This window comes from Pelophylax lessonae (assembly GCF_965119305.1).
Source record: "Pelophylax lessonae genome assembly, chromosome: 13".
In the NCBI taxonomy this organism is placed as follows: domain Eukaryota; kingdom Metazoa; phylum Chordata; class Amphibia; order Anura; family Ranidae; genus Pelophylax; species Pelophylax lessonae.
Window position 1 is genome coordinate 28,461,805 of NC_138780.1, and position 144,179 is coordinate 28,605,983.

Below are 144,179 nucleotides of genomic sequence, written 5' to 3' on the forward strand. Positions count from 1 at the left end.
GTCCTTACATTGGTGGTCAGTGAGAAGAATGTTCCGTAAAAATAACTAAAAAGATCATTGGTTACTTATCTGGGAGGCAGATATTTGCTCATTGCTCAAGAAAACCCTAACAACCTCTGGAGGAAACCCAGGCTTCCACAAAAACCTGGTTGAGAAAGGTTGACTTAGATGATATACCCCAGGCTACAAAGCATATGTAGGACCTTTGTCTACTTTTCAATCGTATTATTACTTTCCAGCTTTGAGAATTTCCTCCTAATGAAAGAATATCTCAGACTTAAAAACATAAAATGGTGAATTTTGGTACAGTGGCAAAAGCCACGTGCCAACAATTTGTTGCCGTTTTCTCAGTCTACGTGTCTGAGCCAGCGTGTTTACCACCGCTGGTTGGCTGGAAATTCCACCTGTAGCTGTCCCTACTCCCAGGAGCCATCCCGTTGATATGCTTGTTTTTCACTACTTGTAAGTGGTTTTAACCCTTCCTTGTCATTAAAGTGTTTTATTGTAGCACTTAGTAGCTTTATTGTTACTATAGAGTGTGATTCCCTCTTCGGAAGTGCTGCTGTGGTGCAATAATCGCATTTCAAGAGCCAGTCATGTACTGTTCAAGGTCTCCTTGCTATCCAGAGCACCTTATTCTCCATACTCCTTGATACAGAATAAAGGGTACAATACTACCATTTTTATTTACTTGTTGGAATAAATGAATTTATTTACATTTTAATTGTTCCACAAAAAAATACCAGCAATATTTACCTTTTTAAAAATCAAAATTGATGGTAAATTTTTAATTTTTTTTTTGGATGGTAAGTATACGCATATCAGCACTACTTGCCATTCATACCTTTAGGAAATCAGAACTATACAGAACATTTTCTGATAAAAATATGACGTGAACGAACTATACTGAAATACCTGAAAACAGCAATAAAATATCAGCTAAGCCAACTAAAAGGTACAAAAGGTTCATGTACTGTATGGGGTCCATTGACCAAAACTGGTAATTGGCTTCTACCTTCAGCTTGTTCAATTAATTTTTTTATTTTTTATTGAAAAAACAAGTTTATAAAACAAGGTACAAAAACACGGTATGAATATCAAACATTGAAAAAGGAGCATACAATGGGTACATCATTACACATTTCTCATATATATGTCCATAACAGAAGTAGACAAAACAATACGACACCTCTGTCGAAAACTTGTGGTAAGAATAAAGATATATTCTTGGGGAAGAAGTAACTTCTGGATGCTGATTGGTTTCTTTACAGAGCTGCACCAGATTTTGCACTCTACAGTTTTAGTAAATCAACCCCTATGTGTTCAGTGTCCCCTTATTTACAAACCATATGCAAGACGGGATTCTCAACTGACAAAAAAAAAAGAAAAAACCAGATCACGAAATATAGATCCTTAGACATTCACATAGTAGGTTTCAATAGGGTTCTTTATTCTTGTGCTCATATCCTCCCTCCTGCAACCATAGGTGGGTATATAGGAGATCTTCCTTGGAACCTTAAAAATTAAAGGCATAGGCAGAACAGCATTATAAGCTACAGAACAACAGTAAATATAATTACCATCGAGTTGATAAGGAAATGTGTTAAAGAAAAATTATCAAGTGCAAGTCCAATTTTGGTATCAGTTGAAGCCCAGCTCTAGGCATAGTGGTTAGCACTTCTGCCTTGCAACACTAGAATCATTGGTTTAAATCCCAGCGAGGACACTACCTGCATGGTGTTTGCACGCTCTCCCCGTGCCTGCGTGGGTTTCCTCCAGGTACTCTGGTTTCCTCCAACTCTCCAAAGCCATGCTGGTAGGTTAATTGGCTGCTCCTTAAATTAGCCCTGGTATATCTATGCATGAATGTGAGGTAGGGACCTTAAGGGCCATACACACTATAAGATTTTCTGAAGACTTTTTCCTTCAGATTTACCTTTTCTATGTAGTGCAAGGGCCTGCCAGATTGCATACAAATTGAAAGTGTTTAGATTTACCAAAACCAGATAATATGAGGTCAAACCTAAAGGAAAAAGTCTTCAGAAAATCTTATAGTGTGTATGGCCCATTAGATTGGAAGCTCCTTGCGGACAGAGACTGATGTAAATGTCCAAGTATGTAAAGTGCTGTGTAAATTATTGGTGCTATGTAAAGACCGGAAAAAAAAAAATCTAAAGCGGGTCACCTTAGCGTGACACCGGGCAACTGGAAGACTAATGGGCCATACACACTATAAGATTTTCTGAAGACTTTTTCCTTCAGACTTACCAAAACCATATAATATGAGGTCAAACCTAAACACTTTCAATTTGTATGCAATCTGGCAGGCCCTTGCACTACATAGAAAAGGTAAATCTGAAGGAAATCTAACCACAAAAGTTGGATAGTGTGTATCCAGTTTAAGAATATAAGGGTTGATTTACTAAAGGCAAATAGGTTGTTCCCTTTGCAAGGAAGTTTCCCCAGGGCTAGGTGAATAGTTTATTAATTAGTCATTCTATGTATATTTTCTTTTTTTTATTGAGGAACATAATTTGGCACTTATAATTGTAACTTTATTGAGTGATCCCAATTTTCATTGATCAAATACACATTTGTTATGGCCAGGATCAACCCAATCTTTAGGGCACTAGTCTCATGGATGTATATTTATTTACCTAGTTGGGCAGTTTAACCTGAGCGGCACCCCATGTACACGTCCCTGTGGGGGTGGGCCAGAGTTCAATTGCTTCTGGTTCAAGAGGTCATTGTTTAATATATCAATCTGGGGCTGACACATGGCCCTTAGGCTCTGAGGAAGAGGCAATGCCTCGAAACGCGTAAGCATAGCTTCAGAGGACACTATACCTTGTGGTGCTGATGTGTTTGGCACTGTATCCATTTGATATGCTTTTATCAAGACTCTGTGAGTATTTTTATACCTTTTATTCAATAAAACCTTTATAGAGGATAATGCACTAGGCCGGTGCGCCCTTGTGTTTATTTTTTGATTCTAGGTGAATAGTGTCTGCCATTGTGGACCTCCTTCAGCAAAAAAAAGTTTCCTGGCTATTATGCTGATCCTCTGGCTTCAGTACTCTTGAGTCAACGACCTGAACACATTTGCAGATCAGGAAAGTCAGCCTACTAGGAACTGGATCGAAAATGCCCAAAACCTTCACATTGTACCGAGGAAACTGCATAGTCTCTGCAATTTATTTAATCTGAAAGCCTGTCTGCAACCTGATAGACTGGTGAACTTTTCTCTGATGTGGACATTGGCCATTGTGCAGTTCAATGAGCATCTCAGAAACTGATGAAGACCTTTCAGCCAGATAATTATCACATATTTTAAAAGTGATGGGGGAGGGGGGGATGGAAAGGGTAAGAACACAAAGTTTCTTTTGTAACAGGTTTACCAATTACAGTAAAAATAGGTGAAAAAAGAATTGTGATTGGTTACTATAATCCAGGGGTCTCCAAACTGTGGCCCAAGGGCTGGATGTGGCCCTTTGCTAGCTTTTATCCGGCCATTGGGGCATTATTCCTCCCAATGATGTGAGGCACTACTCTTCCCACTAACACCAACAGTGGGTCACTATTTTTTGCACTGATACCAATGATGGGGTACTATTACTCCCACTACTACCAATGATGGGGCACTACTCCTACTGATTACCAACCCAGAGACCATGTATATTTACACTAGGCCTGGGACATTTTCTACCCTCTCTGGCCCCACTTAAAACCACTTGCCGACCGCTCACGTTGAGTGTACTGCAAAAAAGTGGCTCGTTATCGTCCAACGTAGTAGACCTACATCACTGGACAACGCCCCCTCTCGGCGGCGCGCGTGCGCCGCTGGAGGCTGGCTCCCGCTGTATTTAGCACAGCGGGAGTTGGGCCAGGGGAGGAGAGGCGGTGATCACCGACGCTCTTCCCCGATCGTCTGGGATCGAGGGTGGAAATCTCCTATGTGACAGACAGGGACAGATTACAGGATTCAGAATAGCTGAACCTGCGATCTGTGTCTGTGTCACACAATCCCCTCCCCCCACCTACGTCAGTAAGCATGAGGCATACATTTAATCCCTTGATCACCAATAAAGTTAACCCCTTCCCTACCAGTGTCATTATTACAGTAACAGTGCATATTTATAGCACTGATTACTGTAGTAATGTCACTGGTACCCCCAAAAGTGTCAAAAATGTCAGTCAGTGGTCCGATCTGTCCGCTGCCCGCAAAAAAATCGCAGATCGCCGCCATTACTAGTAAAAAAATAAACAATAAAAATGACAAATCTTTCCCGTAGTAAACGCGATAACTTTTGCGCAAACCAATCAAAATACGGTTATTGTGATTCTTTTTTACCAAAAATATGTAGCAGAAAACAAATTGGCCTAAAATGTTAAAAAATTTAGATTTTTAAATTTTTTTTTTGGAATGTTTTATATCAGAATGTAAAAAATATTTTTTTTTCAAAAGTGTCGCTCTTTTTTTCAAAAAGTAAAAATCGCACAGGTGATAAAATACAACCAAAAGAAAGCTCTATTTGTGTGGAAAAAAGGACATACATTTAATTTGAGTACAGCGTCGCATGACCGCGCAATTGTCCGGTAAAGTAACGCAGTGCCGAATCGCAAAATATAGCCTGGTCAGGAATGGGGTAAAATCTTCCGGTCTTAAAGCGGTTAAAAATATGCTCATTGAGGATTTTTTTTGTCACAGACATGTAGCTAAATACATTTTGGCCTAAATATATGACAAAAATTGAATATATTGGATATTTTTTAACTGTCAAAGTAGAAAATGTAAATTTTTTCGCAAAATTTTCGCTCTTTTTTTTAATTAATATTGCAAAAAATGAAAAGCGCAGAGGTGATCAAATACCACCAAAAGAAATCTCTGTTTGTAGGAAAACAAGGACGTAAATTTCGTTTGAATACGGCGTTGCATGACCGCGCAATTGTCAGTTAAAGTCGCGCAGTGCCAAGTTGCAAAAAGTGGCCTGGACGTAAAGCAGGAAAATCCTCCGGTGGTAAAGTGGTTAAGTCTAAAGGACAGTAAACTGGCTCTTTGTTTGAAAAGTTTGAAGACCCCCTACTATAATCTTTACTTCTTGGTGAAGCTGAAGCTGCTCAATGATTATTAGTATGCACACACATACACACCTATGGATCTTGCTCTCTATAAATAAAATGACAAATTTTATATTGCATTTAACATTTTTGTCCAATTGTAGGTGGAGAAGATGCATTCTTAGGTATCCTATTACTCACCTATTTTAAGCATTTTGGGTATGTTATTACCCCATCCAAGCATTGGCTTCTCAGATTTTTTGTATCAAGTATATTATATCCTGGAGCACACTCAAATGACACATAATCCAAATGTGACATATATATTTTCTTTGTTTTCTCCTCTTCAAACTTATACTTCAAATGAATGTTGTTTGCTAGCATAGTGGAGGTGGTTACAGTACAGGGCACTGCAAATAAGTAAAAACAGATAGTAAAAATATAATTACCAAAAAAAATATACTCAAACTGTATATATTCTAAGTATGTATGTTAAAGCGGAGTTCCGGCATCAAAAATTACTTTGGGCCATCCGCTTGCTGACATTAACCTGAAAAATAAATGGATAGTCCCAATTTTTGTTTTGTTTACTTACCTTGTTTTTGAAGAAAATATACTTACCTTCCTTCTACTTCCTCCCTATGCGCCCGCGGCCCGTGCCGTCACTTCCTGCTTGCGATGACTCCTGGGAGCTGAACGTCATCGCTCCCAGGAATCAATGCGCCTGCACCGGCCCCGCTCATCAGTTTCGGTGTAGGTGCTAAACAGCTTCTGGGCATGCCCAAAAGCTGTGCAGGGATGACGCGCCTGCACCGGAAGTGACGAGCCGGGCCGGTGCAGGGCATTCTGGGACGAAGAAGACATGGAAGAGGACACTGAAGAGGACACCCTGGCTTCAGCTGAGATGGCAGCACTGGACAAGACATTTTCAAGGTAAGTATTTCTTCTAAAAGGTAAGTGCAACCTGGGACAGTTCAGAGGCTATCCATTGTGGAATGTACTAGCCCCGACTGTCCTGTCCCGGGGGTATTTTTTTCTAAAAAACTTTTCCGAGGCCAGAACCCCGCTTTAACCCTAAACCTGTTATCCTTTAAGTAACAGCACTTCCTGATTCAGGCTGACAACACTAAGCCACTGCTTCACAATGGGCAGCAGTGTTGTCAGCCTGCCATGTGAGATCCTTCAGAAGTGCACATGGCAGGCTGACAATGCTGCTGCTATTGGAGAGGCAGCGGCTTAGTGCTGTCAACTAAAAACAGCAAGTGCTTTTAGTTGCACTCTGTCCAGATAAAAAAATAAAAAGGTAACATATTCCTGAAACAATTTGTTTAAGGGCTCTTTCACACGGTCCGCCTCCGTAAGCGGATCCGTGCTGCTCAGCGGGGATCGATCTGCCGATCCCCGCTGAGCCGGCGGATGACAGCTCCGTCTCTGCTTGCAGTGCGGAGAGGGAGGTGTCACAGCCCCCGCTGCTCTCTATGGGGGATCGGATGAGAGCGGACTGCCTGTCCACTCTCATCCGATCCGATCCCTGAACGGATGGAAAAATAGGGTTTCCATCCGTCCAGATTTCACGGACAGGATCGGATACGGATGGCAGCGGGTGTCAGTGGAGGTGTCTCCGCTGACATCTGCTGCCCCATAGAGCTGCATGGAGGATCCGATCAGATCCGCCTAAAAAACTGACAAGCGGATCTGATCGGATCGCCCGTGTGAAAGAGCCCTAAGAAGACTGTATACAGCGAGGCATGATGCTAAACATACTGAAAAATAGATTTCTGATTTTACAGTCCGTACATAGAACTGCTGTGGACAAAAGAATGGATTAATGACTTTGCCACAATTCTAGTGCAATATATATATATATATATATATATATATATATATATATATATATATAGCTCAGTATTACAGGTCATGTTCCTGTTTTTCCTTGTGCTCTTAAAATATGGATGGAATACAATAGGCGAAAATGTGCCTAGTCTTCCTTCTGTCTGAATATGATAATGTTGTGAGCTGAACTAGATTCCATTCAATAAATAGAATATGTGAAAAAGTAATCTACTGGTGAGGCTACCTATAGCGCTTGCTGATAAGTTTACACCTTGATTATATAGTAAATAAATATTTTGTGTCTAGTGATAAATAATGGTGGTTGATAATATTCCTTAATTGATATATACCATAAAAACATATAATACCTTGGTAGATAATTAATAAATAATAATTAATAAATAATAATAATAGGTCAAATATACTAGTAATACTATACAATGATAATTCAAATTAATAGTGAAATATATAAAGTGCTTGTGGCTCATATGATAAAGTCCATAACATGTGACTGTAGTGATAAAGTTCAAAAGAATTTTGTGGATCTCTTGTGCAAATGATGCATATCCAAAAAAAGTGCAGGTCCTCAATGTGGAAATTTTCTGTTCACTTTGTGACAATAGTGCAGCTCTGGTTCCTTTTCCACCGTGGTAATTTAAGGGAGGGTCACTTACCTGATGATGTGGGTCTTGTATGCCTTATAGCATCAAGACCAATAATGCTTAAATAGCCTCCAGGCTAATAGAGGCCTCCCCGTCTCTCTCCACACTTGGGATGGATGAGGTGGTGGGTTGATCCCATCCATTTATCACTACAGTCACATGTTATGGACTTTATCATATGAGCCACAAGCACTTTATATATTTCACTATTAATTTGAATTATCATTGTATAGTATTACTAGTATATTTTACCTGTTATTATTTATTAATTTTTTTAGTAATTATTATTTATTAATTATCTACCAAGGTATTATATGTTTTTATGGTATATATCAATTAAGGAATATTATCAACCACCATTATTTATCACTAGACACAAAATATTTATTTACTATATTATCAAGGTGTAAACTTATCAGCAAGCGCTATAGGTAGCCTCAACAGTAGACTACTTTTTCACAACCTACCCATTATTCTATAGCAGCTGCTAAAAACGCACACATATATATATATATATATATATATATATATATATACAATTTAATATATTGGAAACACCAGGCACGGGGTATATACCTTGGTATATTTTCTTTTTAAATAAATGAAATATACTGTAAATGTATACATGCTATTCCGTTGACAAGTATTAAATATTAGTAGATAAAACCCTTTACAGAGTATTTGCCATGGAAAGACAGCTATCTAGTGCAGAACTTCCGAACTAGGGATCCTCCAGAGGTTACTAAGGATTTCTTGAGCAACAAGCAATTTCTGCCTCTCGGATAACTAACCACTGACACCAATAATATTTTTAATCTGTATTCTTCCTAATGACATTAAATGTAAGGAGCATTCTTCCCAGTGACTACCACGCTAAAATATGGTGGGCTATAAATATAGTAATTATTAGCAGGGGTTCCCTAAGATCTGAAAGTTTTATCGAGGGTTTGTCCATGTTAAAAGTTTGAAAAAGGCTGATTTAGTGGATGTTTTGAGCCTTTGCATATGTTTGCAATAATAAACTCATAAAAATGCCACTAAACCAGCCCTACTTAACCTCTTTACCCCAGAGAAACCCGTGAAATAATTTTCAGCCCCTGCCAAATCCAACTCATTGGTGCTCAGTGAGAATAATGCTCCTTACATTGGTGGTCAGTCTGAAAAATGTCCCTTACATTGGTGATCAGTGGAAAAAAAGGCTCCTTACATTGGTGGTCAATGGGAAAAATAACTTCCTTAAATTGGTGGTCAGTTGGAAGAATGCTCCTACATTGGTGGTCAGTGGGAAGAATCCCCCTTATATTGGTGGTCAGTGGGAAGAATCCCCCTTATATTGGTGGTCAGGCGGAAGAATCCCCCTTATATTGGTGGTCAGTGGGAAGAATGCCCCTTATATTGGTGGTCAGTGGGAAGAATCCCCCTTAGATTGGTGGTCAGTGGGAAGAATTCCCCTTATATTGGTGGTCAGTGGGAAGAATACCCCTTATATTGGTGGTCAGTGGGAAGAATGCCCCTTGTATTGGTGGTCAGTGGGAAGAATGCCCCTTATATTGGTGGTCAGTGGGAAGAATGCCCCTTATATTGGTGGTCAGTGGGAAGAATCCCCCTTATATTGGTGGTCAGTGGGAAGAATTCCCCTTATATTGGTGGTCAGTGGGAAGAATGCCCCTTATATTGGTGGTCAGTGGGAAGAATGCCCCTTATATTGGTGGTCAGTGGGAAGAATCCCCCTTATATTGGTGGTCAGTGGGAAGAATTCCCCTTATATTGGTGGTCAGTGGGAAGAATGCCCCTTATATTGGTGGTCAGTGGGAAGAATGCCCCTTACATTGGTGATCAGTTGGAAGAATGCTCCTTACATTGGTGATCAGTTGGAAGAGCGCTCCGCTGTATAGTGAAGGTTAGAATGCCACAAGAAGTCAAATGTGTCATGCAGCTGGCTCTGCACAAATAGGAGGTCAATCAGCCACAGCTCAAGGAACACTTTGCAACCAATGGAGTGACCCTAGGGCTTTACCTGGTTGAGGATGACTGCTTTATACTGTATCACAAAGGAAAACAGCGAATAATATAACAGTTTGCATGCATTAACCGCTTACCAACCGCCCCGTGCAAATATACTGTGGCAGCACGGCTCGGCTGTGCAAAATCAAGTAGATCTACGTGACTTTGTGCACGCGGTCTCGGTGGGAGGTAGGAGGCGGGAGTAGCGGCCGGCGATTGCCGCAGGCCTCCCCCGATCGTCAGAGAAACTGACAGAAGACTCGCCTGCTTATGTAAACAAAGCAGGCAAGTCTTCAGTCACACAGGCAGAGAGAGATCAGGAGATTGAGCTAAGCTGAAACCCCGTTCTCTCTCTGCCTGTCACCGAGCCCTTCCTCCCCACAGTGAGTAAGCACAGTTAGGTATACATTAACCCCTTTGATCACCCCCAGTGCACTTAACGGTGCTTGGTTACCATTTTTCGAGCATTCAATTATACACTATATTGACAAAAGTATTGGTACTCCTGCCTTTACATGCACATGAACTTTAATGGCATCCCAATCTTAGTCCGTAGGGTTCAATATTGAGTTGGCTCACTCTTTACAGCTATAACAGCTTTAACTCTACTGGGAAGGCTGTCCACAAGGTTTAAGAGTGTGTCTATGGGAATGTTTGACCATTCCTCCAGAAGGGCAGGCACTGATGTTGGCCAAGAAGGCCTGGCTTTCAGTCTCTGTTCTAATTCATCCCAAAGGTGTTCTATCGGGTCGAGGTCAGGACTCTGTGCAGGCCAATCAAGTTCCTTCATCCCAAACTTGCTCATCCATGTCTTTATAGAACCTGTGTTCATTGTCCTTAGGGGAATGTGCTTCAAGCAGTAGGTGTTCTTTAACCCTACCAAAAGTGATCCCACCAGAGCTGCATACAAATTTAAATTGCAACTATCAATTTACCTCTGCAAGTTGGTTCTTTTCCCCATTCTCCATCTCTACATGTAATAAGTTCATTCCCTTCAAGAACATAGGAATTTGCACATTTATACTTCACACTAGAGCCTGATTGATAGCTAGACTTTATTATATCAACAATATCTCCATACAGGATGGTTGGAGGTGGACCACAGCTCTCTCCAAACCCTGAAATGAAACAGAGAGCACACACAATATAGATATTAGGTCAATAAAATGAATCTCTATGATAATCTTTTCACTTATAGTTATCAAATATTATTTATTTGATATATACAGTGTATATATTTATATATATATATATATATATACATATACACAGTCAGGTCCATAAATATTGGGACATCGACACAATTCTAATCTTTTTGGCTCTATACACCACCACAATGGATTTGAAATGAATCAAACAAGATGTGCTTTAACTGCAGACTTTCAGCTTTAATTTGAGGGTATGGTTGTTGGAGGAGCCAATTCCCTGACCAAGGGGAAGGACACTGTCTGGCTGCACTTCACACAGTGAACATAGAGAGAATCACCTGCTGACATAGGAGTTGGGGAGAGGCCACTGGCTAAATCCACACTACATTTTTACAAAAGAGGGAGTCTTGTCTACAAGTATCACAGAGGCAATGCCCTTCTCATTGCTTAAATGGACCAGAGCCAGTATCATTATTCGTGTTTAAAGGGACTAGAGCCAGTGACATCATCAGTGCTAAAAGGGACATTATCCTGTGTGCTCAGACATAACAGTTGGGCCCCAACAAGCTGGCCAGCAGAAGCATGTATATTACAGAATGCTTAACTGTTTGTGTGATGTAATTCTCCCTAGTTAGGATTGCCCCAAGTATAGGTTTCAAGGGGAGTTGCCCTCTACCTCAAATTGATTGTTTTCTTGACTGTGTATTTCTTTCTATTGTTCACCTATTTACAATATATTTCTTGCTATGGTTGATTTGCAGTATTATTGTTGCTGTCTCATACAGTATTCCTTTTGTCATTGGGGCACTGAATATAGATATGCAATAAAAATGTCCCACCCAGCCAGGTGTGTTAGAGTATGTGGGGCTGTTTACAGAGCTGTGGGCACAGGAACAAGAGACCCAAGAAACAGCGGCTCCTTTGTGGGAAAGCGCTACATTTGCAAAAAATAAAAGAAAAGTTGTCCATAGTTTCAGAGATTGTGGCCTTGACAGTAGCGAGGGTAGAACACTCAAGGCATGTGCTATGGATGATCTTTTAAGTACCCAATCCTCCAACCTACATGTGCGTCATCCTTAGTACACCTTCACTGAATGCTTTCCTCATTGTGTGACCTGGCCAAAAGATTCCCACTTGGAGAGAGAAGCTTGACCACTTGACCCCCAGGCCAATTCTGACACTTCTCACATACATGTCATTTTTTTTTCTCGATATTTACTTAGAGCCCCCAAACATTATATATTTTCTAAAAGTAAAGGCCCTGGAGAAAAAAATTTGGGTTATTCCAATTTTTTTATGTCCCCGATATTTTCGCTGTGGTTTTCCAAGCGTTATTTTTGGGAAAAAATACACTTTCATGAATTTTAGTGCATACTAACACAATATAATACCCTATTGTTAAGTAAAATATAAAATATAGTGTTACGTTGAGATACCTAACATGTCCTGCTTTAAAATTGCACATGCCCATGGAATGGTGACCAACTATGATCCTTAAAAGTCTCTATAGACAAAGCTCTAAAAGCCTTCATATGTTAGCAGTTTAGAGTTACACAGGAGGTTTGGTGCTAGAACTATTACACAGCGATACCTTAAGTGTTGTTGCGATCGCAATTTACATATGCATGGGGGACCGATGTGCGTGTTTGCATTTGCACATGAGCACAAGGGGATAGGGGCACTGTCATTTTTTTTTTAAATAATTATTTTCTTTAATTTATTTATTTATTTTTTACACTGTTTCTTACATATATTTTTTTTTCTCAACTTTATTGCTATCAAAAAGAGTGAATAACATCCCTTGTAAAAGCTGGGGCAGTGACAGGTTCTCTTTACTGAGAGATCTGGGGTTCATTAGACCCCAGGTCTCTCCTCTGCTCCAAAAGCATCCTATCAAACTTGAGATTGATTTTATGAGATGCTTTACAAGCCGGTAACGGCAAGGTAAACAACAAACCGAAACCAGAAGTGACAAAATCCTTGTCGCTTCCAGTTTCATACACCATAGAGATGATCAAGGTACAGAAGGTTCTTCTCTATCTCTGTGGTGTGCCATCCCGACTGCTGATTGCAGTTTCAGTCTCCCCAGTAAAACGGGGAGTCAGGGAAAGCAGCAGAAGTTGGGGGTGAACCACATTTACTACATGTAAAAGTGATCAAGAGGCTGTACAGCCACTTGGATCGCTTTTACATTATAAAATATTGCCAGCTCTAAAAAATATATTAGGGTCAGGACTGAATCTGCAGCCATGACCCTGATAGAACCACTGAAACCCGAGGACGTACGGGTATGTCAATAACGGGGAAGTGGTTAGCAGGTGGATCTAAGTGGTTCTAATTTGACTTGATACTTCCTACTCTACACCATTGCCCCATAAAATCCCATTCAGTGGGAACTTCCTTGTTGTTCATATTTTAGGGATGTGGGCACTTTCTTAGTTTTTCCATCGATTAGCCCAATATTTTAAAGTTTCTGATTTGTCAGCACCAGCACATGACCACGCTGACCAAACAGAACCGCTTCAATCCATTCCAGGGTCCCTAGGGAAAGAAAAGGAAGAACGGCACAGTTTTTAAATTACAGGACCACTGCGCAGGGTTGTATAGATGGTGAAACTGAATCACCCATGGAAGTAAGTACAGCAGGGACCGGGACAGCGCGGAGGGTGTAGGTTGTTTGTCCACCTTTTCATTTTTTTGTAAAAATGTGTTATTAAACCCTCCGTATGAAAATGATATAGGACTTCCACTTCTGGACCGCAAGGATTTGCCGCTTTAATGACCAGGCCATATTTTGCGATTTGGCACTGTGTTACTTTAATGGACAATTGCGCGGTCTTACGACGCTGTACCTAAATACAATTGATGTCCTTTTACCCCCACAAACAGAGCTTTCTTTTGGTGGTATTTGATCACCTCTGTGATTTTTGTTTTTTGCACTATAAACAAAAAGAAAAAGTGACAATATTGAAAAAAAAAAAAAAAACATTTTTCACATTCTGCTATATAACTCCCCCCGAAAAAATTTAAAAATCAATTTTTTTTTTTACATTTTAGGCCAATTTGTTTTCTGCTATATATTTTTGGTAAAAAAAAAAATCGCAATAAGCGTATTTTGATTGGTTTGCACAAAAGTTATCGTGTCTACAAACTATTGTTTTTTTTTTTTTACTATTAATGGTGGCGATCTGCGATTTTTAGCGGCGGACAGATCGGACCCCTAACTGAAATTTTTGACACTTTTGGGGGGACCAGTGACATTACTACAGTAATCGGTGCTAAAAATATGCACTGTTACTGTAATAATGACACTGGCAGGGAAGGGGGTTAACACTGTGGGTGATCAAGGGGTTAAATGTGAGCCTAGGGGAGTGATTCTAACTGTATGGGGGTGGAGCTTGTGAAATGATCACAGAGACCTGTGATCCTATATAGAAGGATCACATGGGCTCTGTGATCATTCCAGAGAGAAGAACTGTCAGCTATGTTTACAACAGCCGACCGTCCTTCTCTCTCAGCGGGGAACGATCGTGGGTGCCAGGCGGCAATCGGAGCCGTCTGCCCCGTGCATCGGAGTCCCCGCTGCCGAGTGGCGGCGGCACGTGCTCGTCCCCTAGCTGCAGCCCGCGCAGGAGGGGCTGCCTGCTGCAGTATAACTGCAGCGGGCGGTCCTTAACCAGTTAATGATGTAAAATATCCCTTATTATCCATGGAAACTAGTCCAATTCTTGGAAGTTACAAGGCTATTATTGTAAGTAACATAACCTGCTACTCAAAAGAAAGCTGAAGTATATAAAGTTCACTGGAGTTGCAATGATTATTGATTATAGGGTCTAGGAGAAAATGTGTGATTAACAATAATTAGTGGAGATGTAATTACTAATAACTATAGGGGTCAGGATAAAGAGCGTGACATCGGCATTAACCCACCGAGACTTCTCTCCCACCTCCCATGGGCATATACATATAGAAGCAGATTTAATCCAACGCCTTTGCTGTCTGAATATCCAGACAACTATGTATATTAAGGTTGAGGGGTGACCATGTATAGTTTGGGGAGAGTGAGACAGGGATGATTATTCTGACATGGATGTGATGTTCCCTGTGGTTGCAGATACAGAGTAAATTTGATGCTCGTTAAAGTAGTTGTAAAGGCTAAAGGCTTTACCTTAATGCATTTCCTGCATTAGGGTAAAAAAAACGTTTTGCTGCTGTCAATCAAATCCAGTGACAAGGAAGCGGGAGGTGGGTTTAAGCCGCACTGTTTGTGTCAATAGACGCAAACAGTGCAGCTTGGGTTTTAGCCTGCATCAGTACTCGCCCTAGCATACGGCTTGATAGGGGAGTACTCAGAAGGCTGGAGGGGCCAGGAGCACTAGTTGAGGATCCCAGAAGAGGAGCATAGGGGCTACTCTGTGCAAAAACATTGCACAGAGCAGGTAAGTATAACATGTTTGTTATTTTTTATTTTTTAAAGATCCTTGTGCCCCCGTTCACACGGGGGCGACCTGTCAGACGACCTGGTCGCCTGACAGGTCGCCGTAGGTCACCTTCCATAGAGAAGCTGCGGACCCATTCTAATAGGAGCGACACAAGTCGCTCCGACTTAGAAAAAGGGTCCGGAGCTTCTTTGGGGCGACCCGGAGCGACCTGCATTGACTTCAATGTTATGAAGTCCGTGCCGGCCGCTCCGAGACCTATGAGGTCGCCCGGCAAAGTAGCGTCGCCCCAGTGTGAACGGGGCCTTACAATCACATTAGGAGATAGAAGCCCATGAGGGTAGTATTAAGTAAATGGACGAAGGTAAGCAAAAACAGAAACAATGATTAGCTTCATTGTTTTCTCCCTCCCCTATTTATCTGTTTATACAACATCTCTGATAATATTACAAATATTTTACATCCACCCCTCCTGACTTTTTTTTTACAATTTTTTTTATTTCAAAAATACCCGGGCCCGCCTCCCCATGCCTGTTTTCCCACCTTAGGGGAATGACGTGCACAGTGACCCCTGTGCCTCCTGGGATATGGATATCACATATTCCATAGCCTTTAACTCAAGGAACACAGGAGGGGGCAAGCCTTTTGGCGCGTCATTGAGAGGCATTGCCCGCTGAGCCTAGAAAAGACAACGCGCCTTTTGATGAACATGGTGGGGTGGGACAAAGCGGTGGCAGGGCATAAGTGGATCTCAGAAGGTCCACTTTAAGGAAGGGCACTAAAGCTGTCCATAAGCAAGCTGAAATTCGGCTGGTTCATGTATATGTACATGGGGCGATCGGCAAGTCGTTAAATAGGCAGCTGGGTGCTAAGGGCATGCTAATTCGTATGTGCCCGTGTGTGAGTGCGCACACCTGCCTCTACTTGACACTGCTGGTGCCTAGTAATTGATCTTTTAGCCCTCTAGCACCATACTATAGAAAAAAGGGGCTGAGAGTCACATTCTCTTCATTTTTAGAGGCACAAATAGTGGTGGGGACTACCAAGAAATTGAGTAAAAACAGTTGGTGGGGGGTGGCAGTTAGGGCAGAACTGAGCCAGTGCAAGCCCCCAGATCACTTGCTACATGTACATGGTGTATTTGTGTTTAGTTTCCCCTCCAGCAATGCAAAGTTTGTGCTCCCCGTCACCACTCTATCACCACCCACAGCCAAACTTTCCACTGGTTCCTCCAGACTGGTATCTTCTATTTCTTGTCCATTGGGCAACCAATGATGATGTAACTTTTGCACTTATATGCTGGATTTACATTATACCATTTCTCTGAACTCTTAGGATCTTACAGATGCCAAGAGTATACACTGCAGTGCTTCTTTTTTGACAGAAGAGAAAACTCTACCTCCAAGCATTTTTTGTGTGGTGGACTTTAAAATGGTTGTAAACCTCAGACATGAAATATGAGTAAAGCATATCCTTCTACAGTGTGTGCTTGTCTCAATTCAGAGCCCTAAGTGTAATTTCTGTCTGCTGCTTCATTCCTCTGCTATCAGCATGAATCAAGTTTTCCCGACACCTAGAGAAAAATGGTGACAGGGGAAGAACCTCCAGCATACTGACAGCCTCTGCTCTGTTCCTGTGTAAAGGGGGGGGGGGGATTCCCCTCCTCTTTTCTTCCCTGCCCTCCCCTCCCCTCCTATCAGCCCTCAGAGCTCTCCTTATTGAACTTTGCAGAGTGTGACTTCAGTTCTTTGCCCTTTTTCTGAACTCTCAGAAAAGCTTTAGAAATTCAACAATTTGAACGGATGAAGAAAAGAGAATACTGCAGATAAAAAGGTACAACTTATGTCTTTGTCTTATTCCCTGGGATTAATCTGCATAGGTGCAAGACCTTTAACCACTTTACCACCGGAGGATTTTGCTGTCTTACGTCCAGGCCACTTTTTGCGATTCGGCGCTGTGCGACTTTAACTGACAATTGCGCGGTCGTGCGACGCCGTACCCAAACGAAATTTACGTCCTTTTTTTCCCACAAACAGAGCTTTCTTTTGGTGGTATTTGATAACCTGTGCGCTTTTTATTTTTTGCACTATAAACAAAAAAAGCGTTTATTTTGAAAAAATAACAATATTTTTTAAAATTTTTTATATGAAACCCCCCCAAAAAAATTTAAAAATCAAATTTTTTTAAAATTTTTGGGCAATTTGTTTTCTGCTACCTATGTTTGGTAAAAAAAATCACGATAAGCGTATTTTGATTGGTTTGCGCAAAAGTTATTGCGTTTACTAACTACGGGAAAGATTTCTGTCATTTTTGGTGTTTTTTTTTTTAACGCGTAATGGCGGCGATCTGCGATTTTTTTTGCGGGACTGCGACATTGCGGCGGACAGATCGGACCCTTGACTGACATTTTTGACACTTTTGGGGGTACCAGTGACATTACTGCAGTAATCAGTGCTATATATATGCACTGTTACTGTAAAAATGACACTGGCAGGGAAGGGGTTAATTTTATTGGAGAGGGAGGGGTTAATGTATGCCTGGTGCTTACTGACGTGTGGGGGGGGGAGGTGACTGAGTGACAGAAGGACAGATCGCATGTTCAGCTATGCTGAACACTCCGATCTGTCAGTCCCTGTCACTTAGGAGATCCGCCCGCTCTGTTTACACAAGCGGGCGGATCTCCTCACTCGATTCCCCGACGATCGGGGCAGAGCAGCGGCGATCGCCGCTGCTCCTCCCCTGGCCCGACTCCCGCTGTGACTGAACACAGCGGGAGCGAGCCTCCGGCGGTGCGCGAGAGCCGCCCACAAGGGGAGGAGTCCAGTGACGTAGGTCTACGTCGCTGGACGGGATCGTGCCACATTGCCGCAGTAGCAGCAATGTGAGCAGGGTTGAAGTGGTTAATGAGCAGAAAGGGTGATGTTTAAAAATCAAAAGACAAATGTAAAAAGTAAAATAAGACATTGGAGAATTGTATACTTACTTTTAGAGACACATTTTGGGTAATTTATGCGTCTTGTTTCACATTTGCCTTCCAGGCTGTTCAGTGGCACCGTTCCTTCAGTGCATTCAAATACAACCTTTTGTCCATTTTCAATCACGGATCCTTTACTGTATCGAATGTTATTTAAGGCCATTTCTTGTTGTTGTATTACACAGAAACCTAGAGCCAAACAAATATCCATACATGTGTATAAATATCAAATGGTATTATCTATATCACATATAGGGTTTGATTTACTAAAGACAAATAGACTGTACACTTTGCAAGTGCAGTTGCGCTCTGCAAGGGCATTTGCTCCAGATCTTAGTAAATGAGGGGTAGCCCTGCTGACTTCCATCATCCAATCATGTGCAAGCAATAATGCTGTTTTTATTGTTTTGTTTTTTTCTTGCATGGGATTGGGTATTCTTTGCAAAGTGAAGCTTCACCTCGTTTACTAAGCTCTGGAGCAAATGCTCTTGCAGAATGCAACTGCACTTGCAAAGTGCACAGTCTACAATTTGCCTTTAGTAAATCAACCCCTAAGAGTCCATTCACGCTATGTGCGGTAACTGGTGGTTTTCCACACTGGATCGATTCCAGTCACCGCCAGGGTACGTAGAAAACAATTGTGACCCAATTATACTATACCATTGGTATGATGTGCAGTGGGGAAAAATGCAGACATGCCGCATTATCCGCAGTGCACTGGATGGCACCAGAGGTGTAATCCTGGACTCTGACCTGTCCTTTCAGCCCCAAATCCAGTCACCGTCACCTTTGTAAAATCTGCAAAATATGCCCCTTCTTAACCACTAAAACCACCATCTCATCTCTCATCTCACCACTCATTCACTCCCTTGCTGTCTATTGCCTTAAAGCGGAGTTCCGGCCTCAAATACCTTTTTTAACTAAAAATACCCCTATAATACTAATCCATTGCACTTTACAGAACCGCTATTCTCATACTTACAAGGTGTACAGTATTGGATTTTAGTCAAAATCTTACTTTTAAAAATGCTGTCTGAGAGCGGCCATCTTAGATGTGGGCATCTGAAGCCACAGTGTAATCTGCTGTGTCCTTCTTCCTAAATCCAGGGAGTGTTCTGGGAGTTCTTCCTGATTCCAGGGAGTGTTCTGGGAGTTCTTCCTGATTCCAGGGAGTGTTCTGGGAGTTCTTCCTGATTCCAGGGAGTGTTCTGGGAGTTCTTCCTGATTCCAGGGAGTTTTCTGGGAGTTCTTCCTGATTCCAGGGAGTGTTCTGGGAGTTCTTCCTGATTCCAGCCTCCTGGGAGTGATGATAAACCGCTCCCAGGATGCAATGCAAAGGCGGAAGTGATGTCGGTGGTCGTGGCCACAGAGGGGGGAGAAGGAGGAAGTACAATCAAAAATGCCCTGAAAATAAGGTAAGGGACCCCCGAAAAAAATTGAAAATGCCCAATTGTTGATCAGCATAGCGAGCACTCCAGGAACGACTAAAGTTGCAAAATAGGCCGGAACTCCTCTTTAACTACAGCAAAACTCTTCTCGTAGGCCTACCTCCAGACAGTCTATATATCCTTCAGTCCATGATGGATGCCACGGCCAGGCTTAGCTACCTTACCAATGGCTAAGTGCTCACCACCGCTGTCTGTCAATTCCTCCATTGGCTTCTGACTGCCCAACGAATAAAATTCAAAATACTAACAACAACATAGGAAGCCACTTACAACTCTACCACGATCTACATTTCCAATCTTGCCTAAATATATCTCCTTAACCACTTGCCGACCGCCGCAAGTACATATACTGTGGCGGTCAGCCCCTCACCGGCAAAATGACGTAGGGGTACGTCACTAGCCTGTGAGGCTCTGGGGAGCGAGCGCCCGCCGGCGGATGCGCGCTCCTGCTCGGTCACGGACCCCCCCGCGCGTGTGCCCGGCGGACCCGATGTCCGCCGGCCACTCGCGATCGTCTGTTACACCAGGAGAAAGGCAGGCGGCTAATGTAAACAAGCCGCCTGTCATTCTCCCCTGTGTAAGAATAGTGAACATACGGTTCTGCTATGTAGCACCGTTGATCACTGTTCTTACACCTCAAGCCACAGCCAATCACAGTTAGAATCACGCCCCTAGGGACACACTTAACCCCTCCCTCTCAAATAAAGTTAAGCCCTTCACTGCCAGTGTCATTTTACGGTAACAGTGCATATGTATAGCACTGATTACTGTAGTAATGTCACTGGTAACCCCAAAAGTGTCAAAAATGTCAGTCAAGGGTCCGATCTGTCCGGCACAATGTCGCAGTCCTGCAAAAAAAAATCGCAGATCGCCGCCATTACGCGTTAAAAAAAAAAACAACAAAAATGACAAAAATCTTTCCCTTAGTTAGTAAACGCAATAACATTTGCGCAAACCAATCAAAATACGCTTTTTGCGATTTTTTTTACCAAACATATGTAGCATAAAACAAATTGGCCTAAAATGTTAAAAAAATTTTGATTTTTACATTTTTTTGGGGGAATTTCATATAAAAAAATGTGAAAAATATTGTTATTTTTGCAAAATTGACGCTCTTTTTTTGTTTATAGCGCATGATCAAAAAATCCCACAGATGATCAAATACCACCAAAAGAAAGCTCTGTTTGTGGGAAAAAAAGGACGTCAAATTAGTTTAGGTACAGCGTCGCACGACCGCGCAATTGTCCGTTAAAGTCACGCAGTGCCGAATCGCAAAATAGGCCCTGGTCAGGAAGGGGGTAAAATCTTCCGGGGCTTAAGTGGTTAACCATTCTCTCCGCTGCTCTCATGACCTCCTGCTCTCTAGGTCCATTGTACTGCATAGACAATTATAATCAGTATTTACTACGCAATCTGCTATTTACCTTCCTTTAAGCATTGTGGGTATTTTAGCACACCATTCAAGCACTGAATCCTCAGACTTGTTCCATCAGGAATGCCATATCCAGGTGTGCACTCAAATGTTATGTAATCAAGATGCGGAGCGTATATTTCTTTCCTTTTATCCTCTGAATATTTCAGCCAAATGTTGTTTTGTAACATATCAGTTGATCTCACAATACAAGACGCTGCAATTGAGTAGAGAACACATACAATGAATATGTCAATATGTTACAGAAAAGGGTCTCCAAACTTTCCCAACAAAGGGGCAGTATGCTGTCCTTAGAACTTTAGAGGGGCCAAAATGTGGCCATTGGGAGTAGATAAAAATAATACCCTATCTTAGGTGCAATGGGCAGTGGGAGAGGTGCCCACCCCCCTCTCGCCGCTTCCCTGTCATTTTCCCCCGCTTACCTGAGCCGTCGGTAGTGGGGAAAACGATCCAGTCCTCTCAGGTGCTGTGCAGGAAGTCGAGTGAGGGCAAGCTGGCCCCAACTAGATTTTATGGCCTTGGAAGACCAAAGTGACGTCAGACGTAGTTTCCACCCAACAGCCTTAACCGGTTGCCGTGTATTTACTGTGGCAGTGCGGCTCCCCCAGGCAAACCGACTTAGGGCTACGTCGGTCGCGAGCAGGGAGCGAGTCGGCAGTCTCCCAGTCGACAGCGGGGAAGCCAATGCATGGGTCAGGCGGCTTCGATTGCTGCCTGACACCCGCAATCGTTCCCTGCTGAGAGAGAGAAGGACGGTCGGCTGTTGTAAACACAGCTGACCATTCTTCTCCCTGGAATGATCACAGAGCGCCTGTGATCCTACTATATGGGATCACATGTCTCTATGGTCATTCCACAAGTCACGCCTCCCGACAGTTAGAATCACTCCCCTAGGCTCACATTTACCCCTTGATCACCCACAATGTTAACCCCTTCCCTGCCAGTGTCATTATTATAGTAACAGTGCATATTTTTAGCACTGATTACTGTAGTAATGTCACTGGTCTCCCCCAAAAGAGTCAAATATGTCAGTTAGGGGTCCGATCTGTCCGCCGCAATGTCGCAGTCCCACAAAAAATCGCAGATCGCCGCCATTACTAGTAAAAAAAAAAAACAATAGAAATTACATAAATCTTTCCGGTAGTTAGTAGATGCGAAAACGTTTGCGCAAACCAATCAAAATACGCTTATTGTGATTTTTTTTCCAAAAATATGTAGCAGAAAACAAATTGGCATGAAATGTTAAAAAATTTTGATTTTTACATTTTTTTTTGGGAATGTTATGTAGCAGGATGTGAAAAATATATATATTGTTTTCAGAGTTGTCGCTCCTTTTTTTGTTATAGCGCAAAAAATAAAAATTGCACAGGTGATCAAATACTACCAAAAGAAAGCTCTATTTGTGGGGAAAAGCATTGCATGACCACGCAATTGTCCATTAAAGTAACGCAGTGCCAAATTGCAAAATATGGTCTGGTCATTAACCTCCCTGGCGGTATGATTCTTTCCGATTTTAGGTGCTAAAAGCGGTACTATTATTTTGCATGTAATTCTTACGAATGAGCAGCCCAAACCAACTATGTTTTATTTGTTAAAAAAGTTTGATATATCCAATAAATTTCGTTCCACTTCATGATTGTGTCCCACTTGTTGTTGATTCTTCACAAAAAATTACAGTTTTATATCTTTATGTTTGAAGCCTGAAATGTGGCAAAAGGTCAAAAAGTTCAAGGGGGCCGAATACTTTCGCAATGCACTGTATATATATGAGAATTTATTGTGAATTCTGTGAAATACTGTGAATTTATTTTATTTTGCAATGTATCATTGTGTTTGGTGTGTTTTACTTTTGAATTTGCCCGGGTTCCACCCCCCTGCGAGCGTCCCGGTCGTAGGAGACGAAAGCCGGGGCACAGAGAGCATCGGGAGGAAGATCCGCCGCTGCATACCGCCCGCATACATCGCTGTATCCCGGAGACAAGGTAAGTAACCCTTCTACTAGGATCCAGCGATGCTTCTGGCGGTACCCCGAGTGTGGCTCAGGGTTACTGCTTTTGGCACTGAAATTTAACCCCGAGCCACACTCGGGAATACCGCTAGGAAGGTTAAGGGGGCAAATCCTTCCAGTCCAGAAGTGGTTAATAAGCAGAAAGAGTGATGTTTAAAAGTCAAAAGAGAAATGCAAAAAATCAAAAACAGATATTTGAGATTATTGTAATCTTACTTGTAGAGATGCATTTTGGGTAATTTATGCGTCTTCTTTCACATTTGCTTTCCAGGCTGTTCAGTGGCACCGTTCCTTCAGCGCATTCAAATACAACTGTTTGTTCATTTTCAATCACGGTTCCTGTACTGTATCGAATGTTATTTAAGGCCATTTCATGTTGTTGTATTACACAGAAACCTAGAGCCAAACAAATATCCATACATGTGTATAAATAGTATTAGAGCATTTCAAATAGTATTATCTACATGATCTCACAAAAGTGAGTACACCCCTCTCATTTTTGTAAATATTTTATTATATATTTTCATGTGACAACACTGAAGAAATGAAACTTTGCTACAATGTAAAGTAGTGAGTGTACAGCTTGTATAACAGTGTAAATTTGCTGTCCCCTCAAAATAACTCAACACACAGCCATTAATGTCTAAACCGCTGGCAACAAAGGTGAGTACACCCCCTAAGTGACAATGTCTAGTCCCTGTGACCATTATATTAATATCAGTTGACAAAACTTGCTTCAATTCAAGCTCGTGAAATCGGCGCCCTTCCACTAACTTATAGCCTGTGCTTTATCACAGTGTCAGGTATCCAGCTGCCATTGTTTTGCCCAGAAGACCATCCCTGATCTCCACTAGAATGTGCAATGTAACGTGTCTGTGTTGCTGGATCACACACTCTCAGCAGCAGGGCATGTGCTTTAGTAAGCAGAGGCAGGGATTCTAGATATCCCGCATGGTACACCGGGTTAGAGACTAGCGATGAGCCGAACACCCCCCTGTTCGGTTCACACCAGAACATCTCAAACAGGGGAAATGTTCTAGCGAACATACGAACAGGAACAATCACAAGTCCTCATTTTAAAGGCTTAAATGTAAGTGACAATTAATCACCCGCTGGCCAAGGAATTGAACCCACAGCCTCTTACTTGCTAGCCTGTTATTCTAACAGCTACGCCACCAAGGCAGCTGTGTAACCCAAGACTCTCTCTGCCTAACAATTCTCTATCTGAGTTTGACAGCTCTTTTATAGGTCTCTGACATCACCAGCGCCCCATAATCCATTGCTCAGGTGCAGTGAATAAATTACTGATGTCACTTCAGAAAAAATCCATAACTAATATTAATCACCCGCTGGCCTGGGGATTCAAACTCACAGCCTTTCATTTGCAAGCCCATTATTCTACCAGCTAAGCCACCAAACCAGCTGATTAACCTTGGACTTTCTCTGGCATAACTAACTTCTATCTGAGTTTCACAGGTCTTTTATAGGGCTCTAAAGCACATGCCCTGCTGCTGATAGTGTGATCCAGCAACACAGACACGTTACATTGGACATTCTAGTGGAGATCAGGGATGGTCTTCTGGGCAAAACAATGGCAGCTGGATACCTGACACTGTGATAAAGCACAGGCTATACGTTCGTGGAAGGGCACTGAATTCACATGCTTGAATGGAAGCAAGTTTTGACAACTGACATTAGGATAATGGTCACAGGGGTTATCTGGGGACATTTTTTTCTTCTGTTCCAACAACTGCGGAAGAGACACCTGCTCTGAGAAGAATACGTGAAAAAAAGGCAAAAAATAATATTTATGTAATTTTGTACATACACTAGAATAAATGTATGCCAGTTTGCGTAGAAAAAAAACTTCTCTGGGAATGTGTGTTTGGGCCATTTTTTTCCGCCTCTGAACGCTCAAAATGCATACAAACATCTGCAGGTGAACGGGCACATTAGCTAACATACAAGTGCATTTAGAGATGGAACAAAAAATGCAAAAAACTCCTGCATGGGGTGATTTTTGTGTCCGTGTGCATGAGACCCTAGACAAGGTCTCTGCGATGTAGCATTCAGAGAAGGAATGTATTACATAGACAATTGGCAAGTTTTAATCGGAAGTATTTACTACACAATCTGCTACTCACCTTCCTTTAAACAAATTGGGTATTTTAGCACACCGCCTAAGCACTGAATCCTCAGATTTTCATTTGGAATGCCATATCCAGGTGTGCACTCGAATGTTATGTAATCAAGATGCGGAGCGTATATTTCCTTCCTTTTATTCTCTGGAAGTGCAAATTTCAGCCAAATGTTGTTTTGTAACATATCAGTTGGTCTCACAATACAAGACTCTGCAATTGAGTAGAGAACACATACATTGAATATCTCAGCAAGGGTCATCAGTCCATGATGATTTGGGGAGCCATGTCATCTGCTGGTGTTGGTCCACTGTGTTTTATCAAGTCCAAAGTCATCACAGCCCTCTACCTGGAAATTCTATAGCACTTCATGCTTCCCTCTGCTGACCAGCTCTATGAAGATGCTGATTTAATTTTCCAACAGGACTTGACACCTGCCCACACTGCCAAAAGTACCAATAACTGGTTTAATGATTATGGTATCACTGTGCTTGATTGGCCAGCAAACTTGCCTGACCTAGACCCCATAGAGAATCTGTGGGGTATTGTCAAGAGTAAGATGAGAGACACCAGACCTAACAATGCAGATGAGCTGAAGGTCATTATTAAAGCAACCTGGGCTTCCACAACACCTCAGCAGTGCCACAGGCTGTTCGCCTCCATGCCACACCGCATTAATGCAGTAATTCATGCAAAAGGAGCCCCGACCAAGTATTGAGTGCATACTATACTGTACATGGACATAATTTTCAGTAAGCCAACATTTCTGTATTCAAAATCCTTTATTTTGTAATACTTAATTTTCTGAGATACAAAATTTTGGGTTGTCAGTCACTAGCTGTAAGCCATAATCATCAAAATTAAAAGAAAGAAATGCTTGAAATATATCACTCTGTGTGTAATGCATGTATATAAAATATATGAGTTTCACTTTTTGAATTGAATTAGTGAAGTAAATTAACTTTTTGATGATATTCTAATTTTCTGAGATGCACTTATACTGTATATAGGGAGGATTTGTTTCATCTCTGTGTATCACCAGAGACCAGTCACTTCACTGGGTATATGGAAGGGTTTACAACCATTTTAATTCTACTGTGAGTGAATCCGCTTTGCCCAGCATTTGTTTTATTCCCTGGGATTAATCTGTGTAGGTGCAAGACCTTTAAGTCTCCATTCACACCACCGCGACTTGTCAGGCGACTTGTCAGCCTGACAAGTCGCGGTCCGTCCCGGTCCATGCAGTGCTACAGGACCCGTTCTAATAGGAGCGACACAAGGGTCCTGTAATACTTCGGGGCGACCTCGGAGCAACTTGCATAGACATTCATTATATGAAGTCTGTGCAAGTCGCGCCGAAGTCGCGGTGCACGCGACTTCACAGGTCGCCCCCGAAGTCGTGCCGCTTCAGTGTGAATGCAGTCTAATAAGCAGAAAGAGTGATGTTTAAAAGAGATTATTGTAATCTTACTTGTAGAGATGCATTTTGAGTAATGTATGCGTCTTCTTTCACATTTGCCTTCCAGGTTATTCAGTGGCACCATTCCTTCAGCGCATTCAAATACAACTGTTTGTTCATTTTCAATCACGGTTCCTGTACTGTATCGAATGTTATTTAAGGCCATTTCATGTTGTTGTATTACACAGAAACCTAGAGCCAAACAAATATCCATACATGTGTATAAATATAATTAGAGCATTTAAAATAGTATTACCTATGTAGCACCCTCTAGTGTGCTACTAGTGCCATTGTATGCAAATTTAGGCTATGAGGTATGGTAAATTATGTCAGAAATTGAGTTGGGTTATTACAGGTCAGGCTGAATGGCTCTACAGAGGCAGGTCTTTTGTACCTCCCCTTGGTTCTAGAAGCTAATAGAAGCTTCTGGAAGTTAGTAGGCAGAGGCCAAGAAGTCCTAATGTGCATACTTAGGGGAATCTGACCAATTCCCAGGCAAAATGTCCTGGCAGGGTGGATGGTTCAGCCCTTAGATATGGGAAAGCATAGACAGCAGGGGAATCAAGTGGAATATGGAGTGCTGTGAGACTGTTGTGGCCCAGGAGGGAACCCCTGGGTCTAGGGGGGCTCTACCTCCCAGCTGGCTTGGGAAAATCCTATCAACAGAACAGTTTAAGTAGGAATCCTGCCTAAGGATCAGCAGGAAGCAAAGAGGACAGGGTGAGTACATCAGCACACCCAGGGATTCACGAAGGGAGAGACTGCCACATGTAGTAGGCTTTCAGGAGGCCAGCACTGTGCCTAACCCTTTTATCCCTTGCCCTGGGAGATATTCAGAGCAGCCAAGTGGGCTGGTTGTGCCTACAAAGAGTGGAGCTGGATATACTCTTGCATGCAGTTTGCAACATGTTGTGCCATTTTTCTAAAGGGGACTACAAGTGTCTTAGTCCTCAAGGGACTTTTACCAACGATCCTTAAGGACTGAGGGTGCCTAAGATGGAAAACAGTCCAGGATTCCAACTTTGTACATAGGAAGGAAGTTGTTCCCATGCATTGTTTTCAGTCAAGTTTGGCATCCCATAACCCATTTACCCCATCCAAGTGATTATTCCTAATGAAAACAACAAAAACAAGCCCAGAGACTGATTTCTTGTGTCCACATGCAAGTGAGAAATGTGTATTGCCTGGCTGTGTAGGAATAAGCGAGACAGTTACCCGCAGCCCTTGCAGGGGTAGTGCTACATCTATATTACATATAGGGGTTGATTTACTAAAGATAAATAGACTGTGCACTCTGCAAGGGCATTTGCTCCAAAGCTTAGTAAATGAGGGAAAGCTCTACTGACTTCCATCATCCAATCATGTGCAAACAAAAATGCTGTTTTTTTTTTTTTTTAGTTTTCTTGCATGTGACTGGGTATTTGCAAATTGAAGCTTCACCTCATTTACTAAGTTCTGAAGCAAATGCTCTTGCAGAGTGCGAATGGACTTGCAAATTACACAGTCTATTTGCCTTTAGTAAACCAACCCTGTGACGGACCCAAACAGGACAAGGGCTTTTGGAGAGGACCAGGGGCAAGCCTCCTACCCAGTGATTAAGGTCCCTGGAGAGAGCAGATCATTCTCCAATGATGGACAACAATGTAATGGACGCTGAGAGCGAGGCTTGTATTAATTCTGTGAAGAAGGACAATAAAGCATCCTTTCTGGAATGGATGGAAAGGTGTAATATTAATCCTGTATAGGTTAACAGTCAGAGGGAATTTGGTGGCCCTCCTGCAGACTGGGTTTGAGAGGCTCCTTCACTTGGGAAAGAAATATTTATCAACCATAATCCTCATGTCATGAGATCTATGAAGATAAATTAATTCCACTGTATCAGACTACTGGGACATTGTCTTCTGATGACTTGCCTAGTGGACAGAATACACAACTTTGTGTCTCTCCCATAGTTAAATGGGTCACCAATGGGTCTGTCTGTCTGCTAGTATTGTGTGCACTCCACCTTGTTGACAAACTATTGTGGGATGTTATATGTTTAGTTAATTAGATTACAGGTTAATTAGGATCACTGTTAATTGGATTGGTGTTTGAAGTTTGCATTTTAATGCTAATATCCCCAAGAGGGGAATGGCCCCCTGTGGGGTATAAAGTATGTGTCTGAGTTTCCATAAAGAGTAATTTCTTAGGTTCTTTACCCAACATCTTGTCTGTGTATGATGCTTGGGGTAAAAAGGGTGGTATTAGCTCTCGGGTTTACTGGAACAGTTTGGAGGGCAGGACGCACTGTATGGCAGAAGGAAGCACCCAAGCGGGATGCCAAAGTGGTTCTGTCACAAACCCTTAAGAATCCGCTCATGCTATGTGCAATAACTGGAGGTTTTCCACACTGAATCAATGCCAGTCAACACCAAGGTAGGTAGAAAACAATTGTTTTCTATGTGACTCATTCATACCATGACATTGGTGCAATGTGCAGTGGGGAAAAATGCAAACATGCTGCATTTATCAGCAGTTCACTGGATGGCACTGTAGGTATAATCCTGGACTCTGACCTGTCCTTTCAGCCCCAAATCCAATCACTGTCACCTTTATAACATCTCCGAAAAATGGCACTTCTTAACCTCCCTGGCGGTATGATTATGTCAGGAATTCTGTACCAAAAGCGGTACAATTTTTTTCATGGAAATTTGGCGTTATGTATTATAGGCCTACAATTCTTAGTAATTACTGACTTAAACCTGACCAAAACAAGACTCTAGTAGACATCCCAGATGTGATAAATTTGAAACACAAACGTATGAATTATAATCGAATCAATAATATAATTTTATTATAATATATATATATATATATAATAAAATTATATTATTGATTAGATTATAATTCATGCGTTATATTATATATATATATATATATATATATATATATATATATATACAGTATATATATATAGGTGTATATATATATATACAGTGGGTACGGAAAGTATTCAGACCCCCTTAAATTTTTCACTCTTTGTTATATTTCAGCCATTTGCTAAAATCATTTAAGTTCATTCTTCTTCCTCATGAATGTACACATAGCACCCCATACTGACAGAAAAACGCAGAATTGTTGACATTGTTGCAGATTTATTAAAAAAGAAAAACTAAAATATCACATGGTCCTAAGTATTCAGACCCTTTGCTGTGACACTCATATATTTAACTCAGGTGCTTTCCATTTCTTCTGATCATCCTTGAGATGGTTCTACACCTTCATTTGAGTCCAGCTGTGTTTGATTCTACTGATTGGACTTGATTAGGAAAGCCACACACCTGTCTATATAAGACCTTCCAGATCACAATGCATGTCAGAGCAAATGAGAATCATGAGGTCAAAGGAACTGCCTGAAGAGCTCAGAGACAGAATTGTGGCAAGGCACAGATCTGGCCAAGGTTACAAAAAGATTTCTGCTGCACTTAAGGTTCCTAAGAGCACAGTGGCCTCCATAATCCTCAAATGGAAGACGTTTGGGATGACCAGAACCCTTCCTAGAGCTGGCCGTCCGGCCAAACTGAGCTATCGGGGGAGAAGAGCCTTGGTGAGAGAGGTAAAGAAGAACCCAAAGATCACTGTGGCTGAGCTCCAGAGATGCAGTCAGGAGATGGGAGAAAGTTGTAGAAAGTCAACCATCACTGCAGCCCTCCACCAGTCGGGGCTTTATGGCAGAGTGGCCCGACGGAAGCCTCTCCTCAGTGTAAGACACATGAAAGCCCACATGGAGTTTGCTAAAAAACACCTGAAGGACTCCAAGATGGTGAGAAATAAGATTCTGTGGTCTGATGAGACCAAAATAGAACTTTTTGGCCTTAATTCTAAGCGGTATGTGTGGAGAAAACCAGGCGCTGCTAATCACCTGTCCAATACAGTCCCAACAGTGAAGCATGGTGGTGGCAGCATCATGCTGTGGGGGTGTTTTTCAGCTGCAGGGACAGGACGACTGGTTGCAATTGAGGGAAAGATGAATGCGGCCAAGTACAGAGATATCCTGGACAAAAACCTGCTCCAGAGTGCTCTGGACCTCAGACTGGGCCGAAGGTTTACCTTCCAACAAGACAATGACCCTAAGCACACAGCTAAAATAAGGAAAGAGTGGCTTCACAACAACTCCGTGACTGTTCTTGAATGGCCCAGCCAGAGCCCTGACTTAAACCCAATTAAGCATCTCTGGGGAGACCTAAAAATGGCTGTCCACCAACGTTTACCATCCAACCTGACAGAACTGGAGAGGATCTGCAAGGAGGAATGGCAGAGGATCCCCAAATCCAGGTGTGAAAGACTTGTTGCATCTTTCCCAAAAAGACTCCTGGCTGTATTAGATCAAAAGGGGGCTTCTACTAAATACTGAGCAAAGGGTCTGAATACTTAGGACCATGTGATATTTCAGTTTTTCTTTTTTAATAAATCTGCAACAATGTCAACAATTCTGTGTTTTTCTGTCAGTATGGGGTGCTATGTGTACATTCATGAGGAAGAAGAATGAACTTAAATGATTTTAGCAAATGGCTGCAATATAACAAAGAGGGAAAAATTTAAGGGGGTCTGAATACTTTCCGTACCCACTGTATATATATATATATATATGTGTGTGTGTATATAGATATACATCTATATACATACATGTATATGTATATATATATGTATATTATATATATATATATATGTATATTATATATATATATATATATATATATATATATATATATATATACACATACATATATATACATATATACATATATATATATATATATATATATAAAATATAAATGTTATGTGTGTGTTTGTGTTTTGTGCAACGTTCAACGTTTGAATTTCCCTCCCTAGTTCCACTCCCATGCAGCATTGCTGCTGCAGGGAACGGAACTAGGAAGTCATCACACCGACGGAGGGACGGACGAGCGGCGGGGATCTCAGACGGCTGGCGATCACAGCAATGGGAGATCATCGCTGGATCGCCAGGAGAAGGCAAGAGACAGCGATGCGCGCTCTGCCCATCCACCCCCAGCGTGACTCGGGGATACCAATAACAGCATGGAAAATCCACCCTGAGTCACGCTCGGGGGTACCGCTAGGCAGGTTAACTAATAACCAATAAACCCACCAAGATACTCATTCACTCCCTTGCTATCTCTTGTCTGGACTATTGCAACTCCCTTTACATAGGCCTACCTCTAGACAGTCTATGAATGCTGCTGCAATGCTTATCTACCTTACCAATAGCTTAGTACCAACTACCGCTGTCTGTCAATCCCTCCATTACCCAATACATAAAATTCTAAATACTAACAACAACTAACAAAGCCATTTACAACTTAGTCCAGAGCTACATCCCCAATCTTGTATAAATGACCCAAACCGTCTTCTTCACTCCTCCCAACACCTACTCTCTAGCTTCCTTGTGTTCTCCTCCCATGCTCATCTCCAGGACTTCTCCAGAGCCTCTCCCATCCTCTGGAACACTATGCCTCATACTGTCTGGCTATCTCCCACTCTGTCCACCTTTAGGCAAACCTTGAAAACCCTTCAGGAAAGCCTATCCAACCACCTAAAGTTATTACCTTTTGTTCCACTTGCCCCTTCCTATTACTCTGTAAGCTCTCACAAGCAGGAGCCTCCTTAAGTGGGGTACACACTAGTAGAAAATCTGCCGAAAATTCCCGTCCGAGGTAAAATCGTACGATTTTCAGGTAGTGTGTACACAACTTTTAGCAGCCTAAGCCGACATTTTCAACGAAACAAAACGGAGGGACAAATACCAAAATTTTTATCGTCCGTCCCCAGACGACCAATTTTCGTTTAATGGGTATGCAGTACGTCTGTGAAAAAACAGATACGAAAGACCGCGCATGATCTGAAGTTGCTGACAACCAGGAAGTCTAGGAACAAATGTCCCAAAAAAATAAAAATCGGACGAGACATTTCGTGAACATTTATGCACTGTCAGCTAAAAACGGTACCCTCTTGTATAGAACCAGAGATGTATAGTAACTAAGTAGAACTACTTGACTACTGTACTTAAGTACCGAAAGGCGGTATCTGTACTTTCCTAGAGTAGAATTTTTTTCTCCTACTTCCACTTTTACTTCACTACATTTTTTCAATGATTTCAATACTTCTACTCCGATATTTTTTTTTTGTGCTGCATAGTTACTCGTTACAATTATAAAAATTACCACTGCCAGAACAGTAGATGGCCGGTTTCATGAAGCTCAAAACATGTGTATTATCAGCGCATACGAAAATAAAAGCTACTGTATGTATAAATAAAAGCTGCATTTGAAATAATAAAAACAATATGATGTTCAAACTTTTGACTTCTTTCTTTAATAACTACATAACACAGTACTTGTACTTTTACTTTCAGTACTTGAGTAGCAATTTTTTTTTTCAAAACTACTGGTACTTTTACTTTCAGTACTTGAGTAGCAAATTTTTTTTAAAAAAACTACTTGCAATACTTAAGTACAAAAAATGTTGAATACTTTAGTACTTCTACTCAAGTCACTTTTTGATCGAGCACTTCCACTTCTACTCAAGTCACTTTTTGATCGAGCACTTCCACTTCTACTCAAGTCACTTTTTGATCGAGCACTTGTACTTTTACTCAAGTATGGGTTTCGAGTACTTTATACAACTCTGTATAGAACTGTATTGTATTGTAACTGTACTGTCTCCCATTATATTGTTAAGTGCTGTGCAAACTGTTGGCCTTATATACATCCTATATAATATTAATAATAATAATAATCACTGCCTAACAAAATGTACCGCAGCCTGCACACCATAATGGAGCATTTAAAAATGTGGGCAGTGTGAAGATACACTATTTAGGACTCAAAAATGTGTGTAATAATAAATAAAGATAAGCAAGTACCTGTTGTACATCTTCAGTCAAAGGAATAGATAGGGCCTCTTGCACATAGGTACCGTATTTTCCGGTGTATAAGACGACCCCCCTAATTTTCATCTACCGGTAATACTTATACTTAGGTTACCTTGGAGATATTATACTCGGCGTATAAGACGACCCCCCATTTTTGGGCGATTTTTTTGAGGTTCAAAAGTAGTCTTATACGCCAGAAAATACAGTATATGAATTTATGCTGCCAAAAGTTGGCAGGAAAAAATGCCTCTAAATGCCTCTAATTTCACACAATTCCCTTTAGGCGCATTTATGTGTATTTATATGACTAAGGTGTTTAGAAGTGTTTAAACATAGACTCATTCTATTGGCTAGAACATTCATGTACTCATTCACTAGAATAAATCTATGCCCATTTCCATGGGAGGAAATTCAAAAATGCTTCTCTGGGAAGGTGTGCTTGGGCCATTTTTTGCGCCTCAGAATGCTAAAAACGCACAAAAACATCGGCATGTGCATGAGCAACATTAGCTAACATGCAGGTGCATTCAGTGGTGGGAAAACATGTCAAATGCCCCTGAATGGGTTGTTTTTTGAGTCTGGGTGCAATGCATGAGGGCTTAGACAAGGTCTCTGCAATATAGAATACATAGAAGGAATGTATTACATAGACAATTGGCAAGTAATGATCGGAAGTATTTACTACGCAATCTGCTACTCACCTTCCTTTAAGCATTTTGGGTATTTTAGCACACCATCCAAGCACTGAATCCGTAGACTTTTTTCATCGGGAATGCCATATCCAGGTGTGCACTCTAATGTTATGTGATCAAGATGCGGAGCGTATATTTCTTTCCTTTTATCCGCTGCATATTTCAGCCAAATGTTGTTTTGTAACATATCAGTTGGTCTCGCAATACAAGGAGCTGCAGTTGAGTAGAGAACACATACATCAAAAATGTCAATTTATTACAGCAGGAGTCTCCAGAATTTCTCAACAAAGGGCCAGTATACTGTCCCTCGAACGTTATGGCACTTTTCCACTGCAAGTACCGGCAAGTACCGGCTCGGCTCTACTCGGCCCTGCTTGGCCCGGTTTGCTTTTCCACTGCGGTACCGCATGGTATAGTGTCGGAACGGTTCGGTACGGTACTGTATAGGTTTGCTTTTCCACTAAAGTAGTACTAAAGTTAAGTGGGTGGGATAACAACGGGGTGGGTGTGATTCTCTGACCAATCAGTGGCTAGTAGTGACTGCATGCAAAGGATTGTGGGATATGGTACCAGTTTGGTACCTGTTGGAACCACAATCGAGTAGGTACTGTTTTTTCAGAGCCGTACCGTACCGTACCGTTCGGTTCCATGCAGTGGAAGAGCAAACCTATACCGTACCGTACCGAACCGTTCCGACCCTATACCATGCGGTACCAGCAGTGGAAAAGCACAAAAGCGTGCCGAACCGGTACGGTTCCATGCAGTGGAAAAGCGCCATTAGAGTGGCTAAAATGTGGCCATTGGGAGTAGAAATGTTGCCAGCGCCAATGGGAAAAAATAATGCCCTATCTTCGGTGTCAGTGTGGGAAATCGCTCCCTAACGTTGGTAACATTGGGAGGAATTATGCCCATTAATTGGTGTCACTGGGCCACATTGTTGGTGCCATTGGGAAAATTTGTGCTCCATCGTTGGCGTTTTTGGGAGGAATTTACGATCCTTTGTTGATGTCAATGGGGGGGGGGGGGATTATGCCCCATTTTTGGTATCAGTGGTGGAAATAATGTCCCATGAGCCAATTAAAAGCAGGCAAAGCCCCCAGCTGCAATTTGGATACAGGATATAAAGAGGATGAAGGAAGGAGGTTTCTTGAAAGTTTACCAGCATGCTGGTAACTAATGTGAGACCCCAACTAAATGATAGCCTTCTGGGATATCCCCATGCTTCTTGCTTCGTGGTACCATTAGGTGACCACTGTGTTCCCAGGAAGACCCAATTATTAATAATTCTCCCATAGCCAAAAATGTCATAGGCATGTATTGTGAGGAAAACAAAAATCAGTTGATAGGTAGAGATGTCCCAAACTGTTCGCCGCTGAACAGTTCCCGGCGAACTTCGCATGTTCGCGTTCGCCTCGGCGGGCGAACATATGCGATGTTCGGTCCGCCTCCTATACATCATCATTGAGCAAACTTTGACCCTGTACCTCACAGTCAGCAGACACATTCCAGCCAATCAGCATACCCTCCCTCCCACACCCTCCCACCTCCTATAAATAAGCAAGGGCAACATCCATCTTAGTTTCATTCTGAAGCTGCAGTGTTAGTTAGAGCAGGGAAAGTGCTGCTGCTGAATTAATAGGGACATCATTAGCTAGGCCAGTGTTCTGTGTCCATTCCTGCTGTAAGGACAGCATCCTGACAGCACCCCAAAAAGCCCTTTTTAGGGCTGGTATATCAGTCTGCTTTTTATTTATTTTTCTATATATTTATCAGGCATTTTTGGAGGCAGGCATGACTTTTTTTGGATTAGTGTTGGGGGGGGGGGGGGTCTAAAAAGTGTACCTGTGAAGTTTCAGCTCTGTAGCATGTCCAGAAAGAGAAAAGAAAGATCATATAGGTGTACAAGGAGGGTCCCACCATCCCTGCTCTACTGAAAAATGATCTTTTTTTCTGGTTCTGGACATGCTACAGAGCTGAAACTTCACAGGTACACTTTTTAGACCCCCCAGACACCAAACTACACAAAACAAAGTTCTTAAAAATTGTCATTTTTGATAGAGAGCTAATTATTGGAAAAATTAAAAAAAAAAAAAAAATTTAAAAAAAAAATGTCTTTGGATTTAGCGTCTGGGGGGGGGGGGGGTCTAAAAAGTGTACCTTTGAAGTTTCAGCTCTGTAGCATGTCCAGAACCAGAAAAAAAAAATCATATAGGTGTAAAAGGAGGGTACCACCATCCCTGCTCTACTGAAAAATGATCTTTTTTTCTGGTTCTGGACATGCTACAGAGCTGAAACCCCGCAGCCGGGAGGTGACGCTCACCGCCAGCTTCCGCCTCAACCAGCTCCCTGTGAAGCTTCCTGCACGTCACCTCCCGGCTGCGGGTCAGATCTGGAGAGACACGGAAGATCACATCCAGGAAGCTGCTACACTGCGGAAAATGGATTTAAGAATTTTATGACGTGAGTTACTACGTTTATTTTTCATTAATAAATTTGTTGCTACATTCAGCGGCGCCTGTCTTTCTTCTACTGCTTCATCCTGCAGAACCTGCTTTCCCCCTACTACAGTCACATGCAGAACCTCTTCCTCTGACTTTAGGTCAGCCTGACATCTTCTTTATTAAAGGGGACTAAAGGGGACTACTTACATTTAATTGCAGCTTTGGCAATGGGGGGGGGGGGGGGTAGTGGGGTGTAAATATATTCCATGCTTTGGCACACACTACCTTACCACACAAGTATGCAGTGATATACTGAAAACAAAGAGCAGCTTTGCCTATGCCAGCAACAAGTGTAGGCTGCTCACCTAAAAATAAAAATAGGCCATAGCAACAGAAACCTAAATAAAATAGTTTAGTTAAGTAGATAAAGTAATGGAACAATGCAAAAATAAAGAGTAGGGGGTTTATCGGGCAACACTTGAGACCACTGGACTAAAAATAACATCAGTTTTATTTTATACAAATAAAATTCTTGTCACACATATGCTTAAATTAAATTGGATTATATACATTTAAACACTTAAATAATTAGACCCTGGTGACATTATAATGTACCTCCATCATATTACCGAAAACTCGTGTCTTGTTTTTGCATTGTGTGGTGTAGTCAATCTCATCAGGACAGGGTAGATATTATCCCATACAGGTGTTCAGTCACTTGTCCAGTCTATATCAGTATGAAATAAAATCACGTAGGCATCTCCATCTCACTGTTTGCCATTAGGACCCCCCACACCCCACACATTAGGGTGGAAATGAGGGTCACCTTGCTACCCAAAGTAGAAAAAGAAATGAGGGTACATCCTATGAAGTCCCCTTTAAGTGGTTCACCTGTCTGATCAAAACTGAGTGGCCCAATGGGGTGCCCCAATGGAGAGGGAAACAAAATTATAAATTTACCTCCCAAAAAATAAACCCTAAAACACCAGATTCCAACCAGTGGGCGGGGTTGCTGACCATGAATATATATATATATGGTTATCTCAGTTGTCACCATCCCACATTAGAAATGTGTAGGGTTGCACCGATACCCTTTTTTATATTAGCAGATTCAAGTACCGATACTTTTGGTCAAGTACACACCGATACCGAGTACCAATACTTTGTAGTGTGATCTAAGCCCATGCATAATGAATGGGCTCAAACCAGAGTCGCATGCGATCTGAACAGGAATGTGGTGTGATTCCTGTCTGAAATTCAAGTGGTTTCCCCACCGCTTGTCATAGTGATTTCAGCCTTGGTTCACACAGGAGCAGTGGGGGAAACTGCATGCGATTCAGACAGGAATTGCACCACATTCCTGTTCAAACTGCACACGATTCTTTGCAGTACGATTTGAGCCCATCCATTTTGTATGGGCGCAAACCGCACAGTAAATAGTGTTGACCAAAAGGTTCGGGCCGAGCAAAAGTTTTTGTGAGTTCAGCGGGTGCACTGTCAATATGTTGTTAAAGAGCGGGCCCGGTTGCCGCGTTCTTAACATTGGATCAGTCATCAGCTGTGAACTGGCTTCCCCGTTGATGGCTTCCCGTTGACAGTTGAACAAAATAAAAAGTAATTAAAAGCCATGTGGCATTCCCCCCTCAAAATCCATACCAGACCCTTACCACGTAGCCTGGTAGACCAGGAAAGGGATAACGAGCGAGCGCCCCCCTCCTGAACTATACCAGGTCACATGCCCTTAACATGGGAGGGTGGGTGCTTTGGGCAGGGCGACCTTCTTCTGACAACCCTGGGCTGTGGGGGTCTGCAGGCAGGGGTCTCTTCAGTATCTGGAAGCCCCAGATCCCCCCCCCCCCTTGTGAATGAGTATAAGGTACATTTTACCCCTACCCATGCACCAAAAAAAGTGTCAAAAAGAAATAAAAACAGTAGACAGCTTTTTGACAATTCCTTTGTTAAAAAAATTAAAAAACAATGTTCCCCCATGTGGATCTTATGTACGTTGCCACTGCTGGACCCTTGTTAAAGGGAGCTTGCAGATTCCAATAAGCCCCCTGCCCGTCGACCCCCACAACCACCACCCAGAGTTATTATGATTCGGGAAGAGGCCCTTGTCCCCATTAACATGGGGACAAGGTTTTTTGGCACTCACCCCCCCAGGCATGTGGCCTGGTATGGTTCAGGAGGAGGGGGGCACTCCCTCGTCCCCCCCTTTCCTGGCCTGCCAGGCTACGTTCTCGGATAAGGGTGTGGTATAGATTTTTTTTTTTTAAATAGCCAGGTGGCAGCAATTGCAACTGCGAGTCAATTTAAATGTGATGTACTTTTTGCTGCAGCAGGTTCTATACATGCTACAGATGTTCCCCTTTATAGGCAGATTAAGGGGACCCCCTAGGCACTATATTTAAAGGAATTTTTCATTTTTATTGTTTCAATTTAAGCATCATTAAAATCACTGCTCCTTAAAAAAGATAATTTTTAAAAAACATTTATGCATTGGTACATGTCCCCCAGGGCAGTACCCAGGCCCCCATACCATTTTTCAGGCCAATTACTTGCCGATAAGCCTTCAAAATGGAGACTTTTGATTTCTCATATTCAGCTCCCATAGACCTAAATTAAGTTTGCTGTTCGGGCAGAACTTTTCCCCTATTTGGGAGTTCTGCTGCGAACCGAACAGGGGGGTGTTTGGCCCAACTATAACCGCAAAGTATCGGTTTCGGGTATCGAAGCATTTTCCCGAGTACGAGTACTCTGTATCGGCATCAGTGCATCCCTAGAAGTTAGTTCCTTGAATTCTGGGGCTTTTTATACTGTATGCCGGACTTTGCCAAGTCCACCTAGAGTTGAGATTCTTTACTGTAGACAGTATATTATCTTAAAGTAAATACATATACCTAGACAAACTGGTTCTGCATCCCATTCTCCATGCCTGCATGTTATCGCCTTCCCTTCAAGGGTGTACCAGTTGGCACATTTATAGTTTACAATAGAACCAGATGGATACCTAAGCTTTTTTACTCCTACGATTTCTCCATTCTGGACTGATGGAGGCGGACCACAGCTTTGTCCAAAACCTAAAAAAAAACCAAAAAGCACAGATAGATCAAAGGCATGCTGTATGCGTTTTAATAAGTATCTGGTTCCAATGTACTATTCCCAATACATTCCTGAAAAGTGGTTGTGCATGTGTGAATGGGTGCTGCAGCGACCATTGGCTGGAACCAAAGATAATCAGACCAAGAGAATGTCACCAGCACCCTAACGGGTCCAAAGTTTTATTCAGCGATCACATCATTATAGCAGAAACAACATTTCAGAGCCTCACAGGACCCCTTAATCAGGCATGCAATGTCATTGTTTATATTTTTTGCAGAGCAAGCTGTCCAGTGAAAGTGACAGTAACGTGAGTTAGTAAAACCATATTACACCACCAGGGGTGCTTACAACAGTCACCTTTTATTTATATGGTTTTTCCAAAATAACAAAAAACTGTTGCTGTAACAGTTAAAAAGTGTTAGATAGAGTTAGCCTTTAATTTGTTTGCCTCTTCCTTAAACTCCACTAATTTTACAGGTCTAAAGTACCACGCGATCCAATAGCAGTGTGTTATTAAAAGTGGTGCATGCACTACTTTTGGTGAGATCCAGTGCGATTTCAGCCTATTCAAATAAATGGGCTGGAAATTGCATTACACAGGAATCGGTGTGAACTGGTACCTAATACAGAGTTCATCCAAGTTTTATCCTGTGTTAAACCCAGATGAAGGGTGAGTGGTGTTGCCCCTGAAACATGTTGGATGTTATAATATGATTTTTTTTTAAACAATTAAAATGATCTTGGACTCCTACCAGGTTTTAGTCTGGTGTTCCTTTTTTTATTTCTATGGTATTAATGTTACTGTTATACTTGTTATACTTACCTGCTCTGTGTAATGATTTTGCACAGAGCAGCCCCGATCTTCTTCTGGGGTGCATGTCGGCAATCTTGGCCCCTCCCTTCTGCAGAGAGTCCCATTGCAAACAGCTTTCAATGGGGGCACTCGTGCGTGCTGGATCCCGAGCCCTGTTCTGTGTGTCCTTTGACACACAAAGCATGGCTTGGCCCTGCCCTCTGCTCACCGACTGTCTCTGAGCATATGAGCAGGGAGAGAGCCGAGAGAGATGCTGCTCTCATGCACAGCGCTGGATTGAGATCAGATTCAAGTAAGTATAAAGAGAGGCAAGAGAAGGATATAATAAATGTGACAAATAGTGCTCACTGCTTAAAATCCTTTACTGAGGAGAATTAATAAAAACACACTTACAAACCCAGCGATTGGCTGTATGCATAACAAAAGCCGCTCAAACAAGCTGATCTGAAGATAGCCACGGGTGACGTCATGATCGTAGCTCCTCCTCCCATATATGTTATGCCCAATATGGGACTTCATCAGTGGGGACCCACAGAAAGCACTATTTGTCTACTTCTTACTTTTACATATGCAATCTGGGAATTTATAACTATGGAATTACGGCATCTGTAGCCAAGTTTACCCCCTGAAGGGGAAAAGTGTGATATGACCAGCCTGTTAGTTTGGGGGTCATTCCTTTGCAATGAGCAGCCACAGTGAATGTTGGTGGTGAAAAAACACCCTGGTGCATCTGAATAATCTGCACTTGGATGTCTTATTGTTTGATGGGCATTTCTGTTATTTCCTGTCTTGGTTATAAGACTGTAAAGGGACATCTTAAGATTTGTTTGACCTGCTATTGCGCTGCACTTTTTTTTATATTAGTTTGATTAATGTGATTATTTCCTATGATTGTCAGCTCCAGTTAGTGACCATAATGTGGAATTTTTAAGAGGTGTAGCACCCTCTAATGTGTGCTACTAGAAGTGAGAGTAGGTAAAAGCATTTTCTGGCCAGGGATAAACCCTGAGTCACTAAATTTGGGTCAGGGTTACTAGAGGCCAGGGCTGGATGACTCATCTTGGCAGCTCTCTGGTACCTCCCCCTGGTGTGTGGAAGGTTGGAGAATCTTCTAGAACTAGAGGGCAGGGGCTAGCAGGGGCTGCCGTGAATATTTGTGAGGCCTCAGCCAATCCATGGAAGTGGGCTGGCAGGGGGCTGAGACAACCCCATAAATAGACATGGGCCAGGCCAGCAAGGGCAGTCAGGTGGAAGGTGGAGATACAATATTGAGGAGGCTGTCGGTGGCTCTGAGGGAGTACCCTCTAGTCTGGGGGGGGGGGGGGGGGGATGTCCTGCCGTATGCTGGGGCTCAGGTGCTGGAAGGATACTGCCAAAGACACAAAGGGAGGAGGCTTTCTTGGAGGCACGTGAGCAAAGAAAGGACAGAGTGAGTAATTCAACAATCAACACTAGTGGGACTAAAGAGGGAGATTTCCACATGTAGCCAGTCTCCCTTGAAGACAGTGGTGGGCTTAAGTCTTCTACCTTTTCCAGAGAGATCCTGAGAGAGTCAGCCATGTGGGCTGGTGTGGAGGCAGCCAGGAGAGCTGGTGAATGAAGCAGCTTCTGCCAGGTGGGCTAGCTTTGCCTGAAGAAGTGGTGCAGGGATCAGTGGTTACCAGAGGCATAACTAGAACCTTCAGGGCCCCGGTGCAAGAAACCATAAAGGGCCCCCCGGACCCCTGGCTGGGGCCCTTCCCTTCAAGCCAGGGGCTCTTCCCACTGATCTTTGGACCCTTTACTCTCGTCCTTTATTACAATCCCTCTTTCACAAGTCCTGCAAAGACAGCAGAACATAAGTGAACTGGATAGGAAGAGTGGTGGGGGCAGCATACAGAAGAACCAATCCCCTCCATTTTCCTCCTGCAGCTACAGGAGGAAAAAGGAGGACAGTGATTTCTCCACATACTGCCCCCCTGCCGCCCCTCCTATCCAGGTGTACAGGGGAGCCCCGCAGGCCCCCTGGAGCATGGGACCCTGTTGCAATTGCACCCCCTGCAACCCCTTTAGTTACACCCCTGGTGGTTACAGAAGAAGTGGAAGAAAAGGTTATACGTTGTTTCACTCTACATGTGCTTCTTTTAAGGGACTGTGAGTTCCTGCCTGTAAGGGGCTGTTACTGAACTGACAAGGAGTCTGTCAATTCCCTCAGAAGTGAACCAGCAGAAGCTGTGCAAGAAAAGGAACAAAGTGTGTGCAGGAGGAAAGATGAAGAGGAGTCTGTATATAGGAAGTTTTCCCTGAAGTTCTTGTGGAAGTCAAGTGGGCATTCCATAAGCCCTTATCCCAATCCAAGTTGTTAACCCCCCCAAATAAAACAACAAAAACAATGCTATGGACTGTTTTCTGACTTTTGTGTGCCTGGCTGTGTAGGAGCTGGGGGTCCTTGTTTAGCTGCAGCTCCTACGTGGGGTGTGCTACCATATTATGACCACCAGATGGAGCTGACAATCATAGAAAACAATCATGTTAGAGCAAAATACAGGGGAAATTTACTACAGTTGGGCCAATGCTTGTGAGATTTGTCTAGCATTTTGAATTTTTTTTATAAGTAGCCTATTTACCCTGAACTATTAAAGAAAGTACTAAATCAGAAAGTGTGATAAATTCCCACTCACTTTTGCAAGTTGGATAAGCCAGTGTTGGTTCAGCTGATACTCTGCCAGGTTCTCCTGGTTTAGTGCATGTTGCGGTCAATGAAGTCCTATTAAAATATCCAGGCTTACATATAAAGTGGACAGTTTCATCTACCCCGTACAATGATTCACTGTCATGTTTCTCGTGTAGTTCTAAGAAGTTTTCATCCATTTGTTGTTGGTCTAGCTGACATGTACCTAAATAAAAAAAAATAAATAAAAAAAAATAAATAAAAAGAGCTAAAAAAAATAAAAAATAATATGAATTAGTCATAGAGATAAAAGCATGCGAGGATGTCGCTGCTGAGTTTTTATTTCCCTCTGTCAATTAAAACCCAACTACCCTTTTCTGTATGCAAGCTGCCAGTGTTAGACTGACAGCCTTTTTTTCAATGATATCGACCATGATTGGCTTACATCACTTGTGCTCCCCCACAGCTTCTTTCTCCTCTCCAGCTGGGAACATGTAATATAAAACTCAGTGTACAGGGTGCAGTGGTCAGGTACATGTCATATACTGCCCAGTGTACAGAGTGCAGTGGTCAGGAACATGTCATATAAAGCTCAGTATACTGAGAACAGTGGTCAGGAACATGTCTTATACAGCTTAGTGTACAGAGTGCAGTGGGTAGGAGCATGTCATATTTAGTGCAGTGTATAGAGTGCAGTGGTCAGGGGCATGTCACATACAACTCAGTGTACTAAGTGCAGTGGTTGGGAACATGTCTTATACAGCTTAGTGTACAGAGTGCAGTGGGTAGGAGCATGTCATATTGAGTGCAGTGTATAGAGTGCAGTGGTCAGGGACATGTCATATACAGCCCAGTGTACTGAGTGCAGTGGTCAGAAACATGTCTTATACAGCTTAGTGTATAGCGTGCAGTGGTCAGGAACATGTCATATACAGCCCAGTGTACAGAGTGCAGTGGGTAGGAGCATGTCATAATTAGTGCAGTGTATAGAGTGCAGTGGTCAGTAACATGTCATATACAGCCCAGTGTACAGAGTGCAGTGGGTAGGAGCATGTCATAATTAGTGCAGTGTATAGAGTGCAGTGGTCAGTAACATGTCATATACAGCCCAGTGTACAGAGTGCAGTGGGTAGGAGCATGTCATATTTAGTGCAGTGTATAGAGTGCAGTGGTCAGTAACATGTCATATACAGCTCAGTGTACAGAGTGCAGTGGTCAGTAACATGTCATATACAGCCCAGTGTACAGAGTGCAGTGGTCAGGAACATGGTATATACAGATCAGTATACAGGGAGTGGTAGTCAGGAACATGTCATATACAGATCAGCACAGAGAGTTCAGTGGTCAGGAACATGTCTCACACAGCCCAGTGTACAGAGTGCAGTGGTCAGGAACATGTTATATACAGCTCAGTGTACAGAGTGCAGTGGTCAGGAACATGGTATATACAGATCAGTATACAGGGAGTGGTGGTCAGGAACATGTCATATACAGATCAGCACATAGAGTTCAGTGGTCAGGAACATGTCTCACACAGCTCAGTGTACAGAGTGCAGTGGTCAGGAACATGTTATATACAGCTCAGTGTACAGAGTGCAGTGGTCAGGAACATGGTATATACAGATCAGTATACAGGGAGTGGTGGTCAGGAACATGTCATATACAGATCAGCACATAGAGTTCAGTGGTCAGGAACATGTCTCACACAGCCCAGTGTACAGAGTGCAGTGGTCAGGAACATGTTATATACAGCTCAGTGTACAGAGTGCAGTGGTCAGGAACATGTCACACACAGCCCAGTATAGTGCAGTGGTCAGTCACCTCTTGGTCCCATGCCAGTCATATAATGCACTCAGCATTGATTAATATCCATCTGCATATAAAATTCTGATTAGGTGATTCTACTGATTCTCCCAGGTACTTAACACCTTGCAAGAGCTTGCTCCTGATAATCATGCAAGGTCCCCTCTCTCCTGGAGCAGGCTGGCTTACTGGCTGGCTGGGAGGAAGCAGTAAGGCATGGGGACTTCTCTTTCACCTCCAGGGCAGTCAGTCTAAAGCTTTTGAATCCACACTGTTCTAGCCGGAGGTACAACTAAGGTGTATAGGTACACCAGGAGAGGAGAACCTTGGAGAGCAGGTGTCCAATTAAGGAAGGTGTAAAGTGGAGCAAAGTTGGAGAGGATTGGAGAAAAATGTATATGTTCAAAGGCTTACATTGATTAATGTCTGGTGAGTGCCCATTACCTTAGAGGGGGGGCACGAGCAGTGTGGTGGAAGAGCACACTATCCGTATTCACAGGAATTAAAACACCTTTTTGAGCACCGGCTGTGTGAACTATAAGGACTGCTTATTAATGTCTATCAATTCAGATTCTTCATTGTTGCGAAATGGGGACAGTGTATTAAGGAGATACATCAGCGCTGCTAATGTTATTAGCCATATGTACCTAGATGCTCATTAGTTTTAGTGACATTTTTTATTTCATGTGTATTTTATTGCAGAAGAGAAGTTGCATGTCTCTTCTGCAAAAAAAAGCCTGCCTTTTTGCAACTTTTCCCAACTTTAGTTTGACTTTAACTATTGATTGTAATCCATGTTCTTATGTGGCATATCAATCGAATTAGGCTGTCAACTATAGATCGATTATTCTTTTGAGCAGAGATCCATCAAGGGAAATGATCACTTTTTGAACGCGAAAATAGCCACCATTACACCCAATTTACTGTAGAGGGATTCAATCAAACTGAGTCATATAGCCAGGGTGAAAAATGATCGATCATAGAAACTTAGAAAAGTGACAGCAGAAAAATGACAGAGTAGTCCATCGAGTCTGCCCGTTTTTTTATTGTTTTTGGTTTTTTTTTTTACATGTTTTTTAAAAATTTTTCCGGGGTTTTAATTTATATAGTATACAGTGCATCTGGAAAGTATTCACAGCGCTTCACTTTTTACACATTTTGTTATGTTACAGCCTTATTCCAAATTGGATTAAATTCATTATTTTTCTCAAAATTCTACAAACAATCCCCCATAATGACAACATGAAAGAAGTTTGTTTGAAATCTTGGCAAATTTATTAAAAATGAAAAACAAAAAAAATCCCATGTACATACCGTATATACTCGAGTATAAGCCGAGGCCCCTACTTTTACCACAAAAAGATGGGAAAAATTATTGACTCGAGTATAAGCCTAGGGTGAGAATGCAGGGTGGCGGGCATGGTACAGGTGAATGCAGGGTGACTGGCATGGTACAGGAGAATGCAGGGTGGCTGGCATGGTACAGGAGAATGCAGGGTGGCTGGCATGGTACAGGAGAATGCAGGGTGGCAGGCATGGTACAGGAGAATGCAGGGTGGCAGGCATGGTACAGGAGAATGCAGGGTGGCGGGCATGGTACAGGAGAATGCAGGGTGGCTGGCATGGTACAGGAGAATGCAGGGTGGCTGGCATGGTACAGGAGAATGCAGGGTGGCTGGCATGGTACAGGAGAATGCAGGGTGGCTGGCATGGTACAGGAGAATGCAGGGTGGCAGGCATGGTACAGGAGAATGCAGGGTGGCAGGCATGGTACAGGAGAATGCAGGGTGACTGGCATGGTACAGGAGAATGCTGTGTGGCTGGCATGGTACAGGAGAATGCAGGGTGGCAGGCATGGTACAGGAGAATTCAGGGTGGCAAGCATGGTACAGGAGAATGCTGTGTGGCTGGCATGGTACAGGAGAATGCAGGGTGGCAGGCATGGTACAGGAGAATGCAGGGTGACTGGCATGGTACAGGAGAATGCTGTGTGGCTGGCATGGTACAGGAGAATGCAGTGTGGCTGGCATGTACAGGAGAATTCAGGGTGGCAAGCATGGTACAAGAGGATGCGGGGTTGCGGGCATACTAGTGCGGCTGTGTTTCACTTACCTGTTCCAGAGGCGCCTTCATTTTAAAAATGGCACCGCCCGGCGCCGACACGTCATTGCGCACGCGCCGCCGCCGCTCGGGAAAGCTGGTATACGTTCGGCTATTCCCGGCCTGTCCCGAGCGGTGGACTCAAGTATAAGCCGAGGGGGACGTTTTCAGCAAAAAAAAATGTGCTGAAAAACTCAGCTTATACTGGAGTATATACGGTAAGTATTCACAGCCTTTCCTCAATCCTTTTTTGAAGCACCTTTGGCACCAATTACAGCCTCAAGTCTTTTTGAGTATGATGCTACAAGCTTGGCACACCTATATTTGGGCAGTGTCTCCCATTCTTCTTTGCAGGACCTCTCAAGCTCCATCAGGTTGGATGGGGAACGTCGGTGCACAGCCATTTTCAGATCTTTCTAGAGATGTTCAATTGGGTTCAAGTCTGGGCTCTGGCTGGGCCACTCAAGGACATTCACAGAGTTGTCCCGTAGCCAACTCCTTTGTTTTCTTTGCTGTGTGCTTAGGATCGTTGTCCTGTTGAAAGATGATCATTCGCCCCAGTCCGAGGTTCCGAGCGCTCTGGAGCAAGTTTTCAGCAAGAAAGTCTCTGTACATTGCTGCATTCTTCTTTTCTTCGATCCTGACTAGTCTCCCAGTTCCTACTGCTGAAAAGCCTCTCTACAGCATTAAGCTGCCATCACCATGCTTCACTATAGCAATGGTATTGGCCAGGTGACAAGCGGTGCCTGGTTTCCTCCAGATATGATTCTTGCCATTCAGGCCAAAGAGTTTAATCTTTGTTCCATCAGACCAGAGCATTTTGTTTCTCATGGTCATTTTGTTTCTGAGAGTCCTTCAGGTACCTTTTGGCAAACTACAGGCAGGCTTTTTTTGCCTTTTACTGAGGAGTGACTTCCGTCTCATCTACCATACAGGCCTGATTGGTGGAGTGCTGCAGAGATGGTTGTTCTTCTGCAAGGTTCTCCTCTCTCCAAAGAGAAACGCTGGAGCTCTGTCAGAGTAGCCATCGGATTCTTGGTCACCTCCCTGACTAAGGCCCTTCTCCCCTGATCACTCAGTTTGGCCGGGTGGCCGCTCTAGGAAAAGTTCCGGTGGTTCCAAACTTCTTCCATTTACGGTTGATGGAGCCCACTGTGCTCATTGGGACCTTCAACGCTGCAGACATTTTATTGTATCCTTCCCCAGATCTGTGCCTCGATACAATCCTGTTCCAGAAGTCTACAGACAATTCCTTGAACTTCATGGCTAGGTTTATGCTCTAACATGTACTGTTAACTGTGGGATCTTATATAGACAGGTGTGTGCCTTTCCAAATCATGTCCAATCAACCGAATTTACTCCAATCAAGTTGTAGAAACATCTCAAGGATGATCAGTAGAAACAGGGTGCACCTGAGCTCAATTTTGAGTGTAATGCAAAGGCTGTGAATACTTATGTACATGTGATTTTTTCATTTTTTATTTTTAATAAATTTGCAAAGATTTCAAACAAACTTCTTTCATGTTGTCAATATGGGATATTGTTTTTAGAACTTTCAGGAAAATAATGCATTTAACCACTTAAGCCCCGGAAGATTTTACCCCCTTCCTGACCAGGCCCTATTTTGCGATTCGGCACTGCGTGACTTTAACGGACAATTGCGCGGTCGTGCGACGCTGTACCTAAATGAATTTGACGTCCTTTTTTTCCCACAAACAGAGCTTTCTTTTGGTGGTATTTGATCACCTGTGCGATTTTTTGATCATGCGCTATAAACAAAAAAAGAGCGACAATTTTGCAAAAATAACAATATTTTTCAAATTTTTTTATATGAAATTCCCCCCCAAAAAAATTTAAAAATCAAAATTTTTTAACATTTTTGGCCAATTTGTTTTCCGCTAAGTATGTTTGGTAAAAAAAAAATCGCAATAAGCGTATTTTGATTGGTTTGCGCAAAAGTTATTGCGTTTACTAACTAAGGGAAAGATTTTTGTCATTTTTGTTGTTTTTTTTTTTAACTAGTAATGGCGGCGATCTGCGATTTTTTTTGCGGGACTGCGACATTGCGGCAGACAGATCGGACCCTTGACTGACATTTTTGACACTTTTGGGGTTACCAGTGACATTACTACAGTAATCCGTGCTATACATATGCACTGGTACTGTAAAAATGACACTGGCAGGGAAGGGGTTAACTTTATTAGTGATGCAGTGGCTAAGTGTGTCCCTAGGGGCGTGCTTCTTACTGTGCAGGGATGTGGCTTTTCATATAACAGCAGAGATCTACGATCCTACATAGCAGGACCGTATGATCTCTGCTGTTACACAAGGGAGAATGACAGGCGGCTTTGTTTACATTAGCCTCCTGCCTTTCTCCCTCTGTAACTGACGATCGCGAGTGGCCGGCGGACATCGGGTCCACCGGTCACTCGCACGGAGGTGTCCGTGAATGAGCGTGGGCGGGAGCTCGCCTCCGGCGGGAGCGCGCCTCCGGCGGCGCGCGCTCGCCCCCTATTGGCTCACAGGCGAGTGACGTACCCATACGTCACTTTGCCTGCACGGGGCTGACCGCCGCAGTATATGTACTTGCGATCGGTCGGCAAGCGGTTAATCCATTTTGGAATAAGGCTGTCACCTATCAAAATGTGGAAAAAGTGAAGCTTTGTGAATACTTTCCGGATGCACTGTAGATTTATGTTTGTCCTAAGCATTTACTGTTTGTATTGATCAGCAGCAGATGCTTTGTTCATGACTATGATCATTTTTTTTTTAAACAATCTGTTTATGAGGCTGCATGGTAAAAACAAAAATGTGATTGATAAACTATTGGCGCTATATAAATCCTGCATAATAATACTGTAATTACTTATGATTGGGTCTTCCAACTATCAATCACAATCCACTTCCCTGTGTGTGCCATATCAATCGAATGGGTTGTTGACCATAGATCAATTATTCCTATAGAGAGAGGTTGATTGGATAAGAAATTGATTATTTATTGAAGCATCTATGACCACCATGACGGAGCCCCGGATAGCAGCAAAAACCTGAACGAGGATCTAATCTTCTCCAACTCTAACCCAAAACTAAAGAAAAATATTTCGGCTAGGAGCACATCTAGCCGTTTCCTGCATGCGACGTTTGCATGGGCACAGCAGCCCATTCATTTGAATGGAGAGCTGTACCTGCCGGGAATGCAATAAAATCCTAGGTGTGCGCAGCCTATTGCATTAGGGTGTGCACCCCAAAGCTCAAACACAGGTGTATGTGTGTGTGTGTATATATATATATATATATATATATATAGAACAGTGGACAGTGTTAGAGCAGTGGATGTGTCCTCAGAGTAGTGGATTGGGTCAATAGGTTTTTTTTTTTTTTATCATTATTTAATTTTTTTAATAATTTTTTTGCATTTTTATATTTTTTTTTTACATTTTTTTTTTTACCAGCCCTGTTGGAGGGGGGTGGCTTGGTAAAATATCAGGGACAATGATTCCCCAAGTCCTTTCTCAGCTGCACTGGACAGTGAGTGAATGGGAAATGCTCTGTGCTGAGCGGCTTCCTGTTCATTTACAAACTGAAGCATAGTAAATACAATTTATTATGCTTCCTTAATGACCAGACAAAGGTGTGATCAGTACTTATTGCACAAGGGGGGGGGGGGACTAGGCCATAGAGTGATTAGGGTGTGCCCAGGCACATCTGGCACACCCTGTGCGCACACCTATGAATAAAATAGGTCCCTTTTCAAAACTGCAGCCGCACTGAAACCATGCGGTTTAACCACTTGTCGACCGCCCACCACAGATATACTGCGGCAGGCTGGCTCGGCTGCGCCTGTAGGGCGGTTCGCGGGAGTGCTCCTGGGATCGTGCTCGCGCCCCATTAGCCAGCGGGGAAGCTGATTCATGGGGCCGGCAGCCGCTATTGCCGCTGGGCGTCCACGATTGCTCCCCGCTGAGAGAGAACAGCGGTCTGCTGTTGTAAACACAGCAGACCGTTGTTCTCTCAGGAATCAGCACAGAGTGCCTGTGTTCCTCCTATTTAGATCACAGGTCTATGTGTTGATTCAGTTGCATTCCCCCAATAAGTGTAAACCTGGCCTCAGGCTGGATATACACTTTAGGCAGAAATAAAGTATAAAAGACATAGTACTTACTTCCGGAAAAACATCTTTGATATTTCATCACTCCGTCGTGACAGAAAGCCGATAAATACCCTCGGCGCCTAAATGTTCTTTTACATTTTACTCTTATATCTGTACCGTGCTCATGTGTCATAAGAGCATCTTTAGGCGATACAAGCTCAATGTGGTTTTTATCCAGAATGCTGCTGGAAATTGTACAAGGCTCTGCAAAAAAAAATAAAAAATTAAGATTTAGTTAGGTAGAAAAAGTGTACAGTAAAACCTTGGATTGGGAGCATAATTCAGAAACATGCTTGTAATCCAAAGCACTCTTATATCAAAGCAAATTTCCCCATAAGAAATAATGGAAACTTAGCTGATTCGTTCCACAGCTATTCATTCATGTCTTTCAGTTTAACCACTTTAGGACCGGAGGATTTTCCTGCTTTACGTCCAGGCCACTTTTTGCGATTCGGCACTGTGCGACTTTAACGGACAATTGCGCGGTCATGCAACACCCTACCCAAATGAAATTTACGTCCTTTTTTTCCCACAAACAGAGCTTTCTTTTGGTGGTATTTGATCACCTCTGCGCTTTTCATTTTTTGCGATATTATTTAAAAAAAAACGACAATTTTGAAAAAATAACAATATTTTTCTACTTTGACAGTTAAAAAATATCCAATATATTCAATTTTTGTCATATATTTAGGCCACAATGTATTTAGCTACATGTCTTTGACAAAAAAATGAGTGTATTTTTAACCGCTTTATGACCAGAAGGTTTTACCCCATTCCTGACCAGGCCATATTTTGCGATTCGACACTGCGTTATTTTAACAGACAATTGCGCGCTCGTGCGATGATGTTCCCAAATTAAATGTATGTCCTTTTTTTTTTCCCACAAACAGAGCTTTCTTTTGGTGGTATTTGATCACCTGTGCGATTTTTTTACTTTTTGCGCTATAAACAAAAAATAAGCGACAATTTTGAAAAAATAACAATATTTTTCACATTTTTTTATATGAAATCCCCCCCCCCCCCAAAAAAAAAAAATGTAAAAATCTAAATTTTTTAACATTTTAGGCCAATTTGTTTTCTGCCACATATTTTTGGTAAAAAAAAAAAAAAAAAAAAATCGCAATAAGCGTATTTTGATTGGTTTGCGCAAAAGTTATCGCAGCTACTAACTACGGGAAATTTATGTCATTTTTATTGTTTTTTTTTTAACTAGTAATCTGCGATTTTATTTGCAGGACTGCGACATTGCGGTGGACAGATCGGACCCTTGACTGACATTTTTGACACTTTTGGGGGTACCAGTGACATTACTACAGTAATCAGTGCTATAGATATGCACTGTTACTGTAAAAATGACACTGGGAGGGAAGTAGTTACATTTTATTGGTGATCAAGGGGTTAATGTATGTCTGGTGCTTACTGACGTGTGTGGGGGGAGGGGACTGTGTGACACAGGCACAGATCGCAGGTTCAGCTACGCTGAATCCTGCAATCTGTCCCTGCCTGTCACTTAGGAGATCCGCCTGCTTTGTTTACACAATTGGGCGGATCTCCTCACTCGATCCCCGACGATCGGGGAAGAGCGGCGGTGATCACCGCTGCTCCTCCCCTGGCCCGACTCCCGCTGTGACTGAACACAGCAGAAGCGAGCCTCCGGTGGCACGCGCGTGTCGGCCACAAGGGGAGGAGTCCAGCGACGTCGACCTACGTCGCTGGACGATAACGAACCACTTTGCCGCAGTACGCTCAATGTGAGCGGTCGGCAAGTGGTTAAAGTCCATATAAAAAGATTATAGCAATTTGATAGGTTGTGTAACCGTAAAATGTCCATCCACAAATGGCAGCCTCCACAAGGGGATTAGAAGCAAAATCCAGCAGGAGCTACAGAGTATAAAAGAGAAGAGAGATGCCTCTAAGTGTAGTAATATGGTTACATTTAATGAAGATTCAACATTTAGCAACTCACATGGTTGATGATTAACTACTTGCAGACCAGCAGGTCGGCAGGTTCCCGTGAATCGCCGTACCCACTCGGCGGCCGCGATTTCCGTCAGGCACCCGTGATCGCTCCCCGTGAAGAGAGAACGGTGTAAACACAGCAGACCGTTGTTCTCTCTGGTATCAACACAGAGCCCCTGTGTTCCTGCTATTTAGGATCACAGGTCTCTGTGTTGATATTACAAGCCCACCCCCTCACAGTTAGAAAACATCCCCTAGGCTCACACTTAACCCTTTGCTCGCCCCTGGGTTAACCCCTTCCCTGCCAGTGTCATTATTACAGTAACAGTGCATATTTTTAGCAATGATTACTGTAGTAAAGTCATTGAACCCCCAAAAGTGTCAAAAATGCCAGTTAGGGGTCCGATCTGTCCGCTGCAATGTCGAAAATCCTGCTAAAAATTGCAGCTCGCCGCCATTACTAATAAATAAATAAGATACAAAGGGTGTATATTGAGAATCTGGAATAGAAGCTCACATACACTAGCAGCGCTACAAAATACTAATGTGTCCTTTAAAGGATGTATACAATAAAGTGCACCTTAAAAATCTCTCATAAAATTGTTACACAATGTCCCCACAGTGTAATATATAACACAAATATTGCATATAAGCCCAGAGTTCACAAAGTGCACTGGATATCGGGGTTAAAAACCCATAGATCTCCTATATTGATTATTGATATCTGTCGTGTCCGGACCACCGTCACCACACCTCCAAACGTGTTCCCCTTGGTAGTGAAAACTCACCAGACCCTGGGTGAAAGCCAGCCTTGTAAAGGATTCAATTCCTTGGCGTGGTGTGCGGATATGAAGACACCCGAAATCTCCAATGCCAAATGATTGTTTGCACCTGAGCCTCAATGCAGTATATGTATGGCGAGTATCATGAGAACATGTGAGGAAAGAAAGGGGGAGGACCAATCGTGTAATTCCGTAAAACAATACACTTTATTGCAATTTCCCCATTCCCCATACAATGCACTCACAAAGATACAACTTGCTAGTAGCATGTAGAATAAAGATTAGAAGTCTGCAGTGTGTCGGTGACTCACTGCTACCTCGGATCACCAGCGGGAGCCGAAGACTCGGAACACCGACTTCCACGTGACAGCTGATGGATGCGTGCTCACGCCCTTACATGTTTCGTCACACCGGACTTCTACGGAGGGCGCGAGCACGCATCACCTCGCTCCCCTAATATGCAAATCCGGGTCGGAAGGAGACCGGAGCGCTAACCAATCAGCGGCCAGCAACCCGTGACGGTATACTCCGGACATATGGACCACTCCCCGGCTTACGCCGAGGTTCGGACCCGCCCACTCAACCTCCGACCCGGAAGGTAAATAAGCCACATCACTTCTGATAGGCTGGCCTGCTTACTACTCCATACGTTATCTCCTCACCAGTGCTGCTATCCACCGCAATAGGTACAAACCGACAGCGGGGACACAAAACACCCGATCTTTGGGGATTCATTCGTATGTGTCATATTGTCCCAAAAAAAGAACACTGCTGTAGGAGTCCTATCACAGCATTCCTCCAAATTAGTGTCTTTTATACAAAAAGCAGTTATATTAATTTTCTGAAACCATGCTGACATATTATTATACATGCTACTTTACATGTAATCAACAATATACTACAATTATTAAAAATATTAAAAAGTAAAATATTCTAAAACATTGGAAAAGATAGAACTGTAAACACCTTATATGATCTCAAAGAATTGATATCAGTAAATCTTTATGAAAAAGGCAAACGCTGAAATAAAGAGACCGCCCTAATTTCTAAGAATCATCACAAAACAATTAGGGCCAGACCTATAAAAAACAGTTTGAAGAGAAGACCTGGACCATAAGAAAATGAAAATTAATTTAATTTGTAATGGAGATGGAAACACCACGGCTACTACAAACTGCTTTAATAATTACTAATGAAGCAGTTTATGTCCAAATCTATGTTTAACCCGTTGGGGTGCAAAGCATTCGTAAGGAAGATCCAATGAGTCTCCCTTTTTGATAGCTCACGCACTCTATTGGAGCCCCTCCACACCGGATCTAATCTCTCGATGCCCCAAAATTTAAGATTTGATGGGTCCTTGTTATGGTGACGTTTAAAGTGTAATGGTACACTATGGTGTTTATACCCCTTTCTTATATTGGCCAAGTGTTCGGCTATACGAATGCCCAATTTCCTCTTAGTGCGACCTATATAAATATAGCCGCACGGACATTCCATGCCATAAACCACATGTGTAGTGTGACATGTGATAAGGTCTTTGATCTCAAAACTTTGATTATTGGCAGAGGAATGAAAGGAGGTGAAGTTACGCAGATGTGTCCGTACTTGCCTACAGGCTCTGCAATGTCGTCACGCGTAAAAGCCTCTTCTATCCTCCCAAAACATTTTTGGTTTGACTGGGGGATCCAAAACCTTTTGGACTATCTGATCCCCAAAGGTTGGACCTCTCCTATAGATGAATGAGGGTGATGTTGGTAAGACATTTCCCAGGATCCGGTCCATACACAGCACATTCCAATGTTTCTTTACTACATCTTCTATTTGTTTGTGCTGTGTATTGTACTGCGTAATGAAGCTCCATTCATGACTATCACTGGAGCCTCTATTACTGGGTACAAGACATTCATCCTGGGAAACACTAGCCACTTCTGTGATATCCCTGTCCAAATGTGCAGGATTATATCCCTTATCCACAAACCTCCGTTTGATGACTGCAGCTTGGGCCAAGAAGTCACTGTCTCTAGAGCAGTTCCTCCTGACTCTTAACAGTTGGCCTTTAGGGATGTTATTCAACCAACTTCTATGATGGCCACTTTGAATAGGCAGATACCCGTTTCTATCCGTGGGTTTAAAGTATACCTTAGTATCCAATCTGTTGTTGTTTAACATAACTTCTACATCCAGGTAATGAATCGAACAATGACTCCAATTGAACTCCAAACGGATGTTGTTGTGGTTGGAGTTGTTGTTGTCTTCTACCTGCCTGGACTTTTTTCTCCAGACTAGTGTTATCCAACTGAGGTCATATCTGAAGGATACGAAAGACTTTTTGGTGTCCTTAAAAGGAGTGTCATTGCCATCCAACTCAGAGACATTTCTGGTTACTGCGGATGTAGTATCCCTTTATACAATAATTCAACACGAGGATGCTTTATTAGCTCTTAATTGGGCTTTCAGTAAGAGATCCGATATCCCTGATCCGCAAAAGAGGTTCCTGCAACATGCGCTTGAGTTTTGCCTCTCGCACAACTATTTTTGGTACAACGGGATGTTTTATAACCAAAAAAGAGGAGTAGCGATGGGCGCTAAATTCGCGCCGAGTCTTGCGAACCTCTTCATGGGGGAATGGGAGGATCACTTCATTTATGGGGCCCAAAGGACGGAGCTAATTATGTCCCGCAGATACATTGATGACCTATTTTTTATATGGTCAGGACCTGAGAGCTCTTTGGAAAGGTTTTCAGCTGAGCTCAACTCCAACCACAACAACATCCGTTTGGAGTTCAATTGGAGTCGTTGTTCGATTCATTACCTGGATGTAGAAGTTATGCTAAACAACAACAGATTGGATACTAAGGTATACTTTAAACCCACGGATAGAAACGGGTATCTGCCTATTCAAAGTGGCCATCATAGAAGTTGGTTGAATAACATCCCTAAAGGCCAACTGTTGAGAGTCAGGAGGAACTGCTCTAGAGACAGTGACTTCTTGGCCCAAGCTGCAGTCATCAAACGGAGGTTTGTGGATAAGGGATATAATCCTGCACATTTGGACAGGGATATCACAGAAGTGGCTAGTGTTTCCCAGGATGAATGTCTTGTACCCAGTAATAGAGGCTCCAGTGATAGTCATGAATGGAGCTTCATTACGCAGTACAATACACAGCACAAACAAATAGAAGATGTAGTAAAGAAACATTAGAATGTGCTGTGTATGGACCGGATCCTGGGAAATGTCTTACCAACATCACCCTCATTCATCTATAGGAGAGGTCCAACGTTTGGGGATCAGATAGTCCAAAAGGTTTTGGATCCCCCAGTCAAACCAAAAATGTTTTGGGAGGATAGAAGAGGCTTTTACGCGTGCCGACATTGCAGAGCCTGTAGGCAAGTACGGACACATCTGCGTAACTTCACCTCCTTTCATTCCTCTGCCAATAATCAAAGTTTTGAGATCAAAGACCTTATCACATGTCACACTACACATGTGGTTTATGGCATGGAATGTCCGTGCGGCTATATTTATATAGGTCGCACTAAGAGGAAATTGGGCATTCGTATAGCCGAACACTTGGCCAATATAAGAAAGGGGTATAAACACCATAGTGTACCATTACACTTTAAACGTCACCATAACAAGGACCCATCAAATCTTAAATTTTGGGGCATCGAGAGATTAGATCCGGTGTGGAGGGGCTCCAATAGAGTGCGTGAGCTATCAAAAAGGGAGACTCATTGGATCTTCCTTACGAATGCTTTGCACCCCAACGGGTTAAACATAGATTTGGACATAAACTGCTTCATTAGTAATTATTAAAGCAGTTTGTAGTAGCCGTGGTGTTTCCATCTCCATTACAAATTAAATTAATTTTCATTTTCTTATGGTCCAGGTCTTCTCTTCAAACTGTTTTTTATAGGTCTGGCCCTAATTGTTTTGTGATGATTCTTAGAAATTAGGGCGGTCTCTTTATTTCGGCGTTTGCCTTTTTCATAAAGATTTACTGATATCAATTCTTTGAGATCATATAAGGTGTTTACAGTTCTATCTTTTCCAATGTTTTAGTATATTTTACTTTTTAATATTTTTAATAATTGTAGTATATTGTTGATTACATGTAAAGTAGCATGTATAATAATATGTCAGCATGGTTTCAGAAAATTAATATAACTGCTTTTTGTATAAAAGACACTAATTTGGAGGAATGCCGTGACAGGACTCCTACAGCAGTGTTCTTTTTTTGGGACAATATGACACATACGAATGAATCCCCAAAGATCGGGTGTTTTGTGTCCCCACTGACGGTTTGTACCTATTGCGGTGGATAGCAGCACTGGTGAGGAGATAACGTATGGAGTAGTAAGCAGGCCAGCCTATCAGAAGTGATGTGGCTTATTTACCTTCCGGGTCGGAGGTTGAGTGGGCGGGTCCGAACCTCGGCGTAAGCCGGGGACTGGTCCATATGTCCGGAGTATACCGTCACAGGTTGCTGGCCGCTGATTGGTTAGCGCTCCGGTCTCCTTCCGACCCGGATTTGCATATTAGGGGAGTGAGGTGATGCGTGCTCGCGCCCTCCGTAGAAGTCCGGTGTGACGAAACATGTAAGGGCGTGAGCACGCATCCATCAGCTGTCACGTGGAAGTCGGTGTTCCGAGTCTTCGGCTCCCGCTGGTGATCCGAGATAGCGGTGAGTCACCGACACACTGCAGACTTCTAATCTTTATTCTACATGCTACTAGCAAGTTGTATCTTTGTGAGTGCATTGTATGGGGAATGGGGAAATTGCAATAAAGTGTATTGTTTTACGGAATTACACGATTGGTCCTCCCCCTTTCTTTCCTCACGTGTTCTCATGATACTCGCCATACATATACTGCATTGAGGCTCAGGTGCAAACAATCATTTGGCATTGGAAATTTCGGGTGTCTTCATATCCGCACACCACGCCAAGGAATTGAATCCTTTACAAGGCTGGCTTTCACCCAGGGTCTGGTGAGTTTGCACTACCAAGGGGAACACGTTTGGAGGTGTGGTGACAGTGGTCCAGACACGACAGATATCAATATAGGAGATCTATGGGTTTTTAACCCCGATATCCAGTGCACTTTATGAACTCTGGGCTTATATGCAATATTTGTGTTATATATTACACTGTGGGGACATTGTGTAACAATTTTATGAGAGATTTTTAAGGTGCACTTTATTGTATACATCCTTTAAAGGACACATTAGTATTTTGTAGCGCTGCTAGTGTATGTGAGCTTCTATTCCAGATTCTTAATATACACCCTTTGTATCAGATTTTTGTATATAGCGGCTGCTTTTATTTTATTTGGTATTTTATTCTCTTAGCGCTGGGTGAGTAGGTTATTTATTACTTACTCCTATTTTACGTTAATAAATAAATAAGACATAAATCTTCCCCCTAGTTTGTAGGCGCGATAACTTTTGCACAAACCAATTTTTACCAGAAATGTGTAGCAGAATACAAATTGGCCTAAAAAGATGAAATATTTGATTTTTATATTAATTTTATTGGGAATGTTATATAACAGAATGTAAAAAAATATTGTTTTTTTTTTTTCAAAATTGTCGCTCTTTTTTTGTTTATAGCGTAAACAATAAAAATCGCACAGGTGATCAAATGCCAAAAAGAAATCTCTATTTGTGGTAAAAAAAGGACATCAATTTTATTTGGGTACAGCGTCACACGACCGCGCAATTGTCCATTAAAGTAATGCAGTGCCGAATCACAAAAAAAGGGCCTGGTCATTAGGGGGGGGGGGGGGGAATCTCCCGGTCCAGAAGTGATTAAAACAGGCACATCTAAGTATGCAGGCACTTGGGGTAAAGCTGTCCACATAGATCATCCTCCACACCGCCGGCTCTCACCGTCTGCAGTTGTGACCGGAAAGACTACCCTGCAGTAGAGCGATCTGAAAGCGAGACTTGAAGTGCTCATGGAGCGCAGCGTGGAAGGGATGACGCTGGTGGCGGTGCATAGGATGGTCTATGTGAACAGCTTTACCCCAGTTGCCTGCATATTTAGATGTGCCTGTTTTAATCATCAACCATGTGAGTTGCAAAATTTTGGACCTTCATTAAATGTAACCATATTGCTACACTTAGAGGCGCCTCTCTTCTCTTTTATACTCAGTTATGACATGATGCTCCTTGTATATCAAGACATCGCTTGTTTATCAAGTCAAAATTTATTTTAAAAAAATAGCTTGTCTTGCAAAACGCTCTCAAACCAAGTTACTCTCAATAAAGGTTTTACTGTATCTAAGAATATTCTACCTAATACTTAGCTAAGTGGAAAACAGCTGAATGTTTTAAGACAGCTTCTCGTAATCACCAGGCCACCTGGTTATAAACCCTTCCATATACCCTGTGAAGTGACCGGCCTCAGGTGATACACAGAGATTAAACAAATCCTCCTACAGTGTATACCTGTTTATCTGCAGTCTTCTCTTCTCTACATCCCTTGAAAGGCCAGAATTTATACAGCTTGTCTGAGCTGTCAGAAAAAAGAGGGCAGAGAGCTGAAATTACACACCGCATAGTTCAGTGAGGAGAGCTCTGAGAGCTGATTGGAGAGAAGGGACACACCCCCCTTCACTCAGCACACTGGAACAGAGCTGAGGCTGTCAATCACAGGCTGCGTGCTACAGCTTCCTCCCCTGTCACCTTTTTTTTCTGTTGGTGTCAGGAAAACCTGTCAGAAATGATTAATGCTGATAGCAGAGAAATGAGGAAACAGACAGAAATAATTTTAAACTTAAAAGCTGTTAATTAAGACAAATGCAGCCATGGCCAAAAGTTTTGATAACGACACAAATATTAATTCTTACAAAGTCTGCTGCTTCAGTGTTTTTGAATCTTTTTGTCAGATGTTACTATGTACTAAGTATAATTACAAGCATTTCATAAATGTCAAAGGCTTTTATTGACAATTACATTAAGTTTATGCAAAGAGTCAATATTTGCAGTGTTGACCCTTCTTTTCTAAAGACCTCTGCAATTCCCCTTGGCATGCTGTCAGTCAACTTCTGGTCTTCATCCTGACTGATGGCAGCCCATTCTTGCATAATCAATGCTTGGAGTTTGTCAGAATTTGTGGGTTTTTTTTTTGTTCACCCGCCTCTTGAGGATTGACCACAACTTCTCAATGGTATTAAGGTCTTGGGAGTTTCCTGGCCATGGTTGATTTGGATGTTTTGTTCCCCAAGCCACTTAGTTATCACTTTACCTTATGGCAAGGTGCTCTATCACGAAGGAAAAGGCATTGTTCCTCACCAAACTGTTTTTGAATGGTTGGGAAAAGTTGCTCTCGGAGGATGTTTTTGAACCATTCTTTATTCATGGTCTTAGGCAAAATTGTGAGTGAGCCCACTCCTTTGGCTGAGAAGCAACCCCACACATGAATGGTCTTAGGATGCTTTACTGTGTGCATTACACAGGACTGATGGTAGCGCTCACCTTTTCTTCTCCAGGCAAGGTTTTTTCCGGATGCCCCAAACAATTGGAAAGGGGATTCATCAGAGAAAATTACTTTACCCCAGTCCTCAGAAATCCAATCCATGTACCTTTTGCAGAATATCAGTATGTCCCTGATGTTTTTCCTGGAGAGAAGTGGCTTCTTTGCTGCCCTTGGTGACAAAAGTCTTCGCCTAACTGTGTGGTTAGATACACTCATTAAAGAGGTTGTAAACTCCGCTAAAATTTATTTTATTTTTTTTACACCCTGAAAGATAAACACATAATGAGCTAGTATGTATCGCATACTAGCTCATTATGAAATACTTACCTTAGAATGAGCCCCCGTCGTGCCGTCCGCTCACCTCTATGACGAGCGACATGTCCAGTCGCCCGTCTTCTGGGATCGCGGCATCCGGCCATCTGATTGGCCGGAGACGCTGTGACGTCACTCCCGCGCATGCGCGCGGGAGCCGACAGTCACGGCACGGTTCTCTGAAGAAACGGCACCAGTGGCCGTTCCTTCGGAGCGCATGCGCCAGTGATGTCACTGACTGCATGTAAGGTAAATATCTCCTAAACGGTACATGTTTAGGAGATATTTACAGTACCTATAGGTAAGTCTTATCATAGGCTTACCTATAGGTAAAAGTGTCAGAGGAGGGTTTACTTCCTCTTTAATATATTTAAAAACGTTTCAAGGGGTCCAAAAAAACCATTTCATCCCAGTATATGGGGAATGGTACTTCCTGGTATTTTATACACCATATGGTTTAAATTGCAAACCGGGGAGCCCTCGCAACTATATAATTGCTTAGATACTCTCATACCTGTCTGCTGCCATTCCTGAGCAAGCTCAGCACAGGTGGTGCCACGATCCCGTAGCTGAATCAACTGTAGGAGAAGGTCCTGACACGCACTGGACAATCTTGGGCGCCCTAAAGCCCTCTTCAGAAATGCAGTGGGAATCCTTTTTTCGGGGTTAAGTTCATTTTCATGGGAAAGAGGGACTTTGCAATTAATTGCAATTCATCTAATCACTCTTCATGACATTCTGGAGTATATGCAAATTGCCTTCATATAAGCTGAAGCAACAGACTTTATGAAAATGAATATGTGTCATTCTCAAAACTTTTGGCCACGGTTGTACACACTATAGAGGGATGTGCTTTGTTCATATTTCATGTCTGAGGTTTACAACCACTTTAAAATCTTTTAGATACCCAGTAAGCCTATGAAAGGTATCGCTGATCGATTCATTTTTTTAGGTCTACCAGTGGTTTACAACATGATTGGACACAAGTTCTACTACTGTGGTACTTACTGAGGCACTGAGGTAGATCCCTCCACTGACCATCTTCGCATATTGCATCGTTCTGCCCATTGTGTACATAAAGCTCCTCACACTCGATATTTATTGAAGAGCCAACCTCATAGCGATCTTGTTTAGGAATCACTTTCCCATTGGAAATCTCAGGAGGGTTACAGGTCCCTAAAAAAAAAATGTGATAATAAAATATATAATTCAGCCTATAATTAAAGATATAAATGATTTACCACTTGCCTACTGGGCACTTTCACATCCTTTGTGTCCAGGCCAAGTTTCAGCTTTCATCGCTGTCACACTTTGAATGACAATTGCGTGGTCATGCAAGGCTGTACCCAAATTACATTTTTTCTACACAAATAGAGCTTTCTTTTGGTGGTATTTAATCACCTCTGAGTTTTTTATATTTTAGAAAAAAAAAAGAATAAAAAAAAAGAATATTTTGTCAGTAAATTTTGTAAATAAGTAATGCTTCTCCTTTACAGATGTGCGCTGATGAGGCTACATTGAGGTGGTGATGAGGTGGCATTTAAGGGCACTGATGAGGTGGCATTTAAGGGCACTGATGAGGTGGCACTGAAGGGCACTGATTAGGTGGCACTGATGAGGAGGCACGAATATGCCACACTGATGGGGGGGGGATGATGGGTGGCACTGATGGGCACTGATAGGTGGCACTGATGAGCACTGATAGATGGCACTTATGGGTACTGATAGGTCACACTGATGAGCACTGATAGATGGCACTGGTGGGTGCCACTGGGCACTGATGGGCAGCACTGATGGGCAGCACAGATGAGCAGGCACTGACAGGCACTAACTGGCATCACTAATGGGCACTGATTGGGGTCACTGATAGGCACTGATTGGGGTCACTAATGGGCACTGATTGGGGTCCCTGATGGACACTGATTGGGGTTACTGATGGGAATTGATTGGTGTCACTGGAGTGCACTGATTGGTGTCACTAATGGGCACTGCTGGGGCTTTATTGTAATCAGGGCACTGATGTTCAGTCGCACTGCTCCGCCATCATTTGACGGTGGGCAGGCAGGAAGTGGTTAAATAAAAGTCAATGCAACGCAGCAATTATCAATTCATCATTAAATGTCATTTTTAAATGCAAACAGTGTTAGGCTCTAAGTGTTATACACGTGTTTTTTAATTACAGATCTGAACACAGCTGCATTGCTTTCAATGCAGTTATTCACACAGGTACGTAAACATACACTGCATTCAGATCCGTAACACAGAATACAAAAATCTGTGTCTAAGAGCTTGCAATTACTGCAATAAACGCATGTATACGTGTGTAGCACCCTTGTCTTAAAGCAGGGTTGCTATTGAAAATAAGTTTGCTGGGCAATAACTAGCTTGGCTATATTAATGCTGTGGTAAATTGAACTTCCTCTTAATCTGGGTTTGGCTGCGATTCTCCCTTCTGTCAGTAGGTGGCACTGTTGCCTCTGACACTAGAGTGAGAATTACAGTTACTGTTAATATTCATGTCTCTCTTAGCCAATTGCAGTGTAGCTGCAGCATGCTGGGAGAGTCTATTTAACTGAGGGGAGGTCCAATAATCGTTCTCTTCCTGCCCGCCTGCTGCTGCTGGCTAGACCTGAAGCCTGGGGCCTAGCCACATGTCTGGGACTCTGCTGATGAGAGCCAGCGACCCGCATGGAAAAGAGCATCCACAGAGATCCAGTAACCTGTGTGAGTTACCTGCCTGTTTCATATGGAAGACAGCTGTCCAACCAGTACAGACCACTAAAAAGAGATTGGATCTGGTGGAGAGGAGTTGCCTCCCTGATCAATCTGAAGCTTTATGGATACTGAATGAATCTCAAGGTCTGTTATCCTGTACCGCTGTCTAAGTACCTGTCTTTTTGTAATCGGAGTCTGCCAAATTGACTGTTCGCCAAGGGTGTCCTGAGCCCCACCCCTCTCTCCCCCAGTTTATTTTTGTCCTGTTGAGAAGAAATAAACTCCTCTGTTACTTCAAGCATAAAAGTGACTGGCGCCCATCGTTTCTTCTACTTGTATTATTACCCACCATGCCTGACAATCCACACCCAAAGGAGGTATGTAGGCCCTCTCTACCCCTGAGTGTCACCACCAGGCCCTAGGGGGTTTCAGGGGTCCGCTACACGTGTTTTTAGGCACAAAAATTAAGTCTAAGCAAAGGGCGAAAATTATCATTATGTACGAATACGCGTCTTTTACGCATTTAAACATATCTATTTTACTCATCATTATGCAGGAACTTTTCTCCTAGAAAACACATTTGTAATAACATAAGGAACATTTTTACTGCTGTATGAAAAGTTTCTCTTGCATACAAAAATGTTATCAAGCTTTTATCTGATTTAGTGTGGTATATAAACTCTCTGTGAATTTTCAATGAAGACGTTTTTGATGTTTTTTACCACCCTACACCGTGTCCCGACTAGTGACTGGGTGGGCTGCGGGATCTTGTATCGTTCTGCTACTGGGCAAGGGAAGCTTATATGATGGACATACTCCTCTTGAGTACTGGGGTCCATATGTAATAAAAAACTTGCCCTAAGAATCAGATTTATATTGACAACACCCTCTACCTATGATGGATCATTTTCTTTGCTTGTACTGTTTTAGGCTACGTTCACATGTGAGCGTAGCGGATCACAGGCAGAATCACCGCGATTCTGCCTGTGATCTGGAATAATTGCAAATCGTGGGACGCCTGTGCGATGCCCGTGATTTGCAATGGCACCCCAAACGCTGTGCGATGTTGCCGCGATTTCTGCCTGCCGAATCGCGGTAACATCGCACAAACAGAATCGCGGGACGCATGACGCCCAAAAAAGGTACAAGAGCTTCTTTTGGGCGTCATGCTTCTTTTGGGCGTCAAGGCTACGTTCACCCACATGTGAACGTAGCCTTAGTGTATGCTGCAAACTTTGATAAGAAATGGTTGATGATAGATTAGGCAATAGCATGCAATGTTAAGTGGCAGCTGCCAAAGCCAGCAGATTATTAGCATGCATAAAGAAAGGGATGTATTCCAGAGATAAGACTATAATCCTTCCACTTTATAAAACTCTGGTTCGACCTCATCTGGAGTATTCTGTCCAGTTCTGGTCGCCAGTCCTCAGGAGGGATGTGTTGGAGCTGGAGAGAGTCCAGAGAAGGGCAACTAAACTGATTAGGGGGTTGGAGGACCTTGACTATGAAGAGCGGCTGCAATCGCTTGATTTATTCTCCCTGGAGAAGAGACGTCTGAGGGGGGACATGATAGCAATTTATAAATATCTCAATGGGGATCTCAGCTTAGAAATTCGAAGGAATTGCATGAGGACTCGAGGACATACAATGTGATTAGAGGAGAAACATTTTAACCTCAGGCAACGAGGAGGGTTCTTTACTGTTAGGGCTACAAGATTGTGGAATTCTCTACCACAAGAGGTGGTTTCTGCGGGTATTATGGTGGCTTTCAAAAGACACTTAGACTTACATCTCAAGGATCAGGACATTCAGGGGTATGAGAGATGATTACGGCCACACACACCTACACAGGTTGAACTGGATGGACTATTGTCTTTATTCAACCTCACCTACTATGTAACTATGTAACTAAGGAAACAAAAATAAAAATGAAAATATGTTTAAACTTACTTGGAGCAATGCATCTTGGGTATTTTATGTGTCTGTTCTGGCATTTGGCTTCCAGGCTTTCTTCTGGCACCATTCCCTCTCTACATTCGAACACAATAGCTTGTCCATTTTCAATCTCAGTGCTTTCCCTATAGCAAATATTATTAAGTGCCATTTCTGTTTCTTGTAAATTACAGTAACCTGGATATAAACAAAATAGGTTTTAATGCAGTTTTTTACATATCTCTTTATACATAGATCTTTTTTGTGCCCCAACACGCTGGTACTTTGTGTTGGTACCTCCCGGCACTGGTCCTGTACTCAGGGTACCAACGTGACACTTTGCACTTCCACTTGTCAACACAAGAGCCAGTAGAGGAAGTCTTCCATTACTCGCTTCACTCTACATTAGAAGATGCCATCAGTGGGAGCCACAGAGGAAGTGAGTAGTGGCACACTTTCTCTACTGGCTTCTGTGTTTACAAGTGACAGTGGATCTCTGGATGGCTTGGGTGCAGAACCCCCCCAACACCATTCAACATCAGAGAGGGAAGTAAGGGCTTTCCATGGCAGATGCTTTACCTGTAGCCCTCGCCCCTCAGCAAGCTGACTCTGAGAACTTCTACCCCACAAATGTGGCACTCTTAGCAGAATAATCAGGACAGAAATCTGGGATGTTATTCTTGTTAGATATATTAGATGTTAACTTTGCAATTTCATTGTCGTTTTTGTGAGCAATGATCAGGTCATCTACATAAATTAGCAGATACATCCACTCAGTATCTACTTGTTTAGCATATAGGCACGGATCAGCTTTGCTTCTTGTAAATCCTTCATTTAGTAGAACTTGATTAATCTTCAGGTTCCATGCTCGAGCTGATTGTTTAAGGCCATAAAGAGATTTATTCAACTTGCAGACAAGATGCTCTTGTCCCTTTTTCAAATATCCTTCTGGCTGTGACATGTACATTTCTTCTTCAATATCACCATTAAGAAAAGCTGTCTTAATATCGTGATGTTTCACAATCATTGTACGCATGGCAGCCACTGTCATTAGTGTTCTGAAAGTACTTTGTTTAGCAACTGGAGCAAAAGTAGCATCATAGTCCTCACCGAACTTCTGTGAGTAACCTTTAGCAACCAGCCTTGCCTTGTACCGACAGACTTTCCCTTCAGAGTTACATTTGGTTTTAAAAACCCATTTACATCCTATGGCATGTTTACCTTGAGGTAGCTCTGAAAGTGTCCATGTCTGGAGATCTTTGAGTGATGTCATTTCTTCATCAGCGGCTTTATACCATACTTGTTTCTCATGCATTGGCAGTTTCTGCATCTCTTTCCATGAACCTGGTTCAGTTTGAACAGCTCTGCGAGCTATGTAAGATAAACGTTCAGCTGGAACACCTTTATTGATTCTGGTTGATTTTCTGACTGAAGGTATTTCTGGTTCAGTTTCAGGTTTTGATTCTTCTGTAGTTATTTCTATTTCTGTATCACTTTCCTTATTTTCTTGAGTGACTGATGTTGATTCTTTCTCAGTTTGAAAAGTTTGAGTCTGTTGTTCAAACTTTGAGCACACAGAACTTTCATCAATAATCACACTTCTGCTGACTGTTACTTTGTTCATGTCTTGATGTAAAATCCTGTATCCTTTTTGAGATTCACTGTACCCCACAAGCACACCTTCTTTTGCACATGCATCCCATTTTGTACGTTTTTCTTTTGGAATGTGTACATAGGCTTTACTTCCAAAAATTCTGATGTGTCTTAAATCTGGTTTCCTTTTGTTCCACAGTTCATATGGAGTTTTTGTTGTTGCTTTTCCCGGCAAACGATTTTGAAGATAACATGCAGTTGTGAAAGCTTCTCCCCAGTATGTAGTTGGTATATCAGCATCAAATAGCATGCTCCTCCCACTTTCACATAGTGTGCGGTTCATTCTCTCTGCAACTCCATTTTGCTCTGGGTTATATGGAACTGTTGTCTGGAACATAATTCCATGCTTCCTGAGAATGGCTTGTGTTTTACCACTTGTATATTCTGAGCCATTATCTGTTCGTAGTACTCTGGGCATTCCGCCAAAAATATTGTTTACTTGAGCGAGATACTCTTCTAATTTCTCTGGCACTTCATCTTTATTGTGAAGTAGAAATACTGTGGTATACCTGGAGTAATCATCAATGAAGGTCAGGAAGTACTTTTTCTTTCCTGGAGTCATAGTTTTCATTGGACCACAAAGATCTGAATGTATTAAGTCCAGAGGTTTTTGGGATTTGCTGTTGGTCTGCTTGGGAAAAGGTGTCCTTGCCATTTTTCCTTTAATACAGCTGGTACAAATCATTATGTGATCACATGGATTAATCTTAATACCACTTGCATAGTTATTCTCAACTATTTTCTTTATTGTATCAGAATTTCTGTGCCCCAATCGTCTGTGCCAAGTGTGGATGCAGTTTGAATGTTTATCCTCTTTGGCTATTTTAACCATTTCACTGCAGTTCAGCTGATAGAGTTCATCTATGATGGTAGCCTTTGCAAGCAAGCAATCCCCTTTTGTTATGATACAACTGTCACCCTGAAATGTGACTACATTGCCTTGGTTAGTGAGTTTCTTTACTTACAAAAGGTTGCTTTCAAGATCTGGCACATACAGAACATTCCTCATATGGATCTTTTTAGTGATATCTGGAGAGATAGGACAGTATAGAAAGCCATCTCCTATTCCCACTGATTTCATAAATTGTCCATTAGCTGTAGTTATCCCTTCTGTTTTGCTTTCATCAAGCTGAGTGAAGAAACTTCGGTCATTTGTCATGTGACTTGTAGCACCTGAGTCCACACACCATGCTTGCACAGAGGTGACACCATTTTTGGATCCGAATGCATACTCCTTTGTTTCTATGACATTCTTAGCTTGTTGCAATGCACTATGTTTTTGCATTCTAGCTTTCCAGATTCTACAATCTGCTTTTAGGTGTCCTGGTTTCTTGCACACAAAGCATTCCCGCTTTTCTAGCTGCACGTTACTGTGTTTATTTTTGAATTTTGTCTTTAAAGCTGTCTCTGAACACACACTCACATTACTCATGCTTTCAGTTTTGCGCTTGTATTGATCCACAAGCTTGCCTTTAACATATTCCAGTGTCAGATCATCATCTGGACGTGCATCTAGTGCTGTGACAAGTGTCTCATAACTTTCAGGAAGTCCACTTAATAACAGTGCTGCAACATGGAAATCTTTTATTTCTTCTCCAATCCCTCTCAGTCTCTCCACCATCTCTAAGGTCTGTCTTATATAGTCCTGCATGTCCTGGTCTTTCTGTAGCTTAGTCTGATAGAGCTTTCTGATTAAATACAGTTTATTGCTGAGATTAACTCTTTCATGTGCTTTCTTTAATTCTTCCCACATGTCTTTAGCAGTCTGACAGTTACATATATGTATGATTTGATCATCATCTATGCACAGGGAGATTGTGCTCTGTGCTTTCTGATCTCTGTCTAACCACTCCTCTGCGGGCTGTGCAGGTCTTGATTCATTTATACATTTCCACGTACCTTCTCTTATAAGCAGCATTTTCATCTTGAATTTCCAAGATTGGTAGTTCTGATTTGTCAGATTTGCAATGGAGAACTTTGCTGAGGGGATGGCAGCAGCCATTTCTGCTGTTTGTCTTTCTGTTGCTGTCTCCTGTACTCACTTGCTTTAGCTCACTGTATCTGGCTATATCCAGGGGTAATCTGTATTATATCCTGGGCTTCTGTAACATGTCCTGGGCCCATAACCTGTTAGATATAACCTTTTGGGGCTAAAACAATGCACAGGCAGACAGTCTGTTGTTTCACTGAACACTGCTTCCTGTTCTGAGCAGGAACTCTTCTTTATTACTCTTTGAGGCATAGACAAAACATGAACTCACAAATGTAACACTGCCATCCAGTGGTCATACAATGTAATAGGCACACAACAATGACATATAGTATTTGTTGCTGATATAATACAAACCTTGTATGCTAACAATTCTGCATTACCTTCCTCCTCTCCTCCACTATTGCTGCCATACTTACAACCTCAAAGAGCACCTGTTCCTATAGTGACTACTAGCTCCTCCTCCACAGGAATTGCTTTGAAAGTACTGCTTGGACTTGGCTTCCTATGGTATTTTTAGGGTACAATAATTGTGACGTGTGCTGTGTTGACAGTGGGTACACCTAGGTTCTCTTTTTGCTGACCATGTAATGCAAATGTGTGACACCAAGGAGTTTGGGCTTTAACGTCTATATGCCGCCTATATGCATCCATGGGCAGCCAAGATTTCTGTCCTCAGAGCATGCTCACAATGCAGCTACCAAGCTGTCACAGACAGATTTTGTTCTCTGGTTTTGATCAGGAGCTGGCAGGATAGACTCCTGATCATATATAGCCACAGTGAGATCCAATCATAGTGATTATATGATCCGGATGTCCAATCCTCATGGTCGCCCTAGTGTAAAGACCAAGTTAAAGGGACACCGTGAGGGGTCTCGAAGGGGTTGACTATGCTCTTTTAGGTATCTCCCACTGTCAGAGCAGTGTAGTCATACCCACAGTTCGCCAAGGCATTTGTATCACTGGCAATGCCTAGTGCTGCCCTAGACCTTTCACGATCCTAGAAACACCTCTGTATAAAACGACACCAAAAAAAGTAAAAAATGCTAAATTATTCTTATTAATTCATATATTATCCAAACCCAGACCCATAAATTCACATAACGTGTATGAAAACCTTTTTTGTAAATTTTGGTTAGAGTAGAAAGAATAGTCCCTCCACTTCTTGTCCCAAAGATACAGCCGGAAGTAGATATTCCCAGAGTGAAGGGATATTCCCTCTTAGACGGGTGTTACCAGAATAGAGTGAACCAATTCAGCGAAGACACAGATAACGATAAAAATCTGAACTAATGCCTCGTACACACGCAACGATTATCGGACGACCGATCAGCCGTCTTTTGTCCAGTGTTGTTGTGTTGGTTGAAATGTGCTCTAGACTGCATACGAATTTTCTCGGCCAACAAAAACCAACTTCAGAAGTGATGTCATGTGATGGTTAACTTTCCATGTGTTTTTTCTTCTCTGAGCATGCCCAGTCTTGCTCATCTGAATTTTGTCTGCCGAAATCTGTACTGACTGACGGAAAATCGGCCGTTCTGTTGACGGCCAACAAACATTTTATAGCATGCACACCAGATTTTGTTCGGCTGAAAAGTCGGAGTCGGTTGTCGGAAGCATCATACTAACAAGCCGAAAATCGGCCGATCGGATGTTATCTGAAAATTCACGGCCAACAATCGTTGCGTGTGTGCAAGGCATTACTCCATCCAAAACTAAAAAAAGGTTTTGTCTTTACATACACTAAAAACAGATTCCCATTGTCTTATGTGTGGAAGCAACTGTCCAGAAGCCTAACAGGACAATCAGAAGTTGTCAAGTAAGTGAAGGATGTAGAAAAGCATTTGACTCCTGGTGAAGAAAGCAATGTAGCTCAATGGCATAGGCAGCTTGAGCACTATATGTACCATCTGTGTCCCTGTGATATGCAACTTGATGGACTGTACTGTACTAAAATTGTATGCAGTACCCTCCTAGATAGGTACTAGGTTAGGTAAATTTAGTTATTAGGCTTTCCTGTAGTCAGTGGAGCTGCTTGTGATTACTGTGGTCTGCTCTAAGTTTCACAGGCTGTAGGTTTGGCTGCTTCCTCCTGTCTTCTGGATGGTTCTGGGAGGTAGTGGGCTGGGAGAGTCAAATCTACAATATTAATAATAATGTGGACCCAGCCAATCGCTGGGGGTAGGGTGCTCAGATGGTGGCTGGGGTAGAGCATAAATTGTTTAGAGCTTAGAGCAGAGGTATTCATGTCCAGCAGGAGAAGATCCCAGCCTAAAGGGCTGCTGCCCCTCTGGGCAGTTTAACTGTGCGTCTTCATTTGCTCATTGAGGTCCCAGTTGTGTTAGCTGGGTGGTCTATCTGCTGAATTTTGTTGAAGCTGAATGAGGGACTCTTTTTTTTGGAGATGTGGTTTGAAGGGCTCACAGGAGAAATGTCTGAATGATATTGAAGGCAAGCATCCAACTATCCAGAGACGGTAGTGAGTACAGACCGGTATGTGGGATTCCAGTGACTGTGCACTGCTGACGAGTCACTGTATGACGAAACGCGGGATTGGCTGACGGCTGGCGCATGCGCAGACGAGGGACGCGGCGGCCATCTTGCTGGTGGGAAACCAGACAGTTCGTTTGTAAGGATACTCGGAACGCTGGCTATTGAATTCCTTCATGTAAGCTGCTTTTTTTTATTCCTAATAAAAGCTGTTTAGAGTTACTGCACCATGAGGAGTTCTTTTGTTTATGTTTCCCATGAGTTACAAGGCTTTTGAAGGTGTTCCCAGTTCCGAACCATAAGGAGATGTGATAGAGGGGATTGGACCGTATCCACCATCTGTTTATTCATTATCACTGTGGGCGTTGTGTGACCCTTTTGGGTCCATACTGCTGGTAAGAGTGTTTGGTGACTCTACATGGTGGTGGACCCTTCTTTCTTTGCACTTCTTATTGGAATGATTTGGACACTATTGTGCATGAAATATCTGTTGCATCTTCACGACTGATTTTGCTACTATTGGGATTAGCGTGACACCTTTTTTCTTACTGTGTACTGCTGCTTTCCCTCTTCATCAGAGTCATCTTGTGCTTAAAGTGGACATTGCTCATGGTGTCCCTGTGTAGCTCAGCCTAACATTTACTGCTTCAAGGACTGGGCTAAGAATCTTTAAAAGGGAGTTAGGAATCCTCAAGTTACTACTAATGTTGCTGGAGTATTCCGGGGTACCCTAGACCCATCCAAGTTCGAGTTTTCAAAAAAGGATAGCCCTAAATCATTGAGCCAGAAGAGTATCAGAAACTGTGTGCTTGGCTGCTAGTACACTTTTTGGGGAAGGAACCTTGGGACCAAATCAGCGGGCCCTTTTGGGGGTGAGCGCTACATGCACTAAACAGAAATTCCCAATCAATAATTGAGGCTGTTTGGTAGAAGAAAGAGATGCACATCAAGCACCCCCTTTTAGCTTCTGTGCATGGGGCCCTAGAAAGATATTGCCGTATACATCTGGAGCACTTTAGGAGCTTTTCCACTGCATAGAACCGAACGGTTCGGCTCGCTTTTGTGTTTTTCCACTGCTGGTAACGCATGGTATAGTGTAGGAACGGTTTGGTATGGTACCGCGGCGCTTTTCCACTGCGTGGAACTGAACGGTACGGCTCTCAAAAACAGTACCACCTCCATTGTGGTTCCAAGAGGTACCATACCCGGTACCATATCCCACAATCCTTTGCATGCAGTCACTACTAGCCACTGATTGGTCAGAGAATCCCACCCACCCCATTGTTATCCCACCCACTTAACTTTAGTACTACTTTAGTGGAAAAGCAAACCATACCGTACCATACCGAACCGTTCCAACACCGTACCATGCGGTACCAGCAGTGGAAAAGCAAACCGGGCCACAATTTAGTCTCCCAGACTGGTGCAATGGAGTGTAATGGATCCATTTACACTACAAAGTCAAAGTTATGTTAACACCCCTCTAATTTTCATGCAAGGTCCACTTTAAAGCTGAACTTTTGGAAACCTGAAAATTCTGCCTTGCAGAATTTGCCATACATTCTGCTTGTTTATATCTAGGGGATAGGAGAAGCCCTTTTTACTTATCTGATTTGCAGTTCCCTTGGCAGACAACACTCCCCCATGCTCCGGTGGTGGACTGTACCTTGGCATCATCTATACGCCCTGCACTGGTCTTGATGAGGTCAGGACCTTAGCCTGCTGGAGCATGGAGAAGACTCTGTGGGGACCAGCCTAGCAGCATGGAGGAGTGGAGGATTGTGTATGTAAATCTACTTTTTCCATGCCCCCTAGATCTGAATGAGCAGGTAACCCTTGAAGTGCAGGTGCAGATCCACTTCCAGGGAGAGTTCAGCTTTAAATTGATTGTAAGCCATTATTGTTAAATTAAAGCGGTTGTAAACCTCAGACATGAAATATGAACAAAGCATATCCCTCTATAGTGTGTACTTGTCTCAAACCAAAGCACTAAGTGTCATTTCTGTCTGCTGCTTCATTCCTCTGACAAGTTTTCCTGACACCAAGAGAAACGTGGTGACAGAGGAGGGACCTCCAGCAGAGGGACAGCCTCAGCTTTGTTTCTGTGTGCTGTAGTGAAGGGGGCAAGGGTGTCCCTTTCTTCCAATCAGCTCTCAGAGCTCTCCTCACTGAGCTCTGCAGAGTGTAACCTAAACTCTCGCCCCCTTTTTTTTGGAACTCTCAGACAAGCTGGTAATTCAGCACTTTGATTGGACGTAGAGAGGAGAAGACTGCAGATAAACAGGTACAACTTATGCAGGAGGATTTGTTTCACCTCTGTGTATCTCCTGAGGCCAGTCACTTCACTGGGTATATGGAAGGGTTTACAACCACTTTAAAATAAAAAAGAGGTTTCTGCTTATTAGCTTTGTGCAATGGTCAAACACTAATGGTCAAAGGTATGTGAACATCCCTCTAGGGTGCACAGATCGTCCCCTTACTTCCTCTTCTGGAGTCCCCTGCTGGGGCTATCTGCTCCTCCTTTTCTGTGTGTGCCCCCATAGCAAGCCATTTGCTATGGGGACACATGTGCAGACAAGGTCCCTAGCCAGGCTGTGTGCGTCTATAGATACACACAGTGCGGCTCGGCCCCCACCCCCTGCTTTCTCCTCACAGGCTTTGACTGACAGCAGAAGGAGGCTATTGTTCCCGCTGCTCTCAGCAAAGCCTGTGAGAACAGGGGCGAGAGGGGAGAGAAGACCTGCCTCCGGGCACAGCATTGGATCGATACAGGACTCAGGTAAGTGTTAGTGATGGGGGTGGGGGGAACTAATATTGGCAGGTTTTTATCTTAATGCAGAGAATGCATTCAGGTTAAAAAAAACCTTTAGGATATAGAACCACTTTAAGTCTTGCATAATGAACTGACATTGTTACATAGTTACATAGATATACTTTATAATGTTTCTTTGTATTGTTTTATGTTTATTATTAGTATGAGTATCGGTGGAGATAGTACAGTGATTATATTACTCACCTTGGTTTAGGCACTTTGGGTATTTCAGTACTCCATTCAAGCACTGCGTTCTCAGACGTGTTGTATCAGCTATCTCATATCCCGGGACACACTCAAATGTCACGCTATCTAAATGAGTAACATATAATTTCCTTGTTTTATCATCTCCCATCCTGAATTTCAGAAGAATATTGTTCTGCAGCATATCAGCGGTGGTAACGGTGCAAGGTTCTGCAAATAGGGAAAGGATATAAAAACATGGAATTTATCAACGCATCTGTGTGTGTTTCAGTTTGAAATGTATCTCCTAAAAAGGAACAGACGTATTTGTCCACTTTAGCCACGGCCTTCTGATCTCAGCAAGAAGTGAACCCGATATTTCAAACATTTATGTAGCATCCCTGCCCTGGGATGAATACATTAAGTATATGGTCTGCTGTAGCCAGCTGAAATGCAATTTACCTTTTTGGTCTGCTCAGGTTTTTCCAAAAACTCGGTGGTAAATTGCTTCTGTCTGCTGCTGGAAGAATATACCAGCAATAGAGTGGGAGGATCAGACTGGGGTTATGAATGTTTATTGGACCCTAGCTAATTCCTGGGAGGCTGACCTAGAAGGTGTGGCTGGGGAGAGAATAAATATTTGGGAGAATCTGATCAGTCTCTCTCTTCCCCTGGGGTTTTTTCCCTTGGGAGGGGGCATGTGTGTGTGTCCTCAGCAGGTGCTTTAGGCTGAGGGCGTGAAGGAAACTTAACTGTGGGAACTGGGTTGGAGAGGTAAAACCTTTTCACCTGTAACTCCAGGTATGCAAGTACTCCTCAGTCTCCGTTCACATTTAGGCGACCTGTGAGGCGACCTGGTCGCCTCACAGGTCGCCTCCCATAGGGAAGCTGCGGACCCGTTCTAATAGGAGCGACACAAGTCGCTCCGACTTAGAAAAAGGGTCCGGAGCTTCTTTGGGGCGACCAGGAGGCGAACGCCATAGACTTCAATGTTATGAAGTCCGTGGCGGCCGCTCCGAGGTCGCGGCGCGCTGCTCGCACCGCGACTTCAGAGGTCGCGGTGCGAAGTAGCGTCGCCCCTATGTGAACGGGGCCTCAAGGGTGAGACAATAGAAAGTTGCTGCTTTTATTAATCGTTTATCATTTTTTTAAAATAACAAAACATGTTATTCTTAAAAATGGAGAAACACATTAGGGAAAGAGAAGGCTACACACATCAAACACATATTGGAAATTAGGAGTAGTTCTCCCAGGGTTTTCTTTTTCTTTTTTTTTTTTTTTTTTTATCAGCAAATGACTATAGAACCATATGCATTGTAAAAAAAAATATTTTTTGGACAATTCATTTAAAATTATTCCGCATGGGATTAAAAAATATGAGCTCTGGCTACAATGCTTGAATCCAATGTAATAAAGAAAATAAGACAAATATATTCATTGCTTACATTATCACTACCAAGGGACTGGTACTATGACGCATTTTAACCCAATATAGTCGTGGTCTTCTTCAGGGGGATTGTGATATCTAGGAAATACTATACCATTAGAGATACACCATATAGACCATATAAAGTTATCCTTATGGACACAGCAGCTATATTTACCGCTAATAGATGGAGAAACATCCTGTAACCAGAGACTTTGATCAAGATTGTTCCTTGAGTCCCCAGGGCAGATTCAAGGGAGGGCTGACTTGCGGAGGATCATGCTTAAGGTAACCTGCAATGTAGAAGGGAGGCGCACCTGCAAACACATTCCCCACAATGAGAATATATACCGTATAAGAAAATAAGTTGGGGGAGGTGACCTAAAGAGTGCATCTGATGTGGCATCTAAAATATTAGATAGGGTGATCAAAAGAGTGCATCTGATGTGGTCAAGGTCCATGGAACCATCAAAGAAAAGTAAAGAGTTTGGTGCAAAGGGGAACTATAGGGATGGTAAGTGAAGTTACAAAGTAATAGAATAAAATACCAGTGCTACCTGAAAAGCAAATCACTGTGACTTGATTGGTAAGTGTACCATGTGATACCGGGAAAGATAAATTGTCCAATGACAATAGTGTCAGATTTAATGTGATGAAGCGGCACAGCGCGGTGCACACTGTAAAAAACAAATTGATAAAAGGTGTACTAAAAAGTGGTAAATGGGGAAAAAAAGTGACTTATGATGATAAAAGATGATTCCAATATTGATATACATATAGGTATTATTGCAACCTGGCTGTACGAAGTATGGCCAGTTTTTTTGACCCAGATTCAAATTTCGAAAGTAGGGAAACCATGAAATAATCATGAAATAAAGAAAAAAATCAATGAAATATTACAAAGGTTCCTACTTACAATGACCACCACAGATGCCCTCAATCACAACCTCTCTTCTCTGAGCCCAAGGAAGTGTCAGATGTATACCATGGGGAGGGGTTTATATGGTCCCCCATGGACTCATTATGTGGAAATGAGGTGCAGGTGCCCTTCAAACCTCCCAGTGTAATACCCGAGGCAGTGCTTGATGGCCTCTGTGTGGTCCTCCCGGCGTTCCGGATGGCAAAGCCCCGACCACTGTCTTCACTTCTGCCGCAGTGTGCGTGGCCTGATGATGCGATGCACCAGCCAGGTGCCTAACGCGTGACGTCATGTGTGTGCACTCGCTCATCAGAACAATCTGGATTAAAGTCTCTGGTTACAGGATGTTTCTCCATCCATTAGCAGTGAATATACCTGCTGTGTCCATATGGATAACTTTATATAGTCTATATGGTGTAACTCTAATGATAACATCTATTTTGTAGATATCACAATCCCCCTGAAGAAGACCATGACTATTTTGGGTCGAAACATGTCGGGTTACCAGTCCTTGGTAGTGATAACGTAACAAATTATGGTATTTGTATTATTTTCTTTATTACATTGGATGGTAATTAAGCTGTGTAACCAGAGCTCATATTTTTTAATCCCATGTGGAATAACTTTTAATCACTTCTCCAATAAAATAACATTTTTTTACAATATATATGTTTCTATAGTCATTTGCTGCTAGCAAACCCTTGGGGGAACTACTCCTAATTTACAAAACATGTTATACTATCCTGCTCTGTGCAATGGCTTTGCACAGAGCAGCCCCAATGCTCCTCTTCTCAGGTCAGCGCTCATGGCCCATTACCCCTGCCGAGTGCCCCCCAATAACAAATCTCTTGCTATGGGGGAACCCGAGCAGGCTCACTTCTGAGCCATGCTCTGTATGTCCATTCACACATGGATCATGGCTTGGCCCCGCCCCCACTCTCTCCTCATTGGCTCACTGGCTGTGATTGACCAGTGGCTCCTGCTGTTGTGTGAGCCAGTGAGGAGATAGGGATTCAGAAGAGCTTCTGCTCTCATGTACATCGATGGATCAGAATGGGGCCAAGGTAAGCATAATCGGGGGCTGGGGGAGATGGGTGATGCACAAAATGCATTAGGGTAAAAAACCTTAAGCCTTTACAACCACTTTAAGGACTGTGACTGCTCACATAGAGTTACATATTTACTGGCTGCCCTCTCTTCTATCAGCATTATTTTTGAGGCTACTGCACAGCCTAATACCGATGAAACAAGATATTTAGGAAGCTGTCCTTTAAGATTTTGTGTATTTTAGGTATCCTGCACCCTGAGCCTTCCTCCCTGAAATTTACCAAAGACCTGCAAAAAATCTTAAAGAGACCTCCAGACTGGAGCCTGAATTGGTCAGTGTGCTACTGGGACTGGAAACGGGACAGGAAGTCTCTGAACAGGTATGGGGGGCCCAGTTTATGTCCAGTGGACCCTTTGGGGGGCAATGCTACATAAAAAAAAAAAAAAAAAGAATATACCTTGACAAGTTGGCGCCTGTTCCCATTTTCCATCTTTACATCTTATTATTTCATTTCCTTCAAGTTTATAAAAATGTATACATTTGTATCTTACAGAAGACCCTGATGGGTAGTTAGGCTTTATTATTTCTGTGATGTCTCCATTCTGGACTGTCGGTGGATGACTACAGCTCTTTTCATGGTCTAAAAAAACAACAAAAGCCAATGTGATTTAAAGTGCAACTTAACTGTATCTGAGCACCACAAACCAAAAAAGATATTGAATTAATTTTTGATATTCAAAGAAAGCTCATCCATCCATCCATGTCTCAATGCTTTATTTTGATGAAAAATCACTTTGAAAAACAACCCTGAGCATTTTTAGCCACAACCATCTGGAATAAGACCTAATAATTCATGTAGTATGTACTGGTACTTCCTGGAATCAATCTGCCCTTAGCTCAGGCATGCAGACAGAAGGGTGTGTGACAGCTGCAAATGCCCCTTCTCCACGGAAAATCAATAAAATGTCCATTAAGACTCCTGGGAGGTACTGCATTACATCAGTTTGGCCTAGGCCAGAAACCAGAAAGCAACTAAAGAGATGCAAGAATTTTTTATAAAACAAGTAAAAATAATTTACCTTCCTATCTATTTACTAAGGCTAGGAGCATAAGGATTAAAAATTGTTCATGTTAATTGAGAGAGAAAAGTTCCACTTTAACTGCTACACAGATCATTTTTACAACTTAGAAATAAATATACAAATATAAAATACTCTTCTACAGTTGCAAAATATTTCTGGGCACATAAAATCTATTAAATCGAATAAATAATATCCAGCAAGCTTCACCACTTCTGGACTGGAAGGTATTATCCCCTTAATGACCAGGCCATTTTTTGTGATATGGCACTGCGTTACTTTAACTGACAATTGCAGTTAAGGTAAAGTCGTGCGACGTTGTACCCATATAAAATTGATGTCCTTTTTTTTTCCCACAAATAGAGCTTTCTTTTGGTGGTATTTGATCACCTCTGCGGTTTTTATTTTTTGCGCTATAAACAAAAAAAGTGTGACAATTCTGAATTAAAAAAAACAATATTTTTTACTTTCTGCTATAAAACATTCCCAATAAAAAAAAAATAGAATAATTATTTTTCATAATTTTAAGCAAGTTTGTATTCTGCTACATATTTTTGGTAAAAAAAACATCCCGAAAAGTGCATATTAACCACTTCTGGACCGGAAGATTTCCCCCCTTAATGACCAGGCCATATTTTGCGTTTCGGCACTGCGTTACTTTAACCACTTAAGCCCCGGAAGATTTTACCCCCTTCCTGACCAGGGGATATTTTGCGATTCGGCACTGCGTGACTTTAACGGACAATTGCGCGGTCGTGCGACGCTGTACCCAAACGAATTTGATGTCCTTTTTTTCCCACAAACAGAGCTTTCTTTTGGTGGTATTTGATCACCTGTGAGATTTTTTGATCATGCGCTATAAACAAAAAAAGAGCGACAATTTTGCAAAAATAACAATATTTTTTCACATTTTTTTATATGAAATTCCCCCCCAAAAAAATGTAAAAATCAAAATGTTTTTAAATTTTTGGCCAATTTGTTTTCTGCTACCTATGTTTGGTAAAAAAAATCACAATAAGCATATTTTGGTTTGGGCAAAAGTTATTGCGTTTACTAACTAAGGGAAAGATTTTTGTCATTTTTCTTGTTTTTTTTTTAACACGTAATGGCGGCGATCTGTGATTTTTTTTTTTGCGGTACTGCGACATTGCGGCGGACAGATCGGACCCTTGACTGACATTTTTGACACTTTTGGGGGTACCAGTGACATTAATACAGTAATCAGTGCTATACATATGCACTGTGTAACGGATCTTTGTACCCCAGGTGGGCACATCCGCCGGATCTGTGTCTCCTGTCCTCCAAACGCACCCACAGCCTGCGGAGAAGCCATACCCAGCCCTTAACCCCTCAATCACGAGACAATCCACACAGGTGTTGAGGGTTAGCCATGCAGAGCTTAAACTGTTTATTACATTCCAAGACAACAGTTACACACAGCTAAGGGGCACTCCCCTTAGGCCTGCAAGGGGGGGGGGATGAGACAAGGACCAACCAACAACCAATGAGAACTGAACATTTGTACATTTGAAACTGCAAGTCTTAATACACACCCCCTGCGGAGAGATGTCTCCAACTCAGACCATTGTCTGCCATGAATCCACACACTTAGACACAGAAACAGGAGGGGGGGGGGGGATGGGTTGTAACATTACATTACATTAACTCAATGCCATGAGTCAGTTTTTCAGAGGATGAATAAAGGGAAAATAAAATGCAATGTCCCAAACTCATAAGAAAATGACACAAAGGGGTTTACAATCCAGGGACAGGGTGATCCGTCACCCATAGCGACGGCTAGTACCGTCACACACTGTTACTGTAAAAATTACACTGGGAGGGAAGGGGTTAACTTTATTGGAGAGGGATGGGTTAAGTGTGTCCCTAGGGGCGTGTTTCTAACTGTCATTGGATGTGGCTAGTGGTGTAATAGCACAGATCAGGACCGAGTGATCTGTGCTTTTCCGCAGGGTAGAGTGACAGGCGGCTTTGTTTACATTAGCCGCCTGCCTTTCTCCCTCTCTACCCGACGATCGCGAGTGACATCGGGTCCGCCGGTCACACGCGCCGGCTTCGTCGGGTACGAGTGGTGGCGGGAGTGCGCCTCGGGCGGCGCGCGCTCGCCCCCTATTCGCTCCCAGGCTAGTGACGTACCGGTACGTCACTTTGCCTGGGAGGGGCTGACCGCCGCCGTATATAGTCGGGCGGCGGTCGGCAAGTGGTTAACGGACAATTGCGAGTTCGCTGTACCTAAATAAAATTGACCCTTGACTGACATTTTTGACACTTTTGGGGGGACCAGTGACATTACTACAGCAATCAGTGCTAAAAATATGCACTGTTATTGTATAAATGACACAGGCAGGGAAGGGGTTAATACTGGGGGAGGGGTCAAGGGGTTAAATGTGTTCCCTGCCTCTCTGACAGAAGAACCATCATGCATTGTTTACATACAAGACGTCTCTTCTGTCAGTCTAGCCGAAGATTGCAAGAGGCCGGCGGCGATTGTGCCCGCTCCTCTTGCGGTCTGGCTCCCGCTGTGTCTAATCAGCATGCGCCGCCGAAAACACATGCACATAATCACGTAGATCTACATGATTATGCGCAGCCGAGCCGCCCTGCTGCAGTAAATCTGCGTGGGGCGATCTGCAAGTGGTTAATGAATAAATTTGATTTTTTACATTTTTTTATGGGATATGTTTTATAGCAGAAAGTACAAAATATTGTTTTTTTTTAAATTGTGGGTCTTTTTTGTTTATAGCGCAAAAAAATAAAAACCACAGAGGTGATCAAGTATCACCAAAAGAAAGCTCTATTTGTGGGGAAAAAAAAACGGAAAATTGATATCAAATACTTACCGTAATTTTCCTTTCCTGATGGACTCCATGGCAGCATACGTTCGGGTCGGCCCCGCCTCCTCTCCTACCTCATAGGACCCCACTCCCATAAATCTTTGCTCCCTTTCAGCATCAGTGTTCTGTAACTAGCCTACTCAGGAATTGGGAGGGGACTCCTGCTGCCATGGAGTCCATCAGGAAAGGAAAATTACGGTAAGTATTTGATATAAATTTTCCGTTTTCCTGACAGACTCCATGGCAGCATACGTTCGGTAAATAACTCGCTATACACTCCCGGGTGGGAAGATGCTGAACAAAAGAAATTTTAATTGGCACCGTCAACTGACAGGACTTGAACGCCAAAATTAACAGAGGATAATGCAGCAGGTTCAACAAAATAATGGGAAAGAAAAGTGTTGATAGATGACCAGGAGGCTGCTCTGCAGATCACATCGGGAGCGACATGTTTAGATGCTGCCCAAGACGTAGCCATGCTTCTGGTAGAATGAGCCGTAAACCGCCTCCGGAGGAGCCAAGCCCTTTGCTCTATACGCCCACTGAATAGCCTGGACAATCCACGCAGCCACTGCTCTAGAAGAGGCATGCATTCCTTTTTTCTTCCCATGAAGGAGGACAAAAAGAAAATCCGATTGGCGGAAGGAGGATGTAGACTCCAAATATTGATTTAAAGTGTTGCCCACGTCTAGTGGATGGACTGGAGATCCTTCATCGGTTCTGAAGGTGGGAAGAACTATCTCAGAATTTTCATGGAAGACAGAGGTCACTTTAGGATTTGACCCTAGCATAGGTATTAGGACCACTCTGTCCTGAAAGAAGGTAAAAAAAGGCTCTTTGCAACCTAGATTATGCATTTCAGAGACCCTTTTAGCAGAGGTAATAGTCACTAAAAATACTGTCTTCAGCGTAAGCTCCTTGATTGACATGGAAGCAACATCCGCAGAAGAAAAGAAGTCCAAAACTAATGGGAGATCCCATTTTGGGAATCTCGGCTTTCTCTGAGGCCTGAGCCTGACTGCGCCTTTGAAAAACTGTTGGACCAGTTGATGTCTTGCCCACTGAATTCCGGTGAAGGCTGAGATGGCAGAGACTTGCACCCAGAGAGAACTAATCGAAAGGGAGAGATCCAGGTGAGACTGCAAGAAACTAGGGACTTGCTGAATAGTAGGTGTGTCTACTGGACCAGACCCCTGGACTTGATGACTCATGAACCTAGCCCAGATCCTCTCATAGACCCTGTTGGTGCTACCTCTTCTTGAACTCATGAGAGTAGGGATCACCTCTTCTGGACATCCGAGAGCTTCCAACCTCCCCCTCTCAAGAACCAAGCCTTTAGATGCAGACGTGCCGGGCATGGATGCATAGTAGGACCCTGTGACAAGAGGTCTGGTCTGAGAGGTAAAGGGATTGGATCCCTGAAGCTGAGAAGGGACAGCAGGGGAAACCAGGGCCTGTTGGGCCAGAAGGGAATTATCGCTATGACCTCCTCCATCTTCAGTCTCCGAAGGAATTGGAGAAGTATTGGCACTGGTGGAAAAGCATAAGCAGTTTGGAATTTCCATCTGTCCGTGAGGGCATCCACTCCGAAGGCTCGAGGATCCCTGAACCTTGCATAGTATTTCAGAAGGTTCTTGTTGCATGGACTCGCAAAAAGATCCACTTCTGGAGATATTCCCAGAGACAGAACCCAATCCAACACCAGCTGATGGAGGGACCACTCGTTGTTGTCGAGTTGGTATCTGGACAGAAAGTCTGCTTCCACATTCAGCACTCCCGGGAACAAAGACTGCCGAAAGATTGGCCAGATGTTGCTGGGCCCATGACATGATCGGTTCCGTTTCCTGGAGGAGAGACATGCTTCGAGTTCCTCCCTGCCTCTTGACGTATGCCACTGCTGTGGTGTTGTCCATCCTGAGTAGCACTGAAGCTCCCTGAGTCAGATGGTGGAAAGCCTGAAGGGCTTTGAGGGCAGCTCGCAGTTCTAGAATGTTGGACACCACTCCGTGAGTGGAAAAGTTCCATCTGCCTTGTGCTACTTCTGAGCGACAGTGGGCTCCCCAACCGGTACTGCTGGCATCGGATGTTATCGTGATCCAAGTGATTGGGGCAATCGAGTGGCAATTGGTGAGATTTACACGGCGTAACCACCAAGGAAGGCACCCTTTCATGAATGGGGTCAGGTGAATAACCTGTGACATGTTCTCTGACGTCCATTGCTGGAGAAAACCCCTCTGGAAGGGTCTCAGCTTCCACAGAGCCCACTTCACTATGGGCGATGTAGCCACAAGAGTTCCCACCACCTTCAAACACTGGCAGGCAGTGAGACGGGGGGCCGCTAGAGTGAACGCCACCCTGCGTTGAACCACTGGGGTTTTTTCTTCGGGCAGAGAGATGGTACATTTCACCGTGTTGAATAATGCCCCTAGGAACACTAACGACTGTGTTGGTACCAGATGGCTTTTTTCGAGATTCAAGATCCACCCGAACTCTCGGAGAATAGATATCACCTGCTCCAGTTGTACAAGTAACTGAGACCTGTCCTGGGACAGAAGAAGAAGGTCGTCCAGATAATGGTGCAACCTGATACCTCTGGTCCTGATAAGAGCTACAACTGCCAATAAGGTCTTGGAAAATGTGTGAGGCGATGTTGAAAGCCAGAAGGGGAGACATGTAAACTGCATGTGAGCATGACCGATAGCGAATCGGAGAAACTGATGATATTCTCCTGCCACAGGCACATGAAAATACGCATCTTTCAGGTCTATCGATGCTAGCCAGTCTCCTGGAAGAACCGAATGCTGGATTGTGACCAAGGACTCCATCTTGAGTCTTTCTCGATGGATAGATCTGTTGAGGTACGTGAGGTCTATCACAGGCCACCAAGTGCCGTTCTTTTTCTGAACCAGGAAGAGGGGTGAATAGACTCCCCGTTCTCTCTCCGCTTCGGGAACTGGAACGACAGCTTGCTGAGCCAATAAGGTGTCTAGATAGCAAAGAAGAACCTTCTTTTTTTCTGATGAAGGAGGAAGAGATGTGGTGATGAACCTGGGTTTGGGAACGTTGTCGAACACCCAAGAGTGCCACTCTGACGGAATTCTATTGCACAGAGCAGGTAAGTATAGAAATGTTTATTTTAAAAGAAAAGAAAATACCTTTGACAACCACTTTAAGTGGTTAAAATTGCCCCTTTACTTTCTGCTTCCACACAAAAAGCAAGGATGCTGGCATGGGACGTATTTTCCACTCAGGCTGTGGCTATTTTGTAAAGTGACTTGTAAGATCTTGCACAGCTTTTGCTTTAATGCAACTGAAATGTATTTAGATTATTTAAAGTTGAACTCCAGGAATTCAGCCAATTTGTTGTGGATAACTAGGGGTTACGTCAAAAGAGGCAAGTGTCACCCAGTGCCAGGACAAGACCATTCGGTGCCCAGGGATAAAATGGCAAACTGCACCCCCCCAAGTGTTTTGCAAATTAGTCAGTGTCTTTTTAAGACAAGAACATATTTAAAACATTATACATTTAATTTGATTTAATTATTCAAAACACTATTTCTTTAATCCTGTTCTACATGTGTGGATGCATAATATGCTATAAAATACTATAGAAAATGGGAGTAAAGTGAGCCCCACTGTTGCAGTAATAGTACCCCCAGCACTGATGTCAATAGCAGCATAAAAACCCGTGCATTGGTGCCAGTTTCTGGAATAATATTCCCCACAATTTTAGTGGCAATTTCTGCAATAATAATCTCTTGCATTAGTGACAATTTCAACTGAAAATATCTCCCAGCATAAGTGCCTGTTTAAGCAATAATAACCCGCAGAACTGGTGCCAATTAATGCAGCAATAGCCCTTAGCAATGGTACCAGTCTATGCAGTAATCTCCAGAACTGGTTCCAGTTTACGCAGTAAGAACCCCCAGAATTGATGCCATTTTACACAATAATAACCCCCAGAACTGGTTCCAGTTTACGCTGTAATAACCTGCAGAATTGGTGCCAGTTTACACAGTAATAGCCCCCAGCATTCACGCCAGTTTACACAGTAATAACCCTCAGCATTGGTGCCAGTTTATGCAGTAATAGCCCTCAGCATTGGTGCCAGTTTACGCAGTAATAACCCCTAGCATTGGTGGCAGTTTAAGCAGTAATAACCCTCAGCATTTTTGCCAGTTTATACAGTAATGACCCCCAGAATTGGTGCCAGTTTACGCAGTAATAGCCCTCAGCATTACTAACCCCCAGAACTTGTGGTAGTTTACGCTGTAATAACCCCAAAATTGGTGCCAGTTTACACAGTATTAGCCCCCAGCATTCATGACAGATTACACAGTAATAACCCTCAGCATTGGTGCCAGTTTACACAGTAATAGCCAACAGCATTGGTGTCAGTTTACACAGTAATAGCCCACAGCATTGGTGTCAGTTTACGCAGTAATAGCCCTCAGCATTAGTGCCAGTTTATGCAGTAATAACTTCTAGAATTAGTGCCAGTTTATGCAGTAATAACTTCTAGAATTAGTGCCAGTTTATGCCGTAATAGCCCTCAGCATTGGTGCCAGTTTATGCAATAATAACCCCTAGCATTGGTGCGAGTTTACGAAGTAATAACCCTCAGCATTGGTGCCATTTATGCAGTCATAACCCCCAGAATTGGTGCCAGTTTAGGCAGTAAGAACCTTCAGAATTGGTGCCATTTTACACAGTAATAACCCCCAGAACTGGTGCCAGTTTACATTGTAATAACCCCCAGAATTGGTGGCAGTTTACACAGTAATAACCCTCAGCATTGGTGCCAGTTTACGCAGTAATAGCCCTCAGCATTAGTGCCAGTTTATGCGGTAATAGCTTCTAGAATTGGTGCCAGTTTATGCAGTAATAGCCCTCAGCATTGGTGCCAGTTTATGCAATAATAACCCCTAGCATTGGTGTGAGTTTACGAAGTAATAACCCTAAGCATTGGTGCCATTTATGCATTTATAACCCCCAGAATTGGTGCCAGTTTAGGCAGTAAGAACCCCCCGAATTGGTGCCATTTTACACAGTAATAACCCCCAGAACTGGTGCCAGTTTACGATGTAATAACCCCCAGAATTGGCTCCAGTTTACACAGTAATAACCCTCAGCATTGGTGCCAGTTTACGCAGTAATAGCCCACAGCATTGGTGCCAGTTTGTACAGTAATAGCCCCCAGAATTGGTGCCAGTTTATGTAGTAATATCCCTAGCATTGGTGTGAGCTTACTCAGCAATAACCCCCAGCATTGGTGTCAGTTTACACACTAATAACCCCCAGCATTGGTGCCAGTTTACGTAGCAATAACCCTCAGCATTGGTGCCAGTTTACGCAGTAATAATCCTTATCATTGGTTCCAGTCTACACAGTAATAACCCCCAGCATCGGTTCTAGTTTACACAATAACATATACATTTTTGGTCCTATGTAAACCCCCTTGGTAACCCCTTAACCTTCCTGTATTGATGGTCAGAGGCATTGGTGTTTAGGACATCCCTCGCCATTGGCAGTCGTGGCAGTTTAAATTAACCCTTCATAATGCAGCATGAGGGGTTAATCAACACTGCCACTAAGGTAGCATAAAGGGGATAACAAACACTTACCACTTACTTAAATTATCATTGCTGCTAGCCAGTAATGCAAGGTGTTAATGCGGCAATGGCCAGTGGCAGTGCTAATGGCAATTAACCCCCTCACTCCCCCAGGGATTAATTGTTTCTTTGTACAGTGCTGCACATATCCTCAGCTGCTGTGCTCACGTTTGTGATTTGACTTCCTCCATCCTGCTTCTTCACTGGGCCACCCGCTTCCTCCTGGCCTGGAGATGTTGTCACACTTGCAGGGCAGCAGGCTGAAACTATCTTTTCCCTGTTAGTCGGCAAGCACTCCACCTGACGGTAGAGCACAGATTCTTTTAATGCCAGGTGCAGGAACTTAAAGAGCGCTTCCAGCATTCGGCACCCCACTGCTAGAAAGTAGCTTCTCTGGCCACACTGCTCTCCTTCCTCCCCATTCAACTGTGGCGCCCAGGGCACCCTTCCCCTCTGCCCCCCCTTGTCCCCACCCTGATGTTACCTCATGGACTTATCTCTTTCATTTAAAGTTTACATTTTTATGGAGTGCCAGCGGCATAGTTTTATTATAATTCTATATTCTAGCACTCCAATGCTGGACGTCCTGGTCTTAGCTCCAGCAACTGCAAAGTCGCATGAAGGAGCTGTGCCCGCCCATTTCCCTCTCTTTCCCAATCACAGAGCACTTTGTGTTAAGTGGACCCATCCACAAAATACCAATACTCCTGTGCATGAGCAGCAGAGGGGAGGGCAGAACTGCGGTGTGTGATAAGCCAGCGTCTCTTTTGTCAGAGTCCCAGGAGTGTAAGGATAACTGTGCTCCTGGAGCTCCATAAAACTGTCAGATCCTAATTAAACAGATAAGTCCACGAGTTGGCATGCACCTTATTGGACTTAAAGTGTTACTAAACCCACAACAGTAAAATCAGTCTGTATATGCAGTAAAGCATGCTTATTATACTCAATGTGGAACCTAAGAGGTTAGTCCTCTGCATTGTGTAAAAAGGCTGTTTGATCCTGTCTTTTCTGATCCGCCCCTTCTTCCACTGTCCCCAATTCATCTCCTGAAAAGACAGATGTTCTGTGTACTGTGGGAGACCATATATAGTGAATGCAGGGTCCTGGGTTTAGTAACACTTTAACTCACAGTGTGCCAGCACATTTTACAGACTATAATAATAATAAACCAGCCGCGCACTTAGTCACACCTAGGATAAAGACAATAAATGAATACAGTGAATAAATATCGGAAGGCTGCCAGTACATATGAAAGAATTAAAAGGGCATAAATATAAAGTACAGCGCCAACATATGAATCACAATTGCTGAGAATTTCAGTTTGACGGAAAGTCCCACAAATGCAGATGATGAAACCTCCAAAGATAAAGGCCAAATAGTCCAACACCAGACCAGAGGATGGGACCGATAAAGCTGGAAATTATCACCACGTGCACCAGATAGAAGGGGTGTCTGCTTACCGGAACATCATGACCCCCGGTTAAGGTAGGTCAAATGGAGCATGTGGTACAAGGTATCCAATGGAATCCCAAGGAAAAACAGAAAAACAAAGTTCCAGGAAGTATCCCAAAAGACAGGGGCGATAAGGAATACAGCAGGTGTATTGTACAATAAGGTTGTTTCTTTGCACCATTTACCGTTTGGATATTGGAGGCCTGCTTATCTCTGGGGGATTCCTTTGGATCAGATCCACCTATCCCAGGGGGATTCCATTGGATACCTTGTACCACATGCTCCATTTGACCTACCTTAACCGGGGGTCGTGATGTTCCGGTAAGCAGACACCCCTTCTATCTGGTGCACGTGGTGATAATTTCCAGCTTTATTGATCCCATCCTCTGGTGTTGGACTATTTGGCCTTTAATCTTTGGAGGTTTTATCATCTGCATTTGTGGGACTTTCCATCAAACTGAAATTCTCAGCAATTGTGATTCACATTTTACAGACTGGCTGAATTCCTGGAGTTCCGCATTAAACTGAAAGGACAATTGGCTTTACAAGTCTTTGTATACTGCGGCAGTACCCTTCACTGGAAATTCCTGAACGCAATAATTCGTTTTTTTTTTAAAAGAGATGTCCTAAAAGCTTATATAGGTGTGTTGGTCAGGCGTTCACAAACTTTTGGCCATATAGGGGTTGATTTACTAAAAGCATATAAGCTATTCACTTTAAAAGGGGATTTTCTCTTGAATAAGGTTAGCCTGTGCTGCTGTCTTCCATCATCCAATCATGTGCAATTTTTAATATGTTCCTTACACATGATTGCGTATTTTTGTAGTGCATTTTCCCTGCATTCACTAAGCTAAGGGAAAATTCTATTGCAAAGGTCAATCACAGCACTGTTAGACCTATTTGGGGTTAATTTATTAAAGGCAGATAGGCTCTTGACTTTGCAAAGGATCGGCACTTTGCAATGAATTTCCCCTTTGCTTGGTGAAAGAGGTGATGCTCTGCTGACTTCTGTCATGTACAACCAAAAAAAAAAAAAAATATATATATATATATTTTATATATATAAAATATTTTTTTATACTCACTTTTGTTGGGGACATACTAAAACATTTAATGTGAAAATGGCTTAATGTAGCTTAATGTGTAATAAAGGGCCTAAACCATAACCAATTGCCCTGAAACTTTGCACAGACCAAGTTTTTAACTTTCCTAATATATCCTAGAAGTTTCATGTAGTTTGGTCTTCCAGGAGGCAAACAAGGGACATTAAGCTTGTTTTTTGGGGAGCTTAATGTGGCTTAACGTACAAAAAAGAGCTTAGATGTTAACCAATTTCCCCCAAACTTCACACAATAGAAGACTCTATTGATGCTAAGATAGTCTGAAAATTTTAGCTCATTTGGTAAATCACACCAAAAGTTATTCACATTAAGCTATTTTTTTACAATACTAAAACGTTTAATGTCCACGGCTTAATGTAAAAAGAGCTTAATGTACCAAAATGGGCCTTAACCTCAACCAATTGTCCTGAAACTTTGCACAGCCCAAGTTCTGCACTTCCCAAAGCTATCCTGGAGGTTTCATCGATTTTGGTCTCCCAGGTGGAAAACTGGAGACATTAAGCTCTTTTTTTGGGGAGCTTAATGTGGCTTAACGTACAAAAAAGAGCTTAGATGTGAATCAATATCCCCCAAACTTGGCACAATAGAAGAGTCTATCTATTCCAACATATTCTAAAAATTTCAGATCATTTGGTAAATCACACCAAAAGTTATTCACATTAAGCTCTTTTTGTACAATACTAAAACGTTTAATGTCCTTAGCTTAATGTGAAAAGAGCTTAATGTACCAAAATGTGCCTAAACCTCAACCAATTGTCTTGAAACTTTGCACAGCCCAAGTTCTGCACTTCCCAAAGCTATCCTGGAGGTTTCATCGATTTTGGTGTCCCACACGGAAAACTGGGGACATTAAGCTCTTTTTTTGGGGAGCTTAATGTGGCTTAACGTACAAAAAAGAGCTTAGATGTTAACCAATTTCCCCCAAACTTCACACAATAGAAGACTCTATTGATGCTAAGATAGTCTGAAAATTTTAGCTCATTTGGTAAATCACACCAAAAGTTATTCACATTAAGCTATTTTTTTACAATATTAAAACGTTTAATGTCCACGGCTTAATGTAAAAAGAGCTTAATGTACCAAAATGGGCCTTAACCTCAACCAATTGTCCTGAAACTTTGCACAGCCCAAGTTCTGCACTTCCCAAAGCTATCCTGGAGGTTTCATCGATTTTGGTCTCCCAGGTGGAAAACTGGAGACATTAAGCTCTTTTTTTGGGGAGCTTAATGTGGCTTAACGTACAAAAAAGAGCTTAGATGTGAATCAATATCCCCCAAACTTGGCACAATAGAAGAGTCTATCTATTCCAACATATTCTAAAAATTTCAGATCATTTGGTAAATCACACCAAAAGTTATTCACATTAAGCTCTTTTTGTACAATACTAAAACGTTTAATGTCCTTAGCTTAATGTGAAAAGAGCTTAATGTACCAAAATGTGCCTAAACCTCAACCAATTGTCTTGAAACTTTGCACAGCCCAAGTTCTGCACTTCCCAAAGCTATCCTGGAGGTTTCATCGATTTTGGTGTCCCACACGGAAAACTGGGGACATTAAGCTCTTTTTTTGGGGAGCTTAATGTGGCTTAACGTACAAAAAAGAGCTTAGATGTTAACCAATTTCCCCCAAACTTCACACAATAGAAGACTCTATTGATGCTAAGATAGTCTGAAAATTTTAGCTCATTTGGTAAATCACACCAAAAGTTATTCACATTAAGCTATTTTTTTACAATATTAAAACGTTTAATGTCCACGGCTTAATGTAAAAAGAGCTTAATGTACCAAAATGGGCCTTAACCTCAACCAATTGTCCTGAAACTTTGCACAGCCCAAGTTCTGCACTTCCCAAAGCTATCCTGGAGGTTTCATCGATTTTGGTCTCCCAGGTGGAAAACTGGAGACATTAAGCTCTTTTTTTGGGGAGCTTAATGTGGCTTAACGTACAAAAAAGAGCTTAGATGTGAATCAATATCCCCCAAACTTGGCACAATAGAAGAGTCTATCTATTCCAACATATTCTAAAAATTTCAGATCATTTGGTAAATCACACCAAAAGTTATTCACATTAAGCTCTTTTTGTACAATACTAAAGCGTTTAATGTCCTTAGCTTAATGTGAAAAGAGCTTAATGTACCAAAATGTGCCTAAACCTCAACCAATTGTCTTGAAACTTTGCACAGCCCAAGTTCTGCACTTCCCAAAGCTATCCTGGAGGTTTCATCGATTTTGGTCTCCCACACGGAAAACTGGGGACATTAAGCTCTTTTTTTGGGGAGCTTAATGTGGCTTAACGTACAAAAAAGAGCTTAGATGTGAACCAATTTCCCCCAAACTTGGCACAATAGAATAGTTTATCAATTCCAACATATTCTGAAAATTTCAGATCATTTGGTAAATCACACCAAAAGTTATTCACATTAAGCTGTTTTTAGCAATCATAAAAACACGTGGCTTAATGTGAAAAGAGCTTAACGTACCAAAATGTGCCTAAACCTCAACCAATTGTCTTGAAACTTTGCACAGCCCAAGTTCTGCACTTCCCAAAGCTATCCTGGAGGTTTCATCTATTTTGGTCTCCCACGTGGAAAACTGGGGACATTAAGCTCTTTTTTTGGGGAGCTTAATGTGGCTTAACGTACAAAAAAGAGCTTAGATGTGAACCAATTTCCCCCAAACTTGGCACAATAGAAGTGCCTATCAATTCCAACATATTCTGAAAATTTCAGATCATTTGGTAAATCACACCAAAAGTTATTCACATTAAGCTCTTTTTTGCAATCATAAAAACGCATGGCTTAATGTGAAAAGAGCTTAATGTACCAAAATGTGCCTAAACCTCAACCAATTGTCTTGAAACTTTGCACAGCCCAAGCTCTGCACTTCCCAAAGCTATCCTGGAGGTTTCATCTATTTTGGTCTCCCACGTGGAAAACTGGGGACATTAAGCTCTTTTTTTGGGGAGCTTAATGTGGCTTAACGTACAAAAAAGAGCTTAGATGTGAACCAATTTCCCCCAAACTTGGCACAATAGAAGAGTCTATCAATTCCAGCATATTCTGAAAATTTCACATAATTTGGTAAATCACACCAAAAGTTATTCACATTAAGCTCTTTTTTGCAATCATAAAAACGCATGGCTTAATGTGAAAAGAGCTTAATGTACCAAAATGTGCCTAAACCTCAACCAATTGTCTTGAAACTTTGCACAGCCCAAGTTCTGCACTTCCCAAAGCTATCCTGGAGGTTTCATCTATTTTGGTCTCCCACTTGGAAAACTGGGGACATTAAGCTCTTTTTTTGGGGAGCTTAATGTGGCTTAACGTACAAAAAAGAGCTTAGATATGAACCAATTCCCCCCAAACTTGGCGCAATAAAAGAGCCTATCAATTCCAACATATTCTAAAAATTTCAGATCATTTGGTAAATCACACCAAAAGTTATTCACATTAAGCTCTATTTTGCAATCATAAAAACACATAGCTTAATGTGAAAAGAGCCCAAGTTCTGCACTTCCCAAAGCTATCCTGGAGGTTTCATCGATTTTGGTCTCCCACACGGAAATTGGTTCACATCTAGGCTCTTTTTTGTACGTTAAGCCACATTAAGCTCCCCAAAAAAAGAGCTTAATGTCCCCAGTTTTCCGTGTGGGAGACCTGAATCGATGAAACCTCCAGGATAGCTGAGGGAAGTGCAGAACTTGGGCTGTGCAAAGTTTCAAGACAATTGGTTGAGGTTTAGGCACATTTTGGTACGTTAAGCTCGTTTCACATTAAGCTATGCGTTTTTATGATTGCAAAATAGAGCTTAATGTGAATAACTTTTGGTGTGATTTACCAAATGATCTGAAATTTTCAGAATATGTTGGAATTGATAGGCTCTTTTATTGCGCCAAGTTTGGGGGAAATTGGTTCACATCTAAGTTCTTTTTTGTACGTTAAGCCACATTAAGCTCCCCAAATAAAGAGCTTAATGTCCCCAGTTTTCCATGTGGGAGACCTAAATCGATGAAACCTCCAGTATAGCTTTGGGAAGTGCAGAACTTGGGCTGTGCAAAGTTTCAAGACAATTGGTTGAGGTTTAGGCACATTTTGGTACATTAAGCTCTTTTCACATTAAGCTAAGGACATTAAACGTTTTAGTATTGTACAAAAAGAGCTTAATGTGAATAACTTTTACTGTAATTTATCAAATGATCTGGAATTTTCAGAATATGTTGGAATAGATAGACTTTTCTATTGCGCCAAGTTTGGGGGAAATTTGTTCACATCTAAGCTCTTTTTTGTACGTTAAGCCACATTAAGCTCCCCAAAAAAAGAGCTTAATGTCCCCAGTTTTCCGTGTGGGAGACCAAAATCGATGAAACCAACAGGATAGCTTTGGGAAGTGCAGAACTTGGGCTGTGCAAAGTTTCAAAACAATTGGTTGAGGTTTAGGCACATTTTGGCACGTTAAGCTCTTTTCACATTAAGCCACGTGTTTTTATGATTACTAAAAACAGCTTAATGTGAATAACTTTTGGTGTGATTTACCAAATGATCTGAAATTTTCAGAATATGTTGGAATTGATAAACTATTCTATTGTGCCAAGTTTGGGGGAAATTGGTTCACATCTAAGCTCTTTTTTGTACGTTAAGCCACATTAAGCTCCCCAAATAAAGAGCTTAATGTCCCCAGTTTTCCATGTGGGAGACCTAAATCGATGAAACCTCCAGTATAGCTTTAGGAAGTGCAGAACTTGGGCTGTGCAAAGTTTCAAGACAATTGGTTGAGGTTTAGGCACATTTTGGTACATTAAGCTCTTTTCACATTAAGCTAAGGACATTAAACGTTTTAGTATTGTACAAAAAGAGCTTAATGTGAATAACTTTTACTGTAATTTATCAAATGATCTGGAATTTTCAGAATATGTTGGAATATATAGACTCTTCTATTGTGCCAAGTTTGGGGGAAATTGGTTCACATCTAAGCTCTTTTTTTTACGTTAAGCCACATTAAGCTCCCCAAAAAAAGAGCTTAATGTCCCCAGTTTTCCATGTGGGAGACCTAAATCGATGAAACCTCCAGGATAGCTTTGGGAAGTGCAGAACTTGGGCTGTGCAAAGTTTCAAGACAATTGGTTGAGGTTTAGGCACATTTTGGTACGTTAAGCTCTTTTCACATTAAGCCACGTGTTTTTATGATTGCTAAAAACAGCTTAATGTGAATAACTTTTGGTGTGATTTACCAAATGATCTGAAATTTTCAGAATATGTTGGAATTGATAAACTATTCTATTGTGCCAAGTTTGGGGGAAATTGGTTCACATCTAAGCTCTTTTTTATACGTTAAGCCACATTAAGCTCCCCAAAAAAAGAGCTTAATGTCCCCAGTTTTCCGTATGGGAGACCAAAATCGATGAAACCTCCAGGATAGCTTTGGGAAGTGCAGGACTTGGGCTGTGCAAAGTTTCAAGACAATTGGTTGAGGTTTAGGCACATTTTGGTACGTTAAGCTCTTTTCACATTAAGCTATGCGTTTTTATGATTGCAAAATAGAGCTTAATGTGAATAACTTTTGGTGTGATTTACCAAATGATCTGAAATTTTCAGAATATGTTGGAATTGATAGACTCTTCTATTGTGCCAAGTTTGGGGGAAATTGGTTCACATCTAAGCTCTTTTTTGTACGTTAAGCCACATTAAGTGCCCCAAAAAAAGAGCTTAATGTCCCCAGTTTTCCACGTGGGAGACCAAAATCGATGAAACCTCCAGGATAGCTTTGGGAAGTGCAGAACTTGGGCTGTGCAAAGTTTCAAGACAATTGGTTGAGGTTTAGGCACATTTTGGTACGTTAAGCTCTTTTCACATTAAGCCACGTGTTTTTATGATTGCTAAAAACAGCTTAATGTGAATAACTTTTGGTGTGATTTACCAAATGATCTGAAATTTTCAGAATATGTTGGAATTGATAGACTCTTCTATTGTGCCAAGCTTGGGGGAAATTGGTTCACATCTAAGCTCTTTTTTGTACGTTAAGCCACATTAAGCTCCCCAAATAAAGAGCTTAACCGCTTGCCGACTGCGCACAGTATATTTACTGCGGCAGTCGGCCCCGGCCAGGCAGAGTGACGTAGGTCTACGTCGCTCGCCTGTCACTCCTTCCAGAGCCAATAGCGGGCGGGCGCGCGCCCGCCGAGGCGCGCGCCCGCCTCGGCTCGTTCACGGAGGAGTGCGGGAGTGTGACTGGCGGACCCGATGTCCGCCGGTCACACTACGATCGCCGCTACAGCGGGAGAAAGACAGAGCGGCTTGTGTAAACAAGCCACCTGTCAGTTCTCCCTGTGTAAAAGTGAAGATCAAACAGTTCTACTATGTAGAACTGTTGATCTTCGTTTTTACACTAGTAGACCTGTCCCTACACAGTTAGAATCACGCCCCTAGGACACACTTAACCCCTCCCTGTCCAATACTGTTAACCCCTTCCCTGCCAGTGTCATTTTTGCAGTAACAGTGCATATATATAGCACTGATTACTGCAGTAATGTCACTGGTACCCCCAAAAGTGTCAAAAATGTCAGTCAAGGGTCCGATCTGTCCGCCGCAATGTCGCAGTACCGCAAAAAAAATCGCAGATCACCGCCATTACTCGTTAAAAAAAAAAACACCAAAAATGACAAAAATCTTTCCCTTTGTTAGTAAACGCGATAACTTTTGCGCAAACCAATCAAAATACGCTTTTTGCGATTTTTTTTACCAAACATAGGTAGCGTAAAACAAATTGGCCGAAAATTTTAAAAAATTTTGATTTTTACATTTTTTTTGGGGGGAATTTCATATAAAAAAAAGTGAAAAATATTGTTGTTTTTGCAAAAATTACGCTCTTTTTTTGTTTATAGCGCGTGATCAAAAAATCGCACAGGTGATCAAATACCACCAAAAGAAAGCTCTGTTTGTGGGAAAAAAAGGACGTGAAATTCGTTTAGGTACAGCGTCGCACGACCGCGCGATTGTCCGTTAAAGTCACGCAGTAAAAAATCGCAAAATAACCCCTGGTCTTTTAGCAGGAAAATCCTCCGGTGGTAAAGTGGTTAATGTCCCCAGTTTTCCATGTGGGAGACCTAAATCGATGAAACCTCCAGTATAGCTTTAGGAAGTGCAGAACTTGGGCTGTGCAAAGTTTCAAGACAATTGGTTGAGGTTTAGGCACATTTTGGTACATTAAGCTCTTTTCACATTAAGCTAAGGACATTAAACGTTTTAGTATTGTACAAAAAGAGCTTAATGTGAATAACTTTTACTGTAATTTATCAAATGATCTGGAATTTTCAGAATATGTTGGAATATATAGACTCTTCTATTGTGCCAAGTTTGGGGGAAATTGGTTCACATCTAAGCTCTTTTTTGTACGTTAAGCCACATTAAGCTCCCCAAAAAAAGAGCTTAATGTCCCCAGTTTTCCATGTGGGAGACCTAAATCGATGAAACCTCCAGGATAGCTTTGGGAAGTGCAGAACTTGGGCTGTGCAAAGTTTCAAGACAATTGGTTGAGGTTTAGGCACATTTTGGTACGTTAAGCTCTTTTCACATTAAGCCACGTGTTTTTATGATTGCTAAAAACAGCTTAATGTGAATAACTTTTGGTGTGATTTACCAAATGATCTGAAATTTTCAGAATATGTTGGAATTGATAAACTATTCTATTGTGCCAAGTTTGGGGGAAATTGGTTCACATCTAAGCTCTTTTTTGTACGTTAAGCCACATTAAGCTCCCCAAAAAAAGAGCTTAATGTCCCCAGTTTTCCGTGTGGGAGACCAAAATCGATGAAACCTCCAGGATAGCTTTGGGAAGTGCAGAACTTGGGCTGTGCAAAGTTTCAAGACAATTGGTTGAGGTTTAGGCACATTTTGGTACATTAAGCTCTTTTCACATTAAGCTAAGGACATTAAACGCTTTAGTATTGTACAAAAAGAGCTTAATGTGAATAACTTTTGGTGTGATTTACCAAATGATCTGAAATTTTCAGAATATGTTGGAATAGATAGACTCTTCTATTGTGCCAAGTTTGGGGGAAATTGGTTCACATCTAAGCTCTTTTTTGTACGTTAAGCCACATTAAGCTCCCCAAAAAAAGAGCTTAATGTCTCCAGTTTTCCACGTGGGAGACCAAAATCGATGAAACCTCCAGGATAGCTTTGTGAAGTGCAGAACTTGGGCTGTGCAAAGTTTCAGAACAATTGGTTGAGGTTAAGGCACATTTTGGTACATTAAGCTCTTTTTACATTAAGCCATGGACATTAAACGTTTTAGTATTGTAAAAAAATAGCTTAATGTGAATAACTTTTGGTGTGATTTACCAAATGAGCTAAAATTTTCAGACTATCTTAGCATCAATAGAGTCTTCTATTGTGTGAAGTTTGGGGGAAATTGGTTAACATCTAAGCTCTTTTTTGTACGTTAAGCCACATTAAGCTCCCCAAAAAACAAGCTTAATGTCCCTTGTTTGCCTCCTGGAAGACCAAACTACATGAAACTTCTAGGATATATTAGGAAAGTTAAAAACTTAGTCTGTGCAAAGTTTCAGGGCAATTGGTTATGGTTTAGGCACTTTATTACACATTAAGCTACATTAAGCCATTTTCACATTAAATGTTTTAGTATGTCCCCTTTTGTTGCCAGCGTTTTAGACATTATTGGCTGTGTGTTGAGTTAGGGCTCTTTCACACTGTGTGTCAGTCAGACGGACTCCGTTTATCTCAGCGGGGGATCGATCCGCCGATCCCCCGCTGAGCAGGAGAATGACAGCTGTTCTCCGCACTGTGTACGGAGATACAGCTGTCAGAGCCCCATAGATCTCTATGGGGGAATCAGACCAATGGGCCACACAGTGGTGTAGTGGTTAGCACGTTCACCTAGCAGCAATAGGGTCACTGGTTCGAATCCCAACCATGACACTACCTGCCTGGAGTTTGCATGTTCTCCCTGTGCCTGTGTGGGTTTCCTCCAGGTACTCCGGTTTCCTCCCACACTTCAAAGACATGCTGGTAGGTTAATTGGATCCTGTATAAAAAAAATTGGCCCTACTGTGTATGTATGTGAGTTAGGGACCTTAGATTGTAAGCTCCTTGAGGGCAGGGACTAATGTGAATGTGCAATGTATATGTAAAGTGCTGCGTAAATTGACAGCGCTATATAGGTACCTGAAATTAAAAAAAAATATATATATATATACTGTCAGTCAGTTCTCATCCGATCCGCTGGACGGATGTAAAATAGCGTTTCCATCTGTCCAGATTTGATGGATTGGATCGGATGTCAGCGGACTCACATGTCTCCACTGACATCCGATGCCCCATAGGGATGCATCCACCTGTGTGAAAGAAGCCTTAGTTTGAGGGGACAGCAAATTTACACTGTTATACAAGCTGTACACTCACTACTTTACATTGTAGCAAAGTGTCATTTCTTCAGTGTTGTCACATGAAAAGATAGAATAAAATAATTACAAAAATGTGAGAAGGGTATTCACTTTTGTGAGATACTGTGTATATATATATATAAATATACAGTATATATATATATATATATATATATATATATATATATATATATATGTATATATATATATATATATATGTATATATATATATATATATATGTATATATATATATATATATATATATATATATATATATATATATATATATATATATATATATATATATATATGTATATATATATATATATATAAATATGTATATATATATATGTATATATATATATATATATATATATATATATATATATATATATATATAATTTTTTTTAATAACATTTTTTTTTTTTTTTTTTCGTTGGATGCAATTAGGTATTGTTTGCAAAAATGAATTTTCTCCACATTCACTCCAAATTCCCTTCCATAGTGAACAGCCAATTAGCCATTAATAAATTAACCTCCTAATGTATATAAGACAGTTGTGCACCTCTAATGCACAATGCCTCCAATGCAAAAATGCACCTCTAAATGCGCAATGCCTCTATTGTAAAAATGCACCTCTAATGCACAATGCCTCCAATGCAAAAATGCACCTCTAGTGCATTTTTTTTTGTAAATTTCACCCCGTCAAATATTATGCATCTTATTAGCAACTATCATGGCTTTCTGTATGTCTTACCTGAAGCTGCTTCGGATACAGATGCCGATTCTGCAGTACAGCATAACATGCTGATAAATAAAAGTAAATATTCCGGTAAAGTCATTCTATAGGATGACTGGTGCTTCAGCAGATGCTAAAATGTTCTGGACCTCTCTCTAGTCTTGTTTTTAGTGTTTAAATGAATTACACCCTTACTGCGATTATTTCACAATCTCTGTTAAAGAATGAACTGGGGGGGAGGTACTCTTTTGTCATTCGTTGCTTACCTCCTGTACAGCAAACGAAAAGACTTTGTACTTTGTGTTCAGTCATACTTTGTCTGGCACTCTTTGGTAAATCCAGAATTGCATAAGGTAAACTTTACTTTAAGATTTACTGGTAATGCTGTCATGTTTTGGGAATGCATTGCAACATGCCAATCAACTTTTAAATTAAGAAGAGCGAATTACTCTTGAAAGTTTGTAGTTTCACAGTGGAAATATGGATATATGCAGTACAAAAATAAAAATAAAAATATTGATGTACATGAATAGGAGATAACTCTCTCTATATGTTGTGTTGTAGGCAGGTGCCTACAAGGGGAATATTCTGCTACAGCAAGTGAGCTTCGTCTGCCCAGGCTATGGAAGAGTTAAGTGTTTGCCCCTGGTTTCCCAGGCTTTTTGGGTCCTGCCTTTCTTCCAGGTTGATATATATATATATATATATATATATATATACACAGGGGGAAGGCTGGCTACAGGCTGGTCTGCTGAGTGGGACCACATGGGAGTCAGAGGGTTAATGTCCCCTGGAAGGATGTAACCACCGTCTGCCACCCCAAGGGATTCACCAAATATAGACATTACCAGTTTTTTTACTCACACCTTGTCAGGTATACCTGGGCAGCCGCAAAGTATGTAGGCAGCTGCATGCACTGACTGGCCACAGGGGGAGCCAATCAGCAGGTCCAGCGTGCACGATGTCCGCTGGACACCCGAGATCGCTCCCCATGGAGACAGAATGGCAGTCTGCCGATGAAAACATGGCAGACCGCTGTTCTGTCAGTGATGAACAGGGGGAAGGCCGGCTACAGGCTGATCTGCTGATTGGGACCACATGGGAGTCAGAGGGTTCATGTCACCTGGAGGGATGTAACCATCGTCTGCCACCCCAAGGGATTCACCAAATATAGACATTACCAGTTTTAGACTCACACCTTGTCAGGTATGCCTGGGCAGCCACACAGGGGGAGCCAATCAGGGGGTCCAGTGGGCGCTATGTCCTCTGGGCACCGGAGATCGCTCCCCATGGAGACAGAATGGCAGTCTGCCGATGAAAACATGGCAGACCGCTGTTCTGTCAGTGATGAACACAGGGACCCTGTGTTCCTCTTATTTAGGAACACAGGTCTCTGTGTTCATCCAGCAAGTCCTTCCCCCACACAGTTAGAAAGCACCCCCTAAGGACACATTTGCCCCTTTGATCGCCCCTGGTGTTAACCCCTTCCCTGCCAGTATTATTAGTACAGTAACAGTGCATATTTTTAGCACTGATTACTGTAGTAATGCCACTGTTCCCCCCAAAAGTGTCAACAATTTCAGTTAAGTGTCCAATCTGTCAGCCGCAATGATGCAGTCCCGCTAAAAATCGCTGATCGACACCATTACTAGTAAAAAAAATAAAAAAATAAAAATGACATAAATTTTTCCCCTAGTTTGTAGACACAATAACTTTTGTGCAAATCAATCAATATACACGTATTGGGTTTTTTTTTCTTTTTTTTTTTTACCAAAAATATCTAAATATTTTTATAATTTTTTTTATTTGGAATGTTTTATAGCAAAAAGTAAAAAAATATATATATTTTTTTTTACAGAATTGTTGCTATTTTTTTTGTTTATAGTGCAAAAAATCACACAGGTGATCAAATACTTCCAAAAGAAAGCTCTATTTGTGGGGAAAAAAAGACATTCATTTTATTTGGATACAGCATTGCGCGACCGCGCAATTGTCAGGTAAAGTAACGCAGTGCCGTATCACAAAAATGGCCTGGTCATTAACCACTTAAGCCCCGGAGGATTTCGGCACTGCGTGACTTTAACGGACAATTGCGCGGTCGTGCGACGCTGTACCCAAATGAAATTGGCGTCCTTTTTTTCCCACAAGCAGAGCTTTCTTTTGGTGGTATTTGATCACCTGTGCGATTTTTAATTTTTGCGCTATAAACAAAAAAAGAGCGTCAATTTTGAAAAAATAACAATATTTTTCAAATTTTTTGATATGAAATTCCCCCCCAAAAAAATGTAAAAATCAAAATTTTTTAACATTTTAGGCCAATTTGTTTTCTGCTACATATTTTTGGTAAAAAAAATCGCAATCCAGCGGGAGATCGCGAGTGACCGGCGAACATCAGTGCGGGGAGCTCCGTGAATGAGCGGGGGCAGGAGCGCACCTCCGGCGGCGCGCGCTCGCCCCCTACAGGCTCCTGGGCGAGCGACGTAGTACTACGTCACTTTACCCAGGAGGGGCTGACCGCCGCAGTAATTGTACTTGCTGCGGTCGGCAAGTGGTTAAGGAGGTACCAGTCCAGTCCAAGCCAGAAGTGGTTAATGTTTAATTTCAGGCTAGCTTATTCGCTCTCCTCTTTTACCTTCATTAAGAGATCCTTTAGTTCTTCTTCACGTTCTGCCATTAGTGTGGTATCTTCTGCATATCTCAGGTTGTTGATATTTCTCCCAGTGATCTTATTTCCGGCTTGTGATTCGTCGATTCTGGCATTTCGCATGATGTACTCTGCATATAAGTTAAAGTAGAACTTTACTCTCCAAATCAACATTGATCATTTTTATTCCTCATGCTGCCAACATTAGTAAATAGATAGGAAAGGATATCATATTTACTTGTTTATCATTTTTTTTTTACATTTCTTCAGTTACTTCCTGGTTTCCTGTCTAGGAAAATGATGTCATGCACGAAGGGCTTTTTTTCAGCGCGAACACGGAGGAACGCAGTTCCGGCACCTCTAGCACTGAATGCATGAAATGACAAGGGGTGTTGAGGTGTGCCGGAGAATCTATTGTTGCTGGGATTATTTTGTTGCTGGGAGGGATCTACTATTGAGGGAGGGGTCTACTGTTAGCTGCTGGAGGGTCTATTGAAGCTGGCTGCTAGGAGATCTATTGTTGCTGGAGGGATCTATTAATGCTCTGATGGATCCATTGTTGCTTGGGGGGTACTTTGTTGTGGGGGGGGGTCCTTTGCTGCTGGGGGAAACTATTGTTGAAAGGGGGGTGTATTGTTGCTGGATGCAGTGGATATATTTTATGGCTTATCAATAAAAATTCCATAAAATTATACAAAATTATACTTGGTGGAACTGGGAAGTGGATAGAGGGAGGAATCAAAGGATGGTGCTCAGAGGTGGGTAGGGGCGGAGACAATGGTGACTTGAAAGGGAAGTGCCTGCACCTTTTCTATGAGAAAAAAAAGCCCTGCATACACCCCAGGAGTCTTCAGGAGGGGAGGGGAAGAGGAGCGGTTTTCTTAGCTAAGCACACTCTCCTGCATGTATACCTGAACTAAGGGCAGGAAGTAAATGCTACATGAATCATTTGCCCTTACTCAAAATGGGATTTCTCATCAAAATAAAGCATTCAGAAATTAATGGATGGGGTTGTTTGCTTTGAATATTAAAAATTAATTAAATAATGTTTTTAGTTTGTGGGGCTCAGATGCAGTGCATATCCACTTTAAAGAGGAAGTAAACCCTCCCCAAAAAAAAAAAAACCCTGTAAGACAAAGGCATAATGAGCTAGTATGCATTGACTACTAGCTCATTATGAAATACTTACCTTAGAACGAAACCCTCGCAGTGCCGCTCACTTAGTGACAGGATGGCCGACATGTACGGCCATCCTGCTTCCTGGTTTGCGTCCTCCGGCCATCTTATTACACACATATATATATATATATATATATATATATATATAACTATATACACACATATATATATAAAATTATATTATTGATTCGATTATAATTCATGCATTATATATATATATATATATATATATATATACACACACACACACATACACATACATATATATATATATATATATATATATATATATATATATATATATATATATAATATATAACGCATGAATTATAATCTAATCAATAATATAATTTTATTATATATATTATATAATAAAATTATATTATTGATTCGATTATAATTCATGCGTTTGTGTTTCAAATTTATCACATCTGGGATGTCTACTAGAGTCTTATTTTGGTCAGGTTTAAGTCAGTAATTACTAAGAATTGTAGGCCTATAATACATAACGCCAAATTTCCATGAAAAGAATTGTACCGCTTTTGGTACAGAATTCCTGACAGAATCATACCGCCAGGGAGGTTAAATAAGTGGGGTGACAATATACATCCTTGCCGCACTCCTTTTTCAATTTTGAACCAGTCAGTTGTTCCATGTCCTGTTCTAACTGTTGCTTCTTGACTTGCATATAGGTTTTTCAGAAGACAGGTGAGGTGGTCTGGTATTCCCATTTCTTTCAGTATTTGCCACATCTTGTTTAGATCCACACAATTGAAAGCTTTACTGTAGTCTATAAAGTAGACATTCTTCTGGAACTCCCTTGCTTTCTCCATGATCCAGCGAATTTTGACAATTTGATCTTTAGTTCCTCTGCCTCTTCGAAATCCAGCCTGCACTTGTGGTAGCTCTGGGTTCACATGCTGCTGAGGCCTAGCTTGAAGAATTTTTAGCATAACCTTGCTAGCGTATGAGATTGTGATCATACGGTAGTCTGAACATTCTTTGGCGCTGCCCTTCTTTTGTATCGGAATGTAAATAGTCCTCTTCAAGTCCTGTGGCCATTGTTAAGTTTTCCAAATTTGTTGGCATATTAAGTGCAACTCCTTTAGGATTTTAAATAACTCAGCTGGGATACCATCACTTCCACTAGCTTTGTTATTAGCAATGCTTTCTGAGGCCCACTTGACTTCACTCTCCGGGATATCCGGGTTCAAAGTCAGTGACTGCATCATCGTGGTTATATGGGACATTCTGATCTTTCTTGTATTGTTCTTCTATGTATTCTTGTCATCTCTTCATTATTTCTTCTGCTTCTGTCAGGTCCTTGCCATTTTTGTCTATTATCGTGCCCATCTTTGAACAAAACTTTCCTCTAATAGCTCCAATTTTCTTGAAAAGCTCTCTAGTCTTTTCCCATCTGTTTTCCTCTAATTCTTTTTGTTGATTGTTTAAGAAGGTTTTTTTTTTTTTTTGTCTCTTCTTGCAATCCTCTGGAAGTCTGCATTCCCTTGGGCATATTTTCTCTTTCTCGATTGCCTTTTGCCTCCCTTCTTTGTTCAGCTACTTGTATAACCTCATCAGATAGCCACTTTGCTTTCTTGCATTTCTTTGGAATGGTTTTCATTACTGCGTCTTGTACGATGTAACAGAAGACGCGGGCGGCAGCTTTCCCCTGTGTCCTGGCATTGCAGAACGGGCGCCGTGGATAGAAGGAGCCAGGCGTCAGCTGGTGAGGCTTTCACCATCCCTCACAGAGCCCAGAGTGGGAGTAGGAGAGGGAGCGCCCAGGGTTCTGGTGTGGCGGCGGTTGCTGATGTCATCAACGGGCGCCCTCTGGGTCCTGGAGCAGGCAACTGCACTATAGAGCCTGCTGAGGGGAGAGCGACAGCGTGGCTTGGTGAACAAAGCTGGTCTGAAGGGGTGTCCAGCGGCTTTGAAGATGGTGAACTCCCCCAAGCTGCTCAGGGATCCGGATCTGCGGTTGGATGTCCTGAGGTACAGAGACAGCCAGGTGAACCTTTTATTTCATGTCCTCTATGTGATGATGCTGTCCTCTTTCATGTCAGGGGCAATGACCTTGGCTTGCGCTCCATGCGCAAGATAATACAGGATATTATGTTTGATTTTTTTTTACGACTTCAGTCATTTTTTCTTGGATACCATATTTGTATGGTCCGATTTCATTGCCAGGTCTGAGGGGCATATGGCTCACTCAGTTAAAATGATCAACAAAGCCAGGAAAAAGGTGAACAAGGAGGTAGCAAGGTTTTTTTGCCTGAAAGAGAGCTGGAGAATGAGTCCTGGCAATATCTGAGAAGAGATGGTGTGCATCTGATTGCCATTGGCATTGATTTGTGGCATCTGGGATTGCAGGAGGGTATTCAGCGGGCCTTCCGAGTTTGGGGCAACACGTGCGTAACGTGTCTCACGCTCATGTGCTGAGGGTCTATTAGGTCTCTGAAGGTAGTGCTGGTTAAATAATTGTGGAAAATTGCTGATTTCCCCTACTGCCTGGGCTTCCCCCCATGTTGCGCCCCCCCACTGCAGTTCTGCTGGCTTCCCTCCTCTCCTCACCCCCTGTGAATGGGGAGCAGGTGTGTTAAATTTGGTGTTATCGCTCTCACACTCTCCATACTGGTCACTGGAAGTTCAACATGGTACCTTATGGCAAATAACTCTCTGAGGATCTGAAAAAAAAGAATTGTTGCTCTACATAAAGATGGCCTAGGCTATAAGAATATTGCCAAGACTCTGAAACTGAGCTGCAGCACGGTGGCCAAGACCATACAATGGTTTACCAGGACAGGTTCCACTCAGAACAGGCCTCGCCATGGTCGACCAAAGAAGTTGAGTGCACATGCTCAGCATCAAATCCAGAGGTTGTCTATGGGAAATAGACGTATAAGTGCTGCCAGCATTGCTGCAGAGGTTGAAGGGGTGGGGGGTCAGCCTGTCAGTGCTCAGACCATACGCCGCACACTGCATCAGATTGGTCTGCATGGCTGTCGTCCCAGAAGAAAGCCTCTTCTAAAGATGATGCACAAGAAAGCCCGCAAACAGTTTGCTGAAGACAAGCAGACTAAAGACATGGATTACTGGAACCATGTCTTGTGGTCTGATGAGACCAAGATAAACTTATTTGATTCAGACGGTGTCAAGCGTGTGTGACTGCAACCAGGTGAGGCGTACATAGACAAGTGTGTCTTGCCTACAGTCAAGCATGGTGGTGGGAGTGTAATGGTCTGGGGCTGCATGAGTGCTGCCGGCACTTGGAAGCTACAGTTTATTTAAGGAACCATGAATGCCAACATGTACTGTGACATACTGAAGCAGAGCATGATCTCCTCCCTTCAGAGACTGGGCCGCAGGGCAGTATTCCAACATGATAACCACACACACCTCCAAGACAACCACTGCCTTGCTAAAGAAGCTGAGGGTAAAGGTGATGGACTGGCGAAGCATGTCTCCAGATCTAGACCCTATTGAGCATCTGTGGGGCATCCTCAAACGGAAGGTGGAGGAGCGCAAGGTCTCTAACATTCACTAACTCCGTGATGTGGTCACGTAGGAGTGGAAGGGGACTCCAGTGGCAACCTGTGAAGCTCTGGTGAGCTCCATGCCCAAGAGTGTTAAGGCAGTGTTGGAAAATAATGGTGGCCACACAAAATATTGACACTTTGGGCCCAATTTGGACATTTTCACTTAGGGGTGTACTCACTTTTGTTTCCATCGGTTTAGACATTAATGGCTGTGTGTTGAGTTATTTTGAGGGGACAGCAAATGTACACTGTTATACAAGCTGTACACTCACTAGTTTACATTGCAGAAAAGGGTCATTTCTTCAGTGTTGTTTCATGAAAATTGTACGATTGACCTTGGTCTGTCAGTGAATAAGCTTCTGTAAGTTTAATTGGATCATGAAGAGTCAATCAGTGTTAATTTTGGCATCACATTTTTATTTAGTTTTAGGTATAGTCTTTTAACTAAAATGCCATTTTAGTTTTAATCCCATTTTAGGCATCTGCAATTGTTTTAGTCTTTTTAGTATTTTAGTCAACTAAAATCTCTAGTACATTTAAGTTGAATAAAATCATTTTATTTCAACTAAAATCTAATGTGTAATGCATTATTTAAGCATTTATATAGAATTTCCAAACTCATTATATACTCCCAATGTACAAAATCTAATAAGTTATTATTTATTGTATTAGGGTTTGAACAAACTCACAGATACAGATTTAGCCACTCTGAACAGTCCGAGGAGGCCTGTAATGATGCACAGTGCTCTAGATGGTGGTAACTCTAAAGGGGAGGACTGTAATGCACAGTGCTCTGGATGCCAGTGGTCACTGGTCAGATGAGGCCTGTAATGTTGCACAGTGCTGGATGGGTATCTCAGGTCTGAGGGAGGGCCTGTAATGTGCTCTTGATGCCGGTGGTCAGAGGAGGCCTGTAATGCATGCACAGTGCTCTGGATGCCGGTGGTCAGAGGAGGTCTGTAATGCTGCACAGTCCTGGATGGTGGTCTCAGATCTTAGGGATGGCCTGTAATGCACAGTGCTCTGGATTCCGGTGGTCAGTGGAGGCATGTAATGTACACACAGTGCTCTGGACAGATAGTGGTCTGAGGGGAGGCCTCAGGCTTGTAATTGTAATGTACACACTCAGTGCTCTCGTCTGCTCTGGACAGTTGTTGTTGTTATGAGTCGGGATTGGGAATGAGACTCTGATTGAGAGGCTACACAATGCTGCTGCTCTGAAGGGTCGTCTGAGGACTCAGAGGAGGTCTGTAATGCTGGATGGTGGATGCACAGTGCTGCAACTGCTGCTAAGCGATGCGTGCTACGGACTCAACTCGCTTGCTTGCTGGGAGCAGAAGCAGCAGAGCTGCATGGAAACCAGAAGTTCAGAGGGTAAATGTCCCTGCCTCACATTTTCGTTTTGATTTTTGGTAACGAAAATTGTATTGATTTTCATCATAGTTTTTGTCAGTGGATGAAAATGTAGTGCACTTTTCGTTTAGTTTTCGTTACTGTAAAAATACAGCTGATGAAAAATTTGATGGAAACGTTTTCGTTGACAAAATTAACACTGGAGTGAATATACATGGGCATTGGTCTTTTGCTTCTAACATGTGTTTGTGAAGCATTTATGCAGGGTTTGAAACACGGCATTTACATTTTGGATTGGACCTTATGTATTGGTGTGTTCTTTGTAAATGTAAGGACCCTGCCAAAAGCCTGAATTTATTGTTGCAGCTAGGCTGTAGTCAGCCAGAGCCTACATTTTTATTTCTTCTTTTGTTAGGTTTCACCCAAGATATTATTTGCTTCTTTCTGTTGCTGGGGAGATTCTTTAATAGATTCAACCATAAAAACAATAGTATTAGGTTAAGAATATTTATGCCTCCCTGGCAAAAAACTAGGACGTTTATTGCTGGTGATGCCTGCTGGGGAGGGACATAAATATTTGGAGCAACTTTGGAGAAAGGGCTTTGTCCTTACCACATGGGCAGTTGCCAGAAGAGGAGGAAGTGTTGAGGCTTTGTGCCTCCTAGGTCTACTGCCTAGAAAGGGCCTTTCCTAGAAAAGAGGCCTGGGTCGGTGGCCAAGATGAGTCTGATCTGGCCCTTAAAAAAAAAAGGAAGGAGATCGGAGCTTAGTCCTACTCCCAGCCACCCAATAAAGCAGAGCATGCTCTGTGTCCCCCGTGCAGAAACTGAGCAGACATGGATGTGTTATCTGCCCGATAATATGAGTATGAGTTGGCAGAGTGCACTGCATTTTGAACTGTAGTGGAGCAGCATCAAAAGTATACTTTATTAGGGTGATTGAGGGAAAGGGAGCACCTACGTGGATGGCAGGTGACAGTTACCTATATAGGGTGTAGTGTGCTTTATCCTTTGTATCCTTTTGTATTCTTGAATGCCTGTGATGAGCCTGTATAACAATAAACTGAACCTGTATTTTGTCCACATTGAAAACGTAACAAGTATAGCAGGCAAAGTAAGCATTTTGCCTAATAGTAATTGAGAAATAGAAAAGAGTTTGGCAATAGAACCATTGACTGCTGCCATCTATAAAACTCATTTATGCGCTCTTTTCGCCAATGATTTGTTGCTATTTATATCAGATCCTATTACAACCTTGCCGAACTTACTTGCCACACTTTCTAAGTTTGAGACTGTCTTGGGATTGCGAGTTAACCAATCCAAATCAGAAGCGTTGGACATAAATCTTACACATTCAGCCCCGGGAGACTGTACAGAGGTCTTTTCCCTTTAAACGGTGTACACAAGCACTTCCTTATCTTTGAGTTAAACTCACACAGGACATTTCCACACTGTTTCGGGTTAACTATATCCCCCCTTTATAACTCCATCAAACAAAATTTAAAGAACTGGCAGATACATGCACTTTCCTGGATGGGTAGAATAGCGGGTTTTGCGAATTTCGGTCATTCCTGATTATATACCATTTGCATTCTTTAAAAAACTTAAATCGTTTGTTTACAAACTCATTTGGGGTGGCGGTGGACATAGGGTGGCCCACTCCACTCTGTACATTTCTGAGTGGAGGGATGGACCAAGAGTTTCTCATTTTTTGAGGTATTATAAGGCTGCTCATTTGGTACAATTGTGCCAAATTTTTTCTACAACGTATCAACCTGACTGGATACGGTTGGAAGAGCATGCTAGTCCCTCACTAGTGTTAGACCTCCTGATGTGGCTCCCAACAAGAGAACATCAGGCTCATTCTTCTTTATCCCACTCCCTTTTTCTCTGGAACACGGTGTGTAAATTTTACATATTGAGGTCTCCCCACTCCCCTGTGGCCCCTATAATTAATAACCCTCATTTTCCTCCAGGGCAGACTCCCCAGGAATTTGCATTGTGGGTTAACAAAGGCCTTTACAGGATAGCACACTTCACAGAACACAAAGGGATTAGGCAACTTTACTATTTTCTGGACATACAACAGATGCCTCAGATAGAATCCTTTTGCTTGTATCAAATTATTAATTTCATAAAATCCCTGAGTATGGACCAGATAGACATAACCACTAGGACCTTATTTGAAAACAAATGCTTACACGGACCTGAGTCACATATGGGGATCTTTCCTGGATCATGGTCAATGAAAAACTTACCAGCATCCTCAGAGACAAACAAGTCAGATTCGATTGTGGTCCCTCTGGCCCCATAGCTCCCGGAAATAGGTGGTCGGGGGCCTGGGTCAAGGGAATCGACTCCTTCTTCTTTTTTCTTCTTCCTTTCACTTTATTTTTTCACTTTTTACACTTGGGGACATTTATCTTATGGATGCAAATGGAGAGTCCTAGAGCCTCTCCTTTTTCAATATCAATATGGGAGCTAGCTAATGTGTCTTGAGGCGCTAGATCAACCTTGGCGATAAGTGCTCCTATCTCTGGTTATGCTACTTTGTTACCGTTAACTGTTGCAGTAATGTTTTTTGAAGTAATGTTCCTGATTTGTTTATGCTGCAGAGTAATTATAATTATCTTACATATGCTCTGGGCAAGCAGTAGCCTAATTTGGTTGGATTGACCTTTTACAATTGTTTTTTGTGTTATATTTACAATGATCTGACACCTGGTTACCCTTGAGGGTGTATGGATCTTTCTGTATCTGTAAGATACTGTATGTATCCTAAGAAGTTTGTTAAACTTTTGAATAAAAATCTATTGCAAACAGAAATAGAAAAGAGAAAAGTTAAATTACAGGTTTACCTCATCCCCACTTCTGCTTTGCAGGGTGTGATTTCACTATCCTTCTGGCAAAACTTCCAGGTAATGAAGAGTACCCGAGTGTCATCTTGCAAGAAGACATTCTAGTGTAAGATCATCCTCTTGCAAGGGTTTGGCTGCTCTGAATTCCCAGAATCTCACCAGAAGTAGAGTGACATTACCCTCACCTAGGTGAGGTACCAATTACATCACTTAATTCTTTGCAGGTACTATTATGCACTGAATTTTGCAGGAGAAGAGAGCCTGGACAAAAAAGTAGATCTTGCATTTTACTGCAAATTCCTCTTTAAGTGAAATCACAGGTAATGGAATCAATGCCCAAAAATGACAACACAGATGAATTAATGCTTTAATATATTTTATTCTCCACAACAAAAGAGAAACATCAAACCAGAATATATATATATATATATATATATATATCAAAGAAATGACCAACCCTCCAAATTAAATTAAAAGAAGAACAAAAATAGAGTTAGAATAAATATTGCAATATAATTAATTTAAATCAAATTGAAATCAGAAGATGCCATAATTATTTCCCCCTATTGACCAAGCCAATAAAAATAACAAAGAAAAACCTTTACTTCATATTACATATTTTGTATTTTTAAATGTAATTTCAAACACTAACATGATGCGATGTATATTTAGTCCATATATATGTAAGTATAAATGTGTGAACTTTTATATACGTGCTCCATCAAATTCACATTGTGTCCTGTAGTGATTTCAGTTTACTTCCAAAACCAGTCGATTTTCTTTTTCTGCCATCTGTTTCTTTTCTATTGAACTGTAATCAAAGAGAGATCAATGTCAGCAAATATTAAAACCATATTTAAATAATACCTAGACACTTTAGTTCCCAATTTTGAATAAATCCAGAGCAAAAAACCCAGACATTTACATGGATTTGGATATCCAATGGCGCGTACTCAAAAAGAAGCTGCCAATATATTTTCTTTTGATTTTATTTGCTACCAATATTAATGGGTAAAATTATAATTAATTGCACATTGTGTTGTTATCATTTCTTACTTGTTGGTCTGTATTTTAAAACTCTGTATTTTATTAACAAATTTTAATTTCACCAGAGGTCATCTGCATATCGTGCCTGATTAAAGGTGAACTATATTGGGTTTTGATCAATTGTATTTTAATTTAATTTTATATTGTTATTTCTTTTATTTTTAAAGACTTTACCTTACATATAAACATTTAATATTGGCTGCTTTTATTGTTCAGTGTGTGCAGTGCATACTGGGTCATCTAGAAAATCTAGCACCAGTTTTGAACTTGTTCAGTACTCCTGTAATTCGCGATCGGCTGTATGTAACCTGAGATAGACATGTGCGGTTCATTTAGTTTAGTTCCGAATTGAAATTCGGACACAATTTTCGTTATTCAGATGTTACAATAGTAATCCATTACAATAGTAATGAATTTAAACAAATACGTAATAACGAAACAAAATTTCAGACTAAATTAGAATTCAAATAGTTTTTTTTCAAATTTGAAATGCTTTCGAATCTAATTCTAATTTCTGAAGAGAAAAGAATAGAAAATAAAGGAATAGAATAGAAAAGAATATAATAGATAATAAAACAATATTATAGAAAATAAAAGAATAGAATATAATAGAGTATACCAGAAAATAATACAAAATAAAAGAATTGAAAAAAAAAACAGAATAGAAAATAAAGGGATAAAATATAAAATAAAAGAATGGAGTAAAACAGAAGGAAATAGAATAGAAAATAAAAGAACAGAATAAAATGTAATAGAAAATTATTTGGAAAAAAAAAAAAGAAAAAAAAAAAGAAAATTAATGAATAGAGTGGAATAAAATAGAAAGAATAAAACTATCTTCCCAAATTCAAATTTCAAATAAAATAATAGCTATAGCCATAGACAGTGATTGTTTTATTTTGACAGCTGGAAACTTTCCGCTGTCAGAATACAAAAGCTCTGCGGGAGGAATTCCCCCATCAACACTCATTGTGTGACCTGTAGTAGCGGAAAAGAAAATTGGTTAATGTATGGACTGCTTTAGTTAGGTCTGACCATAGACCTTCCGTGTTAGAAAGGAGCAGTGAAATACAATGACTGTTTAGCATTAGGAAGCTGGAAGTACAACCTACATTTGCGTTGGTCAACAATGGCTGGCCCTTATGTACACATGATGAAAACATACAGTACAAGATTTCTAAAACTATACCATGTACTAATATAATTTTTTTACAGTAAGATTATCATATGTAGATCTATACATGTATAAAACCCTTAAGACAATATATTTTTATGTAAATTTGCATTTTTTTAAGAATGGGACTTCTACTATCTGATATCATCCATTGCTGTTAATAGATATAAGCAGATAGAACTGAGCTACTCACAGAAGGTGTAAGAGACTTGGAAGCCCTTCGCCTGCTTCGACACATCACTGCGAAATACGAGAGCCACAGAATTGCCTTTGGAGTAATACAGAGGGATTCTGCGATCACCACAGAATGGACCCCTTTGTGTACCATCCATGACGAGTGTTAGATAGTCGTACATACAGAAACTGGAAGTCTCTACATGGAAGTCACTTATGGTCAGAGCAATCTGAGAAAATAAGGAATAAAATTATGAATAACATGACAGTGTCGTGTTCGTGCAATAAACAAACATATTTTTTTGTGGCATAAAAGTGAGTACCGTATATACTCGAGTATAAGCTGACTTTTTCAGCATGTTTTTTATGCTGAAAAAGCCTCCCTCGGCTTATATTCGAGTCATGGTCTCACTTACCTTTTAAAAAAGCCCCCCCTACGGCGCCAACACGTCACGGCGCATGCGCCATCTGCCCGGGAATAGCCGAACGTGTACGGGCTTTCCCGAGCATCGGCGGTGCATGCGCGGTAATGTGTTGGCACCGGGCAGCGCCATTTTTAAATGTAAGGTGCCTCACGGACAGGTAAGTGAGACTCCTCCACAGCCCCTGCATTTCCTCATGCAGTGCTGCGGGCATGGTACAGAACATTATCCTGTACCATGCCTGCAGCACTGCATCTCCAGCACCATGCCTGTACCATCTGTGCCATGCCTGTACCATCTCCTGTGCCATGCCTGTACCATCTCCTGTGCCATGCCTGTACCATCTCCTGTACCATCACCTGTGCCATGCCTGTTCCATCTCTTGTGCTATGCCTGTACCATCTCCTATGCCATGCCTGTACCATCTCCTATGCCATGCCTGTACCATCTCCTGTGGCATCACCTGTGCAATGCCTGTACCATCTTCTGTGCCATGCCTGTACCATCTTCTGTACCATGCCTGTACCATCACCTATACCATGCCTGTACCATCTCCTGTGCCATGCCCGAACCATCGCCTGTGTCATGCGTGAACCATCTCCTGTGCCATGCCTGTGCCATCTCCTGTGCCATGCCTGTGCCATCTCCTGTACCATGCCTGTACCATCTCCTGTACCAGGTCCACAGCCCTACATCTCGTGTACCATCCCCGCAGCCCCTGTTTTGTGTCTTGTGGTGGTCCATTTTGGTCCAGTAGCTGCTGCATTTCCCACCCTAGGCTTATACTCAAGTCAATAAGTTTTCCCTCTTTTTTTGTGGTAAAATTAGGTGCCTCGGCTTATATTCGGGTCGGCTTATACTCGAGTATATATGGTATGTGGTTGCTTACTATTCATTGATATTACAATTTACCTGAAATACGATTTGACAAATACTGCACATTATAGGCACTGCTTAGGAATCTTGTTGGGAAAAGGAAATCCTTTTTATACCCTGCTTGTAGTGGTCACCAATCTACAACTACTAGACAAGGAATGAAACATCCAGAGCTGGGAGATCTGCTGTGCTCCTCCTACATTACTGGCTGCTTTCTTTGTCATTCACCCGTCTACAATAGACTCAAGAAACTGATCAGCCCCCATCCCTTCCTCTCCCCTTGTGCTCTTGTTATTCTCCATCAGGGTGGCAGGAATTATCCCAGTGCTGCAAAGTCAAGTAAGGCTTTATAAACAGCTTACAAATGTTACATCATCAGATTTCAGCCAGTCTCACAAATTACCACCAACACTTCCTGCATAGGTGTGTGCACAGGGTGTTCCGGATGTCCCTAATCACCCAGTGCAGTGATGATTTCCCCTGCTTCATGGCGCCCCCTGTCTCCCCCCTGCAGTGCTGCCAGCTTACCTCACTTCCTGCGGGCTGCTACAGTGGATGGTTAAGGATGGAGAGCCAGGGAAGGAGCCAGAAAAAAATTCATTTACCGGCCCCTTCTTTTTTTCGAATAAACACACTGAGTGATCTTTACCGGTCACTCCTGTGTTCATTCTTAACTATGTTTACTATGCTTAAGTTTGTGAATGAACCAGAAGCCACTCTGCACAGAGCACTTCCCATTCGTTCACTGTCCAGTGCCGCTGAGACTGCAGAGAAAGGGACTGGGGAATCTTTGTCCTCAGTCCCAGTGAGACATCAGAGGTCTGTTTAGACCCTTGATATTTTACCAAAGTCCCCCCAATGGGGCTCCTAAAAAATTGTAAAAAAAAAAGAATAAAAAATAATATTGTGAAAAATAATTAAAAAATTATATTTAAAAAATTATAAAAATAAAAACTATGGACACCAATCTCTGCTCTACTGACACTGTCCACTGCTCTGCTGATATACACGCATTGTGTGTTTGTACTCTGGGGTACACATCCTAATGCAATAGGCTGCGTATGCCAATGACTTCCTGTCATCACTGGGAAATGATCCAGAACTTGGTGGTAGATAGTCTTATAACAATCTACTTTATTTTTGCTAACAGCCATTAAGTGTAATGCCCCAAACAATACATTCAGTTTCCATTCATCCAGGTAGGCCCTGGAGAACGTTGGTGAATTTAAAGGGGGTTGTACACTAAGAATTTAATGTGTCTTTCCAACATTAAAGTTTTGTCTATATGACCGTTTAAAAAAATTTGTAAGTCCAGTATTCAGGGAGAATTTTTAAGGTATTTTGTTTTACCTTATATCCAGCAGGAGCTGTGATGGTGTAGTTACAATTCATGTTTGCACTGTAGTTTCCTGGGTAACCCGGAGATGTAAAGTTTCCTTCAGGGTTAAAGAAGGATCCTCCACACTGAACTGTGAGAATATAGGTATAGTCAATATAGTAAGTAGAGTAATAATAGTACATGACATCATTTTATGTTTATATATGTACAGTGGGTGAAGAAAAAAAAATCACCCCCTTTAAAATAATCACATTTTGTTGCTTTGCAGCCTGAAATGAAGACACAGTTTTTGTTTTATCCAGCTGTATTTACAAGTGCAACTTATTACATCCAAGTGAAAAATATAACACCAACATGTCGGAAAGAATTAAAAAAATTCAAAAACTGAATTACTGAGTTGTAAAAAGGATCACCCCCCTTTTTCTGAACCACCTTCTGCCTTAAATACAGCCGTTAGTCTGTTGGGATACTACTAACTTTGCACATCTAAACTTTGCAATACTTGCCCACTCTTCTTGCCAGAGCTGCTCAAGTTCAGTAAAATTTGATAGTGACTGTTTGTGGACTGCAGTCTTAGAGTCATACCAGATTATTGTGCTCTCTCCAGCCAATATCTCGCTCTTATGTCAAAATTATTTCTTTTTCTTTTTTTCTTTCTCTTTTCTTTTTCAATATCTCACTTTTGTCACTTCTGGTGCTATCCCTATCTCCACCTTGTTCTGACCTTTGGCTTGTTCCTTGACCTATGACCACTGGTTACCGACTTGGCTTGTTATCAACTTTGGCTTGTTTACTGACTATGCTACTGCTCGATTACTACCTGCTATATCTGCTACTAGACCCTGGCTTACTCACCACCTGATTGGGTGATCCTGAGGACCACAACCTGGTACTAACACACAGCAAAACCCATCTTTTCTATCAGGAGTTCTGGTACACACTGGTTAGTGCTTAGACACCGCACCTCGTGTGAGTCTGTGTCATCCACCAGGGTGACCTGTTGCTGCACTTATCCAGCTGGTCAGTAGAAGCCTCTCTACCACTTTCGCTACTGGTCTTCGAGCCTGACCCCTGACCGTGCAACTGGGGAAAGGGAGACTGGTCCCTGCACCCTATCCTGGAGAATTATGAAGGACATTGTCAACTTCATAGACGTCTAGTGAGATTTTCCAACTTCCTATTTTTACAGTAGGGCAGAGAGCAGGGATATACAGCAAGAGAGATTAATTTATAAAGTGTCTGATCCAAAATAAGCCATATAAGTAAATGCAGAACAATCTATCAACAACTTTATAGTGTGAGGGCCTGACTGGCTGGTTCATTCTAATTGTAAATACTTAGAGATTTCTTGGATTACCTCAAAGGTTGCAAACAGAGGTTAGAAGACATCAAATTGTTGTATCACGAGTCCCTCCTTGGCTCTGCATCTATGATTCTTTACTGTCTATCTTTGAACATTTTCTCTACCATTAAAATAAATCCACATACCTGATCTATATGTAGCTTGGAATCCGACCCCAGCAACAGCCTCGTCACTGACGAACTGGACCAGCATATGGCTCGTGGAAGCGATGAGTGGAGGGAGGGTTTGACTGCCGCAAATTTTATCCAACAACACAGGAGAGTTCTTAGTGGGACCGTCATAGACCCTCATGTAGTCTGAATCGCAGTTAGGAGTGGACTGAATATTAAAGCTACTGAAATTTAGTGAAGCCTAAAAAGTGACATAAAAAATGTATTATCTACAGTAAACTATAAGCTTCACATATTTGTAACTATAAACTGGGTTATTATGTAGTTATTATAATATAATACAATCAAGGACTCTATTAATGTTACACAGTCCTTCAGAAAAAAAAAGAATTGTGGGATTCTGATTTTTGTTAAAAGATCTCACAAAAAGACCCAATAAAAGCTTTACCTAATAAACCTCCATCTAATATTTCATGTGCCTCTTTGAAATTAATACCCTTCAACTCAACTCCACTAAACAAGTGATCGCCCATTCGTGGAAATCACCTACATTAAATTACTATGAAGTTTTCTCTTAAATTGAAAGGCACCATGAAAAATGAAAAGCTTTTCAGGATTGGCCTCTGACAAATATAAGACACTTTTAAAAATATGGTCACCTTGGATGAGTATTTTCCCTAACATCCTGTTAGTACTGCCTGTATAAAATAAGACATACCCCAGCCCTCTGACCCCTCCTTTATCCCTTCCCCTCCTCACCCTTTCGTTTTCTCTCTTATTTCCCTAAGTTTGCTTTTATCCTCTCCTACTAATATTCTACTCTATTTATATATTTTATAGTCCATCATGCCCTGAAAAATATAATATTAATAATAATATTCATAATAATAACAACAATAATAATAATAATAAACTTTATTTTAATAGGTCTGACCAGACTACTGAGGTTGAGAAATCCATTCCACCCCCCACACACACCTGTACTCTATCAGTGTCCACTATCAAGTGGATATAGGAGGATTCCCCTGTAGTGCATTTGCACATCTTTCCAAGCAAGGAGTATTATCTCCAAGGGTTAGAAAGGCTGGATTCATCTCTTTTTCATGGATAGTGTAGGACCCACTGATAATGGGGTACTTTGACATAGTGGTGGGCTTGAGCACTATATGGCCATATGTGGGACCAAATACCCAATTTTATTTATGGATTGTCTTCAAATTTGGTAGTAATTTCTTTTGCATGTGTGCGCTATTCTTTTTTAATATACATGTCTTTTGGTTCATAGCTGCACCAGCTTTACAAATACATGGGTATGCTCCCCCAAATTTTTTGCTTGTTTATTATGTATTCGGTCTGACCAGACTACTGAGGTTGAGCAACCCATCCCACCCCCCACACACACCTGTACTCTATCAGTGTCCACTATCAAGTGGATATAGGAGGAGTCCCATGTAGTGCATTTGCACATCTTTCCAAGCAAGGAGTATTATCTCCAAGGGTTAGAAAGGCTGGATTCATCTCTTTTTCATGGATAGTGTAGGACCCACTGATAATGGGGTACTTTGACGTAGTGGTGGGCTTGAGCACTATATGGCCATATGGTGGGACCAAATCCCCATTTTTATTTATGGATTGTCTTCAAATTTGGTAGTAATTTCTTTTGCATGTGTGCGCTATTTTAATATACATGTCTTTTGGTTCATAGCTGCACCAGCTTTAGAAATACATGGGTATGCTCCCCCATATTTTTTGCTTGTTTATTTTAATAGGTGCCTTTAAAAGGAAGCTTCTTAAAGCGCTTTACAAAGAAAACACAACAAATACACAGGATACCATGAAGGAAAAAGGGACAATTAGGTCAAAGCTTTTCTAAGGAAAACATTTTTAGATTTGATTTGAATGAGTTTAGATAAGATGGCTCTCTGGTGTTCTTTGGAAGTGGATTCCAGAGTTTTGATGCATAGTAGGAGAAGGCTCTGTCTCCCATCGAGTGTGAAAAGAGGGGACACACAAAAGACCAGAATTTGAGGAGTGGAGGTTATTTGGGGGGAATAAGTTGAGAAAAGCTCAGAGAGATAATGGGGTGCCAAGCCATGAAGAGCCTTATAGGTGAGCAAAAGGATCATAAGTCTAAAGAGCTTTACAGCTACAATGTATGATAGCATTGGACGCAGCCGCACAATGTTTCTCAAGTGGAAAAAAAATGTTCTGACAACATTTTGTACATGTGGATCAAAGGTTAAACTAGCATCAAATATCACCCCTAGATTTTCCAATTTGGACTTAGGCATGAGTACAGTGCCATCTATAGCTATTAGGACTAGCCTTACGTTGTTGATGGGGGATGCCACTATAAGCATGACTTCAGTCCTGTCTCGGTTTAATTGGAGGAAATTATGGGCCATCCAAATTTTGATATTACAAATACAGCTAGACTGGAGAGAAGCAGCCAAAGTAGAATCTGTCTTAGCAGGGATCTAAGTGTCATCAACATAGAAGTGATAATAAAGCCCATGGGTTCTAAGCTGTTGGCCAAGTGGAAACATGTAGATACTAAAAAGTAAGGGACCTAAGATGGAACCCTGAGGAACACCGTACTTATCTGGACCAATTTCAGACTGGAATCCGCCAAGAGAAACAAATCTGCCAATATTTATGAAACTATGTCTAAGACCTATTCCTAGATGCTTTTTTTTCTCTTTCCACTTGTTTTTATAATCTATAATATAATATATCAGATTTCACTTGTCTAATGTAAGATATATAAGAATAATTTCTGTAATATGTTTTATATTTGTGATGTACCTTGCATTCTTGTCATTACTTTATTCTGAGCAAATTTATTTCAGGGTTTTGGTGGCCCCTTATGGTTTTACTTTTTTGTTTATTTTTTTCTTCTTCTTGTAATAAAAACTCTTATAAAAACTAGACATCTTAGCTAGAAATATCTTCAGCTGTGAAATTGAAAAAAAATTTCACAGCTGAACATATTTCTAGCTAAGATGTCTATTGAAATGTGCATGTTTTCCATTGATTTTCCAGTTGACAGAACTTTTCTCCCTGCTAATTATTTTTTTCTTGTAAGTTCTTTAATGACACAAATAAGCTTAAACAAGACACATTTTTGTGAAGAACCTTTTAACAGAAGTCTTAAGTTTCATGCTATATTGCATTGAAGTCAAAGCAACCTTTAATTTAACACTGTGTCTGTGGATATTGCAATACCACCACAATTGGTAACATGATAGTGCAAAAATACAGCGCAAATTTGATGTGGTGAAATTACTAAAAATAAAATATAAAATATAAAATATTCCACCGTGCCAAATGAATATAAATGTGTCAATTGCATATAAATAATTCCATATAAATATAGATGCACCTAATGAAAATACAGTCACTTAAAATACATCACTTTAAAAAACAATCACTTAATAAAACACCCCGTGAAGTGAAAATTCATAAGTAATACAGTTCATGAATATAAAAGAACAAAACAGTCCAATGCTACACTCCAATGCAGCAAGTAGCCAGTGAAAGACGGGCTGTGAAACCAAAAAATAAAGTGCTCAGGTGCTCAGGTTCTTGTGCAAATTCATGCTGCAATGGTGAGGTGGTAAGTGACTAGTCCTCTCCCCCAAGGTTTTGAACTTACCGGACCAAGTGGACCCTAGAAACTTTACAGTGTCAGGGTCACACAGGCAGAGTCCGGCTAGGGATCCGGAATACACTCTTTAGTTTTAGCTGGGACCACCAGGATTCTCCTATACGCTTCCACCAAGTCAGGACAGAGATTGTATATAAAAGAAAAAAGGGGTCTCCAATAGTGTGATATTGCTAATACTTCTTGTTTATTGTGAAAAGAACAGATAAAACACTCACATTTAGTGATTAAAAAAAAGGCGTTGTAAAATCGTGACCCGGTATTGTGATCAGCAATTGCGGTGTGCAGCCCCTCTGGCTCCGGCGTGCGTTCCACCGCTACCGGAAGTGACGTATCGGAAGGCGTGGAGCCGGAAATTGCATTGACGCGTTTCGCCCTCCCACTGGGCGTTATCACAGACGTATTTGGTAACATACTTTTAAGAAGCAAAACCTCAAATTAATCCAAGACCCATTTTGTTCCCACTAAAGTCCCCATTCCTACAATCCTCTCACTACCATATGTTACATAGTTACAAAGTAGGTGAGGTTGAATAAAGACAATAGTCCATCCAGTTCAACCTGTGTAGGTGTGTGTGGACGTATTCATTTCTCATACCCCTGAATGTTTCGATCCTTGAGATGTACGTCCAAGAGTCTTTTGAAAGCCACCATACTTCCTGCAGAAACCACCTCTTGTGGTAGAGAATTCCACAATCTTGTAGCCCTACCACCGCTATGGCTCCTCTTTTTCTATATATCTCTAAAAGTCTTTCACCATGGCAAAATATGAGAAAACAAAGCACTGTAGTCTTATATTTATCTCAATGTACAAAAGTGTTATGTTCAGGTAGGGAGTATTTGGACCTAGTACTTGGCTCTACACCAGTCAAGTCTCATTTTTTCTTATAAATGTAAAGTTCATCTAATCTATAAAACAATTTTCAGAAGGCAGTGAATTTTCACAGATAGATTGCTAGACATTTAAGGTAACATTTTGCATATCTACATTTCTGTTTCCTTACCTTCCCTGATGGAACCCTGATCAACCAAACGTAGTCAAGATTATTAGGATAAGCATAGGGATAGTTGTCAGAAGTGAAAGTTCCTGTCTTATTATTAAGCAAAGTCGCACTGACACCTAAGAAATAAGAAATAGACAAATCAATTGTGTTCAATTACTGGAGGAATACATTGATAATAGTAATAATGAATTTGTGGGAAACGGGAGAAGGTATTAACCTTCTATTAGATTCAAATTGCTAGAATTTTGAACTTAAAATCAAATGAACGTTGAGTTTAACCCCTTTATGATAAAGATAAAAGATCCTCAATGCCACAATGCAGTGTCACAAGTTTAGCATGTGTTAGTAAAACTCTACATATCTTTGTGTGTCCACGTAAATTATACCTTGTTTTGTGCAGGCCAAATTGATCCTTCATTTCATGATAAATATGAAAAGAAATCTCATGATTTTTTTTTAACCACTTCCATACCGGGCCATAGTAAAATGACGCCGGCAGGAAGGGCTCCTTGATCCGGGCGGACGTCATATAGTACCTATCTGCAGCCCATGTTCCCTAGATTATGTGTTGGGGTGTTGGCTTTCAAAAATGGGGTCATTTTGTGGGTAATTCCATTGTCCTGGTGCTCCAGGGCCTTCAAAAGTGTGATAGGTCGTTGGCCAAGTGGAAATTATATGTGTAATTTATGCTCCTAGAACACCTGACAGTGCTCCTCGCATGTTGGGCCTCTGTATGTGGCCAGGATGTGTAAAAGTCTCACACATGTGGTATTGCCATACTCAGGAGGAGTAGCAGAATGTATTTTGGGATGTAATTGCAAGTATGCATATACTGTGTGTGAGAAATAACTTGTTATTATGCCAATTTTGTGTAAAAAAAAACAAAAAAAAAACTGCTCTGTATGGAAGTGGTTAATGAAAAAAAAACTGGCCAAATTGAAAGCCAATATCATATGTTTTAAATCTAGCTGTATCTTTTTTTTATCATTACCATGACCCACCACCAATAAATAACCCAAAATTAATTTTCATTGCATGGGAATACCACATATGTGTACAATATTTATTATATATACCGATAGTAGGGCCCTGAAACAAAACTACACATTTTTCTTTTTTTGTTAAAACATGTAAAAATTTATTTAAAATACAATTATAAAAACTTTAATTTCTAATGTTTCTAACCTAAAAAACTGAAATGTACAGAAACTTACTGCATTGATAAAGTCGGTTAATTTTAGTGACATCCAAGATGCTCAATCCAATTGTCTGCCCAATGGGCACACTGGGGTCTGGCTTGGGGACAATTGTGCGTTGGTTTGAAGTGTTGGAGAACGCATAGCTGGAAAATGTTGAATGGAGATAAAGTTGACGTCTTACCATTAAAATATTTTATAATTTATCAGTAATTCACCAGCTAACAGAAAAGTCATAACTTACGCATCATAATGCATCACTGAACCGTAGTCATATGGACTGCCCAGGTTATTAGTGTCCGCTTTAGCAAAATTACCCCAGTATCCTGTAACAAGACAAAAGCAGTGGTAATGTCTCTTTTTTGAAAACATGGCTAAATTCTCTTTGTGTAAATGTTGGCAGTACCTTTAGAGATATACTGGAAATTGATGTCAACATAATTGTCACGATCACTTCTTACATGCTCATGGTAGAAGCCCAGGGCATGTTCTAGTTCATGTTGTATAGTCCCCCTGAAGATGCAGCCACCACCCAATGAAACTGTCTGGCTTCCACCAGTTCTTCCAATATATGAGTAGCAGCTAGAAATTGTAAATATACCGTTCAAAAGAGTTATGCTTAATACCATTTCGGAGCCAAAGACAATAGTTTTAATAGAGACAATAATTGAATCAGAGCTACAGAAAGAAAACAATATCTGTTTGTACTAAGCTTTTGAACTTTCTAATTCATATCAGCAGGTGTATCCCTATGCATGTACCCAGTGCTAATAAGAGGTATGGTGTTTCGGAAATAAGTAACTTTGTGCTGGCTCCAAACATTTGATCACTGCTCACTTTTGGAAGGACATATTTGGTTTTATTTTCATTGTAAGTGGAATCCTTTGAGTCTGTTGACACTAAGCCCCACTCCCTCTCAGTCACTTTCATTTTTCTACTATATACTCAATGTAAACAGTGCCCAAATAAAAAATTCTATGTCCCTGTGCAATTTCTGCTAGGTACACAGAAAAAGGAGACAACTAAGAAGAACCTTGTTGTTGGCTTGAGACTTTCACATATATTTGCAAATGTGCAGAGGAGTTCTATAGTTTTTGTTTAAGGAAATTAAACAGCGAAGCCGTCATGCACAGATAGGTGCTCCCTACTTTTTCACTTTATGTAGAGAACTATGATGGACAATAGACAACCTTACCCATCATCAGGTGTGATGTTGAGATAATCGTCTTCTGTTGTACGAGACACAAACCTCACACAAGTCAATGCCTCAAACTCTGCCATGGCGAGCACAATGCTATTCAGGTCACTGGAACCTGGAAACAAAGATAGAAGGTTGGGTTTCTACAAATAAATAGCAACGAATACTTCAATGCATGAGAACAAAGAGGGAACTCACTGTAGCGGGAATCAATGATGTAGGGAACAGGAACAGTACCGTCATCACTTTTAGGCCAAAGGCAAGAAGTACAGTCAATGGCGCTGCGGTCATTTTGTATCAGCATATCGCCTCCATACATGGGCGTTTTGCTATCTAAAAACACAGAAAATGGTTATAGTTAAAAACACAGAACATTTATTAGATTTAAGCTGCCCATACACTCTGAACTGTCTGAAATTTGCTATATGGGTGCCTCTGTCAGGCCCCCTCTTACCCCGACATCCTTTGATTGAAAAATCAAAGGATCTAGACCACATGTGTCAAACACGATGCCCGCGGGCCGAATCTGGCCCTCCAGGCCTTTTCATGTGGCCCTCACACCTCTCCTAGAGGTTCAGTAGAGCTCTAGCCCTCCTTTGGGCCTCCCCCAGACCCTTCACTTTCTGCTTCCTAGCTCTGCTCCCAGCTTCTTCCCAGCAGCAACACAAGGTAAGGGGGTGCACTTTGATGAAAGGGGTGGGGGTGGTGGGGAACTCTTGACATCTGATGTAAGTGGGTTGAGATACAACCGACCCTTTGAGGGCAATCATAATGCTGATGTGGCCCTTGATAAAGTTGAGTTTGACACCCCTGATCTAAACAATACATTTGAGAACTGACAGCAGCTGCGTCTAATCAGAGGCAGTACAATACAATGTTGGGATATACAAAATAATACAATAGGCACAGCGGGAGATTTGTCCATCTGGAGGAATCTGTTTGATCTTTTTTCATTTAACCCACAGTCCCAGCTTTACTTTAGTTCTGTGACATAGCACATGTGGGTGAGACCTACTCTCGCTGCATGAGGGGATACCTCCTCCTCGTGTATGCGCTCACCAATGCATGTGATCAGGTGGGGCTGTGGTCATCTGAAATCAACATTAAGGCCATACCCTGGTCTTGAAATGAGCTGTACACCTTGTGCAGCTGTGCATGGACCTGCATATTCTTACGGTGAAGCACTCTGTCCCATATTGCTGCACACCTTGTCTTCCAAAAAGCAGTATTTAGAGGGGGACACTGCTGAGCTTGTGTCCTGCACCACGAGTATAGCTTTCCTCTGCTACCTCTTTCCCAGTGACAGAATGGGATCCCACCATGCACTAAGCGTGAATCTCATGCATGCACTTAGCTCCATTAGTTCTTCCGCCGCATGCGGATAGGTCCATGAGGTCTCTGTACTGTGGGTTCAGTTCCGGTTTCTTTTAGGAGATAAACCCCTAGCGAGGGAGCCAGAGCACCAACCCCTGGATACCGAAGAACCCATCACCGGGTACCATTCTTAACTATCTGGCTGCTATTACATTTCCACCAGTCCATGGTTACCCATAGCAACTACACACTGCCCAACAATTCCTTTACTGAGTTAACCCTTAGTGGTGGCCTTCCATTCCTTCCTCTTCATCCCTATATGTGCTGTACAGACCCTGTATTCCATGTACCTTCATGCACTCCTTTGAATCACTTCAGACCAGGCATGTCTCAGTTGAACAGACTTTACTGGACAACCCAACAATACAGTCCAACAGTGCAATAACAGTTAATTCCTAATTAGCTAGTCCCAGGCTGCCCAGTGCATACTTTCCCAAAAGGTGAGAGTCCATATATGGTCCTGGCTCAGGCGACTTCCTTAGCGTATGCTCCAGATGCTGTTGGTGGCTACATCATTAGAAACAAACACAAGATTTCCCAGCACACTTACCATCCAGCCTGCAAAAACAACCAAATTGACCTTGTCTAAAAGTTTACGTTAAAAAAAGACGATTTTTTTTGCACACATTAGCAAAAATATGCTCCTACTTTGGAGGCTCTGGAAATTTGAAGTTAGGACCGCAGTCTATACAAAGGTCCCTTAGCATGGGGGCTGTGGCATATGCATATATTTGCAAACGTGTTCAAACAAATCCCTCTGTTTTTTTAAGTAAACTGTTAGACAGGGACAATTTAGTTGTTTTGGTTTTGTGCTGTGATTTGCCCTTCCATGCACACCTTGCTTTAAAGGCCAGTTATAGGTTGGGGTGGCTGCCCCTTTTTTGTACAGTTGGCTACATTGTTAGGCTTGGCCTCTTGAATCTTCCCATGCAGGACACAGCAGACAGCGAGCCCCCAAGCAGAGCCTCCCCCCTCTATTTATTGACAGCTCAGGGTGGAGGGCAGAGCTCAGAAATGCCCGGGAAAATGCTGAGCTTGCTTAACCTCTTAGCACCTGGGCAGCCATAAGAAACTAACTAGCTCATCTGTAATCCCCTACTTACACTCAGCCCTGTGTGGCAGGGGAGAAGACCTGATTTTGCCACAGGTAAGTAACACTTTCATTGCTGATGAGGTCATGTTTCTGTCACTCTGTTCTCTCCTCTTATTACAATGGAGCAGTCACTATAGCAGCATTAACATACTCATTGTGCTACTTCTCCCACCCCTAGTCTTAGCTCTAGATGGACTGCAAAAGGCTGATTCTAAAGCCTCGTACACACGCAACGAATTTCTGCCGACCGGTCGTCCGTCTTTTGTCAAGAGTGGTGTCTGTTGGTTGGAATGTGCCTAGACTGCACACGAATTTTCCTGCATGACAAAATTCTACTTTAGAAGTGATGTCATGTGTTGGATTGCTTTCTTTGTGTTCTTTCATCTCTGAGCATGCCTAGTCTTGCTCATAAGATTTTTCCCCATCCAAATCTGTACTAATGAGACAAAAATCGGACGTGTTTTGACGGGCAACAAAAATTATATAGCCTGCACACCAGGATTTTTTCGGCCGAAAAGTTGGAGTCGGTTGTCGGAAGCACCATACTAACAAGCCGAAAATCGGCAGATCGGTCGTCGGACGAAATTTCCCGGCCGAATTTCGACGCGTGTGTACGAGGCTTAAGTCCAGTTAAGGTACTTACATTGCCTGCATTTAAAATAGTACAATTACGATGTAGTAAGGAATACAGACTGCATTAATTATTATTATTTTTTTTTTTATTTGCCTGGAGTTCAGCTTTAATTGTAGATTCAAAACTAGAAATTGCAAAAGAAGAATACACAGTTTTACTAGAGATATCGGTGCTGATTTTCTACTAAATTTCCATGCAAAGTGCAATTTTTTTTGCAAAGTGAACAGTTTATTTGCCTTTAATAAATCATCCTCTTTATCGCACAAGTGTCACTGTAATGGTAGAAGGGAATAGGAATAACCCATCAGTCTTTTTAGAAGTAGAATACTGATTTTAAAGAAACATTCAACAATGAGTTTGTAACTTAAGACAAGAGCACCGTATATTTCCTTACATGCCATTGGCTAGTCCATCAGTGCATGATTTAAAGGATCCTGAAAGTCATAACTTTATTCATTATAATTGGTTACTATCTATTGCCTTGCCTTGATTTTGCGCCCTCATAATGCAGTAAAGAACCCTGTGGTTTAGAATAATTACCCTTATTAGCTTTCAAAATCTTGCTGAAGATTCCTTGAGGTACTTCTGAGCCTTCATTCTTTGGGGCTATGCATACAAAATACACATTAGGCACATCTAGTCAAATAATTGCAACCAAAAAAATGAAAGTGACTTAATTTTGTTGAAATATTGAACCATTTAAAAAATGTAATCATAAAACAATAACAAAAACATACAAACAATTATATGTGCATTTATATATGATATTGGCCGATATTTTCGTACATTTAAAACATTTTTTTTTTTTAATCACTTGACAGGTACTCTTGTGGAGGGATCTGGGGAACTAAAAGACCCCAAACCCCTCCCCTGCATTTAAAAGCATTCAAAACGCCAAGTTTGACTGTTTTGAATGCTGTCATTTTTTTTTTTTTTATAAATTCAATGTTTATTGAAAAAGGAATAGGCATATAACATATGTAAGAGCAATGGTACATGTCCAAAGACAGTAGGCAAGCAGAAGACAATGTACAAGGCAATAAACGAAAACATATCTCAGGATAGGTTGTCCAACATGGAGAAACACAAGCGGTAAGAACCAAGAGCCGGCTACAGGGCGTTGGCCCTCCAAAAATGTCTTAATCCCTATCCCCGCCGGCATCTATCAAATGGCCGGCCCATGGGGGCAGGGAGGGACCGATCCGGCGGCCTGCCCTGCTTATAAATTCCGATAGGCAGGTAGGTTAGCTGTCATTTTTTTAAATCTGGCGCCGAGTACCCGAAAGTGATGTCATGACATCACTTCCGGGTTTTTACATGGAGACCCGATCAGATCGAATGTGGCTTTGATCGGGTCTTCGCCAGACGTGCAGGCTGGTTGCCCGGGTCTCCCGTTGGGACAGGAGACACGGGCGAGCTGCGGAAGGCAGCGGGAGGGGGGGCGTCCTTGTCAGCCGCATTGGTTGTCATTACAAGACAGCCGACTGTCGGCTATGGACGCCAGTACCGGGGATATGCCTCTAGCTGCAGGCATCACTCCGGTACAAGCACTTTCCGAAATATCGGCAATATGGGCCACCTTGGTGGCCAATTCCGATATATCGGGGAAAGTGCATATCGGCCCTAGATATATTGGCTTTGCCGATAATCGGTCGATTTCTAGTATTAACTGTAAACACCTCCCTTGTGTAAACAGCCAAAAGCTCAAAACTGATGCTGGTTGCTGCCATCTTGTATGTGATGTTGGTAACCCCAGCAGATTCGCTCAGAGGTGTCGCTCGTGACACTTTATAGTATCCCTCTTCACTCCTCCCCTGGCAGCTACATAAAAGGTTATGTGGGAACTTGGTAAGGGGAGGGACAGAAATGCTGGGCCAGCACAGACAGTAACTGGACACTCCCAAAAGAGGAGAGGACCAATAGAAGCAATGAGGGAGGGGGCTGTGCTAGAGAAGTTATTCTCAGAGTGATCAACATTTCTTTACAAGTTCTAAGCCACATTGCAGCTGAATAATAAATCATTTTATAATAATATAAATATAAAAGTTTTATAATTGTATTATAATATACACTACTCAAAAAAAAGAAACACCTTTTAATCAGAGTATAGCATCAAGTCAACTAAACTCCTGGGATATTGATCTGGTCAGTTAGGTATCAGAGGGGGTTGTTAATTAGTTTCAGCTGCTTTGGTGCTAATGCAATTAACAACAGGTGGACTAGGCAACAATGAGCCTCCAAAACAGGAATGGTTTTACAGGTGCTACTGGCTATTGGCATTTTTTTCCCCTATTCATCTTTTCTGACTTTTTTTCACTAGTTTTGCATTTGGCTAGGGTCAGTGTCACTACTGGTAGCATGAGGTGATACCTGGACCCTATAGAGGTTGCACAGGCAGTCCAACTCCTCCAGGATGGCACATCAATATTTGCCATTGCCAGAAGGTTTGCTGTGTCTCCCATCACAGTCTCAAGAGCATGGAGGAGATTCCAGGAGACAGGCAGTTACTCTAGGAGAGCTGGACAAGTCCATAGAAGCTCCTTAACCCAACAGCAGGACCGGTATCTGCACCTTTGTGCAAGGAGGAACAGGATGAGCCTTGCCAGAGCCCTACAAAATGACCTCCAGCAGGACACTGGTGTGAATGTCTCTGACCAAACAATCAGAAACAGACTTCATGAGGGTGGTCTGAGGGCCTGACGTCCTCTAGTGGGCCCTGTGCTCACTACCAGATACTGTGGAGCTCGACTGGCATTTGCCATTGTACACCAGAATTGGCACTGGCACCCTGTGCTTTTCACAGATGAGAGCAGGTTCACCCTGAGCACATGTGACAGACCTGAAAAAGTCTAGAGAAGCCAAAGAGTACGTTATGCTGCCTGTAATATCGTTCTGCAAGACCGGTTTGGAGGTGGGTCACTGATGATCTGGGGAGGCATATCCATGGAGGGACACACAGACCTCTACAGGCTAGAACAGTGTTTCTCAACTCTGGTCCTCAAGGCACACTAACAGGCCAGGTTTGCAAGAAAACTGAAATATATCACAGGTGATATAATTTGCTGCTCAGTGATTGCAGAATTCTAGTCTGCATCTCTCCAAGGTAATACTTAAAATCTGGCCTGTTAGTGTGCCCTGAGGACCGGAGTTGAGAAACACTGGGCTAGAAAATGACTCCCTGACTGCCATTAGGTATCGGGAAGAAATCCTTGGACTCATTGTCAGACCCTACACTGGTGCAGTGGGTCCTGAGTTTCTTCTGGTGCACGACAATGCCCGGCCTCATGTGGCGAGAGTATGCAGCCAGTTCCTGGAGGATGAAGGAATTGATACCATTGAATGGCCCCCACGCTCGCCTGACCCAAATCCAATAGAACACCTTTTGAGCAGAGTATAATATAAAAAAAGTATAATAATATATCATTTAATCAAAGAAAAACACTTCAAGAAAGCATTTAAAATATTGTTTTTTTTTTCTATGCTTTTACCCGCAATGTTTTAAATTGCAAATGGGTCTCTTTCAGGTAAGGAATCTTTACACTAAGATCTATGAAAATGTGGGATAGTCTTCCTTAGGGCCTGGTTTTCGATGACTTGCAATTATTAACCACTTGCTCACTTTTACCCCTTCCTAACCAGGCCAATTTTTAGCTTTCATCGCTGCCACACTTTGAATTACAATTACGCGATCATGAAAACAATGTGCCTAAAACTAAATTTTTTTCATTTTTTTTCACACAAATAGAGCTGTCTTTTGGTGGTATTTAATCACCAATGGTTTTTTTCTTTTAAATAAATGAATAAAGACAAAAATCTTTTAAAAAACTAAACTTTTCCATAGTTTGCTATAAAGTTTTGCAAATTGTAATTTTTCTCCTTCACTGATGTGAGGCAGCACTGATGGCCACTGATAGGCTGCACTGATGGGCACTGATGAGGCAGCACTGATGAGGTGGCATTGATGGGCACTGAAAGGCTGCACTGATGGGCACTGATGAGGCGGCACTGGTGGGTACTAATGAAGAGGCACTGATGAGGTTGCACTGATAGGCTGCACTGATGGGCACTGATAGGTGTCACTAATGGGCACTAATATGTGGCACTGATGGGCATTGATAGGCAGAACTGATAGGCACTGGTGTGTGACACTGATGGGAACTTTATGTTGCTAAATAAAATGAATAAAGACAAAAAAAATTAAAGGAAAATACAAACTTTTTCATAGTTTGCTATAAAATTTAACAAATTGTAATTTTTCTCCTTCACTGATGTGCGCTGATGAGGCAGCACTGATGGGCACTGATAGGCTGCACTGATGGGCACTGATAGGCTACACTATTTGGCATTGAAGAGGCAGCACTGATGAGATGACATTGATGAGCACTGAAAGGCTGCACTGATGGGCACTAATGAGGCGGCACTGGTAGGTACTGATGAAGAGGCACTGATGCGGTTGCACTGGTGGGCACTGATAGGTGGCACTAATGGGCACTGATATGTGGCACTGATGGGCACTGATAGGTGGCACTAATAGACAGCAATGAAGGGCACTGGTAGGCAACACTGATGGGCACTGGTGGGTGACAGTGATGGGAACTGGTAGGTGGCTCTGATAGGTGACATTGATGAGGAGACACTGGTGGGCATAGATTGGCAGCAGTGGTGGGCACTGATTGGCAGCAGTAGGCACCAATTGGCAGCTTTAGTGGGCACTGATTGGCAGCAGGGGCGGCACACATTGGCAGCAGTAGTTGACACAGATTGGCAGAAGCGATCACGGGGGCCATCATATGACAGCCTCCCAGAACTGGATGCGCTGTCAGGGGAGGACTGGGCCAGGGGGCAGGGGGGCAATTGATGCCCCATAAAAAAGGCCTGCACTGCTTCTGCCAAAGACATGCCTAAAGGATTCCTGGTAAGGAGAAATAGAAATTCTCTGCCACCGACCTACTGAGTGTGGGTTGAAGACAAGGACAGAGAGCGCAGGCCTCCCCCCAGCATGGATGGTTTAAACTGTGTCTGAGCAGAGACTGGTTCCATGCCCCACTGGAGACTCTCCTCCCCTGGGCAGCCCCGACCAAGCTGTCTTAGCTCCCCCCAAACCACCCCCTGCTGGCCAGGTCAGGAACCCAGATTCAGCCAGTAAGTAGAGAGTATCTGGAGCAGGGCTTCAGCTTAGAACGGGGGTCAGGAGGACGACGGGAAGAGGGAGAGTGGGAGGGGGCTGAGTCACTGCACCATGGACCTCTGGTTTGTACTTTCCCCCTGGGCCGAAAGTTGCCAATCTGCCCCTGTGCGCTGTAGCCGTCATTCGGCATCAGCATGGACGGCAAGTAGTTAAGGATTATATTTTTGCAAATGTTTACAAAAAAAAACATTATCTAATGTTAATCCATGGATGTATTCTTTGTCATTTGGAACGAGGAAGGATTTCTTTCCATGAAGAGCAAAATAGTCTTTATAAAGGATGTTTACCTTCTTCTGGATCAACTATGCGTTTCAAGTTTTGAGGTTACATATTTTTTTCTGGATAAAATACATATAGATAGAAGATGTAATATTTTCTTTTGTTTGCAGACGCACAAAGAAAAATAATTCTGTGGATTCTTTAGTCAGAATGGTTGGTGCCAACTGAGACGTACAATCAATAATTGACTAAGGAATATTATATATATATAAAAAAAAGGACTAATGAAATAGGAAAAATGGAGGCTAAACAAAACAGACAATAGAGGACAGAAAGCAAATAAAAATTATTTTTTAAATAAAAACTTTAAAAAGCTTACCATCGTTGTTCTCTCCAGGTAGATGGTACTGAAAATTAAATATTTTGCATTAATATCTTATTTCAAATGAAATAATATAACAGCACATCAAGTGTTGAACCAATCCCAACCCCATCTGCAAGAGTCCTTCTCAGCCCTCCTTAAAGTGTTAGTAAACCCAGGAGCCTGCATTCACTATATCTGGTCTTCCACAGTACACAGAACTTGGAAATGCAATTATTTTAGTAAATATAAACTGCTAAATACTTTTTCTCATCGGCAGTATATAGCAGTCTTGTGACTTCTATCAGTGTCCAGTCCAGCACTGGTTAAAGCTTGTAAAGGGGTTTTTATACTTCTCTGACTGTTCTATGAGGCTGCATTACCCCTGACCAGGGCTTTTTTTTAGCTGGAACCTGCTCCCTGCTCACCACTATCACTTGTAAACACTGGAGTCTGGCTACTGTGTTTACAAGTTACAGCTTGTCTCCTAACGGCTTCCATAGATCTGATCTCATGAGAGGCTCCCACTGAGTGCAGGATTGGGACAAGAGGGATGGAGGTGCCCGGGGCGCAGTGGGGATGCTGACACTCCTACTGGATGATCTCCCCGCAAATGAGACAATGAAAAAGTCCTTCTAGCTTCCTAAGGTACTTTCTTCCTGAGGTAGCTGAATTTAATACAACTTCAGGGCCCTTCCTGGCACCCCCTTTACCCTCTAATCTTCAGGGCTTAACAACTTGGCACCCCCTTTACTGTAACACTCTGGGTTAGCTGACTTCTGGATCTCCTTGACCCCTCCGGAGTGGTCCCCTCTCTTAGGCAGACCCCTGGGCAGATGCTTGAGTACTCACAATACTGTTTTTCCAGAAGTATTCTGCCTAGCAGCTCTACTTGGTCAGCACACTGGATCCTCCTGCAGCACAGCTCAACCCCTGGTCCTTAGGCCGACTGCCTTGTCCACCTTCCTCAGCAACAGGAGGAGAGACAGCCATCACCCTAATCCTGGGACCTGGCTTCCCGCCCAAAGACACCCTGTCACATGCCCCCTCTGGATTTATTCCAAATCCCAGGATGCATTGCAGCAATGCCCACCCACTGGGACAGTCATAAACCCTGGACACAGGGCTCAACAGGCTCAACAGGTCACACCTGGAAACATGTGACAGGCTACCTAACAGGTCAGACCCTCCCGATAAGCAAAACAGGGTCACATATATGCTTTGCCTAGAACCTACCTAGGAGGGTTCTACATACTGTATATGTAATTGTGTTTGAAATTATATTCAATAAACCTAAACCATGGTAAAGCTTATGTGTCATTTTAGTGATTGGGCTTACATGTACTTCAAAGCAGTACTTCATTCGATAAAAAAATGCCATTTATTCTTGTTAAACAGTTCTTTTAAGAATTCATGCATTTAAAAAGCAATTAGTCCAAGTACCTAAGTCTGTTTTATAACAGCTTCATGAAATCTCTTGAATAGCAGCACCTACACTGAAGAAGTCTTTTTATCCTGCAGCAACCATCCACATGGCTATACCTCCCAGGTAAAAAATCTCTACATTAACCTTACTTGACCAAACTGGCATGATTGACTTTAAAGGCTGCCCATACGTGTTTAATTTTCATGTTTAATTGAATGTTTAAATTAATTTTCATTTAATTTTCACTTTATAAAACTCTGGTCCGACCGCATCTGGAGTATTCTGTCCAGTTCTGGTCGCCAGTCCTCAGGAGGGATGTGTTGGAGCTGGAGAGAGTACAGAGAAGGACAACTAAACTAATTAGGTTAATTGGAAGACCTTAATTATGAAGAGCGTCTGCAATCGCTTGATTTATTCTCCCTGGAGAAGAGACGCATGAGGGGGGACATGATAGCAATTTATAAATATCTCAATGGTGATCTCAGCATAGAAAAAAAGCTATTCAGTTGAAAGGATTGCATGAGGACTCGAGGGCATACAATGCGATTAGAGGAGAGGAGTTTTAACCTCAGGCAATGCAGGGGGTTCTTTACTGTTGGGGCTACAGGATTGTGGAATTCTCTACCACATTTACACGAGTATTTGAGCGCGGTCCCCACCAATTTTTTATTTCTCAACTACACTGTTGTCTGGACAAGCAGCTCATAAAAACACTGTTTTAATTTTACATTTATAGTGTTAACCACAGATAGGTTCACAAATTCATGACTCATATTTATTCACATAATTTATTTACTTAAATAATTAATTATCACGTGAGAGCTAATCACTTTAATACAATTAATTTGATCAATTTTCATCCTGCGCGCATACGCATAAGTGCAATTTTTATTTATTTTTACAATAAAAAATTTACTGTATTAAAATCTGACAGTGGCTCTAACCCCTTACCAGCCTATCCAGAACTAAAGGGGAAAGATTTTGGCTAGAGTTACACTTCACTACCAGCTAATATTTTCAGTACCTTATTGGATGTTATAAGCCATACATTCCTAATCATTTTCACCTGCCCAATTTACTGTAAATGCTATTTCATCATCTCACCTGTATTTGTGCAGATAGAGGTAGACTGGTTACCAGCCCTGTAACACAGCCCAGAAGCAGTAGGAAGACCTTTTCATTCATCTTCTTCAGAATTCTCCTTCAATATAATGGGAAATATCTTCTCTCTGAAGTTTGGTGTGACACTCATCTTCTGGATCACCTTTTATACAGGTATAGGAGAAGATCTGACCAATCATGGGACAAGAAAGCTAATTTCAAGCATGACCTAGGTGGACGTGTATGGGAATTAGAAATGTATAATTATTTCATGTGTGACACCATGGTTGTTATTATCTTAATGTCCTGCTGTCCATCTTGTAATTGATTGCCATGGTCTCCTGACAATTGTCTATAATGACATAGAAAAGTTCTTGTGTAAGGGATATCATCATTGCCTGTTTTATCCAGCTTAGATTTAAATAAATTGGGACTGACAATGTATTTTTGGGGTCCTGATTATGCCCATTCTACATGATAATTCATTACTACAGTGCCATAAGCAATGATATTTTACAAAATGCACAACCCTATGGTAACCAAACAGAGATAGTCCCATTGCTAATCTGAAATGTGATCATCTTAACCACTTTAAGACCGGAAGGATTTGCCTCCTTAATGACCAGGCCATATTTTGCTATTTGGAATGCGTTATTTTAATGGACAATTGCACGGTCGTGCGATGCTGTACCTAAATAAAATTGATGTCCTTTTTTCCCCACAATAGAGCTTTCTTTTGGTGGTATTTGATCACCTGTGCGATTTTTATTTTTTGCGCTATAAACAAAAAAAGAGCGACAATTCTGAAAAAAAAAAAAAAAAAAACAATATTTTTCACATTCTGCTATATAACATTCCCGAAAAAAAATGTAAAAATCAAACTTTTTTAACATTTTAGGCCATATTTTTGGGAAAAGAAATCGCAATAAGCGTATTTTGATTGTTTTGCGCAAATGTTATCATGTCTACTAACTAGGGGAAAGATTTATGTCATTTTTATTGTTTTTTTTATTTTTTACTAGTAATGGCGGCGATCTGCCATTTTTTGCGGGACTGCGACATTGCGGCGGACAGATCGGACCCCTGACTGACATTTTTGACACTTTTGGGGGGACCAGTGACATTACTACAGTAATCAGTGATACAAATATGCACTGTTAGTATAATAATGACACTGGCAGGGAAGGGGTTAACAGCGTGGGTGATCAAGGGGGTAAATGTGTACCTAGGGGGTGTGTTTCTAACTGTGAGGGGGGCATGGCTTGTGAAATGATCATAGAGACCTGTGATCCTATATAGAAGGATCACAGGAGCTCTATGATCATTCCGGGGAGAAGAACGGTCAGCTGTGTTTACAACACAGCTGACCGTTCTTCTCTCTCAGCGGGGAACGATCGCGGGTGTCAGGCGGCAATCGGAGCCACTTGCCCCGTGCATCGGCTTCCCCACTGACGAGCGGGGGCGGGAGCGTGCCGCCAGCGGCATGCGCTCGCCGCCTAGCTGCAGGTGTGCAACTGACATAGGCCTATGTCGGTTTGCCTGTGAGAGCCACCCTGCCGCAGTAAAAAGGCGGCGTGTGGTCGGCATGGATGGACCATAGTAACATAGTTACATAGTTAGTGAGGTTGAAAAAAGACATCCGTCCATCCAGTTCAACCTATGATGTGTGTGTGTTTGCTGTTAACCGTACATTGTATACCCCTGTATGTTGTGGTCTTTAAGGTGCCCATCTAATAGTTTTTTGAAACTATCAATGCTCCCTGCTGATACCACTGCTTGTGGAAGAGAATTCCACATCCTTACCGCTCTTACAGTGAAGAACCCCTTACGCACTTTAAGGTTAAACCTCTTTTCCTCTAGTTTTAGTGAGTGGCCACGTGTCTTATTGTATTCCCTTTCTCTGAATAGTTTGTTCCTTATGCTAGGGTCGCCAGTACGGTATTTGTACATTGATATCATATCCCCCCTCAATCATCTCTTCTTCAGAGAGAATAAGTTCAGTGCTTGTAGTCTTTCCTCATAGCTGATGTCCTCCATTCCCCTAATTATTTTTGTTGCCCTTCTCTGGACTTTCTCCAGTTCCAGCCCATCCTTCCTGAGGACCGGTGCCCAGAACTGGACAGCATACTCCAGATGTGGCCGGACCAGAGTCTTGTAGAGCGGGAGAATAATCTCTTTATTTCTGGAGTGAATCCCCTTTTTTATACATCCCATTATTCTGTTGGCTTTGCTTGCAGCGGCTTGGCATTGCATGTTGTAATCATCTATCTCTTGGTCTTTACGGAATAAACTATCTATGTACTATTGGGTCAATGCTATTATGACCAAAATTTGCACACATTGTTTTTAATAGTGAATTATGATTTATAAAGGGTAAATTATTTTATATTAGAATATACTCTCATTTTTACGGTACCATTAAAATCCCCTTGCCCCCCCCCCCTCTTTTTCCTCTGCCATCTCTATTTTCCTTTCCCTTCGGGGGTTTGACAAATATGGTTCTCTTGGTACATAGTTAACTGGGATGAGGGTACCTTTCAGTTATGACTACTAACGCATTAACACAATCGCCCTTCTCCAAATCCGATTGTGTGTTTGCAGTCTCTAACCATCTCCTGTTACATGTTTGAAGCCTCTGACTATTTCCTGCAGCTTGTCTGTGAGATTACATGCACAGAACATTATGTGATATCCCCTGTCCCCTGTCAGGAATAGCAGTTAGGATCCCCTATATCAAGTTAGCCACCATTGCTTTCAAAGGTATTTCTTTAGAGAACATTTTATTTTCACCATGACAGTGCTATGTACTGTCCTATAGTATAAAGGCTAAACTATATTGTAGGGTTCAATATTGAGTTGGCCCACCCTTTGCAGCTATAACAGCTTCAACTCTTCTGGGAAGGCTGTCCACAAGGTTTAGGAGTGTCTATGGGAATGTTTGACCGTTCTTCCAGAAGTGCATTTGCGAGGTCAGGCATCCCAAAGGTGTTCTATGGAGTTGAGGTCGGGACTCTGTGCAGGACAGTCAAGTTCCTTCACCCCAAACTCGATCATCCGTGTCTTTTTTTTTTTTTTTCCATAAAAGTTTTAATTGAGAAATAAAGAGTGCAAAATACAGAAATGGTAAACATCAAAAAAGTGGTGACTTTGAACAATATAAAGAATCGGAAGTGTTGTATATCGCACTAAACCCAACACATTATGGGTATACGTTTAACAATATTAACATAACATTTACATTCAAATGAAAATCTAGGTGGGGGGGATACGAGGAGAAAAGGTTGGGGATAGGGTAACATGGTACAAATTCTCTGCATTCTTGGTTTCTGAAACAGCATCGTAAAATTAACATACAGAGAGAGGACGTTTTTTAAGGTCAAAATATAGGTCACAAGAACCTAGTCTGGAAGAAGCTTGGGGGTTATCATATGGTTAGGTGAGTATTGATGTCAAGTGTATCACGGTAATGAAATCCAAAGTTGCTAATCCATGTCTTTTATAGACCTTGCTTTGTGCACTGATCCAAATCATTTAGTGGAGGGGGGGAATATGATGTGGAGTTGTTTTTCGGGGGTTGGGCTTGGCCCCTTAGTTCCAGTAAAGGGAACTCTTAAGGCGCCAGCATACCAGGACATTTTTGACAATGTCATGTTCCCAACTTTGTGGGAACTGTTTGGGGATGGCCCCTTCCTGTTCCAACATGACTGTGCACCAGTGCACAAAGCAAGGTCCATAAAGACATGGATGAGCGAATTTAGGGTGGAGGAACTTGGCTGGCCTGCACAGAGTACTGACCTCAACCCGATAGAACATCTTTGATGAATTAGAGCGGAGACTGTGAGCCAGCCCTTCTCGTCCAACATCAGTGCCTGACCTCACAACTGCGCCATGGAAGTATGGTCAATCATTCCCATAGACACATTCCTAAACCTTGTGGACAGCCTTCCCTGAAGAGTTGAAGCTGTTGAAGTTGCAAAGGGTGGGCCAACTTAATATTGAGCCCTATGGACTAAGACTGGGATGCCAATAAAGTTTGTGCATGTAAAGGCAGGCGTCCTAATACTTTTTTTTTTATTTCAATGGTTTTTATTAAATATTGAATAAGAACAGGTGTACAACAATAGTATAAATCAATACAGTAAATACACAGTAAGCATTGACAGCGGCGAGATGGATAGTAACTTGGAAGCAGTCAGTGAAATACCAAAGGTCATATCAAACCATATCATAGCAGCAAACCCCTTACTAGTCTCTCACATTGGCTAGGGGGGGGTCTGCTATGTTGGGACTAAAAAATTTACAGAACTGAATATCAAAGCAAAGAGAATGCTGACAGGTGCATACCATCTCTTAACTATTTAGTGCACCGTGACTTAGCTAAACCTAATGACTAATCAACTACAATACTGAGGGTGGGGGGGGGGGGTAATGGTATGAGGTCAGAGCCTATAAATGTGGGGTGGCAACCAGATAACATAGTAGTTATATAATGGGAGGGGAGCATCAGAGAGAGTAAGCAGTATTGCATGAATCAAGAATGTAGAGTTACTTAGATAGGGGCCTGAGTAATATTTTGGGACAACCACGGTGACCATGCGGACAGAAATTTATGGTAGTTGTCATTTTTGAGAGCGTATAGGCGTTATAGAGAGCATATGTGATTCAGGTCATTAATCTCGTCTGATACGTTAGGACATTGTAGTGATTTCCAGTTTCTAGTAATGTTTAATTTAGCTCAGAGTAGTATTTGGATGACAAGGGTCCTGAAGGTTTAAGGAATGGAGTCTATGTGTAAGTGGAGTAAGGCCACAGACAAGTTGGGAGGTGTGGGTGTTTGTGAGATTTCGGAGAGCAACTTAAAAGCTTGATTCCAAAAGGAGGTAATAGAAGGGCAAAACCACATAATGTGGATTAGGGAAGCCCGTCTCTCCACCTTGGCGCCAACAGAGTGCAGGGGATGAAGGATAAATCCTGGAGAGCTTGTAAGGGGTGAGATACCACCTATGAAGTATTTTATGATACAGCTGCCAGTGGTCAGAGCAGAGTGTCACTTTACATGTTTGGTTAATGGCTCTTTGCCATACGTTATCGGAGAACGCATTTGCCAGTTCTTTTTCCCATTTTATGTGACACATGCCACTCACAGTTCTATAGAAAAGGGATATACCCTTGACAGTTGCTGACTCACTTAGGTAGAACGTAAAGATTGGTTGCGATAGAGTGATGCTTGGTAGGGGTGTCATTTTTTTGAACAAGTGCTGGATTTGAAGGTAGCGATAGAATTCAGTGGAGGGGATGTTATATGTCTGTTGGAGGCGTCCTAATACTTTAGACAATATAGTGTATCTTCAGCTTCACCTCGGCACATGTTTTGGTAGGCTGCCAATAACATCTATGATAGTTCCCAATTTTCATTCCAGGCCCTTCACTTGGGGGCAAACAGCATGAATGGGATGGAGAAGAAAAAGGAATGGGTTGGATCTAAGTAGAATGCACATTAAAAAAAAAATGCTGTTCTAAAAAGGCTTACAAGTTTATTTGTAAGGTTTACTAAAAAAAAAAAAAAAAAAACTCCAATCAAAAATGTATTGCAACCTATAGTCGATTACTAAATGACATAAAAAGTAGCATGTTCTGCAATACTTACATTCAATCTAAAACTACCCCCCCCTAATTATTTTCTACCCTTAATCATTCAAGTTAAACAATGGCTAGCATCATTCAACCCACTTCCTCTGGTCCCAGCCTGTAATAGACCCACCCCCAGCTTGTGACTGCACAACTTATTCAGTTAAATTGGTCTTTCTATATATCCCTATTTTGGATCTACTAGAGGATACACAATGCATTTATTCTTGTGCCCTGCTCAACAGGGAGTAATTGAGTTGATAAAATCAAACTGGTGGCATTGACTTCTTGGCCGAACAGCTGAGTGTAAGAGATATGTTTGACAAAAGTAAAAAAGCAGCAGTGACTCAAAACCTGATCAACTCCACCCATGAAAGTAGTTCCTTTAATAATGCTTAAAGTGAAATTGCAAAATTCCCTTAAATAACATACTTGGAGCATGCCAGAGGCGTAACTAGAACCTTCAGGGCCCCAGTGCAAGAAACCATGATGGGCCCCCCCGGACCCCTGGCCGGGGCTCTTCCTTTCAAGCCTGGGGCTCTTCCCACAGATCCTGGGGCCCTTTATTTCCATTGTGGGGCCCTTTATTACGGTCCCGCAGCGGGACCCTTTCAAAAGTTCGGCAGTGGGCCCCCTTCCTGCCATCTTGGGGACTCCCCACGGTGGTGGAATGCCAGGGCCCGGTCGCAAGTGTGACCTTTGCGATCCTGGAAGTTCCCCCACTGGTGTCAGTAGTTTTTATTTTTTGGTACTTTAATTGTATTATTTCTTATAATT

At 42.0% G+C, this 144,179-nt stretch overlaps 2 protein-coding genes across 3 annotated transcripts in view; both read right to left on the minus strand.

Annotated features, from left to right (window-relative positions):
- Window positions 1–1,429: 1,429 nt before the first annotated feature.
- On the minus strand, window positions 1,430–101,439 carry LOC309543273 (coagulation factor XIII B chain-like). Of its 2 annotated transcripts, XM_082242729.1 has the most exons (17): window positions 101,259–101,439; window positions 79,446–79,628; window positions 75,617–75,826; window positions 66,486–66,665; window positions 62,829–62,996; window positions 51,299–51,490; window positions 43,244–43,459; window positions 39,568–39,747; window positions 34,236–34,439; window positions 26,616–26,795; window positions 25,151–25,357; window positions 23,223–23,402; window positions 20,991–21,194; window positions 18,128–18,307; window positions 10,493–10,675; window positions 5,260–5,468; window positions 1,430–1,515 (listed from the first exon to the last, which is right to left on the minus strand). In XM_082242729.1, the coding sequence occupies exons 1-16, from the start codon at window positions 101,341–101,343 to the stop codon at window positions 5,260–5,262; spliced, it is 2,961 nt and encodes a 986-aa protein (XP_082098855.1). In that variant the 5' UTR covers window positions 101,344–101,439; the 3' UTR covers window positions 1,430–1,515. The 2 variants fall into 2 exon arrangements, with proteins under 2 accessions (XP_082098855.1, XP_082098856.1); XM_082242730.1 differs by lacking the exons at window positions 26,616–26,795; window positions 34,236–34,439.
- Window positions 101,440–115,218: 13,779 nt separating this feature from the next.
- Window positions 115,219–144,179, minus strand: part of LOC309569128 (cubilin-like) — a gene marked incomplete at both ends in the record, with an annotated part of 322,027 nt that continues 293,066 nt past the window's right edge. The window contains 10 exons of the mRNA XM_082274890.1: window positions 115,219–115,437; window positions 117,856–117,974; window positions 119,333–119,558; window positions 123,985–124,100; window positions 125,199–125,326; window positions 125,425–125,506; window positions 125,587–125,762; window positions 126,376–126,493; window positions 126,577–126,711; window positions 130,020–130,085. Of these exons, the coding sequence (XP_082131016.1) occupies window positions 115,219–115,437; window positions 117,856–117,974; window positions 119,333–119,558; window positions 123,985–124,100; window positions 125,199–125,326; window positions 125,425–125,506; window positions 125,587–125,762; window positions 126,376–126,493; window positions 126,577–126,711; window positions 130,020–130,085 (1,385 nt within the window). The remainder of the gene's footprint in view (window positions 115,438–117,855; window positions 117,975–119,332; window positions 119,559–123,984; window positions 124,101–125,198; window positions 125,327–125,424; window positions 125,507–125,586; window positions 125,763–126,375; window positions 126,494–126,576; window positions 126,712–130,019; window positions 130,086–144,179) is intronic.

Coding starts and splice junctions, on each gene's coding strand:
- LOC309543273 (XM_082242729.1), bottom strand. CDS start 101,343: ATGACTTTACCGGAATATTTACTTTTATTTATCAGCATGTTATGCTGT. Junction 66,666..75,616: donor CCCAAAGTGCCTAAACCAAG/GTGAGTAATATA, acceptor GTTTATATCCAG/GTTACTGTAATTTACAAGAA. Junction 5,469..10,492: donor AAAAGAACCAACTTGCAGAG/GTAAATTGATAG, acceptor ACTTATTTGCAG/TGCCCTGTACTGTAACCACC.